Source organism: Lycorma delicatula, chromosome 11, assembly GCF_047948215.1.
Source record: "Lycorma delicatula isolate Av1 chromosome 11, ASM4794821v1, whole genome shotgun sequence".
Taxonomy (NCBI): domain Eukaryota; kingdom Metazoa; phylum Arthropoda; class Insecta; order Hemiptera; family Fulgoridae; genus Lycorma; species Lycorma delicatula.
This window is the reverse complement of record NC_134465.1, coordinates 59,181,064-59,286,079: the sequence shown is the minus strand read 5'-3', so window position 1 is coordinate 59,286,079 and position 105,016 is coordinate 59,181,064. Positions and strand designations below refer to the sequence as shown.

The 105,016-nt window shown below is 33.1% G+C and overlaps 2 protein-coding genes across 2 annotated transcripts; both read left to right on the top strand.

Moving 5' to 3' along the window:
- The first annotated feature begins 24,252 nt into the window (after positions 1–24,252).
- LOC142332337 (uncharacterized) lies at positions 24,253–36,647 on the top strand. Its single transcript, XM_075378721.1, has 2 exons — positions 24,253–24,466; positions 35,936–36,647. The coding sequence occupies exons 1-2, from the start codon at positions 24,410–24,412 to the stop codon at positions 36,578–36,580; spliced, it is 702 nt and encodes a 233-aa protein (XP_075234836.1). The 5' UTR covers positions 24,253–24,409; the 3' UTR covers positions 36,581–36,647.
- A 10,767-nt stretch (positions 36,648–47,414) lies between these two features.
- Positions 47,415–104,070, top strand: LOC142332344 (lipase 1-like). The gene is made up of 8 exons (XM_075378738.1): positions 47,415–47,593; positions 58,570–58,798; positions 78,296–78,410; positions 78,970–79,222; positions 87,061–87,189; positions 91,039–91,123; positions 95,617–95,762; positions 103,828–104,070. Exons 1-8 carry the CDS (start codon positions 47,483–47,485, stop codon positions 103,996–103,998), a joined length of 1,239 nt encoding a protein of 412 aa, XP_075234853.1. The 5' UTR covers positions 47,415–47,482; the 3' UTR covers positions 103,999–104,070.
- Positions 104,071–105,016: the final 946 nt, after the last annotated feature.

Sequence of the window (105,016 nt, the reverse complement as noted above, 5' to 3'; positions counted from 1 at the left end):
TCTATTAAATAAATATCCCAATAAATTATTATACTATAAAAACATTTTATTTTGAAAAAGACAAATATATCCTTTTCTAAAAGAAGGAAATATAATTCCATGTTAAATAATTTTTACACCATTACATCAATGTAATTGAAAATAAAAAAAAAAAAACTTTAATATTAGTCGGTTATAAAAATTTACGTAAAAAAAGATAATTGAAATAAGTAAACATTAACAATCAGGGGTGCTGGAAAATAATGGAGTGCTGTATTGATACTGCTTTTGGAAAAATAAAAAATTGTTCTTTTAATAAAATTTGTTTTTATTTAAAGTCTGGCGTATGTTTTATTTTAACATTAAGTATTCATTGTTATCATATTTTCTTAATGAAAAATATTATCACTTCCTTAAATGGTGTGTGACAAATTCGTGTAATGGATTTTTATGTATTAAATATTTTTGCGGATGTTAACAATTTTTGATTTGATTTCTAAACCTCATTTCACTTTTATTTTTATTGATAAGTTATTAATAAATTATGAACTGATAAAATATATAACATAAATTAAAAAAATCAGAATGCACAAAAATTATCCTTACTTTAGGTTATCTGTAGACAAATGGCAACAAAATAATTAGCTAAAAATCTAATTCACAAAAAAGTTAAACATTTGACATGATAAAAGGTAAAGTGTAAATATCAAAATGAATATTTATAACATTGTCATGTAGTCAGCCGTGAAGATAATAATCTTGTGGTATGTTATAATACAAAATCAAACATTCCAGTACTGGAAAATTTATGATTGCACCTCTGCTGACAATTTTCTGTGATTATATACAAGTCATAGTTCAGTGATACACATGAATATTATTACTATTATAGAGAAGTTATCTATAGATAACTTATTATCTATAATTCTTATCTATAGATAAGAATTTAGATTCGGAGTAACAGTACAAGGTGAAAAGATAAAGATGCTACGATTTGCTGATGATATAGTAATTCTAGCCGAGAGTAAAAAGGATTTAGAAGAAACAATGAACGGCATAGATGAAGTCCTATGCAAGAAATATCGCATGAAAATAAACAAGAACAAAACAAAAGTAATGAAATGTAGTGGAAATAACAAAGATGGACCACTGAATGTGAAAATAGGAGGAGAAAAGATTATGGAGGTAGAGGAATTTTGTTATTTGGGAAGTAGAATTACTAAAGATGGACGAAGCAGGAGCGATATAAAATGCCGAATAGCACAAGCGAAACCAGCCTTCAGTAAGAAATATAATTTGTTTACATAAAAAATTAATTTAAATGTCAGGAAAAGATTTTTGAAAGTGTATGTTTGGAGTGTCGCTTTATATGGAAGTGAAACTTGGACGATCGGAGTATCTGAGAAGAAAAGATTAGAAGCTTTTGAAATGTGGTGCTACAGGAGAATGTTAAAAATCAGATGGGTGGATAAAGTGACAAATGAAGAGGTATTGCGGCAAATAGATGAAGAAAGAAGCATTTGGAAAAATATAGTTAAAAGAAGAGACAGACTTATAGGCCACATACTAAGGCATCCTGGAATAGTCGCTTTAATATTGGAAGGACAGGTAGAAGGAAAAAATTGTGTAGGCAGGACACGTTTGGAATATGTAAAACAAATTGTTAGGGATGTAGGATGTAGAGGGTATAGTGAAATGAAACGACTAGCACTAGAAAGGGAATCTTGGAGAGCTGCATCAAACCAGTCAAATGACTGAAGACAAAAAAAAAAAAATCTATAGATACTGTAAAGAAATTTATCTACAGAAACCTAAATATATTTTTGGAAACATGCATTACATATTTTGGCCTTGAATAATACGATAACTGCAACTGATGTATCTGCAAACCTTGAAATATCTCGATGGGTAGCATCCTGAGAAAAGAAAGCTGTGGACTGAGGAAAACATCTTTTGCTAAAGCTATGTTCACCGCATGCTGGTGGAATTTTTTAATGGATTCTTACCATACCAGTCAATGTATATAAAAAAGAAGACAAATAGGAAAGTCAGATACACAAAGTTTACGTGTGGGTGTTATTCAAGAAAAAGTTAAAAAATTAAATGGATTGACAGAACACACAATGAATAAATGATATTTTTTTGCCTGATATCACCACATAAGCTTGAAGTTTGTATGTGGGATGTGGAAATGAAATTTTTTGTAGCATATAAAAAATGCCATGCCTGATCAGGGGATTTGAACCCGGGACCTCTGGATGAAAGGCTGACTACCACTCTGCGATGGAGATTGGTGAATTTGAAAATAAAATGGAGAAGAGAGATTAATTTGCAATGAAATCTCATAAAAAGTAGGATGGGGATAAAGACCGAGCGATCTGGCAATGCTGAGTCTACCGGTCTGTGCTAGACCGGTTTGTTCATCCCTTCCACATGCTCAGTACGAGTTTCAACTCCGTTCAGCCAACACATTCTTTTTGACAGCGCCATCAGTGAAGTTGTGTGTTACGAAAATGATGCATCGGAATTTAGAGCAACGTTGTGCAATCAAGTTTTATGTTAAACTTGGGGAATCCGCGAGTGTAACCTTTGAAAAACTGAAACAGGCCTATGAGGAACATTGCTTATCAAGAGCGCAAGTTTTCCGCCGGCACAATCATTTTTGGAAGGCCGAGAACACGTTGAAGATCAACCTCGCTCAGGGAGACCTTCAACTTCAAAATTTGACGAAAACGTTGAGCGTGTGAGGGTTCTTGTGAGATCAGATCGTCGTTTAACAATAAGGATGACGAGTGCACAGTTAAATTTAAACACTTTTACCGTACATCAAATTTTGACAGACGATTTGGAATGCGAAAGGTTTGTGCGAAATTGGTGCCGAGAAACCTCACAAAAGAACAGAAGGACAATCGAAGAAACGTGTGCGTTAATCTTCTTGAGAGGATTGACAATGACAAAGAATTCTTCAATCGTGTGATCACAGGTGATAAATTCTGGATATTTGAGTACGATCCTGAAACAAAGCGAAGAGTGGCACACTCCGTCATCTCCTCGACCGGTAAAATGTCGAATGAGCAAATCAAAGATCAAAACCAAACCGATTTGCTTTTTGACAGTAGGGGTATCGTGCTTAAAGAATTTGTTCCTCCTGGACAAAGTGTCAACCAAGTGTTTTACAAAGGTGTCCTTGAAAGGCTCAGGAAAAGAATGATTCGCGTGAGACCAGACATTGCAGACAAGAGGATGCTTCATCATCACAATGTCCCATGTCACACGGCCATTTCCATCAGGGAATTTTTGACCTCAAAATGCATTTCTACTGTTCCTCAACCCCCCTATTCACTAGATTTGAGGTCTTGTGACCTTTTTTTTCCCAAAATTGAAACATGTCTTAAAAGGACGTCATTTTGGAACTCTGGAGAACATTCAAAAGACTGTGACCTACGAGTTGAAGCCTTCCAGAGATGCTATCAGGAGTGGAGCTATAGGAGCTATACAACGACTCCGCAGGTGTATAGCTACCCAAGGGTACTACTTTGAAGGGGATAATATTGTTGTTTGAAAAAAAAAACTTTGGTAAGTAAAAAGTTAGTCTCATTACTTTTCTCTAACACCTCGTATATTTTTACGCCAGAAAAGTTCTGCTGAAATGAAGATCTTTATTCTTTACAAGGTTTTGTAATTTTTGTATTCCTTTGGTTATTTTGTTTTAAATAAGGAGATATTTATTTTTATTTTATAAAAAAATAGTTTTTTTTCGAATATAAGTGTTCATTTATTTTTAATTCGAATAATGAATTATTAATTTAATTTACGAATGTTCGGGTTGTAGTGACTCGACGCGACTAGTAATGTTATAAAAAGAGCGCGACCAGTTAAGGGTTTAAAAACTGAAATAAATGAAAAAATAAAATTTTATCATAACTCAACTTGAAATAAATTTATTTATGATAATAAATGACTTTAAAACTCGTATTTAAAAAAAAAATAAATAAATAAAGTTGCTGAGCTGGTATAAATCAAAATGTTTTTAGAGTAACCATATTTTACGCTAAATAAACTATTAATCATTTCTTATCAGCTAATAGAAGAAAAATGTCACTCTTCTAATGACTCCTGTATAAGTTATCTTATCTTAAATACAGTGTTTGTGTTAAGACACGTACTACATATTTCTTTTTCTTTTGGTACCGTTATTTTTTTAATACTTTATTAATACTATAAGTATTAGGATTATAAGTACATCACTCATATTTATTTAATAATTTATACAATAAGGAGATGATACACGATAAAAGTTACTGATGGATGACAATAAAATTTCTAGCGTGTGAAAAATACTATGCCCGATCGGGAATCAAACTTGCAGCTTCCGGATGAAAGGCAGAGATGTAACCACTTCGCCACAGGGAATAGTTGAATTACAACTAAATGTCTAAATTATAAAATTAAGAAATATAATTTGTTTACATCAAAAATTAATTTAAATGTCAGGAAAAGATTTTTGAAAGTGTATGTTTGGAGTGTCGTTTATATAGAAGTGAAACTTGGACGATCGGAGTATCTGAGAAGAAAAGATTAGAAGCTTTTGAAATGTGGTGCTATAGGAGAATGTTAAAAATCAGATGGGTGGATAAAGTGAGAAACGAAGAGGTATTGCGGCAAATAGATGAAGAAAGAAGCATTTGGAAAAATATAGTTAAAAGAAGAGACAGACTTATAGGCCACATACTAAGGCATCCTGGAATAGTCGTTTTAATATTGGAAGGACAGGTAGAAGGAAAAAATTGTGTAGGCAGGCCACGTTTGGAATATGTAAAACAAATTCTTAGGGGTGTAGGATGTAGTGGGTATACTGAAATGAAACGACTAGCACTAGATAGGGAATCTTGGAGAGCTGCATCAAACCAGTCAAATGACTGAAGACAAAAAAAAAGTTTAAATAATTATTATAAATTCAAATTTTGATATTTGGATTTGAATACTAGATCGTGGATACTGGTCCCTTTTTTGGTGGTTGGGTTTCAGTTAACCACACGTCTCAGGAGTAGTCGACCTGGGTTTATTCAAGATTACAAATTTACCGTACAGTTAGTTATACACTGGTAAGTTGTTAATGACTTTAATTGTTGATGCGACTGTAAATAAAAGTTAAAAAAAAAAGAAATATAAAAATTATAATGATCGCATTTTACTTACTCGGCGAATATAACTGGAAAAATTATATTAAAGGGGAAAGTATGGTGATCATATAAAAAAATGAGGTAAAAGGTATTTTTGTAAATCTTTTTGTGTTAAGGCCTAATCAGTTCATCTAAACAAAAAAAAAAAAAAAAATATGCATATCTATATATATAAAAATGAATGTATGTCTGTTTGTATGTCTCTTATGCCTTCCTAAACCGTTCATCCGATTGCGATGAAACTTTGGTGAGTTGTGCGCACGCCCGCGAAGGTTTCTGAATTAGTTTGGGCCCACTGGGTGGCGCTGGGGTTGAGATATTTCGAAAATTTTATTTATGGTCCGATTTGGCTTATATTCAAAATATGCGTTACTTACAGGAAAGAAATACCTCAACAAAAAAATGGACCCACTAGATGGCGCTGGGGCTGGACATGCTTGGAAAAATTGCATTTATGGTCCGATTTCGCTTGTATTTAGATTTAGAATATATATTAGTTACGTGAAAAGGAATATTTTTTACGAAAAATGGACCCGTTAGGTGGCGCCGGTGTTGAGATATTTACGAAATAAACAAATATATATACAAACTTTCTTTATATATATATATATATAAATGTTAAGTTCGTTTGTGTACGCTTCAAAAACTCAAAATGTTCTACACCGATTGAACTCAAATTTTAGCACGATATATAACCCGCATCAAAGATTGTTTTCATCTATTTTTAATAAATCTATCTATCTATTTTTAATTTGTACAATTTTTTAATAAATAAGAGGCTAATAAATCAGAGGGAAATGTAAACAAAGGAAAACCAATCAGATCAATGCAAGATGGCCGCTGTCAAACAACGACTAATCACAAAGAGCCCGTATGGCCGTTGCCAATGTAAACAAAATCACAACTGATTAAGTAACAAATCTCTTTGAATTATATTTAACAGCTAAAACATCTGTATTTTATTAAAAAAAAAAAAAAAAACACCAAAACAAAAAGAAAAGCCACCAAGAAGGATGACTTACAGTAAATAAATTAAAACACCCAACTTTCTTATAGCCCAGATAGACTTAAGACTATGCAAACAAAAAATGTCGAAATAACCAAATACACAGAAAATAATATCCCTACATAATGACCAAAAAATCCTTTGTTAGGTTAAATATTCACTTTTGTCTGAATTTACAGAAGGCATTTACAACGAAGCATTGATAAATATTGAAGACAAGCGCTTAGCTAATACAAATAAAGTTCTTAGTCAATTGGGAATGCCAGCACCCACCCGAGCTGCGATTGCTTCATTTGATGTGGATTTACGGTGTGAACAGAGTTACAACATTGGTGATCTTCAGTCATATGTCCAATCAAACATTCCCAAATTAACGCGTGAACAGAAAGGCATTTATGATCGCATAATGCAAATGATAAATGACGGAGTTGGGAGGGACCTTCTTCTTGGATGTGCCAGGAGGAACTGGGAAAACATTCCTCATTAGACTGATTCTAGCAACGGTTCGATCAAAAAATGACATAGCCTTAGCTCTTGCTTCGTCTGGAATAGCTGCGTCATTGATACCAGTTGGAAGGACTGCGCATTCAGTTCTGAAGTTGCCATTAAACATGTAAATCATCGAGACTCCCACGTGCAATATTTCCAAAGCATTCTGTATGGGAAAAGTATTACAAAAATGTAAACTCATTGTTTGGGATGAATGCACGATGGCACATAAAAAATCGCTTAAAGCGATTTTTTATTAAAAAAAAAAAAAATAAATAAAAAATCGCTTAAAGCGATTTTTTATGTGCCATGATCTTGATCGATCGTTACGAGATTTGCTGGAAACGTTCAACCATTCGGGAATGCTTTGATATTGCTCGCAGGAGATTTTAGGCAGACATTGCCAGTAATTTATCGATCGACACCAGCAGACGAAATAAATGCTTGTCTGAAATATTCAACACTGTGGCGACACGTACGTACATTGCAGTTGACTACGAATATGCGTGTCCAGTTGCAGATTGATCCATCAGCTGAGGTATTCTCACGGCAGTTACTGGACATTGGAAACGGACAGCTGCCAGTCGATGAGACGTCTAGACGAATATCATTTCCTGATAATTTTTGTAATTTAGTAACATCGAAAGAAGAACTGATGGAAAATGTATTTCCTGATATTCAAATTAATCATAGAAATCACGATCGGCTCAGTGAACGAGCTATCCTTGCCGCAAAGAATAAAGATGTCTATCAACTTAATAATGTTATTCAATCCAGCATTCAAAGTGAGGAAATTACATATAAGTCGATAGACATCGTTGTGGAAGCAGATGAAGTAGTTAATTATTCAACTGAATTTTTAAACTCACTTGATCTGTTAGGGATGCCACCACACATATTAAAATTGAAAATATCCTGTTGCGGAATATTAATCAGCCAAAACTCTGCAACAGCACGCGACTTGCAGTTAAGAAATTGAATAACGTAGTGGAAGCAACGATTTTAACGGGGCCTTTCAAAGGTGAAGATGTCCTCATTCCTCGAATACCCATGATCCCGACTGATACACCATTTCAATTTAAAAGATTGCAATTCCCAATTCGATTGGCATTTCTAGTCACAATCAATAAAGCTCAAGGTCAATCTTTAGAATTGTATGGTTTAGATTTAGATGCGGATTGCTTCTCACATGGACAACTGTATGTGCGTGTTCCCGAGTCGGCAAACCAGATAGCCTTTATATCTACGCAGACAGTGGAAAAACAAAAAAAAAAAAATTGTATATCCACAAGTATTGCAAAATTAAACTTCTATGAAACGTATGATTTGTTTTGTTTCTCATTTCTCATCCTTGGAACCACAATGTGCCACAGTGAAGCGTGGCGGGTACAGCTAGTATATATATATTTACATCAGGGGATTTTTGACCTCAAAACTCATTCCTACGGTTCCTGTGGTAAAACCCATTCCTCTATTCACCTGATTTGAGTTCTTATGACTTTTTCCTTTCCCCGAAATTTTTAAGACATGTCTTAAAAGGACATCATTTTGGAACTCTGGAGAAAATTCAAAAGACTGTGACCGACCAGTTAAAAGCCCTACCAGTTGAAGCCTTCCAGCGCTGCTACCAGGAGTGGGAACAACTACTCCGCCGGTGTATAGCTGCCCAAGGGTACTACTTTGAAGGGATAATATTTTTTTTTGAAATAAATAAAAACTTTGGTAAAAGTCAGTTTCATTACTTTTCTTACACATCTCGTATATATAACGGGGGAAGTTAGAAGCGTGATTAGTTATGATGCTGCAAACTGTATGGTGAAAACAGAATAAAATAATGAAAAGTCTCCCTTCTTACGCAGAACTGCGCTATATTATTTTTATTTTTTTAAATATTAAAAAAATCTAATTAATTAATACAGTAACAAAGAGGCTTACCGTTCATTTACAGTTAACGATGGATGATAATGAATTTTATAAAGCGTGAAAAATTCCACGCTTGACCGGGATTCAAACCCGGGACTTCCGGAAGAAAGGAGAGAGCTACCACTCCGCGATAGCGTCATAAAAATAATCAGTTTTTCTTTCTTAAGTTAACAAATAATATTAAATGAGTAAAATTTATTTATTTTTGTCTTTTTTTTTAGGTTAACCTTAATAATGCTTGTTGTGATAAACTTTCATTCTTTACTAATAATAGTTTTTTTTTTATATATTTGTAGGCTATTTCAGTGCTATTGTTTGTTCTGCGTTCTTTATTTGTACCGCAATATTGGTCACTAATCTTTCCCTCTTGTTCTTATATCTATCTCATGCTCAATAGAAACATAACAACAGGGAAAAAACTACCACTTACTGCTCCTTCAGCCCCAAATAGAGCGTTACTACCGTGCAATAATGCAGTAAAAGGCAGGTCAATTGGTCTTTACTATTGTTATTACGGTGGATAAACCATAAACCATGATTGGTTGTATCGTCCGAACATATTTAACATTTTCTTTTCTTTTTTTATTACTGTACTTTAACAATCGATTCAGTATTTATTTTTTAATAATGTTACAGTTATTATTTCTAACCACAACAATGTATTTTTGTTGATAAAATAATTATTAATAATTAAAATTTTTTAATGAATTTATTTAAATAAATATGAAATTGCATATAATTAAATTTCCTACTGAATAGCAGCAGAATACTTTGACTTCTCTGTTTTTTGTTATAATTCATGTAAATTTCTGTAGTACAAGAGAAATTGATTTAAAATTATTTTTTTAAACGTAATGATGTTCTTTATACATTCAATCCCTATGAAAATATAAATAAAGTATTACTTACTCTGCAACATGTTAAAGCACGTACTCAATTACGTTTACTTCATTCCTTTACAATATTTCTGATTAATTTGATTTTTGTAATGATATATTCACTCATTATTACGCCAAAGCTTTTTATGGAATTTTATAGCGTATCAAAAATGCCATGCCTGACCAAGATTCGAACCCAAGACCCCAGGATGAAAAACCGAGACGCTACCATTCCGCTACGTAGATCAACATTTTTATCCAGATGAAGATATCTCGTTTTTTCATTAGTAAATGAATTTTTTTTTATTCATGTAGGCATAAAAGTAAAATAAATTATACGAATATCCATATTTTAAATCAGAATAAAATTAGAAAATGTAATAAAAAATAAATATATTACTTTTGTCTGGTGTAAATGAGGATTTTTTTTTGTCTTCAGTCATTTGACTCGTTTGATGCAGCTCTTCAAGATTCCCTATCTAGTGCTAGTCGTTTCATTTCGGTATATATTGATTAGTATTTATATCTACTAGGTCAAAGTTATTACCGTTCTTAACAGTTTAACCGCCATGAAAAATTACTGTATTATCTCCCGCACTGAATTATCTTAACAAAATACTTATCTGTACATACTGCTTTCAACATTTTTTAATTACAGTATAAAACTTCATCAACATAAAAATGGTTTTTTGTCAATCTGAATACCCTTTTGAGTGGTGGGAATTTTTATAAAACGTAGTTTTCTGAATCTACTTTCACTTATACTAACATATGTTACTAAACTGTGATTTATGACACGGATTTTTCATCATATTTTGCCCAATTTTCAACCGGTTTGCTTGAAAGTATTATTTTTAAAATCAACAAACTATGTTTCATAAACACAAAGCAAAACAAAAATTTCGCTAATAAAAAACGCGATAGAAATGCGCAAAAAAAATTCTGCAATCAAATTATCGTAATTTTTGTACTGTTTCAATTTTTTTGTTGTTAAAGGCATAAAAAATATCCAATCGTAACGATTTTTTTGTCTGTTAAATCTCTTTAATATACTGTAATTTTTTGAAATTTTTTTCACAAGAGGGTAGCATAAGACTATGAAGGGAGGCAATCAGATTCGCGCTAATCAACCGTGGATCATTGTGATGAGAAAAGGTTTTAACTTTCCTTGTTTGTAACAATGTGCTTTTGATGTTACATTTATTTGTTACATTCTTTGTAATTTTAATACCTAAATAATAATAATTTTACAACTTCTGACATATTGCTTCACTATCTAAATACTTTTCATGACTTATCTTTCTTTCTATGGTATTTCATTAATTTTTTCTTTTACCTTTTTTATTTTCAAATTTATCTCTTTCTTGTATTAATAAATAGTTGTAATTATACATCTGAAAGTCTGAAATTATTATCTGTTAAAATCAAGCCTAAAGTACGAAATCTAAAAGAATATATTTTTATTATTATAATATGCAGAGATAAATTTTTTTTATGTAATATCTCTCTACCCCTTTCTCTATCACGTTTTTGCAATCTTCATCCTTTTACCAACCCCTTTAAAATATCTTTAACAAAAAAAAAAAAAAAAAATATTATAAAAAGTAATAAAGAATAGAGTAAAGTGGATGAGAAAATTAATGTTGAAAAACGAGTAAATTTCTCACCATTTCACTGTAGATTAGTGAAGACAAATGAATATACCCAGTGGCCCTTCCCAGCAGTTAAACCCCGCTGATGATGCCACAATCCTACAGTAAATACCTTCCTTCCTTTTGTAAATGACAAGACTTCAAATATATATTATATATATATATATATATCAGAAACTTTACACTCATGCTTATCCACAAGCACGCGCGCACGCGCGCGCACACACACACAATTAAATGAATAAAATTACTTCATTTAATAATAATATTAATAGTAAACATAATAATCATCTATGAGTATATACGTAATAGTTACATTCAGATCACAGATTTTACATTTTTATTTTTTATTTGCTAATGGATTTTTTATGTTTGAGTTAGTTATACTTTGCTATCTATTTTTCTTTTAATTCTTTCGTATCACTTTTGTGCTTCTGCAAAAACACACTTAAATTGTGACACAATATTGTAAGAATTCAAAGATAATATTTTGTAGCGTCGTACATTTATTTATTTTAATTGAAAATATTTTCTCTCTAATAAATTAAAAATTAAAGTAAAGATTTTAATTTTTATAAATTAATTAAATACAGATTCCAACAGAAATAAATGACTCAAATTACTGTGTTAAGCTATTTGTAACATTAAAAATAAATAAAAAACCTGCTGTAAATATACAGAATGATTCAAAGAAACGGGAAATTTAAAAAATTAAATAACGTTAATGAAAAATTTTTTTTAGAAAATGAATTTCATTTCATGTAATTGTACAAATGTTGCCATTTTAGGATACATACATTTTAGTTTATTTTTTACAGATGACATCTTGGAGGTTACCTCCTCTTCTACGTAAACACTCACGAAGTCTCTTCGTTAAATTTTTCATGGTTTGACGTAACATCTCGACTGGAATTTCCGCAATTGCTTCTCGGATCTTTGCCTTCAGTTCTTCCGTTGTAACAGGTCTACTGTGAAACACTTTGCTTTTAAGGTGACCCCACAAAAAGTAATCGCAAGCTGAGAGATCAGGCGATCTGGGAGACCATCTAATGTCACCGTTTCGTGAAATGACACATTGTCCAAACAATCGCTGTACAGCTGCCATCGATATTCGTTCAGTATGTGACGTTGCTCCGTCTTGTTGAAACCAGGCTGTGTTAAGAATCGGTGGAAATCTCTTTTGTTGTTCCACAAAAAGGTTTTCAAGCACGGCTACGTAACGAGCCGACGTCACTGTAATCGCAAGACCGTTGTCATCGTCAAAAAAATAAGGGCCTATAACACCGTAAGATGACATAGCACACCACACGGTCACTTTCTGGCTGTGCAACGGACGCTGGTGTAGCTGCGTAGGATTTTCTTGTGCCCAGTATCTGAAATTTTGCTTGTTAACAAATCCACTGAGGTGGAAATGCGCTTCGTCTGACATCCACAATTCGTGAACAAACTCTTCGTTATCGTTTATTTTCTGAAGCATTACATTACAGAATTGTGCTCGCACAACTGCATCGTTCGGTTTCAGTTCCTGGACGATCTGCAACTTGTACGGATGGAATTGCAAGTCCTTCACTAACATTCTTCGAACTCTTGAACTATGCAATCGTAAAGATGCTGAGAGACGACGGATTGACCGATGTGGACTTCGTGTGACAGCATCTTGGAAAGCTTGACCATTCTGTGGTGTACGCTCACGGCCTGGAGGTTTCTTTTTCATTCTTGGCCGAACTTCTCATTTTCTAGTTCAAGATATTAGATAATAGTGTGCAAAAAAATTCCATTGAATTCGGATAAGATCATTAGCAATCATGGTATAAATGATTGTGTGAACGATCAAAATATAGAAATTCTACTGTAAATTCAATTTCTTCATACATTAAAGAAAAATGAAAAATATTAATTGTAATCCATTTCATCAAACAATGTAACAAATAGCTGTGATTGGCTAACAAATGTTAATGTTTTAGCTCATCATAGTACTACGTAACAAACGGATTCATTGATAGATTATAAATCTTACATTAAACCTGTAAAAACTATCATATGTAATTTTTTTTGTTATAGTTGAGTTATAAAGAAAATAAAAGATCTTTTTTTCTTCAAAAGAAGAGAAAACAGATTAATCGTAAAGCTTTAAAAAATAACATAATAAAACTCTTAAAATTTATCAAAAAACATTACCTATTTCATTTTCCAATTAAACAGAAACCTGTTAAGTGTTTTTGGTTAAACGTATTTAACAATAAAATAAACTATCTGTAAATATTTCCTATTTAATTTAAGTTAATAAACAAATAAATAAGTACTTGAATAGAAAATTAACTTTGTTGAATAAACAAGATAAAAAAAAAGTATATTTTTCCTTTTATTTTGTTAAGGAAAAATTTTAAAATATAAAATTCAGAATGATTATTAAAAAAATCAAGAACCGCTAAGCGAATTCTGGTAATTCATGAATCTTTTTATTTAACTTTTAAGGAAGGTTGTAGGAATAAATTTAACCATTACTGGATGAAAAGTAAGGATTTAAATCGAGTACGTCGTTCACCATATTAACGAACACCCTGAACTAGTCTCGCGGGAGCTGCAAACGGCATTGGACCTTCTCTGCACACGGAAAAAAAAAATGGAGGATTAAAGGATAAGTAGATTAATGAAGGATAATCAGGATAAATCGAATCAGGTCATTTTCGCTATGAGAAAATGTGACTGTCCCGGTGAAAACATGGATGGTATCTTGTTTCCACGACCAGAATGTCTTAGGTACCTCCAGGTTTATGATACTACCAGGTCAAACGTCGATCTAGATCGGCGTTTGACCTGAAAGAAACAACTGAACGCGTTGTACAGGGAACTGCATCGGCTGTTGTAGAGAAACTCACGTCTGACGTTATCCAGTGCAGAGAAAATGGAGGATTAGTTAATCAGGATAAATCGAAGCAGGTCATTTTCGCCATGAGGAAAGGTGACTGTCCCGGTGTAAACACGGACGGTGTCTTGTTTCCACGACCAGAATGTGTGAGGTACCTAAGACTGCACCTAGATCGGCATTTGACCTGGAAGTATAACGAAAATAAAGCAACTGAACGCGTTGTACACGTAACAGCATCGGCTGCTGTAGAGTAACTCACGTCCAATAAAGTACTGATTTACAAAGCTATCCTACGACCAATCTGGGACTTATGGTGTGGAGTGGTGGGGACAAGTTATACAGAATGTCCATGAAGTCTTTAAATTATTACAAAAAAACTATTACAATTACAGCTGTCCAGTTTGTGGCAAAAGAAAGAAAAAATTATCAAGTTTTTTTCACCATATCAGTAAACTTCAACATGTGAGGCTTTTTTCGTTCGTAGAATGTCCAACCAATAATCAATTTCACGTCATGCTTTGGTCAACATTTCTTCGATAACACTAGCAACAGCATCAGTTATTCTTCGTCTCAATATGTCCAGGTCAGGTAAGTGTAGTGAATAGACTCTGTCTTTAACATAACTCCGGAGGAAAAAGTCCAACGGAGTTATGTCCCATAATCGTAGTAACTAGTAATCCCAATGTGGTGGTGTGTCATAATACCGGAAAACCACCCTAGGTTGCAAGTCATTTAATTGAGGTATAGCAAAGTGTTGCAGCATATCCACGTAATTGTTAGCTGTTATTGATTGCTCAATGAGAAACCAATGATTCTGCTAAACATCAAATCCGTACCATACATTCACTTTAGGGGAATTTGTCATTTTTCCCTGGTAAAGTACGGATTTCCTGAGCCTCATTTTCTCACCTTATGCCTGTTTACTTTCTCTGAGGTGTGGAAAGTAGCCTTGTCTGAAAAAAACACACGCTGCAGGTTTCATTGTCATTATAATCCGTTGCAAAATGTCGGTCGCAAAGGCAGCATGACGGGTATTTTTTTTTAATTTTGCTGTTTAGCTCAATTTGTTTAATTCAGTAGAATTTGAAACAAAGTTTATTTCTAAGAAAAATAAAAGTTCATTAATTTTATTTTTCAAGTTGTTTTTTAAAACTGTAAAATTTGTATAAATTATTTAATGACATTGACAATTTATAAATTTATCAAACAATAAAACATTTTCGGTCTTTTTATTTTTCTTTCTAAACAAACTTAAAATGTTTTTAATTTTTTTATATTACGTCATTAATTTTATTTAAATTAAAAAAAAAAAAAGGAAGAGAGAAAACATAAAAGCAAAGCGCCAGTCTGATGAATAAAGATTTAATGAAGTCAGGGATAAACTAACAATAAGCCATATTTATAGACCATCTCCTTGAATTTAAACTATTATGTTTCAATATGCGTTGTTCTACATTCATTAACACCATTTTATATTGTTTGTTCATAAAACAATTTTAATGTGTAATTTTACCAAAACATGAACTCAATTTTAAAATATAGTTTATTTAAAATAAATAATAATAATTAAAAAAAAAAAAAAAAAAAAAAAAAATGATTAATGGCATTTAAAGAAAAGTATATCCTATATGTAATCGTATATTTAACTACATGTTTAATTTGAAATCATAAAAATATAATTACATCGTAACAAATAATATGTATAAAATTTTGATTTGAATTTTAATAATAAATATTAAACTTATCATTAATTCAATTTGGAATATTTTTAGTTTTATTCGGACGGGACATAAAGAATCTTCAAATTATAAAAAAAAGCTGTCAACAAAAGTTGTTATACGAGTACTTTCTTGGCAATAGTTATTTATTCTTATATAGTAAAAAAATAATGATACATGAAAATTAAATCGATATTTTTATACTTTGGTCGTCTTCCCCACCCTAAATATTTCCTCAAAAGTATATATTTTTTTTAATCTCTTAGGAAGATATAAAATAAATCGGTTAAAAAATGTGAAGTACAAACGAGGTATGTTTTTAAAGTAAGTACCGTTTTGAAATTCCGCCGCTGCTACGCTGCGTTCGGCATTCCACACATTCGCACTGTGTTCCCGCATCTATTGGCAAGCCGCAGATGCCATTACGGAAATATTCGACTGTATTTACGTTTGTATGTGAGTATTTAAAATGTCTCCGCTGATGGAGAATCCTGCCGACTGTGAAATACGTGGTGTGATTCGTTTTATTAGTGGTAAAGGCGTGAAACCGTCTGAAATTCATCGTCAGATCAGTAAAGTGTATAGAGAAAACATTACAGTGATGGAATGGTACAAAAATGAATTAGAACTTTTAAAAATGGCCGCCAGAATGTTCATGATGGGGAACGGAATGGACGACGTTTTGTCGTTACTGAAGATTTGGTGGAGAAAGTTGACGAAAAAGTGAGAGAGAACAGACGCTTTATGATTTCTTCGATGTCTGAAGAATTTTCCTCAAGTTTCAAGAAGTGTTGTTAATGAAATTGTGACCGAACGCTTAAATAATCGACAATGATGTTGTCAAAGCGACTGTGTTCCAGTGGTTATTAAGTCAGACGGCAGATTTCTATGACGACGGTGTTTAAAAGTTGGTTGCACGATACGACAAGTACCTTAATATTGGTGGCAATTATGTAGAAAAGTACATTAAAATACAGGATTTTACGTAAAAATAAAAGGTACTTACGTATTAACGCCACCGCAGCTACAGCTTTATTTAAAAACAAAGTAGTCAATCGGATTTCGGTGGAAAATGGGCCGATATAGAGTTTAACATATATTCAAAACAGTCTCTTTATTAATTTTAGTAAATATTTATTTATTTTATAAATATAATTTAACCAAACTTAACCTACGCTCGCTTCGCTCGCTAACCTTGACTAATTAACACCGTAATTTTTTGAGTATTTATAAATACCCAAAAAATTCAAAAGTTAAGTTTGGTTAAATTATATTGACTACTTTGTTTTTAAATAAAGCTGTAGTTGCGTTGGCGTTAATACGTAAGTACCAAATAAAATTTTTATGAATAGTGTACGGTACTTCAAAAACATGCCTCGTAAATAAATAGAGGTTTTATGATTTTTGGGGGCAATTTTTTTTTTTTAAATGGTTAGATAAGCATATACATATACATATACATATACATATACATATACATATACATATATCAAGGTAGTTCATTTCAGACACGCTTGCTTCCGCGAAAAAGAACGGCCCGTAACTTGCCGTCGGAATACGGCACAAAAAGAATTTTAGGTAGTCTCATTCCACTGCAACATTTCGTAAGGATTTTCTGATTTCCAGATACGTACATTATGAGTGTTTTCTTTTTCATTAACATGGCATGTTAATTCGTAACTGAATACGCTACGATAAAGAAATTCTTCATCGTCACGGCGTATCATTTCATTTTTAAAGGTAACACGCAAATCATGATTTGTTTGCTTTAAAGCTTAATTGTATCTAAAACTGGTTAAATTGCTCTTTTATTTCACATATAATTAATAAATGTATATGGAACTTAAGTAATATTACATAGCTTTAAAACCCCTATATTCATTTTGAAACACACGGTTTAATGCAGATCTAGCTTGAAATCTGTAGAATTAATTTGTATCAATTCGGATGTAGTATATTTGTGCTAAGCACTGATACACTATAGAAAATTCCTATTAATTGAAAATATGACACCATAAAGCACAGGAATTTAAACAACCTTATTTTTTTAAATTTTTTAAAAAATCACAAAATTTCATGTAGGGGATTAAAAAAAGTGAATTTTGTATTAAATTAGAATTACAATTTTTAAAATTATAGATAGAATAACCTTAGTTTTTAATTTTAATCTTAATAAAAGAAGCGTTTATATTACCCGTTATGAACAGATTTTATTAACCCACCGGGTTGGTCTAGTGATGACGCGTCTTCCCAAATCCACCTGATTTGGAAGTCGAGAGTTGCAGAGTTCAAATCCTAGTAAAGGCAGTTACTTTTATAAGGATTTGATGAATACTTTTGTTTTTGTTTAACCTCTGGGTCCGCAGTTAAGCAGTTTTTTCCACAGAGGTGAGATGAATGCTTTGTAGCGTGTGTGAAAAATGCCATGCCTGACCGGGATTCGAACCCAGGACCTCCGAGTGAAATGCCGAGACGCTACCACTCGCGCCAAGGAGGCCAGCACGGATTTGAATACTAGATCGTGGATACCGGTGTTCTTTGGTGGTTGGGTTTCAATTAACAACACGTCTCAGGAATGGACGACCTGAGACTGTACAAGATTACACTTCATTTACGCTCATACATATCATCCTCAGGGTTTGATTGGATTTTTGAAGTGATTAGATTTTTTTTGAAAGGTGTACTTTAAATATTCTTAGGATATATTTATTATTTTTTTTGTTCGGGTAGCTTAATTAAAAGCTTAACATTGAAATTGTTACCTGAATGATTCCTGTAAATAATACCTCAACGGTAATTACCGGAGGCCAAACAAGAAAAAGAATGAAAGACAGATTTAATAAGTAAGTTTATAATAAAACTAAATCCTGATAAAATAAATTATGAATGACAAAATTCCCTTTTTTATAAAAAAAAATATATATATTAATAATACATTTTTATTTATTGGAAAATAAATAAATAACAGATGAGAATAAGATAATTTATAACGTATTTACAAATAATAAAATAAAAACAACAGGAATATACATCTTTAAATTAATATTTTTATTATTATTGTTGTAAAAATGAATATTCATATATTTATAAATCATCGCCTACGACGAGGTTATGATAAAACAGGTTAGATTAGATAAAAATAATATTTGAAAGCAAAACCGTGCGGGGAAGGTTGGACAAGTACATACTTAAAACCGTTACACATTTTAATTAATTCGACAAGGTTTTTTTGAAGCCACCTTTAACTACGAATATAACCTCAGTACATTATACAAAAAAAAATCAAAATAAATACACTCGCGCACGGACGGATGAACGCGCGCGCACACACTTACCGGAGTATAAAGTTTTAGAAATTATTAGTGTTGAATTTTTGCATAATTCATATATTTTTACTTTAATGGGTAGGAGCTAGAAATGGGCGGGGATCTACGTGTAAAGGTTGTGATATAATAATTGGGTAAATGAATATGTATAAATCTCGTTATTAAAAGAAATAATGCTAAGAGAGAGAGAGAGAGAATGAGAGGGAGAGAGAGAGAGAGAGAGAGAGAGAGAGAGAGAGAGAGAGAGAGAGAGTGAATGAGGAAGAGAGAAACTAAGAAAAAAACATTAGTCTGGGGTTACGTATTTCTATTTTTTTTTTAATGTTTTTGTCCATTTTTTTTTTGTGTTGCAGTAGATAAAATTTCTTTTGAATTTTATAAGCTTGTTACACTATATTTTTAACGAAAGGATTTATTAATTAAAGGAAACGTAAATTAAAAAAAAAATGTTTTTCTAAACCTATTCTTTTTATTTATCCCTTCCTTAGACCGGACATGCAACTAAGCATTTTTAAACCTATTCATAGTAGTAAAAATACAGATTTTTATTCCTGACTATAAAACAACAAAACAATCGAAATAAAAGTAAAAACTAAAAAAAAATGTAAAACAATAAAAAAAACAAAAAAAAACAACAAATTTGTAATACTTTTCTGGATTGGTTATTTATTGTTATTTAATGGAAAAATATTGTACACGAAAAAATTACCTAAATTTTTTTTTTTTGGTGTTGGTAATTTATGATGAAATTTTATTGTAAAATTACCGGAATACGTTTAAATAAATTTAAATCGATATTTTAAACTTTAATCGGCTCCCTCACAACCAATATTGACCCCAAAGTAATTTTTTAGAGTCGCTTTATTCTATTTGTATGCGTCACGTTAGATGATATATGGAGGTGTTTAGGGGGGGTTGCTGTATGCCTCATAGGCGAGGCTCGTGCTGGTCCTTTTTTTGTGATAAAATATATATATATATATAAAAAAAAAAATAATAACTGGGAGATGGCCAAAAAATAATGTAGCCAATGGGGTCAAAGCGCGCGGAACCGTGCAGGGCCACGAAGGTAGCCCCTTTGCTAAGGACGTCTTGGCTCGGTCACACGCAAGAGTGACTGGGTCAGGATGCTCTGATGAAGCTATAAGGACCCTCAAGGTTTGAGGGCGGGCGCGCGATGTCGGGGGGGGGGGGTATGCATGAGGGCATACTCGGACCTTGACTAAGTTGACCGTCGGGGGAGGGTAGCCCTCCTTGGGAGAGGCATCACGGCATTCAGAAGTGGAGGTCGTGTTGCTTCAATGAATCAGGAGGGACCCCCGTTGGGAAGGTCCAATGGGTGAACAATGCTGAAAGGTGGTGGATAAACATCGCCGCGTCACATAAGATCAACCGAGGCAACCTCTTCTAGGCGGTTATCGATTGGCCTTGTGTGGTAACATAAAAGTGAATTCATATTTTCAATATATGGTCTCCCGTTTATGAGTTTCTGCACAAGATATGTAGCACCGTTAATGAAATTATCAAAAATCGAGATATATCGTCTTAAACCTTTCAGACCAAATGTAAATTTTTTTTTATACTAAGATGAACCAAATATAAACGGTAATTTTTTAAAATAAATTTATTGTTAATAATATACACAAATCATACCTTCATCATTTCTCTATATAGTCTCCTGCACGTTCTACACACTTTTGCTAACGATTTGGAAACTTGAATATTCCTTGTTCATAAAAAGTTTGAGGACAGTCGTCAACAGATTGTACACGCGCTCTTCAGCATCTTCATTGTTTTCGAATCGTTCCCCTCCAATCGATTCTTTCAGGAGCGCAAACAAAAAATAGTCACAGGAAGACAAATCTGGACTGTAGGGAGGGTGGTCAAGGGTTTCCCAGTGCATTTATCCAATTTATATCTTATAAAAATCGCGGTTTGAGGCTTGGCGTGGAGATGGATGACATCTCTAATGAGCATACCCCGTCTTTTGTTTCGGTATGCGGCTTTTGTTGACTGTAACAGCTGGCAATAGCAAGTCACATTCACCGTTCGTTGATCGGGGAGAAAATCAATGAATGAACTCTGCTTCATTAAAAAAAATCGTTACAAGAACGTTTCCGGCTGACAGACGGGTTTTGGCCTTCACTGGGCATCCTGACCCGAGAGGGGAAGTCCATCTTCTATGTGATGGTTTTGGTCGCCACGCCACCCCCTCCGTACCTAACCCTTACGGGGTTTATTTGAGGTGATCTTTAGTACCACAGCAATTACATCTTTCAGTTTAGCCTCAGCCAGGATGCTACCGATTCAAATGCTACAAGCGACATTCCTATATGTGTACTACTAACATAAAATCCAAACAAAACACATCTAGCCAAGTCTCAAACAAGACTGATTGACTTTCGAAGGAACTGAACTCTACCTACTCGAAAGTTAAAAAGAGTTCGACACACAACGAATCATAAAACGCAACATAAAAACAATAACAAAACATAACACATAACTAACGAAAAACAAACAAATCTATAACCAAACAGAAACAAACCAAACAGCAACAGTTTAGCAAACCATAAAACAAAATAACAATAAAACCAAACATAAACTCAAACAGCGAAAATTCAAGCGGAACATCTACTCCTTCAACGATCAACCCTCATCATTCCTTCGCCACTCCTTTCTCGCCATTTTTGATTCCGGTGGGTAGTGATGGACCCATGTCTCAGATCACGATGCGCCTTAAAAAATCGACTCCTTCTTGCCGAAATCGATTCAGATATGTGAATTAAATTACTGGTTTTGATGTCGGTTCCATTTATTTATTATAATAACTATTTTGGATTGTTTTTACCTGTATGCATTGTAAGTAACAAATTCGCTTTAATATTTTCTCTTAAATACTTCTGAAGAAAATCAGATTTTTTTTTTGCGATAACCTCCCTGTTTACGCCATTCTAGCGTAAAGTTTCCGTTATTTTCTACGAATTCCAAGCTAGGGTGGGTCCCGTTGTCTTATTACAGGAATGTTAAATTTCACTTTGTTTCGAATTTTTGTGTTTGTCAAAACTACCTGTTTCTATTATTTGTCCTCGTGTTCGACCCTCCCTCCGTCATCCTTAGTGACCGCGTCCATTCTTCTATCGAATTATTTTTGACTACCCCTTTCATACACCCGTTATTCTTTCGTCCCCTTACTAATACATGCACACATCTCTTGTCTTTTACACACACTCTCTTCTGTCCACTACCTGGATCTGGTTTCCCCCTTTTTCTTTCGCCATCTTTTCGGCAGAGTAGATCCAACATCTCACCAGTGCAGTCGCCTATGGCCATACTCTCCTGCAAACTTTGTGGTAATTTTCTCATTCAAGCAGAATCTCAAAACTCGTCACTACACATCTGAGATTCTACGCGTCACCAAACCACATCACACCTCTGTATTCCTGATACACCAGTGCGGACTACGCCCAGGATTACATATGTATTCATCTGTACTTGCTTTTACGAGTTCATCTCTTGCTAATATTTGTGTGTGATACAGGCAAGTGCAAATTATTCATTATTATTTATATTAAACGTTTATGTTTTCCTCGTTCATGTGTAGCCCATTTTATGGGTTATTAAATGCAAACTATCGTTCTTATCAAATCTACTTTTAATTTAAACACTACTTCAGAATTATAAAACTTATGTGCGATATATTTCATATATTATTATAGATAACTATTATTATATTTCGTGTTGTTCATCAAAAGTTCGTGTTCAAACGTCAGTTACTCAGAGCAAATTACCTTTACTTGAAAGGTTTATTGCAATCAACTCTATCATTTAATCTAATTTAACTTGTTAATCGCCGAGATTAATTCTTATCTATTCATGCACTGAATTCATATTCTCTTAATTTAATCTAATCTCTGTTACACTGTGTATTTATAAAGGTTTATTCATGTATTTTTGAATTTAACAGCATTATTCATTTGTTAATCCAGCTGATATATTAAGTAGTATTAAGTCATGCTAATTTCATAATTTCCTGTTATGTTTTAAGATTATAATTATAACATAAATTCATTTGGTACACTTTCAATAAAGTCCAATTTCTTTTGGCAAATACTAGCTGTGTGTTTTTGTTAACTTTACCCAACACTCCCCTTAACGAATTTTGAAAGAAAGTTTAATATGATCAATGCCACATATATAGAAATATTTGAGCTAAATTTGAAGAATAAATATTGATTCGTTCAATTATAAGATATAAGGCCAAAAACAATGCGACGCCACATACATATATATATTTTTTTGGTCTAGATGAACGAGTCGGTCCCTAAAACGTAAAGATTTGTAAAAAAACAAACAAATACTGAATTTTTGACACGATCATTATACTTTTCCCTTTAATATAATTATTCTAACTATATTTGCCGGGAAAGTAAAATCAAGTTGATCAAACTGGTAATTATGCTCCAAAAAGCATTAATAATTTACACCCCCCGACCAAATTTTTTTCAGGTGAAATTTAGTTAAAAGATTTTCTATGATAATTTCTCATTTAAATAAAATTAAATAAACTTCTAAAACGGATTAAAGTATTAAAAAATACTACTTTTTACAATTTCCTTTTTAAATTTTAATTTTTTCCAATCTGTTAAAATTTGGTACCGATTTAAAAAAAAGACGTAGAATTTAAAAACTAATGAAGAGTGTCATTGCAGTGGTTTTTAAACGTTATTTTATTAATAATATTTTATTGAGGAATTGATGAATTCGTATGTTAAAATATTTTAGATAAGATATTTGTTCAAAATATTATTAATAGAGAGAAAGGTTGATAGAGAAGAGTGAGAAAGAAAGAGTCCTTATTCTTTCTTAAATCTACAAGTCTAAATGTAAGCCAAGATCAATAAATTATCAGTTATTTTCTTTAAAAACATACTAAGTTATTCAAAACTGATGCTGGAACAAATAAATACAGAGAATTATAAATGATGAAAAAGAAAAAAATAATTGTAACTCATAGATAAAAAATTTTACTAATAATATTAACAAACTTTTCTTACGCCGGTAAAGTAGCCTAAATTCTTTGTAAATAACTTAAGTACTTTATGTCTATCTATTTTTAAAGCGTTTTACTCATCATTCGTCATTGTTATCTTAACTAAATATCCTATAAATGATAAATTCATTTAATAACAAAACACTCATATTTATTTGTCATTGTGAATTACTGTAAAATACTTTAATATCATTCTACTAGTATTGTGCTTATTAGAAAGTACGGCTAAATATAAGGTTTTATACATTTTACACAGAAACTTAACATTTAAATTTCTTAATAAAGTGTTAGTGATATTTTATTTTTTTAAATTGACTTTAAGTTATTCAGAAAAAAATGTTACTTTTTATTAAATTTTATTTTTGTATTCTTGTTATTATTGCAACATTAAAGGTAAGATTTAATAATAATAATTAAAAAAAAAATTGTTTTGTTTTTTTTAATAAATTGTACAATTTTTGGGGCCTGCTAAAGACATAAATTTTTTAGCGGATTCCTGTATTAAAATAATTTGAATACAAGTACAACAAAAAAGTAAATAAAAGTTAATTCTTTCTCAAAATAATATTACAAAAGTTTTAAAAACTTCTTTGTACATTTTTTTTGTCTTCAGTCATTTGACTGGTTTGATGCAGCTCTCCAAGATTCCCGATCTTGGAAGGGAATTCCAGGATGCCTTAGTATGTGGCCTATAAGTCTGTCTCTTCTTTTAACTATTTCAAAAGATAACATCATATATTGAAATTTCTAATGTATTTATAAAATATCAAACACATTTTCATTCAAACATTTACTATACAAACATATTTATGAGTTTTTATAAAAGATTCCTCATTCGATCCACCTCTGATAATGCATCATTGATACATAATTAATTGCGTTATTAAATGCATTATTAATTTCCAACCTTAATTTACCCCCGTTCGGAGGGGTGTTTGCAAAAATAATGGTTGAATATTAAATTGCCACCCGACCTTAGTAACTGTGCAAATTTTATCAATAGACAATGTCAGGAAGTATGTTAAATTAAGGATTCAAGCTTTTAGGACAAACATGAAAAAAAAATTGTGAGTTAAAGAAAAGCGAGTAGAAAAAGGATGGTGCGTGGTTTTGTTTGTTTGTTTGATGTATGTGCGCACATTTCTATTTTAGCTGCTACTGGCGCAGAGCGGACAACGTGGTGCGCCGGGCAGCTGCGCGCAGCGCATGAACGATTCATTCGTTCGAACGGTTTATCTACAATTATAGTTTGGGGAATAAAAAAGAAAAAATGGGTTTAGAGGTGTGTTAAAAAATCAAAACTCAAGAAACTGCTAGCTAAAAATGTTCAGGATTTTGAAACTTTCATTGTTGTTAGTACGTTAAATTCATGGAACGTATTAAGTTACAATTGACAAAAACATTTAACAAAATCATATGTACTGAAACATAAACCGCGTAAAATTTTCGCGGCGGGCCGTAGGTCCGTTTCTATAACAGTTTAATTATAAAAAAATTAAATGAATTTTGGTAAAAAAACTACAATAACTGTAAATAAAGATAATTTTTAATAAATGTATTTGTCTAAACTAGATTGTATTTGCAAATAACAGATTACGTTTTATAATATACAAAATACAAATATACAATATACAAAATAGCTTCTGGGATCACTCCCTGGGGACGCCTTCCGGTCATACGGATTTGGATAGTAGAGTGCCTGGGTGATCATGCAGGGGCTGTACATACCATGTGGCTTAGATCCGACCCCTGCATGATTGGAGGGGAGGTTTTTTTAGCGGGTGAGAGCCCCGCACTGCCGTCAGTGCGGGCCTGATGGCGGCTGGCAGAGGTTTCTCCTCCCCCTACGGAAAGATAAAAAAAAAATATACAAAATACAAAAGTAATTAAAAAAACCCTTTCGGCACGCCGGAAGGCGGAGGTAGATTTCACCGGTGCTAAGTAGGGGATAAAAATGATTTCCACCTTAAAGTTAAGAAAAACTTCAAATTTACTCAATTCGACATTGGTTGCATGTGAAAAAAGTTTCACATTGCATACAAGCCCCATCTTCTTACAATTCCAGCAATATTTTGGTCATTCTTTGCCGTAAGGGTTAGTCATATCAAAAATTATTTCTGATAATATTTTTAGGTAATGTTTAGAGGACGAACGACCACTTCAAACCGATTCAATACTGTGCCTATTAAGAAGATATGATTTTTTTGTCTTCGAAATTCCATTTTTTCCACCCCCTGGGCCAATGGTTTGTGATATCCAAAAATTTTACTTATATAAGTTTTAGGCCCTTATCCAAAGACTAGTAGGAACATTAACGAAATCGATATTTTACTTAATAAGAACGTTATTGCGATATTTTGTTTTTTAGAAAAAGCCCCCCCCCCTATTTTCACTCTGATGGATCGATTTCTCCCATTAATGAACTCGACCGAGATTTTGGATCGATCGTTATATTTTATGTATCAATTTGAAAGTGATTGGCGCAAACTTACGGCAGTTATCGTGTCCACAATAAAGAGAAATATATACATAAATGTACATATAAACTTTTGAAGTGACAGTGGTTTTGGGGTCTGGGGGATGTGAAACGCGAAGATATGTCGAAATTTTCCGGAAGTCGAATCATGGTATTCATTATAATAGGTAGACTTTCTTATGAAATCTACCTACCTAATACATAGAACATAATACAAGGAAAAGCTGTTTATACCCGTACAAGGAAAATATATCGTTATTTTTCATTTTATAATTAAAGGAAAATAACGATTATGAAATTACAGCTAATGAATAATCAAAAACTTCTCCATCAAATGTTTTCTTTTTATCTATTTCTAAAATATTTGAAGACATTTTATTAAAAAAGCTTGAAATAAAAATAATTATTATTTAAAGAAATTAATAAATAAATTTATTGATAAATTTCATACCAGAAATAAATCGACTAATTTTTAATAATTTTATTTAAAAATAAAAAAAATTCGGTACTTTTTCGGAATCCGACAGCCAATAAATAAATACGAACACTGTGACCCATTCAAACATGGGTCTTCCAAACGTACCTGAGAGGTTCAATGTAAGCATTATTGCTTATAATTATAATCTAATAAAACTTAACGTACGCTCGCTGACCTCGACTAGCAAGCAAAGATTAGCGAACGAAGCGAGCATAGGTTAAGTTTGGTTTGATTTTATTTATAATTTCTCTGCTAATGGTAAAATTTTTAAAAATTCTAAAAAATAAAAAATTACGTAGCGTACTTTAAAAAAAAAACTGAAAATAGTGGGTGTCGGATTCCGAAAAAGAACCAACAATTCGTGTGTATGTGCGTACATACATTTTAATGTTTAATTAGAATTTAACTACCGCTGGGGTGACTTTAACATATATTTTACTATCGGATTCAGTAAATAATTTCAGGAGTAATTTTATATAGAAAAATCCACACATAGAAAATTAGTAAAGCGTAAATACCGGACCATGTTGTGTTTCACAGCATAATTTTAAGTCAATTTATCTTCCCATATGCTAAATATGTGAATCTTGTTTACATATGGAACCATTGTCATATTGAGTGATTTTAAACTGCCGTGACTTAGTACTACATATATTTTAATTTTTGCAAGTGACAATATTTTATTGCCAAGAAGTGTGATTTTTCTGTGTGTTATTCTTGCTTAATGTGAAAGTGTGTAAATATGTCTAGACTTAAGAAGAAAAGTTCGGTATATTCAACCAAAGTAGGGTACCTAACAAAAATTGTGATATTTAGTGTGAGTAATGTACGCCTAATGTACTTTCAAATCATCTTTTCAACATTATTGTTGTTACATTTAACATGTTTTGTGAAAGTGAAACTTTCTGAAAACATTCTCTCTTTTTTATCAATATAAAGAGACAAACCTTCTACTAATCCTCAAGGTGTGTTGCCAAGCAGTTCAGGAAAAATCATAAGGAAGTCTTGATAAATTTAGCAATAGCTTGTTATCTAATGAGAAAACGTAGTGTCCGTAAAACATGGAAAGTAATGTTTGATACGAGCTCGTACAATCCAAGTTCGCCTACACCTATTTTTCCCCGGTGAAATTTATCTCCGTCTTCCGGCGTGCCGAAAGGAATTTCTTAAAATTAGTTTTATTAATAGTTTTTTTTTTTTTGTTAATTTGTAATTTTAAATATATTATACGCGTATATAAGAAAAGTACGATATTACTTTCGGTCGCACGGTGGGATTGGGGGTGAAATTGAATCCTTTACATTTTGAGGTATGAGGTATTACGGAAATATTATTCACTTAAAATATAATTTCCTTATATTTATATAAGGAAATTATATTTTAAGAAGTGAATGATGTATATATATATATATATATATATATATATATATATATATATATATATATATATAAGCCTGTGTAAAAGGTTTGTGACTCGAGATCAATTTCATTGAAATTTAGATATGCTGTAGTAGTGTATCTCAAGTTGTGTATGTGAAAATTTGATGAGATTGGGTTGATCATTCTTCAGTTAAGCTCAATTTAAAGTCGAAAGAGTTTGAGCGGGGAAAGTTAGAAGCAGCGTGGTTTGTTATGATGCTGCAAGTTTGAATATTGACAATTCTTTTTATAAATGTTTTTTATTTACCAAGGTAGTAGTACAAGATTATTATATTACAAAAACAAACTTTTAAAAACATCATATCAGTTTTATTTAAGAAAATTATTATTATTTAAAAAAAATTAAATTACGGTTATAATAATTTTATTTTGTTGTTAACAAAAAATGTATTTTAATATTAAAAAAAATTACATCTCTTAGTTATATCATTTTTTGTAAAATTTTAGATTAGAATGACTTTGGTACCTTTTTAAACAAAATAAAATAACGAAAAGTTAGTCTTCTCTAAAATAATTTAAAAAAAAAATTTAGCACTATGAATTTATTTTTGTACTGTTTGAAACTGCATCGTTTTTGGCAACTTTTATTTATCACATTTTGAATTTAATCTCTAATTAAAAAAAACTTAGTTTGTAGTTATGTACATTATTTATCAATTTTATCAGAATTAAAGATTTTATAATTTTTGTTTAAAAAAATCTTAATCAGAATTCTGTACAGAAGAATTGAGGGGAGATTGGAAGAAGTGTTAGGAGAAGAACAATTTGGTGTCAGGAAAAGTATAGGGACAAGGGAAGCAATTTTAGCGCTCAGATTAATACTAGAAGGAAGATGAAAGAAAAAAACCGACATACTTGGCATTTATAGACTTAAAAAAAGCATGTAATAACGTAGACTTTTCTTCCATAGATATAGAAGAACAATTGCTAACATTTAGACGAACCAAACTGGAACAGTAATAATAATCGAAGAAAATAAGAAAGAAGCCGTAATAAAAAAGAGAGTCCGGTAAGGATGTTCCCTATCCCCGTTACTTTTTAATCTTAGAATTTTTTAATCTAAGAAAAATTTAGATACGGAGTAACAGAGCAAGATGAAACGAGAAAGATAATACGATTTTCTGATGATATAGTAATTCTTGCCGAGAGTAAAAAAGATTTAGAAGAAACAGTGAATGAAAAAGAACAGTAAAAGAAAGGATGAAGTCCTTTCTTTTTCCTGTTTAGCCTCCGGTAACTACCGTTTAGATAATACTTCAGAGGATGAATGAGGATGATATGTATGAGTGTGAATGAAGTGTAGTCTTGTACATTCTCAGTTCGACCATACCTGAGATGTGTGGTTAATTGAAACCCAACCACCAAAGAACAGTGGTATCCACGATCTAGTATTCAAGTCCGTGCAAAAATAGCTGGCTTTACTAGGACTTGAACGCTGGAACTCTCGACTTCCAAATCAGCTGATTTGGGAAGATGCGTTCAGCACTAGACCAACCCGGTGGGTATGGATGGATGAAGTCCTACACAAAAACTACCGCACGAAAATAAACAAGAACACAACGAAAGTAATGAAATGTAGTAGAAATAATGTAGATAGACCACTGAATATAAAAATAGGAAGAGAAAAGATTATGGAGGCAGAAGAATTTTGTTGTTTGGGAAGTAGAATTAATAAAGACGGACGAAGCAGGAGCTATATAAAATGCCGAATAGCAAAGGCGAAACAAGCCTTCAGTCAGAAATATAATTTGTTTACATCAAAAATTAATTTAAATGTCAGAAAAAGACTTTTGAAAGTATATGTTTGGAGCGTCGCTTTATATGAAAGTAAAACATGGACAATCGGAGTACCTGAGAGGAAAGGATTAGAAGCGTTTGAAATGCGGTGCTATAGGAAAATGTTAAGAATAAAGTGACAAATGAAGAGGTGTAAAATTGATAAACAGAGAAGCATTTGGAAAAATATAGCTAAAAGAAGAGACAGACTTATAGGCCATATACTAAGGCATCCTGGAATAGTCGCTTTAATGTTAGAAGGACATGTAGATGGGAAAAATTGTGCAGCCAGGCAACGTTTGGAACATGTAAAAAAAATTTTAAGGATGAATGATGTAGGGGGTATACCGAAATGAAACAACTGGCACTAGGTAGGGAATCTTGGAGAGCTACATCAAACCAGTCAAGTGACTGAAGACAAAAAAAAATTATTTAAAAATTAACTTTTATTTGTTTAATATTAGTTTAACAAAATTAATTAACGACAAACCTAAAAAAAAGTTATGTTCTTAACATTAATAACATTTTAGGCTTTGTAACAATTTTCTCGTATACTATTATAGACAAAAAATTGGGGGATTGTTTCATTCAATATTTTACATCAGTAATATACGTAAAAACTACCAAATTTTCTATTTAAGTCTTAAAAAACTTCATTTTATTTTTGGAGAAGAAATAAGGTGAAAGATTTCAGGGTGAAATTTGAAAATAAAACTTTTCCGGGTATATTAATACCCATTTTACTTATTAATGTCCCAAATCAGCTCCGGAAATATCTCCATATAACTTTGCATAACCTATGAATAACAAGTGTATTTTTTTAAATTACGTATTTTATAATTTACTTTTATAATTAAAATATGTCGTTTGCTTACCGCTATTAGATGTCATATTTATAAATATTTATTTTTAATACTTTTCCCCCTTTCGTATTTTTTTACTCTGTTTTAGTTTCGTTTAGTTTGTTAAATTTTTCTTTAAATATTCATAGAAATGCAAAGAAAAGTTGAGTTGAAAATAAATTTTAATATTATTATAAAAAAATAGTGAAAATTTATAGGGAAATTATTTAATGACATATAAAGAAATTTAAAAACACAATTAATTAAATTATACTAGCGAGAAATATAATATAAAAACAAATAATAAAATACAAATTTAAATGTAATTCAGTCTGCGAATCAAAAGCTTATTAAAGATTATACAGTTATGAAAATAAAATACTGAAAAATCTAGCCGAATGTTATGGAACATATTTTAAAATCAATTTACATATTTTGTTTAGTAATAAAGCTAGATATTATTCTAGATAGATATTATTAAGATTTTATTAGTAATAAAGCTAGATAGTATTCATTAAAAAAAATTGTATAATGATTTTTGTATTGTATCGTAAATTTACAGTATCATCTAATACAATGTGTCTTACGAAGAGGTATACGCTTTTGATTTAGTATCACTCGCCCATTCCACCACCGAATCTAGTGAAATTTTACAGACCTTTTAACGAAGGTTCTAAAAATGTTCTGTAAAAATTTCGACCTTCTAGAATTTATAGAAATAAAATGGGGGCTTTCAAATTAAAACATCAATTTCAAATAAACCACATTTTTTATTCATTTACAAAACAGCTGGTAAAAATCATTAAAAACAGATGATAATTAATTAGAGCCAGAATAATTAAACATAGATAATTATTCATAACTCACCACCGGTTTGGTTTAGTGGTGAACTCATCATCGCAAATCAGTTGATTTCGAAGACGAGAGTTATAAGGTTCAAATCCTAGTAAAGGCAGTTTACTTTTGTACGGATTTGAATACTAGATCGTGGATACCGGTGTTCTTTGGTAGTTGAGAATCAATTAACCACACATCTCAGGAATGGTCAAACTGAGACTGTGCAAGATTACACCTCTTTCATTCATTCATACCATCCTCATGAATGAGGATGAAAAAAAGAAAAGAGATAATTATTCATGATTATGTCTAATTATTTATTTATTTACATCTGTTTAACAATACATCATCTGTTTTCAATAATTTTTAGCAGATGTTTTATTTATTTTTTGTCTTCAGTCATTTGACTGGTTTGATGCAGCTCTCCAAGATTCCCTATCTAGTGCTAGTCGTTTCATTTCAGTATACCCTCTACATCCTACATCCCTAACAATTTGTTTTACATATTTCAAACGTGGCCTGCCTACACAATTTTTTCCTTCTACCTGTCCTTCCAATATTAAAGTGACTATTCCAGGATGCCTTAGTATGTGGCCTATAAGTCTGTCTCTTCTTTTAACTATATTTTTCCAAATGCTTCTTTCTTTATCTATTTGCCGCAATACCTCTTCATTTGTCACTTTATCCATCCATCTGATTTTTAACATTCTCCTATAGCACCGCATTTCAAAAGCTTCTAATCTTTTCTTCTCAGATACTCCGATTGTCCAAGTTTCACCTCCATATAAATCGACACTCCAAACATACACTTTCAACAATCTTTTCCTGACATTTAAATTAATTTTTGATGTAAACAAATTATATTTCTTACTGAAGGCTTGTTTAGCTTGTGCTATTCGGCAGATGTTTTGTAACGAATAAAAAAATTTGGATTAATTGAAATTGATGTTTATATTTGAAAGCTGCCAATTTGTTTCTATATATCCTAGAAGGTTTGAAATTTTCACAGAACATTTTTAGAACCTTCGTTAAAAGGGCTGTATATTTTCAATAGAATCGGTGGGGAAATGGGCGAGTGATACTAAATCAAAAGCGTATACCACTTCGTACGACATACTATGTATAAATGCGAAAGTTTATGGAGCTTTGAAACATCACGGGACAACCAACCGAACGATTTCTTTCAAATTTCCAGGATACTTTCATGTTCCCATGGAAGATTTTTTGTTATGGCCCTACTCTCCTTGAGGATGAAGTTTTAAATTTTTTCTCTTGAACGACAACTTTTTTGATTTCGTTTTTTGGTGTAAAAATAATAGACTATACGTTTTTTAACATATCTGATTTTTAAGTCTTTACCTTGACCTTTTCCCGAGATATACGATATTCTGTGGAAATGGAAAGGGGAACCAAAAAGGAATATGTTCGTCTACTGGAAGAGTGTATCGAGTTTTAAAGTCAATAACGAAGATGTTGGAGAAAAGAGAACTTTTCAGGCTTTAATTGTTATTTATCAGTATTATTAACACAACCATGAGGATAATGAATACAGCGGGTGTCTAGGAGACGGAGCCTTCACCGGTTAGTTCTTTATAAAAAAAAAAAAAAAATCTTGTTGCTTTTTATTTAAAAGATATCATTTTTTTATATATTTTTTTGCTGTACGTAATTATAAAACCAAAAGAGCTAAAATAAATAATGATACTCTTCACCAATTCGGAAAAATATTTTTAGAGAAACATGAATGGAGCCATTGGTTACATTAATTTTCGAAATTTCATAAACAATTTTAAATATAATTTAAGTGATTAAAATTCTGAAACTGACTTTTTTAAGTATTTTAATTTCTAGTTTTGATAAGACAAAATAATAGGTGGTAGTTAATATTTTTCAGTCTATTATTGTAAGTTGTAAGTTTTTGTTAATTTTTTTTAGTTTCATGACGTCTCACTGTGATGAAAAATCGTGTAATAGGACCTTTCTTCTTTGCTGAAAAAACAATTAATGGAGTTTTGTATCTTGACATGTTAACCGATTATTGCTTTCCTCAGCCGGATGAACTCGAAAACATTCATTGACTTCATTTCCAACAAGATGGTGCTCCCCCGCACTTCAATGCATTGGTCACGGACCCTTTCAACGAACACATTACACATTTTTTTCCTTCTACCTGTCCTTCCAATATTAAAGCGACTATTCCAGGATGCCTTAGTATGTGGCCTATAAGTCTGTCTCTTCTTTTAAGTATATTGTTCCAAATGCTTCTTTCTTCATCTATTTGCCGCAATACCTCTTCATTTGTCATTTTATCCAACCATCTGATTTTTAACATTCTCCTATAGCACCGCATTTCAAAAGCTTCTAATCTTTTCTTCTCAGATACTCCGATCGTCCAAGTTTCACTTCCATATAAAGCGACACTCCAAACATATACTCTCAAAAATCTTTTCCTGACATTTAAATTAATTTTTGATGTAAACAAATTATATTTCTTACTGAAGGCTCGTTTCGCTTGTGCTATTCGGCATTTTATATCGCTCCTGCTTCGTCCATCTTTAGTAATTCTACTTCCCAAATAACAAAATTCTTCTACCTCCATAATCTTTTCTCCTCCTATTTTCACATTCAGTGGTCCATCTTTGTTATTTCTACTACATTTCATTACTTTTGTTTTGTTCTTGTTTATTTTCATGCGATAGTTCTTGCGTAGGACTTCATCTATGCCGTTCATTGTTTCTTCTAAATCCTTTTTACTCTCGACTAGAATTACTATATCATCAGCAAATCGTAGCATCTTTATCTTTTCACCTTGTACTGTTACTCCGAATCTAAATTGTTCTTTATAATAAATTAATATATATAAATTAAAAAAAAGGAATGAAATCGAATTCGAACCGATGTGCCTTCCCCTTTTGAGATCAAAATATTTCATTAATTAAAATTTAATTTGGTTATAACTCTGGAGACAATGAAAATAAGTACCACTTATGATATATAGTTGAAAAGCTCTCAACGAGGGCTTATTACTGCGGTTAAAAAAAAGTAAAATATCCAAATGTTTTGGATTTTGGGCTTTTTTGGACATATTTGGTCAAGTCGATTGCAATCAAAATGAGAGGTGCACAACAAGATGTTACAACAGTCCTAAATCCAAAATTTCAACATCCTACTGCTATTTATTTTATTATTTTTTTTACTGTCCTTTATTAAAACCACACCAGGTCAACCGGTAACCGCCTACAAAAAACAATGACGCGGCGAAGATTAACCGCCACCTGACAGCACTGTCCGCTCATCGGACATACCTACCGGGGTCCCAAATGGTTCAATGGGGGAATACGACCTCCGGTTCTGATTGCCGTGATGCCCCTCCCCAAGGGCTACCCTCCCCTTCACCACCACTAGTCGGGGTCCGAGTATGCCCCATACATTCCTCCCCCGACCATCACGCGCTCGCCCCTCAAACCTCAAAGGTGCTTTCATGCGTCATTGTCGTTTTAGAGTTGTGGGAGGTACATACGTACGTACAGACGTCACGCCGAAACTAGTCAAAATGGAGTCAGGGATGGTCAAAATGGATATTTCCGTTGAAATTTGAAAAACCAAATTTTTCACGATACTTCCTTTAATTCGTACAAGGAGGTAAAAACAAATTTATGGTGGCAAGGGTCCAAAATTTTATGTAAAAATTCTAAATCTCATACATTTGTTATGTATTTTAGGAGGGAACTCTTCGGTCCGTTTTTTATGTAGTTTTATCATTCAAATTCGATTGGAAATAATGCTAATTCGTTGTTAAATTAAGATTTAGACCAATTTAAACAAAAATAGATCACTAAAACTTCAACTTTTTTAATTGTGATATGATTTTAACAAAAAATTCGTTTTTCATTTGAAAATTTATTTTAGGTTCAAATAAAAAATCCACGCGAACGAAGCAACTGACAACAGCTACTTTATAAATAAAATATTATTCAAAGTAATTTGTTATATTTTAATTTTTATTGTTACAGATTTTTGAATGCCGTTCGACAAATGAACAACGAATCAACGAAGAAAATGATATTGATCTACAAAAAACAAATGATAATAATATTAATAAAGAAGAAAATGAAATTTATTCATCATTTGGAATAGAAAAATTAATGAAAAATGCTGGATTATTTGAACAATTATTGGAACTAACGGATATAGATAAAGTAGAAAGTAAATTGTCAAACGATTGCAATGAAAATGGTTTTAATTTATTAGGAAATCATTTTGAAAATTGTATTAATTTAACATTAGATGCTGCTGTTATTGAAAAAATTACTTTAGAAATTATTAATTATAGACATGTACTTGCAAATCTCAGTTATAGTATATATTTTAATCTTACTGAATGTAAAATATCTTCAGCTATTGAGGAAGCCTTGTGTTTAGCTTATTCAATAAGAGATAACATCCCGTTATTAAAAGAATCTTTAGATATTGGAATCGACTTATTCGAAAATTTAGATTCTAATGTGAAACATGTTTTTAGTGATTTTAAAAAATGTATATTTGGAGGTAGTAAAATGGATATTATGGAAACTGCTAATAAAGAATGCTCAAATAATTTTAATTTAATTAATCTTTTATTAGATTACAATACTGGTAATGAATTGAATTCAAAATAATTAATTTAAACAACTATTGTCTTACTGAAAATAAAAAAAAATGTTATTATGGAAATATAATAATTTAGATGTGTGTGTTTTTCCTTTTTAAACTAGTCGGTCAGGACGAGCGAACCAAGCCCTTACCGTCTAGCCAAAGGCCTTTTCTTCCTGGAACCCTTTGTATCCATTTGATTCATTTTTTCAGATTAATACTGATAAAGTATGGGTAAAGATGTATTCTTCACAATTTTTAGCGTTACCCGACAAACACTAATAGGACTGTTCTTCATTTCTCATTTTAAAAAAAGAAACTTATTTTATACTTTTTACTCAAGTAACGAGACGAAGGTGCAGCCAGTCAATCCACCGGTTTGGTCTAGTAGTGAACATGTCTTTTCGAATCAGCTGATTTGGAAGTTGAGAGTTCCAGCGTTCAAGTCCTAGTAAAGGAACTTTTATACGGATTTGAATACTAGATCGTGGATACCTGTGTTCTTTGGTTGTTCGGTTGCAATTAACTACGCATTTCAGTAATGGCTGAACTGAGACTGTACATCCTCTGAAGTAATACCTAAACGGTAATTCCGTTTAGGTATTTCAGAATATAAAGTTGAAGAATGGACCGAAGATGAAAGTGGTGTTGGGGAGGCTAAACAGGAAAAAACAGCCAGTTGCATCGCACATACACAGACTGAGTTGGTTGAGTCGCCGCGCCGTGCACCGTGGCTGTCCTTAAAAAACGAAATTAAAAAAAAAAACTCGAACTTGATTTTTAGATATTTATCTGAAAAGTATTTCCCAGCCCAAATCGAGTGAATATCTCGTTTATTATACAGGGTTATCATAAAAGAATGGTGCGGTTTCAGTAATTCATAGGAAGATTGTAGGGAAATTTCTAGATGTTATATTGATATCCCTGAAAGCCTCCAACTCAAAAGTTTGTTTATCAGCAGTTGTAACCACAATGTCAGTTCTTGTATTGTTGTTACGGTGAGTTTAGCGAGTTACTATGTTCTCGGATAAAGACAAAGCAAAGTGTATTTTATTGATGGCCGAATTAAAATCCGTAATTTTAGTTCAACGTGCGTTTCGACGTAAATTTGGAAGAGATCCGCCACACAAAAATAACATAATACGTTGGTTCAAACAATTCAAAGAAACCGGATCGGTTAAGAAACAGAAATCAACCGGCAGTCTAAGTGTACCAGACGAAACGGTTGAACTAATTACACAATCGGCAATTAGAAGTCCATCCCCCGTCTAAGCGTCGAATTAGGTATTCCAAAATCAATTGTTCACAAAGTTTTACGTAAAAAACTGAAATTACACGCTTATAAAATCCAGATATTGCAGAAATTGAAACCGGATAATGGTGTAAAACGTTACAATTTCGCTGTTGAAATGTCGGACAAAATAAGTGAAAACGAATCATTTATAGACGATATAATTTTTACAGACGAAGCTACTTTCCATGTGAATGGATGTGTTAACAGACACAATTCATGAATATGGGGCTCTGAAAACCCAAACGCAATTATCGAAAAACAACGCGATTCGCCTAAAGTTAATGTTTGGTGTGGTGTGGTGTGATGAAAAATCTTGTAATAGGGCCTTTCTTCTTTGCTGAAAAAACAATTAATGGAGTTGTGTATCTGGACATGTTAACCGATTATTGCTTTCCTCAGCCGGATGAACTCGAAAACATTCATCGACTTCATTTCCAACAAGATGGTGCTCCCCGGCACTTCAATGCATTGGTCACGGACGCTTTGAACGAAAAATTTGGAGATCGATGGATAGGCCGGCAAGGACCCGTACTTTGGCCTCCAAGGAGTCCAGACCTGACACCTTGCGATTTTTTCTTGTGGGGGTACATCAAAAACGTTGTTTATACACAAAAAATTCGCGACCTAAACCGCTTGAAAAACAGGATTAATGAAGCAATGACAACTATTAACGAAGAAACGTTAACTAATGTTTGGAGAGAAGTTGAGTATCGTTTGGACATTTGTCGAGCGACTAAGGGCGCACATATTCAAATTTATTAATTATGTAAAAAAATGTTTGAGACAATAAAATTTGAAAAAAAAAACATAAACTGTAAGTAATTCTGTTTTAATTTAAACCATGTTCAAAACCGCACCATTCTTTTATGATAATCCTGTATTATGAAATAAGAAAAATTTTCAATATTGTTCAAAATGTTTTATTTCTCTTTACACCATTTAAGGACGAATTTTGAAAAATATAATCTAGAAATTGGTTTTAAAAGATATTCACATGAAGATTATACATACGCAAAACTCAAGTTGATATCTTCATTTATTACCGAGAAATTAAAAATCTGACGTGGACACCACATTACTTCCTTGTACGCCTATTAAATTACAAATACACATTTTTAAATATAAAAAGTACATAAAATTTTATTTCATTAATAGCTTCTGATTATATATATATATTTTTTTTTCAGCCAGAGGTTAATAATTATTAATAAATCAATATATATTTATTAAAAAAAAATTTAAAGAAAAAAAAGGAGATGAAGCCTGATTCGAACCGATGTGCCTTCCCCTTGCAAGATATAAATATTCCGTTAATTAAAATTTGATTTGGCTATAACTCTGAATCAATGAAAATAATTAACACTTATGCTATATCGTTGAAATGTTCTCAAAAAGGGCTTATTACTGATTTTTTTTTTGATTTTGGACTATTTTAGGACACTTTTGGTTCAGTCGATTGGAATCAAAAGAAGAGGTTCTTAACTAGATGTTACAACAGTTTTAAATTCAAAATTTCATCATCCTACGGTTAATCGGTTTTTGAGTTATACATTCGCACATATGTACGTGCAGACGTCACGACGAAACTAGTCGAAATGGATATTTACGTTGAAATCTGAAACCCGAAATTTTTCGTTATAGCAATACTTCCTTTACTTTGTACAAGGTAGTAAACAAATGTGATATATCTAGAACACTCCAAATTTTTAAAAACAAAAAAATATATGGAAAAAAGAAAAACAGTTTAAATATCTCAGAGAAGTATAAAATGGACCTGCTATGTAGTTTATTGGAATCACGTTTTTGAATTGTGCAACTACAAAATTTATCTTACAAAAACATTTGTAGGAAAATTTAGGGTAAACAATAAAAACCGAAAGAAAATAAAAATTTCAGTTGAGATTTCTAAGACAAATGATCGAAAAGCAAAATTGGAAGCATTTGAAGTGCTCCCAATAAATTTTTTACATAATTTATATTATTTTAATTAAACTACAATCATTTTAGATTCTATTCCATTTTATTTTTATTTATTAAAAAGTAAAAAGCGCTAATTTAAAAAAAAAAAACGTATAAACATATATATATAAAAATTAAACTTATACATTTCTAAAAATGTCCAGTTTTTAAATGAAATTCAATTTCTCATAAAAAGGTGTGTAATTTATTCATTAACTACTAACTTAAAATTAATGTTTAATTAAAAGAAAAAAAGCAGGGGTATAAAAAAATAATTATCCACAGATTGCTTGTGTGAAGGGTAGATCGTATAGAATAGAAATGAATCATGAAGATTAAGGATGTTGGCTGTAAAATGTGTATTAAAGTTAATAAATCTGCACGGAATTAAAAGAAATGAACTCATGAAGACAAAAAGAAAAAAAAAATTCAGTTTCAAGGTCATAAAAATTGAATTTTACGAGAAAAAAAGTAAAGATAGTGTATGTAATGCTGAAAAGTGAAAGTATATGATTAAAAAATATTGCCCACACGTTAGCACATTCAGTAGAACTGTGAAAAGAGGTTGTTATGTTTGTAGAGAACACCGTTAGTAGCTGTATCAAGTACAGTATAATTAATGTTAAGATTTGCCGCCTGAGTTACACATAGAGATGGAATGAGAGAATGAGAGAAAAGGTAGGAAATAGATGGGATACCTTGTCTACTTTGTACAAACACAATTTGGCACCAACTTTCTAAGTAACAGGGGATGAAGAGTACAGTTGTACGCAGGGGAGAAGAAATGTTAACGTGAGGTGAAACAGGTCGGAAGGAAGAGACGCTGACAGAATGAGCTTATAGAAACGACAGAATGCTCAAGCGCACGCCTACGAATACACACGTACGCACGCGCACACATACATACACACGTATATATATACGTATAAACACTTTACCCTTTATCGGATCACATTAAAATTCAAAGACGCAAACACACACACATACACACACACTTAAGAGCATCGCATTAACATTTCTACAACACGGCAACAGATACTAAAGTGAGTGGAAGTGAAACGGGGTAAGAAAAGGGAAGATGTTAGATCCTAGCATCCATTCTTAAGGATTCATGTTGAATCCTTAAAGATTCATCTTTCAATTATATTTAAGCTTACATAAATAAACGCCTTCATAAACACAGAAACGCTTAATAATATAATAGCGTTGATAAAATTATATCTCACCAATATACGTATTATAAACATTAACAATGAAGAAAGTAATTAACGAATTATTAATTTACAAGAATAATGATAATTTGTAGGTTAAATTAATTCCTGAGATTATTTCTGTTTTTAGATGTTATTTATCATTCTATTTCATCTCAGGTCATATATAATTATTATTATAATTTATCTCGCATGACTTATTAATATTACGTATATAGCAATTGCAGTTTTAATTTTAGAAACTTTTTCACCTAAAATGAGAGAAAATATAAACGTAAAACAAGGAGACTATTTATCGCCGTGTTTGAACAATGTAGTCTTGGAGGAAATATTTATAAAACTGAAATGGACAGAAAAAACTTTTGAATTAATATTAACGGTAAAATATTGACAAATGTAATGTTTGCAGATGATCAGAATTTATTATCTCTAAAAATGTTAGAAAAAATGTTAAATGAATTAGAAAAAAGGCCGAACCAGTTTAATAATAATTAATGAAAAAAAAAAAATCTTCGAAAAACAGAGTTAAGAAAGAATTAAAACCATTAAGAAAGAAATTACATCAGGTAAAAGAAACGATCTAGTTAAGGCAAATGATGAGTTCTGAGCCCTTAAAAGAAAGGAGACCCAAAGAAATATAGCAGCTAATTGAGAAAAATATTAGTCCTTAAATTCATTATGAAAAACAACCAGGTGAGAATTATACAGAAATGTAAATTATTAGACTGTTATATAACACGTTGTTTCACGTCCGGTTTACAAATTTGGATTTACCGAAGAAATCCATATAAATTATGAGGGTGACAACGATCAATAAAAAGAAGCATGCTTGGTATGAAAAGGACAGTTAAAATTAATTGTGCAGGCGTACTGGACTGGCAGATGTGATTAGAGTAAGTAAAAATAATTACACAAGCGATAAAATAAAAATTTAAAAAAACCCACGAAATCGTTTTGATTAACATATATACTGCAGCGTCCCCTGGCGGCTTATAACGGTAAAACTAATCTAAGAACCTGCTCTGAAGTGATATCTATGTAATGCAAAAAACCGCATCAAAATCGGTCCAACCGTTTTAGGAAACACATCAATTGCAGCGTCCCCTGGTTGCCAATAACCGTAAAAGATGTCTAATAATCTGCTCTGAAATGATACCTATGTTAGGTAATACAAAAAACCGCATCGAAATCGGTCCAGTAGGTTTTGCGGAAAATGGTAACAAACATACAAACAAACACACACACAACATCTTACTCCAAACGCATATACAGTCTCCATTCTGACGTGGGTAACAAACTACTCGATTAATCGTAACAAAATTTTTACCCATGTTTCTTGGCATAACTGAGAAGTTTTTATTAGATATATTTCATCTCGGAAAAAACCGAATCAAAATCAACCCAGACGTTTTAGAGAAACACTTCTACTGCTGCGCCCCGTGATGGCCTATAACCGTAAAACATTTCTAAGAAAATGTTCTGAAATGATACATATGTAATATAAAAAACCGCATAGAAATCGGTTCAGCAGTTTTTGAGGAAAATGGTAACACACACATACACACACAACACATCCTCTTACCCTAAATGCATATACCGTCTCCGTTCCATCTTGGGTAAAAATTAAAAAGGAAGAAATACTTGTAGGCCGACAACCTGGCAAAGTTGAGAGATAGCAGGTAGACAAAATAAAGTTACGTTTGGAAACTTTTCTATGATAAAAGGGAAAGGGGTAGACAGACGAATCAGTGGGTAAATGATTTGAAGGAGACTGTAGGAATATATTGGTATAGATTGGCTTTAAACAGAGAAAATTGGAGTATTGGAGGAGAGGCTTATGTTCACTAATGGGCCTGGTTTCAAATTTCAAAATTCAAATTATAATTTGTTAAATTAAGAAGTAATTTAACAGAAAGCTTAAGTGTTACTTGAACTTTAAAATACCTTGGGGTTAAATTACAGAGGCCGGGCCTTTATAGTGAACACATATCTAATGTTACAGACCGCAATGAATCACTTCAGCAAATTGTGTAACAGAAAGGGACTGGTGCAGGTAAAGGGGCTGATAATGTCGGTTGTCACCTTTATAATTCTCTATACCGTTTCGGCCTGGGGTGACACTCTTCACAGGAGGAGGAATGCCAGAAAGTCTTCCTCTCTTCAACTGCGGGCAGCACTGAATGTGTCGACCGCAGTGTCCTATGATGCAGTTGAAGTTATCACTAACTTCAACGATACGCCTCAGGGCGAAACAACTGTCAAGAGTTTATGATGGAATGCCAAAAAGATGGGGCCAACAAGCAGCTGTTCCAAGAATGTCAGATGGCATCTAATGACTCGACATAGGGGCATGGACAAGGAGGCTGATCCCTAATTTAGATCCATGGATTCGAGGGGGCATGGTGAGGTGAATTTCTATCTCACCCAGCTCCTATCCAGTCATGGGAAATTCTCGCCGTACTTATACCGAGCAAATAAAGAGAATCACCGGTGAGCAGGTTCTGTGGGTCGGTTGATAGGCCTCAACATACGTTTTATGTCTGCCACAGATGGGATGTAACAAGAAGATGTCGGGGCCTAGATTGGCTCACTCCCGAGAACACAGTGGATTATATGCTTAGGAGCCTGGTAGAATGGGAGGCAGTATCCAAATTAATATCGGACATTCTGAAGGTTAAGGAGGAGAAATACAGGGAATGACAGGCTGATAAGAAAGACTCATATAAAGTTAGACTGAAAGAGAAGACCTCTACTGTCTGAAGTGAAGTAAACGGAAGGAAAGGTGACAGGGTGATGGGCAGCCTCCTGCGGAGCTGTCGTTCGTTCGCATTGCGCGTATTGGCGACGGTGATGAAGCACGGGAACCTCCTTGGATCCCCCTGCACTCGAAGGCACCTCTCGGGGCTGCGTAATGTTTAACTACGGGTCCGGTCTCGAGAGGTGAGTTGGTGAGGTAGAGATTAGTCGGTATGGCGGAGGTATACATACGCAGTTTCACTACATCTAGTGGAACCTGTTAGCGAGTCCGACACTGCGTAAATGGCGTTCCTCTCCTCATCAGGAAGAAAAAAAAATGTTACTTTACTTTTATGTATATATAAAGTAAAAATTTTAAGCTGTAACTAAATAAATTGCTAATTTATTTATTTATAAATATTCGATAAAATTAGAAAAGAAGCACTCATTTTATTCAAAATAATTTTAGATTAAAATGTTTAAAAATATCTTTTTACTACGCAAGGTTTAATTTAAACATTGGAAAGATAACTGGAAAAAATGAAATACTTTATAAAAACTTTAACTAATAAATAATAATAAAAATAATAATAATGATGATAATAAAAACAGATTAAAGAATAGGGTGTTTCAGATTATACTCCTCATTCCAGTCCAAGCTATTGTTTAAGGTCTAATGTATTTACAACATGTTGGTTAAATTACCTACACTAAATCTATTATAATTTTCTATATATTCTGTTATTATAGCCTATACGACTATCATTAATTTTAATTTTCATTGTATTTTAATTATATTAACATGTATATACTTTTCTTAATTAATCAAACAATTGATTAATTAAAACTGCTACTGCGTACGTAAATAAATATTATAAATGTACCATACTGTAATTATAAGTTATAAGAATTTCTTCCTATTTAAATCTATTTATAAAATAATAAGAATATAATTTTATTTTACTATGATTAGGATATTTAAAGAATGTACAATAATTCACCCCTACTCCGTCGAATTAATTTTTGCAAATACATCTACTCTTATAGAAATAAATAAGAAAACCTATTTTATAAATCTACTGTTACTGAGTTTTATTTAATACGTTTATTCGTAATTTTTAAATACAAAACAAAGAATGAGGGAAATGGTATGTATGATGTCATGAAAACAGTTTTACTCCACTCCCGCAATCAATTATTATACATTCATTATTTGTCCCTAGTGTAGAATGATTATTCCTTTAAATATACAATAAGTTTTAATAAAAAATAAAGTGTAGAAATATAAATATGTTTGCTTTTGAGTGTTTTTGTTAGTTTGAAGAAGGAAAAGCTAATATTATGAAAGGAAAAAGAGTGGAAAAACCAGGTTACTGTTGTATATAAAGAGGGATAAATTTGCTTAAAGTTGAACGTAGGATTCTTAGAACCTGCATAAACAAAAAATATAAACATGAAAATCAGTACAGATTTTTTTTTTTGTCTTCAGTCATTTGACTGGTTTGATGCAGCTCTCCAAAATTCCCTATCTAGTGCTAGTCGTTTCATTTCAGTATACCCTCTACATCCTACATCCCTAACAATTTGTTTTACATATTCCAAACGTGGCCTGCCTACACAATTTTTTCCTTCTACCTGTCCTTCCAATATTAAAGCGACTATTCCAGGATGCCTTAGTATGTGGCCTATAAGTCTGTCTCTTTTTTTAATTATATTTTTCCAAATGCTTCTTTCTTCATCTATTTGCCGCAATACCTCTTCATTTGTCACTTTATCCACCCATCTGATTATTGCCTAATAAATTTCTGTACGAAAACTTGGAATCCTTAATTGATGATACTATGAAAAAGAAGCGAATTTCTTTCTGTACACACTTGTTAACATTACCGCAGGATAGGATTACTAAGAGAATTATCGATCGATTTTGGTCTTTAAAAAATCCGCCATTATGGATCAAAGAAATTAAAGAAGACATACAAGAATTAAATTTGACTTACGAAGATTTACTTAATAAATCCGAAAAATAAAAATTTGTTATTAAAGATCCGAATACCAACTTTAAAGTAAGAAGTTTTAATTATACAGAAAGGGTTTATTCAGAAGAGGATCGTAAAGCAAGATCATTAAGAATAACTAAATATTGGGAGAAAGTAAAAGCTAAGAACTTAAAGGCCAAAAGATCGGCAAAAAAGTCTTGAGTTATTCTGACTAAAGTGGTCCTTTGCGGCCTAAAAGTAAAAAAAAAGAAAAAAAAGAGGGATAAAAAATTTCTATATTAGTGGTTCAAAAAATAGTTCAGGCAGATTGTAAGTATTTAATTTTAAATATGGATAAAATTGTATGCATGAACGTATGTAATGCGTTGTAATCTGTGTGTTTCAGATTGTGAAATAGTGAGGACCTGGGAAATATTAACTTATTACTGATTTTCTTGTTACAGTATATTAAAATTATTTTTTTATTTCTCGATAGTTTAATTTTATCTTATTTTAATTTACTTCTTGGTTGTTTACTTATTTAGAATAATATGAGACTTTTTCAAAAGGAAACAAAATAAAATGAAAAAATAGTCGATCTTCTTGCGCAGTTTAGCGCAAGAGTTTTTCTATTTCACGAAATAGATGAAATGACTTCTAGTATTTTATGACACAGACAGACACACACACACACACACACACCCACAGAGAGAGAGAGAGTGAGAGAGAAAATTAAAAAAAATATTTTCCAAAGATTTTAATTTTTTTATGATAACGACACAGCAACTATACAATCTGTTCAGCAAGATAATTGAACAATACGTAAATAAGATGTATTTGAACTAATATAAATTTGCCACAGACCTTGCGGCTTGTGACTTAATAATGAAATAGAAGAGCACTCCATACGGCCAGACCATAAAATCACCTAATTGAAACGATAAGGCAAACCGAGAATATTGTTCCTCAGCAATCTTTTAAGATTTCCGAAATTTTTATTACCAAAGCATATAAGAAGCAATCCTTAATTACTAATAAAAATGAGTTAATTTAATTAAAAATTATGCTGATTAGGTCTTTAAAATAAGTTGATATTTTTTAATGCAAAATATATCCAAAAATTAAATAATAAATATTAATTTATGTATATATATTTTATTTAAATTGTAAATACGATTAGAAAAATTAAATTATTAGCTTTAAAAACAAATCACGTAAAGTTTAATTTTACAGATAATATCGATGAAAGCGGAAGCGAAATATAATATAAATATTGTAAGTAAAATGAATGTATGCCGGAAACAAGCGTGCGCACGAGAGCGCACACAAACTAAAACACAGAATATTATTATTCTAAATATGTTCTGTATGATTTATAAAAAAAAGTATGCATTTTGATTTAATGACTTTTTTTATAATAACGATAAAATATCTAATTTTTATTTTTAAAAAAAAAGTATGAATGCAATAAATATTTTCAATGGTGAGATTAAAATCACTAGCGTATTTAATAACATAATTATATATATACAATTAAATATAAAATATATATTTTACACGGTTAATGTAGAATTCATTTCACACAAATTCTCTGTCATTTTAAAAAGTAATTTTTGACAGAAGAATACAGTGCTACACTATTAGATAAAATAACGCATTAATTAGATCGTAATTTTAATTAATTGATTGGTGTAATTATTATAATATATAAATATAAAAAATTTTATATGTGTTTTTAAAAGAATATTAAAAATGTGTCGTGTTTTATCATTAATAATATTAATTTTTGTATTAATATTAATAAATAATCATCAAGCAATATGTTTGAATTTAAATCCTTTTCAAAAAACTGTACCAGATACGGTAAGTTATCTTTAATTAATTAAAATATATATATATATATATATATATATTTATATATTTTTAAAATATTTAAAAATATATATTTTTTAAAATATATACATACGACTTCCCCGGCAATGTAACTAGAATATCTGTATTAAAAAGGAAAGCATGATGATCATGTCAAAAATGGGGTATCCGGGTTTTTTGTAAATCTTTATGTTTTAAAATCTAACTATTTCATCTAGATCTAAAAACTCAATGATACGTTTAGTTGAGATTACAGAACTCGCCGGGTTGGTCTAGTAGTGAACACGTCTTCCCAAATCAGCTGTTTTGGAAGTCAACAGTTCCAGCGATCAAGTCCTATTAAAGACAGTTACTTTTATACAGATTTGAGTACTAGATCGTGGATACCGGTGTTCTTTGGTGATTGGGCTTCAATTAACCACACATCTCAGGAATGGTCGAACTGAGACTGTACGAGATTAAACTTCATTTCCTCTCATACATATTATCCTCCGAAGTAATACCTGAACGGTAATTCCCGGAGACTAAACAGGAAAAAAGTTGAGATTACGGAATAAGAAATATCGTGACTTTTTTACGGGAGTATATAAGTACTATTCAAAATAAAAACATTGTATTAAGTAATAGGTTAGTACATCACAAAACCGCTTAAGTTATCGATATAATTACAACAACATGTTTTTTTATAACACATAATAAACCGGAAATTATGATAAACAAATTTCAGATATGTGATAAAATACCTGAAATTCAGGGTGTCCCATATAAAACGCAACCCAACCTTATATTGGTAGATATTGAAATAATAAAAAGGCATGTGTAAATGTAAATGTAATTTTTATTATTACCATCCATTACCTTACATTTAGAGTAAATATTGGAGGTGGCCGCCATCTTCTTGAATACAAGCTTCAATTCTTTTTACAGCGTTTCTTGCAACTTTTTTCAAAGTTTGTGGCTGGATATTTAATACAGCTTGTTCAATATTGACTTTCAATTGTTCAAGTGTTAGTGGATTGTTGCTGTAGGCTTTTTATTTGAGGTAACCCCGTAGAAAAAAAATCCGCCGCAGTCAAATCTGGAGATCTTGGTGGCCACAAGCCTCGACCGATAACACGATTACCAAAGAATTCTTCGACGAAATCAGAAGTTGAACCTGCGTATGTCGCACCGTCTTGTTGTATCCAGCAGTGTCTGTCTTCCTCTTCCAAGAGTGCGATAAACTGAAATAAAATATCCTGATATCGTTCTGCAGTAATGGTGTACTCGAAAAAATAGGACCGATTATTTTCTTCCGCGATATCGCGCACCACACGCCCAACTTCTGCGGGTGTAATTGTTTTTCGTGATAAACGTGGGGATTTTCAGCACTCCAAATTCTACATTTTTGGCTGTTTACGTAGCCATCCGAATGAAACCGTGCTTCATCTGTAAAAAATAACGAAACCATAATTTTAATTCCCTCACGCAGAAATCGACGGAACCGTTGACAATATTGTAGCCGTTTTTCTTTGTCGGGCTCAAGAATTGATGAGCCGTTTGAATGGGATAAGGTTGTAATTGTAATCGTTTGGTCGCCCGATGAACAGTTGATTTAAACAAATTAATTTCAGCAGACAAACGTCTGATCGATTTATTTGGCGAGGCGAGTAATCGGTCTTTGATTTCAGCAACTGTATCTGTATTTAACACTGACGCAGATCTTTTGTGTTCCTCGTTATTAACAGAACCGGTCTCTCTAATTTTTTCAACTAACCTTAATACTGATGTTTTGTTAGGAGCTGGTTTATCTGGGTACTTATAGCGAAACAAATTTTGCTCTGCAACCACTGATTTCGTACTGAAGTACGACTCAACAATGAAAACACGTTCGTCTAGCGAAAACACCATCTTGTCTCCAGCAATACACTGAACGTTATGATTGCATTGTTGTTACTATCGGTAGTGTTCTACTGCGTCGCCGCGATGTTCAGATGTTGGATGAGTCCATTTGAGTAACGAGTAGGGGAGTGACTTTTGAAATTTCATCGATGAGTGATTGATGGGTTCGTTTTATACAGGACATCCTATTACCAAATAATTTGTACAAACATAGACTAATAACGACATCAGGTTTCACTAAGTGCTAATTTACCTGGTTCTTTTTTCTATTACATTTAATTGATTAATTTTTCAAAAACAAAAAAAAATTCCGAGTGGCTGTATTAATATAAGAATTTTTTTTTTTTCAATTTTCGTCTACTTATATTCCATTAGCACAAAAATATTATACGAACTTTTATACATTTAGGGAATAAACTTACGTAAAAATAATATTACACTAATTATCCTAAATATTTAATGTCCACTAAATTTTTATTGTAATGGAGTGTCGGCTTGTAGCTAAAATTATTGGGGGTGGCTGATCCTGAAAACTTTTTTCTGGGCGTTTTCAAGGCCATGGTTAAAGTTTTCTGTACAATAAAAAAACCGAAAGCAAATAAAATAGCTAGAAGAAGGATAATAATTTAATTCTACACTCTATCACATTCAAGAATATGGTATACGGTTTTTAAGCCCATTGTGCTTTATTATTTATTCGGTTCAACCGAATAAATAATAAAATGTCAATAAGATAATATATTTTAATATTATTAGATAATAAGTTAATAAAATATCTGCTTTAAAAACACTATAAACCAGTGGTGCTCAATTTAAATTTGTATGTATACAGAAACAAACACATTAACAGTTTTTACCTTCTCTTTCGTCCTTCCAACGTGTTTTTTGAAAGATTTGGCAATCAAAGAGTCCTTGGTTTCTGCCATAATCTGATCACTACTGAAAAAACAATTAAACCGCTTTCATATTCCTTCCACCGACTAAACTAGAAAAGGGAACGAACAAGGAACGTTCCATACACACGCGGGGTAATAAAAAAACTACCTTCCACCAGCACGCCAGGATGGGCACTGTGGATGCGACAGTGCTCTCTCTATCTCGCAGCCTCGCGTGCAGTTTCCTATGTGTGCATGAACACAGCAGCCAAACACCACACTGCTGGAATTGAGAAGCGTACAGTTCCACACAAAGATAATTGTATAATTTTCCTTAACTGGGGGATGGATACTGACATTAAGCTTAAGGATGTTATATTGCATAAATATACAGAAAGAATTAAAGAAAAAAGGGATCATTATATTAAATATACATAATTAAATATATATAAATACATTTATATATATATTTTACTTTCTTGTGGACACGATAACTGCCGTAATTTTGTGCCAATCACTTACAAATTGTTCTTTAAAAATAACTCGTCCCAAAATCTCGGTCCAGTTTTTTAACAGCGAAAATTGAATTATAAGGGAGTAAATGGGGGGAGGGGATTTTTCGAAAAAAAGTTAATATCGCTATAATTCTCTTATTAAGTAAAATATCGAATTCGTTTAAAGTACCTTCTATTGTTTGAATAAGGGCCTAAAACTTATTTAAGTAAAGTTTTTTGATATCATCAACCATTGACCCAGGGAGTGGAAAAAATTGGGTTTTGAAAATAAAATCATATCTCCCTTAATATGCAGAGTATCGAATCGGTTTCAAAAGGTCCTTAGTCCTCTAAACATTACTAAAATTTTTATCTGAAACAACTTTTAATATGAACAACCTTTACGGCAAGGGATGACCAAAATATTACTGGAATTCTAAGGTTGCTGGCTTGTCGTATTCTAAACATGTGAAACTTTTTTTACATGCAACCGTATACTCGTATTGAGTAAATTTGAAGTTTTTCTTAACTTTAAGGTGGAAATGTTTTTTATTCCCTACTTAGCACCGATGAAATCTACCTGGCATGCCGAAAGGGATTTTTTATTATTATTATACTGACTTTGATTATATGAAACCGAAATGCTCAGTTATCTTGTTTTATTTCGCAAATAATTTTTTGAAATTTTTTATTTTACAATCTTTTGTACAGAAAAATTAAATTTATCTTTTTTTTTAAATACGTAGATTTACTCGTAACAATTTCCAATATTTTTAGCAACATTACACAAAAAACATTTTAAAAGATGCATTACTTAAATTATAAATACATTTTATCCTTATGATTTCAAATGTTAAAATAAAAGAAACTACAATTTTCATTATTCCACCAGATGGTGGAATAATGGAATGGTTTTGGGCCCGTTAGGGGACGAAAGCAAGATTGCATACGTAATTCAATGGAATAAATAATCACTCATCTCTTATCGTAAACCACGCCTTCGTAATCATTATTTCTTAATAATTTGGCTTTACAGAAATTTCACTTTAATAAAATTAGTGTATTGTAATTTAAATAATACGAGGGTTATTTTTTTCAAGGTCCGATCGGTCGCGAAATAAAAACCCGCACAAAAATCGGATGAACCTTTGCGCATATGTGTTGCGCAGCGTCTCTAGTATGTCCTTCAATCACGCCGCGTCACTTCGTTTAGTTCTGAACACGCAGCTAACACGTAAATATGTCTACAACAATAGCATCTCCCACCAACTGTGGCGGTAATTCGATTTCTTTAGGCTGAGGAGTGTTAATTAATTTTGGTAAAAAAAAAACCCCCGTATGTCTATATATTTATGAACCGTAACAATTTTCGCTCAATATGAGAGTTTATGTGCACATCTCTTTTTTAATGACCTCGCAATCATTTTTGGGAGTTTCTTGTTGGCTCACCCGATGTAGAGGCTCCTCTCTCTTTTTCCTGTTTAGCGTCCGGTAACTACCGTTAAGATAATTCTTCAGAGGATGAATGAGGATGATATGTATGAGTGTAAATGAAGTGTAGTCTTGTACATTCTCAGTTCGACCATTCCTGAGATGTGTGGTTAATTGAAACCCAACCACCAAAGAACACCGGTATCCACGATCTAGTATTCAAATCCGTGTAAAAATATCTGGCTTTACTAGGACTTGAACGCTGGAACTCTCGACTTCCAAATCAGCTGATTTGGGAAGACGCGTTTACCACTAGACCAACCCGGTGCGTTGATGTAGAGGCTCCTGGACCTGGTTTATCTTACATAAACCCTCGTCCCGCCTTTTCCTCACACCTTGCGGTGTAGGGTCCTCTCGGCAGATGTCCCTGAGATGGCTGTGTTCGGATACGGCCCCTCTCCCGAACAGCCCGCCCGCCTGTTACGCCCACTTCCGATACGGTTTTTATGTCCGCGTCATAGCGAACTGTGGCGTTTCTGACAAACCACGGCGCTCGGAAAATCGTCCGCAGCACCACGTTTTGGACGGCCTCTAGCCTTTTCTGGAACGTAGAGCACAACAGAGCCCCCCATGCCGGATAGGCGTACGTCAGAATTGGCAAGACGTAGAATCTGTATATGAATATCTTAGTCGCCAGCGAAATGGGACTGGCTCGATTAAGCACTGGGTATAGTGAGGCCCTGACGGCCTTTGCCCTCTGGGTAACATATTTTACATGTTCCCCTAAGGTAAGCCGATTATCCAGGACTACTCCCAGATATTTAACTTTTGTCTCAAAGGGTATTTTTTCTCCCTGAGATTTCCAGCTCTCTGGCCGGAGCGCGTCGCTTGAATGTGAATAGCACGGCCACGGACTTTTCCCCGTTAACCCTGATTCTCCACTTATTAAGTCACGGCTCCACTAAATCCAGTTGACGTTGGAGTCTCTCAACCGCATAATCCATAATTGGGGATGTGTAGTAATATGCTATATCATCGGCTTATAAAGCGATGTTGACGCCTTCCGACAACGGCATATCGTTTGTATATGCAGTGTACAGAATCGGCGAAAGGATTGCCCTCTGGGAAACCCTGGTAGTCGATAAGGTTCCCCCAACGCGTACTGCGAACTGTCTTCCTAGTAGGTAAGACCAGACCTTATTAGCTTGACATGGCGGCCAGGGACCGTCGTGTGAGCGGGTTTATATAGTGGGCCGTCATGTCAAACTTTATCGAAGGCTTTAGTCACGTACAAGAAAACGGCCGCGGTCACAGCTTTCCTATTCAAGCCTCCGACAAGGCTATCCACCAGTCGAACTAATTAGAGGGTCGAAGAGTGGCCTCTGAACTCGAACTGCACTGTTCAGACCGAACCTCCGGCCCCAGACATCACCGAAGTCGCTTCAGAAAAATTCTTTCGAACAACTTTGACAGTGTCGGTAGTAAGGAGATCGGCCTGTAATTCCGGGAAGAATATAGACGTTTTCCCAGTTTGGAAGGCATACCTCCTTCGCTGTTTTCCAGCATTCTGAAAAATACCCTGCGTACAAAATGGACATAAAAAGAGTGACCGTAGTCGCTATGAGAGCGAGGTGAACGTTCCGGTATGCTCGGGCCTTGATACCGTCCACCCCTGGGGACTTAACGGGGTTTGTGGCTTTGATAGCCGCGGTCTATTTCGCGGGGGGCATCCTCTACCCTGAGCAAAGTAGTCCGCGAGAAAAGAGTCCACTTCGGTTGCATGTCGTTGTTCGGGCCGGCGGGGTTTGGAGTGAACCGCCCCTCCAGTGTAGCCACGAAGACCTCCGCCCGGTCCTACTCGGAATAAGCCAAGAAACCTCGTCGTCCCAGCATCCGGTGGCGAGGCTTCTTTCCTTCGCGCAGCCGTTTATTTAACTTGATCACCTAAGAGATGTCGTCCGACATCGAGATGAATAATCTGTCCAAGGTTTTTCGTGATGTTTTGTCAGCGACACTTTCACCTTGTTCGTTTGTCTGTAAAATGCCCGCTTGTCGTGCGGGGATAGGGTGAGGCGATATCCACTCCTCGGCCAGCGCTTTTCCAAGATTGCCTTGGAGATGTGATGTGGAAGATCGTTACGGAGGGACCGTGCTTAGCCACCACGTTAATTTTTTTGAATTATATACCCGTTTCTATTTTTTTTTTAATAAATATACTCACTTTTACTGTTTTTTTTTAATGTATAAGGCATTATTTTTCAAAAATTTGTTTCTGAGGTATGGTTGTTTTCAATTTTTGTCATTTTTATTCCCTTTAAATTTTTCAAGATTTGTAAGAACACAGTAAGATCAGTAGTCTTAACAATGTTTAAATATAGGATGATACTTTTTTTATTCAATTCTTCAAACTGATGTTACCAAAAACAGCTTGCGTTTCAGATCAAATGTAAATTTGCGTTTTATTACTATTTAGCATATAAATTTAATTTTTATTTAATTACTGGTCAAAGAATAAAGTTCACAGAGTACATCAAACCTTATGAGCATTGAATTGAAATCTGTCAATGCTATTCTCCACATCAGTTGAAGGTTGCAGGTGGTAGTGAAAATATTAATAAAAACGTAAAGTAATATTTTCGTATACTTAAACAAAATTGTTCACAAAGCATTAGTTCAGTATTAAGGACAATACAGTGTCCCGTCTATTACAAAATACCTTATATAAATTAATTAGGTTTAAAAATAGTTATTATTTGAAAATGAACATGCCGCCAAATCGTTCAGCTTATGTCAGATAAAGATTTTAAGTTACACAGCATTATGATTTATCATATTACATGTGATGATATTTTTTTATGTTCATTGAATATTTTATATTGATTGCATATTGAAATATTGCACTTATAACTCGTTGCCTGTATGCAAGGTAATTTTTTTATGATAATCCTGAAACATCATTCTATTAATTAATTGCAGTCTGTATCACAGTCACTTAAAATACTCTTTAGTTATCTATAACATTTAGTACTTAATATTAAGATAATAGTAAAACAGAAAAATATTAAAATATAACGCAAACTAATTGAACGGAAAAACGCCTAGATTACATTATTGCAATACTTAAAACACTGTTGCATAATTGTATTATATCGTACTAGGAAGAATTAGGTCCTAAACTTTACCAAATAAGCATCTCAGCTCCAGGATTGGCTGAAAGATTGGAAACATTGCCCCCCCCCCCCACATAGGTCTTTAGACAGAGCTGTCTTCCATCCGGTCACCAAGGGCAAAATAATAAAAGAGATCTTGCTTTTCTAACATACATGCAAAGGAGACATAGCAAATTTTGTTTTAAATGTAATAAGTAGAGAAGGATGAAGGATAATATGGAAATGAATAATGCTGAATGGATGATCAATTCTCACCTAAAAAAGTACAAAGATATCCTCCAGACCATAGGTATCTGTTCTTACAATAGCCCAGTCAGTTTGGTATCTACCGCTGATGAGAGCAGCAAATTAATGCAACGATTTTGCATAAGCGAGTTTAAATATATATTTTGCAGTAGATCGGTTATCCTTTATATACTAAAAAAGAACAATCTTTGACTTAAATTGGGCTTCCTTTTGGTAAACCCTCCTTACCTATCCCCAAAATTGTGATGTATGGAAAAATACAAATGAGCTGTCTAACTCATTATCTATCTACAAATTCTTACATGACATCTATACCCTGTCTGGTTAAACAGTACATTTAAATTTTCATTTGACAGATTTGTAAAAAAAAACTTAAAGTATAATAGAGAAAGTACATTAATCTGCAATCATCGTCATAAAATTATCTTTTTATAATCTACGGTTTTTATTTACCATTAAAAAGCTCCATTGCACCATAACTGCGTTAATCTTATATTAATCAAACTCCATTAATCTTCTATTTACAGTTAAAAACTCTGACTTGAAGATTGCCTACACAGAATATTTTTAACCTTTTCCAGCCTACCTTCTATTGATCTGTCAATATTGTTTTAATACACCCTTCTCGTCTCATACGTTCCAGCCAGTTAACTTTCCTATTCTAAATCATTATGATTAAAGTTCTAGCAAAACCGATTCAGAGGTAATGTTAGATGACACAGTTGCCATTGATTGATTGGATAATTCACCAAAGTGATTTTGCTAAAGAACATATTTAATGTTTGTTTTATTGTGATCAGTTTGAGTGGTAGGACAAGAGAACTGATATTCAGTTTTTCTAAATGTGAAGTCATTTTGTTCTATTAGCATCAAGAAATGGGTATACCCATGTTGATGCCCATGGGTTCATACCCATCTATGAACTTAATACAGTTTCGTTTGAAGAATAAACCTTAAGTCGCTTTAGGCAGCTCGTGCCCATCTGCTTAATAACCAAATGGGATATAAGGAAATTTTTTTTAATAGTTTAAATTTTGTATTATTAAAAAGTGCTTTTTCTCCAAAACTTAAAGTGCTATCTGAGAATAGGTTTAGGTTTCTTAAAGGAACACATTATATCCATCCCCAAAATTTTAGAAAAACCCTTTTTTATTTGAAATATTATAATTTTCTAGATAAGCACATCTCGGAAGTTATTATTATTTTTTTTTAACTTTTTTCAACAAATTATTAGTTTTAACGGTATTGGTATTAAAATATACTTTGATTTGTTAACTGGAGACAAATATTTTTTTTTTAACAAGTTCACTATTAATGAGATAATAACCAGAATGCTCTAAGATTTGATAAGTTGTAAATATAAAATTCCATATATTTAAGTGCATATTTCACAGACTTGTCTTTCATAAACCTCAAAAATATTAATTGGAAAAAGGCTAACAACTTTGTATTTCCACATTTTTCTTTAAATGTTAAGTAAAACATTTGTTGTTTAAATTAGTAAGATAGAGCAAAAGCTTTTTAAAGTTATACATAAATATTTTATTTTGGTGTCAAAGTATGAATGTAATATTTTATCTTTAGTATCATATTTTTTGGTGAAAGTAATGCATTCTCACTTATAACTCAAAGAGAAATATTCTTATTAAACAAATATTAAACGGGGGTCCCTTAAGAGCAAGCCTCTTAAGGGACCCCCGTTTAATTTTGGAAAGAAATGAAAATCACGTACATATTCCAGTGAATGTGGAGGTATGGAATGGGTTCAGATTTTTTCTCAAGAGCCTCTGCCATAGTGTACAATGCGTTTGGCCGAGTATTACGAGGGTTATTTTTTTCAAGGTCCGATCGGTCGCGAAATAAAAACCCGCGCAAGAATTGGATGAACCTTTGCGCATATGTGTTGCGCAGCGTCTCTACTATGGCCTTCAATCACGCCGCGTCACTTCATTTAGTTCTGAACACGTAAACATGTCTACAACAATAGCATCTCCCGCCAAGTATGAAGTGCGTGCGGTAATTCGATTTCTTCAGGCTGAGGGGTGTAATGCAGCTGAAATTCATCGACGAATAAGTAATGTGTACGATGAAACTTCAATGAGTGACAGCAAAGTACGACAATGATGCAGGAACTTTAAAGCAGGACGTGCAGATGTTCATGATGCAGGCGGTCAGGGAAGGAAGGGGGTTCTGGGACTAGAATGGAGTTCTCTTGGTGGAATTCATGGAACGTGGCACGACCATCACTGCAGCCTCATACTGCGTGACTCTTCAACATCTAGGGCAATTCAGAATAAGCGGAGAGGAATGTCATCATCAGGCATTGTCTATCTTCATGACAATGCTTGGCCGCACACTGCAGCTGTAACAAAGAAGCTCCTGCAGCGTTTTCGTTGGGAAGTGTTTGATCACCCACCATACAGCCCGGACTTGGCACCATCCGATTTTCACCTCTTTGCTCACATGAAACGCTGGCTAGGAGGACAACATTTTGGCACAGACATCGAGCTGCAGACCAGCGTAGAAACACGGCTGAAAACACAGGCGGCTCCGTTCCATGGCGAGGGTATTGGAAAGTTGGTACCACGCTACGACAATGTCTAAATCGGAGTGGCGACTATGTAGAGAAATAGCGTAACTATGTAAGTACTTGTTACAAATAAAATTTTTTTTTATTTTCACTGTGGTTTTAATTTCGTGACCGATCGGACCTTGAAACAAAATAACCCTCGTAATAAATTAGAATATTTTTCAACATTAATATTTAAATGATATTTAAGAAAATTATCAGATACTTTTAAATATTAAAACAAAATTATGCATAATTTTATTTAAACGATACACACAATTTTTTTAAATTTTTGTTACAGTTGCAGGGAATAAAAGACCAAGGTTTTCCAGGTGAAAAACATCGTGTTAAGACTGATGATGGTTATTTATTAACAATATTTAGAATACCGTCACTTATTAATAAAAATAAACTTGTAGAGAGACTAGTTTCTAATTTTTCCAATAATAAAAAACAATTATTACCTGTGATACTGCAACACGGTTTACATGGTTCTTCTGATAATTTTATTGTAGATATAACCGGACTTGGTAAGTAAAATAAATTTACCTTTTTATAACCGACTTAAAACAAAGCAAAGAATTCTTCAGGTTTTATTTATATACGTTCGAGTAACTTATCTTTAAATTTTTATTTTAGTGCCAATACTGCTCTTTTAAGTTGATTCTTTTTTCGAAACCCGTTTGCGTTTCCTGCCTATACCAAATGAGGATGCACCACATATTTGTGGACTTTGTTAAGCGGAATTTCGTCGGAAATTTAAATTTGGGTGTAACATCAGAAATATCTTAGGAAATAATGAGACGATGTTATCGAATGTTTTACGTTTTCTATGGGCCATCCGTTTATATTCCAATATTTGAATTTTTTATAGTATATTTCAGCTATTTGTACCATTTGGTGCATGGAAAATGGTAAATTTATTATTTTTAATTTAGATTATTAATGTAATATCTCGTTATAGTTTTATTTCGCTCTTAGCACACGTTACGGCGTTTTTAATTTATGTGGTGATTTTATGTTACTGAGTTTTAGTTTTAAATTTTTATTATTTAGTATATAAATAATCGTGTCCGGGTGCTGATAACGACACTACGTATGTCCAGTAAAAAAACCACGTTTCCTCAGCTGGTAAAAGCAAATTATATAGTTTTTTCCAAAGGAAAACGTGAATCCATTCATTTTACACACTACTCTAAACCTGATCAGTTTCTCGTCAGTAGCTAAAGTCGTGCAGGAAGTGTAAGTTGAAAAATCGTCTACAAATAAAGAACATATAACGGATTTTCGCACGTAGTATAATATTTATTGCTACGGCAAAGAAGGTAGACTCAGAACACTTCTGTATGGTATTCCGTTTTCTATTTTTCGGATAGTATAGTTCCAACTCGAACTCGAAAGAAACCGACTACTGAGGAAATCCGAATAAATAGAAGGAAATTTCGTTGTGTACCCCATTCTTGCAGTTTATTTAGGATTCCTCTCCGGCACGCTCTGTCATACGACTTTTGCAAATCGAAATATACTGCAACGATGCGTTGGTGAAGTAGGAAGGCGTTTTTATCTACCTTGGCGGAAAGCGCATTTTTCGGGGGCAATTAGAGCGTTTCTCTCAAAGTACCACACTAGACGACGATTTATTATTTGTTCTATCAACTTCCACAGGGTACTGGTCAAGTAGATAGGACGATTGTGAGGCATGATTTATCTTTACCCGTTTTCATTACGGGAATCATCTGTGCTTCTGACCAAGAATCTGGAAACACCGGTTAAAGAATATTTTATTACAGATACACAGAAGACATCGTTATGGAATATCTGAGAGATGTGATAACATGCTGAGCCTGATATTATCATTTTCGGGAGACATTAATCGATAATAAAATGAAATCTCTCTCTCAAAAGGATGCCACGAGATCTTCCAGAATACAGCCATCTGGTATTGCGTGTAGTAAGAATAAAAGCGAATCTAAGCGAAGGAGAAGGAAAATAAACTTGAGTTTCTGTTCGCCTACAAAACTTCTCAAATTTCTTCACAGAACGTAGTACTCTGTACACATTGATATTTCTTCCGCCTTGGTCATTTGTCATGGAAAGATATTTGTGCTGATTAAAAGAGTGTCACTTACTAAATGATTTACTACAGAAAATCGAGATTATTGCTTAAAAACAAATAGTTTACACAGAATTTAAACGTAAAATAATTAACTTGAAGAAATAAAGGAAAAGAGGTTAAAAACACAATACCATAATATAAATAATTTTTTCTAATTCCGAAATTAGTTTAAAATTGAATTCTCAATTTTATACCAAACTGTTCTGCGTGTGTGTGTGTGTGTAAAAACGTTTGCTTGCTTACAATTAGCCATTAATGAAATATTCGATAAATTCATTATTTTTTAGTTATACTAAAACAATGATTTACTTCAGAAGAACTCAAAAAAGCAAGATCTGACAGAATGAAGAAGTATTGGGAAGCAATCAAGAAAATAAATAAAAAGAAAAGACAATCCAGAGTTGACTAAAGTGGTCTACTGTGACCTCAAAATCCTAAAAAAAAAACATGATTTTATATTAAGTTATATTTACTGAATTTTAATAAATTATAACTTACAAGAGCTTTTTCACTAATTTAAAATTGGAAACAATGAATGTTAGTTCGAGTAAACATCAATAATTTAAAAACCACAGATTTGTAAGGTTTTGGTAAAATATTGATCGAAAAAAATTAGGAGTAGAGTGATTAGTTGGAATTTATTATATAGTAATCAGTCAGAGCCATTCGGTGTTGTGATTGGTGTGAATACAGAGTTTTTCGAATGGTCAATATATCTAATGCTGTGATTCGTTAAGTAATAGTAGTAGTTTTTTTTCGGTTAGAAGTCGCTTATTATGAATCTGAACAATTCGATATTGGATTCTAAGGAAGAGTTGCATGTTGGAGTTTGTAAAATTTAGTGGAAACTAGAAAAAACACACGATGAATGGTGTTTTAATTGATTAATATTTATAGTTTTCGATTTGCCATATTTCATTTTGTTTACGAAAAAAAAATGAAGAAATATTTTTATAAATTAAAAAAAAAAATAAAACTCATAAATAAATTAACTGAACATGACATAAAAAAGTAACTGTTGATATCACAATTTTTTATTATTTTTATTTGAAGATAAATACAGAAGAATAGAAGAATAAACAACTGATATTAATTTCGGTCACATACACACACACACACACACACACACACACACACACACACACACACACACACACACACACACACACACGCACACACACGCACACACACACACACACACAGAGAGAGAGAGAGAGAGAGAGAGAGAGAGAGAGAGAGAGAGAGAGAGAGAGAGAGAGAGAGAGAGAGAGAGAGAGAGAGAGAGAGTGTTGTGATTTCATGTTTGTGTAATTAACGTTTTCAAGCATAAATACATCAGTTTTACGTTAAATTGTTACTGACGATTTATTTAACAAGCGAAATGACTTACTAATTTCTGATTTTAATTAAAATTTGTTATTATTACTTCTCTAATATAAATCCTACCCAACTAAAGCGCATTTGTATGTGGATCTGTGTGTGTGTCCGTCCCACTTAGCTTATCACCGGAATGTACCGATCACTAGTGGAAAATCACAATTCACAGGAAATGTTCTCGTGATGGTCAAGTATATATTTTTTATATTATTATATATCGATATATCGCATACATATGTGAAATATATATTATTAATAATATATTTTTTTATTTATGTGATTGTTTTTCTTCGTAAAATAATGAACTATAATAAAAATTACGCACCGGAATGTACCGATCATCAGCGGAAAATCCCGATTCGTTAGTATCAATTTCTAGAGTTAAATTTCTAATTTAACTTACGTTATTGCTTTACATGGCATTTCTCTCGCCCCACCCCTTCGGTCACCTTAATACATAAGACCAAATTTCTGTGCCACAAACGGCTACTGAGCCTCGAATCAGTTAAGCGACCAGCCTTAACTAGCTCCTAGAGCTAATTGCGTGAGCGATCTAAGCGTGGTGCCACACACTACTCGCTTTGTGTCCCACCGCTCACTAGTCATATATTACTTTTTCTTTTTTTTTTCTTCCCCTACTCTCCCCGACCGGATATCCATTTAAGTATACTCAGTCGGGGAGAGTGTTCTTTTACTCTAAGGGAGTGACCCCGCCCACCGGTTGTACACCCGGCACGGCAGGTTAGCTCCCCCGGTCTCGGCTCTTTAATTTTATTTTATTCGCCTGCCTCTAATCCCCCGCCTCGGAGACGGGGTATGGCTACGCCACCTCCCATCCCCTCAGCAGGGAACCGGGTCTCGGTCATTATGTTTTTGCCTCTAATCAACGGTATCGCCCCCACTAAGCACCGAGGCACCCGCAGGAGCGGCACCGCCAACCGGGACTCGATCTTTTATTTGTCCCACACTCCCCAGGAGTTCCCCCCTTCTCAGGAACCCGCACACCACGGCGTACGGGCCCTCCACGGAGGGACTGTCCTCCCTACCCTAATTTCACAAACCCCTTCTTCTGTCCTCTTCTTCCTTGGTGCGTAAGATTTCCCTGGCAAACCTACGGAACCAATCCCAGTTATCGTCACTATAGACCATCCAATTTAAGAGGTTTTCAGGTGTAAGTCCGTTGTCCGAAATTTCTCTTCTATTTAGAGCCCATCTTGGGCATACAAACACAGTGTGTTCCGCATCATCAGTCTCTGGGCAGTACACACATTGTGGGGTAGGTCTTTTTCCAATTCTAAACAGATAATGGCCGAACGAGTCATGCCCCGTCAACAGTTGTGTCGTATAAAAATCTGCATTACCTATTCTATTACTAGTCCACATATTTATGTTGGGGATTAGTCGCCTGGTCCAATCCCCAACTCTAGAGTGTGTCCATGTATCCTGCCACTCTTGATCAATTAGCCGTTCAATCTCATCTTTGGACATACCCCTATATCTAAATGTTCTTTGTTTAATTTGTAAATCAATGGGTAGAACCTTTGTTAGTATACACAACGCGTCGTATGACACTGTTCTGTATCCCGCGGCTACACGCAGTAAAGCAAGCCTGTGTACTCTTTTTAATTTTGTTTTGTTTCTCTGAATATTCATTGTATCTCCCCATATCGGGGCCGCATATAAAATTGCTGACGTGGTAGCCGCAGTTATCAGTCTCCTTATTACCATTTTCGGTGTACCATGGTTCTGGAAAAGAGTCCTCAATGCCTTAATCAAAGGGGTGACCTTGTTACAAATCATCTCTACGTGTTTGCTAAATCTTAGGCTTCTATCCAAAAGAACCCCTAAATACTTTGCTTCTTTGACCTCCTTAATTCTCTCTCCTCTAATGTTTATATTGAGGTTTCTAATAGGTCTTCTACCTGAAAACACCAAACAACAGGATTTGTTAGGGTATATCTGTAGCATGCTTCCTACCAGCCATTCATCAATTATTCGTAACGCCTGATTTGCTTTATCCTCTAGGTTATTAACTTCTCTGTCTTCTACTAGGATAGCAATGTCATCAGCATATCCAACAACAACAACCCCCTCGGGATAATCTAATCTAAAAATTTTGTCATAAAAAATATTCCACAGTATAGGCCCAAGTTCCTTGTGGAACTCCTCCAAATATCTCAAATGTGGATTTTCCTTCTAACGTTTTAACCTCAATGAATCTATGGTAAAGGTATTGATTAATCTGGTTGACTAGATAATCACTTATATTCCTGGCTTGTAATGCTGCGATAATGGCTCTCCAAGAAACAGATCCAAAGGCATTTTTTATATCCAACATTATAATAAGTGGGATTTTCCTAGTTATTAGTCATATATTACTAGTTATAGTCATATATTACTAAAAATGGGTAGGCGCACCCCGTCAACTAATAAAAATATATATGACACTCAATGAATTAAATTTACTTCGTCAAGATAACAATTCGCTGCCACGTCTAGTTCGCTGAATGCCAGCAAGTACCTGTCCACCAATATTAAAGCGCTTGGAGCTTTAATTGGCTGGTGGCTAGCCATCACTCTCGGGTAGCTTCCCACAGTAACATGGTAGGAGTCATTTCCTGAATAACTTTCGTTATATCAATTTTCATCGTCTAAAAAAGAATATTTAATTCGTCAAGATAACAATTCGCTGCCACGTCTAGGTCGCTGAATGCCAGCAAGTACCTGTCCACCAATATTAAAGCGCTTGGAGCGCTTTAACATAATAAAAATAATTTAAATAGCCAATTTAAATAAATTTGCTTGTGGCTAGCCATAACTCTTGGGTAGCTTCCCACAGCAACGCGGTAGGAGTCTTTTCCCTGAATAACTTTCGTTATTTCAATTTTCATCGTTTAAAAACGAATATTTTTACACAAGAGATAATCAATTTTGAACACTTAATCATTCCATTCCGAGACGCCACCCGCCAGGGCAACCTGCTTGCAGGGCCTAGCTGCAAAGGACGTGCCTACCGCACGCTTCTGCAGCTAGTATATTTAAATAAAGCCGAAAGTTTGACCGTGGATTTGTTTGTAACAACATCACGCGAGAACCGGCCGTCTGATTGCTTTCAAATTTGCAGGGTACATTTGTATTATCTCAGGGAAGATTTTAAACCATAGCCTAAGGCCTTAGCCCCCATAGAGATGAAGTTGTGAATTAAAGATATTCATTAAAGAAAAAAAAAATTAATCGTTTTACTTTATTATTTCTCTCCATCATGGCTACAAAAATAAGTTATGAATTTTTTGTCGTCTAAAGTGTGTTCATTAATTACAACTATTCTGTTTATGCAATTTATATCTTTTTTAGGGCTCTATAAAATCTCAATAATTTAATTGTTAGTTTTAGGTATTATTCTTACAATCATGAGGGTAACAAACATTACATGGGTCTAGCAGGCGAAGTTAACCCACCGGGTTGGTCAAGTGGTGAACGCGTCTTCGCAGATCAGCAGATTTGGAAGTCGAGAGTTCCAGTGTTCAAGTCCTAGTAAACGCAATTGATTTTTATACGGATTTGAATACTAGATCGTGGATACCGGTGTTGTTTGGTGGTTGGGTTTTTAAATAATCACACATCTCAGAAATGGTCGACCTGAGACTGTACGAAATTTTTTTTTTTTTAAAGAGGAGGAGGAACCCCATTTACGGGCGCCTAAGCAGTGTCGGGCCTGCTAACAGGTTCCGCCAGTTATAATCAAGGGCGTATGTATACCTGAGCACTACCGACTAAATTACTACCCTTGGCTTCCTCCCTCCGGGGACTGCTTATAAAAACATTTCATCAGAAGAAGGGGGACCACCCACACACAGTCATAACCATCCAACAATGTCACACACCACACAAACAACACTACTGGAAGCAACACATACAGCACGTCAAATACGTACACCGACAGCAACACACAAGAACCTACAAAAACAGGACACGCTACTAACAACCACAACAACCACGCGTTACACACTGTACAAGACTACATTTCACTTACACTCATACATATCATCCTTATTCATTCTCTGAAGTAATATCTGATGGTAATTCCGGAAACAGGAAAAGGGAAGGAAGGGGGTGAAGTTATCTGGCAAGATGGTAATGGCGTACGAAGCGAGCTCTGCGGGGTCCAGGAGGCGGAACCCCTGGACAGACGGGAATGGCGAGCGAAGCAAGGTATGTGGCCTTGTAGTCTCGATAGGCCCGGGTCGGCTTCGGAGTTCACTTGGACGACCGAAGAGAGCCCGGACCGGCTAGTTTATATATATATAAACTTTCTTACCTTATATTGAGTAGGTTTTATATATATATAAATGTATAGTGTATAAATAAAACTTGCATGCGAAGTACAGAAAATCGTATTCGAATAATGAATAATGCTATTCGCATGTGCTATTCCATTAGTTCGTAGAGAAATTAACGAACGCATCCCACTTTCCATTATGTTTCAATTTGGTATTCTAATTGCGAAACTTCAGTGGTTCAATAACAACTCACATTAGTGTACTTGCATTAGTAATAGTAGAAGTAGTATAATCAGACAGGAAAAGAGATAAGAGAGAGAGACCAGAGGAGAGCGCGAAGCGTTTAGAGAAATGAGTGTTGTGGTGTATACTGCAGAGTACATTAAAATATATATAAGTTTTATATATATATATATATATATATATATATATATATATATATATATATAACTTGTATATGTACACATACATACAGAGAGTATTAATAACTCTACCCTACCAATTTTCCTACTCTACCGTCAATTCCCTTAGAAATCCTTAATCCGTTCAGTTTTAGCTAATGTTCACTCATTCGTACTGGTGAGATACCTACATTCGTTATCTAACTTTAATAGTTAGTTAAATTATTTACTGATATAATTATCAACATTTAATATAAAATGAGTATTATCCATGAAACATTTTGTACATTACGTAAATATAAAATACAGATAAATTTTACAAAATGTAAATTAACAACGTAGTTAAATGAAATACTAGAATAAAGTGAGCTAAAAAAAAATTGTTAAAGTACAAAATAAATACGTTAAAGTAATTCATTTAAATTTTACAGTCGATACTTTATAAAATGTACATTACTTGTAGAACGTTTATTTTAAAATAAAATAATTTAATTCGGCATCCAATTAAACACGGTCACTTGTTTTAGTAAATTTATACATATAAAAAACAACTAAAACGACATTTAATGTAATTTTATATATATATATATTTGTGTGTGTGTGTGTATATTTGTATATACACAAATCTAGTGATGTCTGTAAGACTGTAACTCTCACAAAAAATTACTCTACCCATTGAGCTGAAATTTTGTATGAACATAATTTTTATACTTGGATATTACATAGGAATATTGCGATACGAAATGTTTCACAGTTTCAATCGTTATAGAGACTTACGCAAATAGCCGGATTATATTCATTTTTGCTATTAACATTACTGTTGACAAAACGTTGGTTAAATCTAATTCAATAAGAAAGATCGACTTAGATTATTTAAAATTAAGTTTTCTATAATAAAAAAGGTCTCATTGTCTTTTTTATAATTATTTGGGTTATCGAGAAAATTAACTTTAAAGGTGGGACGATATATGGCGCGGCGAATCGACCAATACTCTCTCTTTTTCCTGTTTAGCCTCCAGGAATTACCATTCAGTTATTACTTCGGAGAATGAATGAGGATGATATGTGTGAGTGTAAATGAATTGGTATTTTAATCAAAATAAATAATAAATAAATAAAATTAATAAATTACCTCTTGTGTAAAAATTTGGTTATAGTTCATTATTTTACGAAGAAAAACAATCACATAAATAAAAAATATATTAATAATAATACATATTTCGCATGTATATTCGATATATCGATATATAATAATATAACAAGTACGCAACTGACCATCACGAGACCCCGAAGGTGGCGTCTCGGAATGGAATTTTTAAGTGTTCAAAATTGATTATTTCTTGTGTACAAATATTCGTTTTTAAACGATGAAAATTGAAATAATGAAAGTTATTCAGGGAAAAGACTCCTACCGTGTTGCTGTGGGAAGCTACCCGAGAGTTATGGCTAGCCACAAGCAAATTTATTTAAATTGGCTATTTAAATTATTTTTATTATGTTAAAGCGCTCCAAGCGCTTTAATATTGGTGGACAGGTACTTGCTGGCATTCAGCGACCTAGACGTGGCAGCGAATTGTTATCTTGACGAAGTAAATTTAATTCATTGAGTGTCATATATATTTTTATTAGTTGACGGGGTGCGCCTACCCATTTTTAGTAATATATGACTAATGAGCGGTGGGACACAAAGCGAGTGGTGTGTGTAGTTTGCTCACGCAATTAGGTTAGCTCTAGGAGCTACTTAGGACTGATCGCTTAACTGATTTGAGGTTCAGTAGCCGTTTGTGGCACAGACATTCGGTCTTATGCGGTGGTGACGGGAGGAATGCCATGTAAACTAATAACGGAAGTTAAATTAGAAATTTAACTCTATAAATTGATACTAACGAATCGGGATTTTCCGCTGGTGATCGTACATTCCAGTGCGTACTTTTTGATTATAGTTCATTATTTTATGAAGAAAAAAAATCATATAAATAAAAAATATATTAATAATAATACATATTTCGCATATATATTCGATATATCGGTATATAATCGATATATATCGGTATTTTTTATAATAATATAACAAGTACGCAACTGACCATCACGAGACCCCGAAGGTGGCGTCTCGGAATGGAATTATTAAGTGTTCAAAATTGAATATCTCTTGTGTTAAAATATTCGTTTTTAAACGATGAAAATTGAAATAACGAAAGTTATTCAGGGAAAAGACTCCTACCGTGTTGCTGTGGGAAGCTACCCGAGAGTTATGGCTAGCCACAAGCAAATTTATTTAAATTGGCTATTTAAATTATTTTTATTATGTTAAAGCGCTCCAAGCGCTTTAATATTGGTGGACAGGTACTTGCTGGCATTCAGCGACCTAGACGTGGCAGCGAATTGTTATCTTGACGAAGTAAATTTAATTCATTGAGTGTCATATATATTTTTATTAGTTGACGGGGTGCGCCTACCCATTTTTAGTAATATATGACTAATGAGCGGTGGGACACAAAGCGAGTGGTGTGTGTAGTTTGCTCACGCAATTAGATTAGCTCTAGGAGCTAGTTAGGACTGATCGCTTAACTGATTTGAGGTTCAGTAGCCGTTTGTGGCACAGACATTCGGTCTTATGCGGTGGTGACGGGAGGAATGCCATGTAAACTAATAACGGAAGTTAAATTAGAAATTTAACTCTATAAATTGATACTAACGAATCGGGATTTTCCGCTGGTGATCGTACATTCCAGTGCGTACTTTTTGATTATAGTTCATTATTTTATGAAGAAAAACAATCACATAAATAAAAAAATAAATTATTAGTGTATATTTCGCATATATATCGATATATAATAATATAACAAGTATACAACGTTTTTTTCTTTTTCTGTTTAGCCTCCGGAACCGCCGTAAGGTATTACTTCAGAGGATGATATAATGAATGTAAATGAATTGTAGTCTTGTACAGTCTCAGTTCGACCATTCCTGTAAACAGACTCACCGTTTGTGCCCGCCGCGACTGCCAACTAACAGTGCACCAAATCCTTGTGAACTGTATCTGTTATGCGGCATTGCATAGCAAGTTTAAACTAGGGGCTAACATACGAACTATTCTAGGGAATAATGAAATGTTGTTATCTTATGTTTTACGATTCCTCAGGGCCGTCCGTTTATGTTAAAATATTTGAATTTTCTGTAATATGTTTCAGCTATTTATAAAAACGTTAATTTTTAATATTTATTTATTTAAAACATAAATATCGTTTAGACCTCAAAGGTATTAATTAGCATCTGAAGACCTTTGGAGGGCAGATTGAAAGGGAATTGCCCTGGGAGAAACGAAACTCTCCCAACGACAAACGTTATTAAATTTACAGACAATATACAAATGTCTAGACACTGCGATACAAAAGGGAATAATTGTTTTGACATACTTATGTTCCGTTCCGCTCCGTTACAACCGTCTTCAGGTGAAGAAGGTAATGTTCGGTATCCATGGAAACACTGATAACGATATTTTAGAAACTTTATTTTTATTTTTACCATTGATTAAATTTTTACGATCAATTACGATTAAAATTACACTTTCAATTTGTAATTTTTTGAAAATTTAAATTAAATTCAATTAAAAAAAAAAATCTGTTATGGATACCACATGCTTCCTTATGCTTATTAAATTACATATACACATTTTTAAAAGTACATAAAATTTTATTTCATTAATAACTTCTGATATTTTTTTTTATTGTTATTATTGAATTATTTATCGTAATTTTTTTTTTACTATCAGTCGTTAATAATTATTAATAAATCAATATATTTAAATAAAAAAAAAGTTAAAAAAGGAGTGAAGTCGGATTCGAACCGATATGCCTTCCTCTTGTAAGATACAAATATTTCATTAATTAATATTTTATTTAGATATAACTGTGGAACCAATGAAAATAAGTACCACTTATGATATATCATTGAAAAGCTCTCAATGAGGGCTTATTACTGCAGTTAAGAAAAAGTCCATAATCCAGATTGTTTTTGATTTTGGGTTATTTTGAGCACTTTTGGTTTAGGCGATTGCAATTCAAAGGGAAGGTGCACAACTAGATGTTAACAACAGTTCTAAATCCAAAATTTCAATATATTACGATTAATCGTTTTTGAGTTATGCGAGATATATACCTACGTACAGACGTCATGCCGAAACTAGTCAAAATGGATTTAGGGATGGTCAAAATGGATATTTCCATTGAAACCTGGAAACTGAAATCTTTTGCGATCAAAATACTTCCTTTACTTCTTACAAAGAAGTAAAAATAAAATAAAATGAAAGAATATGTAAGTATTTATAAAATTTTTATACACTTATGTACATCATTTACCTTTTAGTTGCTTTGCTTAAAAGGTGCTAAAACACGAGAAAAATAAAGAATATTATAAACATCAGATTATTTGTTAAGAAAAGCTCTGGTGTAATTTCATCATAGATAAATAGAAGAAATGTTATTACGGTTTAAAAGCATTCATCATTTAATCTTGAATTTATTTTTCTTTATAATTTTTTTATTATAAAATTTATTAATAAGAAATTATAAAAATAATAAAATTTATTAATAAGAAAAAATCCAAATTTTTTGGCTTTTGGGCTTTTTTGGACACTTTTGGTCCAGTCGATTGCAATCAAAAGGGGAGATGCACAACTAGATGTTACAACAGTTCTAAATTCAAAATTGTAACATCCTACGGCTAATAATTTTTGAGTTATGCGAGATACATTATTGATGTCACGCCGAAACTAGTCAAAATGAATTCAGGGATGGTCAAAATGGATATTTCCGTTGAAATCTGAAAACCGAAATTTTTCGCTATTACAATAATACTAGATGTTAGTGCTAGCTTCTTGCGTATTCACTTCACTCGGTACGGGTGAAATGAAAATTTCCCCTAAAAGGATGATGGAGACTTCTTTAGGTGACTGGAGTCTCTAAGAGCATCTCAGTGACGCGATGGACAAGCGCTGCCGCGCAAAACCACTGCCTTCACGAGTCCAACACCAATGGTGGGGCAAGCCTGTCGGCGTGGGGCCCCCCCCCCGACCTCGTGGTACCCATTTCAATCGGCTGGGTCCACCATACGAAGCGACCCCATCAAGGACCAAAAAACGGGTGAGCAGGGCATTCCAGGTGCGTCATCCGCAGTCGAGATGCGTTCTTGCTATTGATATCGAGGTCCGCACAACACCCGTCAATACGGGATTGCTCGGAGATCCCGAGGAGGGCCAAGATTCCGTAGAGTGGTCTTCGGCAGTCCCCCACGTGCACCGATGACGACAGGAAGAACCTGCGCGCTAACAACGCCCATGTACTTCGTACAAGGAAATAAAAATGAGCGAAGTTTATTTATGGAAATGGTAATCTAGTACGCATAAAATAGTAAGAAAATGTATTTTACATAACGTTTAACAAATTTTAATTTGACTTTTAAAAGTTTTAAAAATTTACTAAATGGAAAGAATTTTATTGTTTAGATATTAAATAAAACGATCATAAATATTTTTTGTAAAAAAAATCTAGTAAAAATGTTTAAAATAAAAAAATTAATTTTTTAATAAGGAAAACAATATTATATAGATTAAAATTATCATTAATAATACAATAATTAAATTTAGGTTAGTTTAGGTTTTCTAAAAGTAACCAAACGTAGGTTTAAGATTAGAAATTTGGTTAACAGCTTGGTAAGGAAAGGCGTCACCTTGGCTGTAGTGCTAATTAGGGTTGTTCTGTTTGCCAACCTGACTGTTAATTTAATAGTTACTGAGGTAACAGCTTCACATGTCGCTAGGAACTGGAATGGTATTTACTGGCGGTGTGGTTTGGGTTATATTAGAAAATCTATTTTACGATACGTAGTACGTATCACTGTACAAGACAATCTCCTTACTAACATTCCTGAATACATACGCACATGGAGCATCAGAAAAATCTTAGGATATCATTTAATTAACAATTGCACTAATATTTTTAACACTTTAATTTTTTTAATGAAGAGTATCATGATTAATTTCGATATCAAAGCCCTTTCTAAGTAACCGAAAGTAATTATATAATTATGTAAATATAAATAATTCCATTTATAAATAATTACCCACTTTTAAAGTTATAGAGCGTTTCATTTTAATCTCTGAGGCGATTTTCTCGTAAACTATGCACAATACAAAAAAAGTGACCTAAACAAAAGTTACTCACATTGGAGAGTTACAATTTAATGGTGACCTTGTATTTGATCCTGAACTTGACCTTGACCGTTATTTAAAGGTTAACACGATTTTTTTCAAATGCAATGACCTATTTTTGATCCACACCAATAAAAATAGCAAAAAAGGTCAAAGGTGATATGTGTGACTACGTGTTCCAATGTAACATTTTCTGCACTTTTCATTCGAGGGGGGGGGGGGGTTAAAACTAGTTCATTCCATTTGAAAAAAATAATGTTAACCATATAATAAGGTCAAGTTCAAGGTGAAATACAAGGTTACTATGAGGTGTCCCTTTTCAATCTGAGTACTTTTGTTTAGGTAATTTTTTTTATTGTGCGTAGTTTACGAGAAAATCGTCTGAGGTGATTAAAATGAAACATTCTACTGTGTATATTCGAATATATAATTAAGTTTATAATTGACTAAGTACTATTTAATAAGCAATAATATTTTTACAACTTTTTCAGAAATATTTACTTTTAAATTTAGTTTTTTTTTTTAACGTTTCAAGTTAATTTGAAAAGTATACAGGCCATCTTATTGCAAAGAGGAATAGTAGATAAAAAGTTTTTTTTTATTTTAGTAAAAATGGAAAAAAGTACCGGTTTGATTTCTTTGAATTTCTTCTTTGAATCTTTAGGCGATATAACAATTGACCGAAATAGAACTTCGGGTGTTTCGACGGAAATAATATTTAAAATATTTTTGGTATTTCTACTTCCTTGTACGAAGTAAAGGAAGTATTGTGATCGCGAAAAATGTCAGATTTTAGATTTCAACGGAAATATCCATTTTGACCAACCCTGAATCCATTTTAACTAATTTTGGCGTGACGTCTGTACGTACGTATATATGTAAATCCAAAATTTCAAATTTCAATATAAAATTTTGGATTTAGGACTGTTGTAACTATTTGGTCCAGTAACATCTAGTTGTACACCTCCCCTTTTGATTGCAATCAAAAGAACCAAAAGTATCCAATAAAGCTCAAAATCCCAAAAAAAAATTGAATTTTAACTGCAGTAATAAGTCCTCATTGAAAGCTTTTCAACTATATATCATAAGTGGTACTTATGTTCAATGGTTCCAGAATTATAGCCAAATAAACGTTTAATTAATGAAATATTTGATTTTACAAAGGGAAGGTACATCGGTTCGAATCAGACTTCATCTTTTTTTTGTTTTAATTTTTTTTTAAATTTAAATTTATTGATTTATTAATAATTTATTCACCTCTGATTATAAAAAAAAATTACGATAATAATTCAATAACAAATATATATATATATATATATATATATATATATATATATATATATTAGAAATAATAATGAAATAGAATTTTATATACTTTCATTTAAAAACAAAATATGTATGTGTAATTTAATAGGAATACAAGGAAGTTATGTGGTGTCCACATAAGATTTTCTTTTTAACTAATAATAATGCAATAAGGAATAATTAAATACACATGTATTTGGATTTCATTACAGAAATGGAGTACTATGTAAAGGAATACGTATTTCAAAATTGAAATCTTATTAAATTTTCTACAATTTCGAAATTTTTTTTATAATGAAGATTGATGAAGATATATAAATTGTTTTTCAAGATTAGTTTGATTTTTCGCTCTTTTAGGGCAGATTTCATAAAAAAGCTACCTATTGTAATGGGTACCATGATTCTACTTTCGGAAAATTTCGACATATCTTCACGTTTTACATCTCCCAGACCCCAAAACCATCGTCAGTTAAAAATTTATTTGTACATTTATATATGTATTTCACTTTCTTGTGGACACGATAACTGCCGTAATTTTGCGCCAATCGCTTTCAAATTGATACATAGAATATAACGACCCAAAATCTCTGTCGAGTTCGTTAATGGGCAAAATCGGACCATGGGGGACTTTTTCGAAAAAAAAACAAAATATCTTTATAACTTTCTTATTAAGTAAAATATTGAATTCGTTTAAAGTTCCTACTATTATTTGGATAAGGCGTTAAAACTTATTTAAATAAATTTTTTTGATATTACTGACCATTGGCCCAAGGGGTGGAAAAAATCCATCTATACTGTGTTCATATATTATTTTTCTGGAATTTAAAATTTTTAAATTTAATCTTTTAGTATGTAAATATCGTGTTCTGACGTTAATGACGGTGCTTCGTATTGCGCCCAGAAAAAAAGGGGAAAAAGTTAATAATAAAAATAAAAAGTATTAGAGTCAAAAAACAGAATTTATATTTTTTAGAGGTGGGAAATCAATTTTAAGAAACATTTTTTAAAAAAATATTCATCTGTAGGTTAAGTTTAACAAATTTATTTAAATAAAGTTTCCTCTAAATCTAACACGTCCTTCAAGAGAGGCTAAAATAAGAAAAAGAACATTTTACAAATTTTTCTGCAGTTTAGATCCGGAATTTATAATTTAAAAGAATTGTAGACGTTCTATATATGTTCTATATATGAAGCGTAAACATTAAAACATTAATGAAAAGTATTTAAACCGAAGGGAGATAGAACAAAAGAATAAAATACATATATTTTAATTTTAAGATGTCGGGTAGATGTTTCGAAAAAAATATTTTTTGGATAATTTGTATGTGCATTGTAGGTAAGAAATCTTCTTTAATAAAATTTTCTCAAATTTGGTTTTTTCGTGATATCCTTCACCTGCTTAACAAATTTTGAAAAAAAAAATGATTAATGTCCCATATATATAAAATATTTCAGCCTAATTTCAAGAAGATTGGTTTGGTCGATCTTGAGATATAAGACCAATCAGTAGTACTACGACATACTTACATACATATATACATATGTTTCTTGGTCTCGATGAACTAGTTGAACCCTAAATCGTAAAGATTTGCAAAGAATTCGATCTCCTATTTTTGACACGATTACCATCAGAAGGTTTGAAATAAAATGTTATTATATCCAGAAAAAACTAAATAAATGTTCTATTTTTCTCTCAAGAAAAATTTAAAATAATTTTCTCTCAAGAAAAGTTTTACATTTTTTCATGATTGAAAAATGGAGACCGTTTGATTGAAATTTATTTAAACTAAATACTTAAAAAACGAAGGTAAAGAAAAAAAATATTATAAAAGAAAAAATAAATATATTAAAAAACGAGGAGGTATTTCAACAAATTACTAAAAAATACGTCTTTTTCATGTCTTGCTTTCTTATTAAACGTACAGAAAATGTTTAATGTTTGGCCTTAGTTTTCAATAATAATCATCAATACGTAGATGGCAGCACTCACCGGCTATAGAACAACAATAAACAAAATGAATTTTTGCCGCCAATTTTAAAAAGATTGTTAGTTACTTTTTTCCACAAAAATTAATATGAAACTACTAAAGACAATTTGGTGTCTATTTAAAAAAGTTGAAATTTAGGAACTGCATTTTTTTTACTTCTTTGGTGTTTTTTACCGGCTTTTTTTTATATACAAAAATTAATTTTAGAGTTTTTAGCTTTAATTTTTATTTAAAAATATGGATAAACCTACATAAAACTCTCACAATATGAAAAAAAAGTTGTTTTTAAAAAAAATAAAAAGCTTAAAAAATATTAACAGATCCAGCGGCGTGGTGTTTGGCTGTTGTGTGCAATCGTACAAAGGAAGCTGCACACGAGGCTGCTAGAGAGAGAGTGCACTGTCACTCCAGTAGTGCCGACCCTGAAGTGCTGGTGGAAGGTAATTTTTTTTAATTCCGCGTGTGTACGGAAGGTTCCTTGTTCGTTCCTTTTTCTAGTCTAATCGGTGGAAGGAATATGAAAGCGGTTTAATTGTCTTTTTAGTAGTGACCAGAAGATGGCGGAAAGCAACGTCTATTTGATTACCAAATCTTTCCAAAAACAAGCTTGAAGGGCGAAAGAGAAGATAATTATTAAAAACTAATTGTGTATTTGTTTCTGTGAACATAGATATTAAATTAAACAGCATTGGACTATGGTGTTTTTAAGCCGACATTTTATAAGTTATTATCTAATAATACTTCTTTCTTTCCTGTTTAGCCTCCGGTAACTACCGTTTAGATAATTCTTCAGAGGATGAATGAGGATGATATGTATGAGTGTAAATGAAGTGTAGTCTTGTACATTCTCAGTTCGACCGTTCCTGAGATGTGTGGTTAATTGAAACCCAACCACCAAAGAACACCGGTAACCACGATCTAGTATTCAAATCCATGTAAAAATAACTATATATATATTAATAGATTCAATCATTTTGTATATTCTTACTTGAATAATGTTGGATTAAACGGGGAACATCCACTTTACTTCTAATATTTAGGCGTAAACGCTGTTATTATAATTACTTGAATCAATTTGATTACATAGATTTTTTAGCTTATCTATTGAAACTTAATTAAACTCTTTTGATTAACAAAAATTAAACTTAAAAAAAATATTAGTATAATTTATAAGAGACTACTTTCATACACTCTTAGGAAAATTTAATATATAAATCCATTAGTTTCGTAAGGCATTTTTACATGATTTTCATAATAAAGCTGTTTGTAAAATAATTTTTATAATAAAAAAATGAAATTATTTAAACTATGAAGTTTCTTTAATTAATATTTTTTACTTCCTTTTACGAAGTAAAGGAAGTAATGTGATCGTGAAAAATTTAGGTTTTCAGATTTTACCGGAAATATCCATTTTGACCATCCCTGAATCCATTTTGACTAGTTTCGGCGTGACGTCTCTACGTACGTATGTACGTATCTCGCATAACTCAAAAACGATTAGCCGTAGGATGTTGAAAATTTGGATTTAGGACTGTTGTAACATCTAGTTGTGCATCTCCCCTTTTGATTGCAATCGACTGGACTAAAAGTATTCAAAAAAGCCCAAAATCCAAATAATTTGGATTTTGATCTTTTTATTAACTGCAGTAATAAGCTCTCATTGAGAGCTTTTCAACGATATATCATACATGGTACTTATTTTCATTGGTTCCAGAATTATAGCAAAATAAAATTAAAATTAATGAAATATTTGGATCTTACAAGGGCAAGGGATATCGGTTCGAATCAGTCTTCATCTACTTTTTTTTTTTTTTTATTATTTTTTTATTAATTTAAATGTACTGATTTATTAACAATTATTAACTTCTGATTGTAAAAAAAGTTTTACGATAAATAATAATTCAATAATAAACAAAAAAATATCAGAAGTTATTAATGAAATAAACTTTTGTGTACTTTTCATTTAAAAAAAAAAATGTGTATATGTAATTTAATAGGCGTGAAAGGAAGTCATGTGGTGTCCACATCACATTTTTTAAATGTAATCAACATTTTGAAGTTTAAATTACAAGATAAAAATATTGAGTGTTTTCAGTAATTAAAAAAAAAATGCAGTACAAAAAAAAGGGTGCAAAATTACTTGGATTCTACTTATAAATAAATGCATAATTGTAATATCAATTGGGCAACCTTTTTTGGGAATTCTTATTTGAAATTTTTGAAAAAATATTTTACCTATAACCAAAACTTAATGAAGCATTAAATTTAATTTAGATTCATTAATTTTTTACTTTAAGAATTGTCTTTGTTATTTTAATGATATTAAAACATTTTTTCTATATTTAACAGCATTTCAGTTATCTAAAGAAGGATATGATGTATGGCTCGGTAACATTAGAGGAAATGCGTACAGCAGAGATCACGAAACGCTTTCACCAAACGAAGAAGATTTCTGGAATTATAGGTATCTTCTTAATCTCTTTGTAACATAAGCGATTTGCCCCTTTGGCTATCTACTACACCTTTATGTAAAGTATTTCAGTTTAGTCCAAAATAGAATGGAAAAAAATCATGTTATAAAAGTAAAAAGCTAAATGATGTCGTTTTTTTTTTTATTATAAAAATTTCAAGGAAGTATTAGAATAAGAAAAAAAAATAGTATAGCTAAAATAGATTATATTTTTCTTGATGTTAATCGAAAAAAATTGAATATATTAACGTATTTTCTGTATATATGTGGGTGTGTGCGCGCGCTTGCGCGTGTGTGTATATATATATATATATATATATATATATATATATATCCAATAAAATTACAATGAAATTGTAAACCGTACGGTAAGTCTCGCAGATATCATTTCAATGTTTTTTGAAAATTGTTATTATTGTATTTTTCATTGTATTGTCTGGATGGATCAAGATCAATATTAATAATTAATTTTCTTACGGTAGAAATTTAATAAAGAATAAAGAAACTGGCAAATAGATTATGATTTTTGTTTGTTTTTATTTTTTTTTTTAAGTTGGCATGAAATGGGGATGCATGATATGCCGGCAATTATTGATTATATATTAAAAAAAACCGGACAAAAGCAACTTCATTATATTGGTCATTCCATGGGAACAACAATGTTTTATGTGATGACATCAGAAATACCTAGATATAATAATAAAATAAGAACAATGATAAGCCTGTCACCAGTTGCACGAATGACAAAATGGTTACCAGCTGCGCCCAATGCATCAATGATATATAACATTTTAAATGAAGAATTGGTAAGTGGTATAAACTCAATTAAATATAGAAATACTTCAAAATACAGAAATTTAATTTAAAGATTGTATAATCACATGATATTTTTTAAATCTGATTTCAATTAATAATGTTTAAACACATATGTATATGCTTATTTGTTTAATGAAATGATACTTGTATTACAAAGGATATTGGTTTGCTTGGCATTTCTCCCACCACCACCCCATTCGGTTGCCCTAAAGCATATGACCGAATGTTTCTGCCACAAACGGCTACTGAGCCTCGAAACAGTTTAGCGACCAGTGTCCTAAATAGGATCTAGAGCATACCTAACAGCGTGAGCGGACTAAGCGCGGTGCCACATACCACCGGCTTATGTGTCCCAACCGCTCACTTGTCATATATTTATTAAAATGGGTAGGCGTACCCCGTCAATTACTAACAATATATATGACATCCATAAAAAAAAATTTACTTTGTCAAGACAGCAATTCGCTGCCACGTCTAGGACGCTGAATGCCAGCTAGCACCTGTCCACCATATTAAATCGCTTGGAGCCCTAATTGGCTGGTGGTCAGCCATATATCTCAAAGTTAGCTTCCCATAGCAGAGCGTTAGGAGTCTTTCCCTTAAGTAAACTATTGATTTCGGTTGAACAAAGCAACCGTATCAAGGAATTCCCACACGGTCCGACAGTGCAGCTCTCGCCACATTGACTCGTCGCTTGTGAGTGGCCAATTTTCCTCTTGATCTCTAAATTCCAGGGTGGCCCGGTCTCTGCCCCCCCCCCCCCAAGAGCAGGGTATTGCTCATTTGACTGGACTTCCCCGCAGACTTACAGCTGTCAGCGGGAACCGAAACAGATTTTGGTTTAAATTAACATGGTTGGTGAGCACCCGAGCACCCGTTGCCCTTAAAAACGAGCTCGAGGCATACTAGACCCTCAGATTCTGTATAAACTTATACAAGGATCTTCCCTTAGTCGTGATGTCCCATTTCAGCTCACCCTCTTCTGCAGGCGGGAGATGGGCAACTGAACGAAATTTAGATCCGGTGCACTGTGATCACCGTTCCGCTTCGGAACTGGTCCGGCTCGAAACCGCATCTCAAATACCTCGGTGTACCGACCTCTTCCCAATCTCCACATGGCTACTCGAACTTTCACCACTAAATTAATCGGGAGAGCCTTTCCTAATACGCTGGTAGCCTCGTAGGAGGTTGTTATAGAAACACCAGTACATACAATTAAGGTTCTGCGCTGTGCACTCCTTAAATTTTGAACAAGTGCTATCCAACCTATGCGCCCGTTTGGGCGCATAGATTGGATATGAATAGAGCACTTGTTCAAAATAAGAGATCATATGATACTTGTATTAGTAATTAATAATATTTACCTTTTAAGGTTACACGCAAGAATTTCAACGATCTTTACAGTGACACAACTAACAATATCCAATCGCAGAAGATTCTTGCATGAAACAAAGAGTTTGAAAAGAGGGTTTAAGCAAAGAGTTTGCGTATCAATCCTTACAGCACTCTTAATACCTCAAAGAGTGTTGTGGTTTGTTGAGATGTACTAAATTGTTCTGAGAAGGAAATGGTGAAGGAATTATTCTCGCAGAACAGGGAGTAATAAGATTGCTGAAGACCGAACATAAGAAGGAACGGCGAAGTACTTCCTTCTGCTTCTTTAATAGAAGTACAGGAGAAAGTTCGTGGTGTTATACACAGTCTCGAAGTGTGAGTTTCGTATCGCAACCCATGTGATGTTTCAAATGCCAGCGAATTGACCACATCGCGGATCGATAAGAGACCTCAGATATGTGTGTGTGTGGTGAAGAAACACATGAAGGGGAACCATTCGCTTATATAGATGAAGTCACTGTTCAGGAATCAGCTATTTTGAAACTAAAAAAGTTAACAGCTGTAATCCTAGAGCAACAATTACATATGCTCAGCTGGTACTGTTTCTACAGAATTCAGATCAACTTTCCAGTAACTTTAGTCCAACGTTAGTTACAATGGTAGAATAATAGATAATAAAATGAAATATTTATCTTAAAAAAAAAAGCTGTAAGTCCGCCTAAGTTACAGCCACTGGGGAATATATTGAGTAAAAATAAAAGCGAACAGAAAGGAAAACCAGATTTGAGGTTGGCAGACAAACGTAGTACAAACTACTTAAGAAGGCTTCGGAATCCCCTACGGAAGCTTTGAAGCCATTCTCTACTCAGATGTTCTTACAACCTAAATCACAAAGACAACCTAAACTGTATAAGAGGTGACTGTTTCACTCCTTTCCGAGGTGGCGGCTGGTGCGTTTCCCTTCGTGGGTGTCTCCCTATTCCCACTACTTAATCGGCGCCTACACAGAGTGCCGAATCACGCTCGTCTTCGAGCGTCACTTCCTTGGTCTCCGACTTTGGGGCTAGAAGCTACACGAGCAATTACATAATTTTAGAGCATGAAACAGTTCGAAGAATGGAAAAGAAGAGAAAAAAGGGTTGACAAAACGGCAAATCCCAAAATTAAATGCCTAATATAAACGAGTTGATTCTTCAATGGATGTCAAACATAATTGAGCTGTAAGACTTGGTGGATGATATGGATCCAACTTGTATATATCTGCAAGAAAGACATTTCATCTGAGATGTAAATTTCAATTTAAGAAGATATAATATTTATTGACGAGATCAATCACCAAATATAACTGTTAGAGTAGCCATATTAGTGTCGTGAAGAGCTACCAGCGAATCGACTAAAATAAACAAAAATCTGTAAGCGATCGCAATCAGAATAAGCGACCGCTGCAGATCACTTTCTGCACCATATACGTCATATAACCAACCACACATCTAAGGAATGGTCGACCTGACACAAAACTACATTTACATTCACATATATCATCCTCTGAAGTAATACCTTACGTTGATTCCGGAGGCTAAACAGAAAAAAAGACATTAATAATCGTCTAAGTAATACTATCAGAAATACTTGGAGTAATGAATGGAGAAGACGAAATACGAAATTAAATGGAATTAATATTATTCTATATAAATAGAAGAACTGACTCGCCGGGAACAAGTGACGCTGGCCAGTCTCAGAATCGTTACACACGAATAAAAAATTCATTTGTGTAAATGTACAGAGTGATAATAAAAAAATAAACGGTAACCTTTGAACTCCCTCTAATCACCTTGCAAACTATCTTTGATTTTTTAAAACATTTTACGACAAAAGCGCTATGTTCACCGTTACGCTGCTCCATGATGACTGAGTGGAAAGTTGTCTTTGCATAAAGCAGTGCTGCCAACAGTACACGGTTGCTACTACGCATTTCAAAACTTCCAGTTTTTTATGTCACTTTATATTATGTTTGACTGGAATTCCCTGTGTGAAAACATTTACACCTCAACTTAGGTCTCAAAGGTATTGTCAAGTTTTTTTTGGATATTTTTTTGAATGTGTTTTTTTATGTTTATGTTTTTATTTATTTTTTTGTAAATTTCAGGGCTCTTTTGATATATGGGTGTGTTTTTTGTTTAATATTTCATGTTTGCGTTTATTTTTATGTTATATAAAAATGTTAGGCCTATGCATCCTTACATCTGATATTTTTATTTAACAATGTTCCGTGGGATAATGACAGAAGTCAATGTCCACATAACTGAATAAAGAAAAAAAGGAAGATAATAATAATCCAGTAATTAAATTAATAAATAACAAGTTTAATTTAAAATTTTAATAAGTTAAAACCATCATTTTTAATAATTAAAAAAAGGTAACATTTTTAACGCAGTAATTAAGAATTAAAATTATGTAAAACAGACTGTTAAAAAGACACAAGAAATATTAAGGATAAAAATAGACGAGAAACACAACACACTGTTATCATCAGAAGTGCAGGTCTTGATAACAACTCGACTAAATATAAGAGAGAGAGTAATTTGTTTAAGCATTATATGTTAACAATATGAACTGAAAAAAAAAAACTCTTTTCCTGCACCGTAACTTAGCATTATAATTTGTTGAGTCCTTTAGCTATACCATTTCTTTATTTTTTCCCCTCACTTTACTTATCGTTTTTAATTATTTCTATTCCTGGAATGAAAAATTATTACTCGTTATAAAAAATACTTTTTTTATCTTTTATTTTTATAAAAAGTAAAAAAAAAACGGAAGCTAGGCATTTTTTTAATGTAAGTAATAATGAAGAACATTTTTTGTTTTATAGGGACATTAACCTCACCCAAAAACACTAATATGATTATAAAAAGAACGAATAAAAAAATTCCAATTATTTTCCTTCTTATAAAAAAAATTACATGGGTAAATTGATATAAAATTGCACGGTAAATTGCGTGAAAAAAAATATTAATGTTTTGAATTCATGAAGAATTAGCATGGATATTTTTTATTTTCCCGTCTAGCGCTATAGATTTACAAGGGAAAGTATCGTTATCGGTCCAATTTGGGAATATGCGGTTTTCACCGGATTTTGACGTTTTGACACCTAAGGAACCCAAAGACCGGATAAAAATTTCCCGGATTTTGGTATCAACGTGTGTATATTTAGTGTTGCCCTCTAAATCACCTTGTACGAGGTGCGACAATAAAGTAATGAGAATGATGTGAAAAAAAATGTTGCTTACCGTTTTAGTCATGTTTAGTGTTGTCTCCTTCAAAGTAGTTCTCCTCTGATTGCACACACTTATTCCAGCTCTTCTGCCATTGATGGTTACATTTCTGGAACTCATCTTCTGTAATATCCTCCAAGACGCTCGTCACAGCTTTTTGGACATCTTGTGTTGTTTCAAAATGGTGTCCCTTGACCGCAATTTTGACTCTTCGAAATAGAAAAAAGTCGCACGGAGCGATATCTGGTGAATAAGGTGGCTGTGGTAGTACTGAAATTTGTTTTGAGGTTAAAAATTGCTGTACTGACAGAGCAGTATGGGATGGCGCATTATCGTGATGCAGAATCCAATTATCAGCGATGTTGGCACGGACGCGAAGAACTCGTTTACGAAGTCTTTCTAAAATTTCTTTGTAGAAATATTGGTTAACTGTCTGTCCAGGAGGCATCCACTCTTTATGAACAATTCCCTTGGAATCGAAGAATTACACAAGCGTGCATTTCACTTTTGACTTTGATATGCGAGCTTTTTTTGGTCTGGGTGATCCCTTTGAGCACCATTGCGAACTTTGGCGTTTTGTCTCTGGATCGTATTGAATAAACCAACCTTCATCAACAGTAATAACACGGCTCAACAAATCTGGATTGATTTCCGTTTGCTCTAACAGATCGGCTGCCAAATTTTTCCGTGTTTTTCGCTGTTGTGTGAGATTTTTGGGGACCATTTTTGCACAAATCTTTCTCGTACCAAGATCTTCAGTTAATATTAAACGAACCGTTTCTCGATTGATGTTGAGTTCTTCTGCGATCATTTTCACGGATAATCTTCGATCAGATCGTACGATTTCACGCACCCTGGTCAAGTTGACATCTGTCCGTGAGGTTGATGGTCGTCCACTGCGGTCTTCATCTTAACATTCGTTCTGCCTTCACTAAAAATTTTATGCCACCGAAAAACTTGAGCTCTTGACATAACCTCCTCTCCAAAAGCCTTCTGAAGCTTACTGTAAGTTGTCGTCGCGTTTTCACCCGATTTAACGCAAAAAGAAATGGCATACCGTTGCGCAATATTTTGCGGTTTCATTTCTGTGACGAGAGACACAAACAGTGTTCACTTATTACAGCACAACTCACGACTGAGCAGTTGCATCAATGTGCCGCTTGGACTAGAAGTAGCTTATAGACCAAGGTCAAAGATGGTGTGCCTACGCAAGCTGCAGGGTTGCCACATCTTGCAAAGAAAAATTAGTCTCATTACTTTATTGTCGCACCTCGCATTTCCAGAACTACTACACCAATTTTGATCAAAATTGGTCAGATTACTTCTGTATATGGGGCATTGATGCCGTTAAATTTTAAACTTAAAAGGTCAAGGGGGTGAGGCTGTAGTGCAAGGTCATCCTCAATATCTCGAGATTTCACCTAATTAACCCTTAACCCTTACTTTTGTTAGGTACATTTGTTAACAATTATGAGTAAAAAAATGATTGTTCAATATCGCACCCCACCCCAAAATTATTTTCTAAATAAACTAGTGGCTAAGTGGGCATATCGTGTCAAAAGTATCCTCTCTCACCATTAGGTGCGCTAGTGTAGCACTGATGTACAGTTGTTGTAATCGTCTGCTATATCGTGACGGCAGAAACGAGCGATAGAATTAAATAAATGAATAATATTTAAAGTGGCAACTAGTACCGCCACACCCATGCGAATGAAATACGGTATGCGCGCGGGTTTAGTCAGAATCATTGAATGAAATAAACAAAACAGTATTATATTTAAATAAATTGATAAATACTGTTAATTAAGTTGTGTATGTAAGAGTGTGCAAGCCGTGCATAAAATAGAGAGAGATAAAATACGCCCGTCTGTAATAGTAGATTACTCCATCGTCCATCTAATTTCCCTTTTAACACATTATTTCATAAAAATCTAGAATTCTGATTGATGGGTTTTAAAAAAACTAATTTAAATTCTAAACAAATAGATAAATTTTGCAAGAAAATAGCAAGATGTAAAATTTACGTATTGGAAACGATTAGATAAATTTTTATCCATTTTTTCGTACGATCTTTATAAGATTTTTCATCTTTTCTATCACCGGTCGGCGATCATAATTTTATTTACCGTTGTCCTGAAAAGAAATATACTTGACATTCTAAATCACCGTTCAAATTTTTTTAGTTATGATATCCTCCACATGCCTACGATGTCCTGGTACCTTTCCCTCGTAAACTAGGTGTAACAGAGTGTATTTATTTGGATGTCTTATGATGTAGCTAAAGTAGAATAATATCTGGATTTTGGGCGTTCATTCAGTTTTTGGTTCTTTTTGCATACGGCTTAAAATAGTTTCATTTTTTTTCAATTAACTTTCTTACTCGAACGAAGGCTAACAAAATTATAATTTATTTTAATTATAATTTACCATGATTCACCTTTCTTCGATGGGGTTGAAAGTAAGGTCAAAGCTGGAATTAAGACAACCAAAAATTTGACTCAAATTTCAGATTTTTTCAATAAAAAAAAAAAAAGGCGGAAAAAAAATATATACACTAGCAGACCGGGCAATACTTCGCTATTGTTAGATTTGAGTTTATATATATTGATTAAATGAACATAATTGAAAGTTTGATAAAACATTAACAAAATGAACATTACGGAATTTCACCAAATTTAACCTTTCCCTTTTACCCTTTCTCCTTTTCCCAATTTCGTTTTTACTTTTTTTTACAACATTCCCTTTCCATACCCCATTTCCCCCTTTTCCTGTTATCTTTCCATTATTTCCCTTTCCCCTTCATCTTTCCCCTTTTCATTTCCTTTTCTCTCGTTTTCCCGTTTATTTCTTTTTCCATTTTCCCTTCTTTTCTTTTACCTTTTTCGATTTTACCTTTTTACGATTTTCCCTTTCTCCCTTTTTCCTCACGCGTAAACCGGTCCAGTAGTTTTTTATTTTATAGCGTACACACATATCAGAAACATCAAAATGGAATCGTAAAATATTTAGTATAGTGTCGTTGCTTTTAAGTCAAACAAATGAAATTTGGCTAAAATATACCAGGTAATAACTGATATACTTAAGAAATAAACAGTTACGCATGCGCAGTAATCGTTATTTCGTTATCCCACTCGTAACGTGTTTAATGAACAACTATAATGACTGTTTAGTAATATATAAATAAAATAATAATAATAAATTATTATTTTGTTACATTACAGAATAGAAATGAAAATCAAGGAAATCTGGAAATGTTACCTAGACCCGACGTTGAAGGCGAATCTTCTCATCAGGCTACGTGCACGAAATTTTCTGCAAACTTCATACCATTCTGTTTTTCTTTACTTGGGGTAAGTAAGTAAATTTATATAGCTATTTACATAATAACAACAAAGAGAACAACAACAACAACAATAATAATAATAATAATAATAATAATAATAATAATTTTCAAGTAGTACTTTAACCACTACACCACCATCGCCGCTTAGAAGTGCACTACCTCAATAAACAAACGTATGATGTATTACTCAGAACTCTTCATATTAGTTAATTTTGTTTATTTATATGTACAAGGCAATATATTTATATTGGTTAATAGAAATTACTTCTTCAAAGACAACCTTATTAAAAAATTACTAATACAAACGCACTTAATCATTACAATAATTACAATTCTTCAACTTCTCCGATGTTGAGATCGGCCTGTATTTTTAAGTACAATAATAATAATTAATGATGAGTAACTTTGATTAATCATTTATTACATATTTTTAATAATTGTTAATTCGTTTTTTTAGACGTTCTTGATTTGCTTGGTATTTCTCCCGCTACCACCCCATTCGGTCGCCCTAAATCATAAGACCGAATGTCTGTTCCACAACCGGCTATTGAGCCTCGAAACAGTTTAGCGACCGGTGTCCTAAATAGCTCCTAGAGGTTACCAAACAGCGTGAACGGACTGAGCGGGGTGCCATACACTACCGGCTTACGTGTTCCAACCGCTCACTTGCCATATATTTATTAAAATGAGTAGGCGCACCCGTCAATTACTAAAACTATATATCACAACCATAAATTAAAATTTACTTCATCTAGACAGCAATTCGCTGCCACGCCTAGGTCGCTGAATGCCAGCTAGTACCTGTCCACCAATATTAAAGCGCTTGGAGTCTTAATTAGCTGGTGGTCAGCCATATATCTCTAGGTTAGCTTCTGACAACAATGCGGTAGGAGTCTTTCCCTTAAGTAAATTACTGATGTCGATTGAACGTAGCAACGTCGCCACATTGACTCCCCGCTTATGAGTGGCCAATTTTCCTCTTGATCTTTAAGTTCCAGGGTGGCCCGGTGTTTAGCTCCCCCAAGAGCAGGGAAGTCAAATATCAGGTGTTAATTTGATTGGACCTCCCCGCAGACGCACAGCTCATCAGCTGCCAGGCGGAACCGAAACAGATATTGGTTCAAATAAACATGGTTGGTGAGCACCTGGGCACCCGTTGCCCTTAAAAATGAACTCGAGGTCCCCCAAATCCTGTATAAAGTTATACAAGGATGTTCCCTTAGTTGTGATGTCTCATTTCAGCTGCCATGCTTCCATCGCGAAGCTCTGCAGCCTCCTCTGCAGGCGGGAGATGGGCAACTGAACGAAATTTAGATCCGGTGCATTGTGAGCACCGTTCCGTTTCGGTACTGACCCGGCCTGACACCGCATCTCAAATACCTCAAGTCTCCCGGCCTCTTCGCAATCTCCAGATAGCTACCCGAACTTTCACCACTAAATCGATTGGGAGAGCCTTTCCCACTACGGTGGTAGCCTCATAGGAGGTTGTTTTAAACACACTATTGCAAACAATTAGGGCTCTGCGCTGGGCACTCCTTAAACTTTGACGAAGTACTCTATTCATACCAAACCTATGCGCCCAAACGGGCGCCACGTAAGAGGTCATGCTTTTGAAGACTGTTATTATTAATTGCAATTAGTTTATCAGTTATCATAGAATTTCATCATTTGAGCATAAAAAATATACTTTAATTTTTTTAATTAAAAATTACGCATTATTTTGATACTCAATTTTTGTTAGGTTTAAAAAAATGCAGTATATAAGTTCAGTAATCCGCAGGCTCCGTGATGGAGTGATTCTCTACTTTTCTCTCCAGAAAGATGTGGATCTCAGTAAAGCTTCGAATTTTTCATACGTTAAAAAAAATTGATTCTTATCATTATAAAAAAATAAAAATAAAATAAATTGGAAACTGAAGTTACTAGAAAAATAAGTAAATAAAATTTAACGTCATACGTCATGATTTTTGTGCAAAGATGAATAACATGTAATTATAATAAAAATTTGATAAGAAAGAATCTATTATATTGTGTTTCATAATTTTCTTTGTCTAGATGCAATAGATACTTTTATTTAATATTCAACTGCTTTACAAGAGAAAAACGCTGAACATAAAATATCATAGTTAAAATCTTTTCATTATTTCTTGTATATATTTATACAAAATTTTCCATGGCATTTGTTAATTATAACGACTACATTCCCGTAACAATTTTATTTTATATTTTTTACCTTTAAAGAGAAAAACTTAAGGGGATAAAACGTGTGAAAAAATAATATGAAACAATAATCGTACATTTGAAATCAAATTAACAACGTATGAAATAAGAGAATGAAATGCCGTAAACAGAAGTCCTTTTGTTGGGGAGGTATTTCCTTGAGTAAAACGAGAACTCTGGTACTGTATTGTTTTCCTTTTGTGAATTTATAAACAAAACCAGACCGTAGGGACAATTAAACTGTCTCTTCTACAATACTAGTATTTTTGTAGATTTGATAATGTATGTATACATGTGGTTCGGGCGGGCGTTTGTGTATTTTAATATTAAAATGACATTAAAAATATAACTATTGTACAGGAATAATTAATTATATTTTTTATAAATATCATCTGTAACTACACAAAGAATGAACTACGATAAGCAGTAAATTAAATAAATTTACAATGCGAAAAAAAGATCACACAATGTAAAAAAAATCTAAAACCAGATGGTAATTTTAATCGTTAAATAATTATAATCTCAATTCTGTATAAAGAAAAAACGTTTGTTCCGTTTGCTTCCTAAGCATCTTATAGTAGTTTATATATTATTCTTGTTTCACGTCGCTTAGTAGGTATGAGGTGTAAGTGATGGATCTGTAACCATTCATAAATAGGTTCGAATCCGACTTCGTAGACATATATATATTTTTTTAACTTTTTATTTTGATTTATTAAATAATTATTTTATTAATTATTAATTTCTGTCAAAATTTTTGTATTAAATTGAAAAGTACATAAAATGTTATTTCACTAATTCTGATTTATTTTTCATTTTATTTGTTATTACTGAATTATTGCTTATTAGTGTAAAACTTGTTTTACAAAGAGAGATTAATAATTATTAATAAATCAGTATATTTAAATTTAAAAAAAAGTTAAAAAAAGGAGATGAAGTCATTTGAACCGATATTCCTTCCCCCTGTTAGATCCAAATATTTCTTTAATTAAAATTTTATTTGGCTATAACCCTGGAACCAATGAAAATAAGTACACTTATGATATATCGTTGAAAAGCTCTCAATGAGGGCTTATTAATGCAGTTAAGGAAAAGTTAAAAATCCAAATGTTTTGGATTCTGGGCGTTTTTGGATAATTTTAGTCCAGTCGATTGCAATCAAAAAGGTAGGTGCTAGATTTTACAACAGTCCTAAATAAAAAATTTCAACATCTTACGGCTTTTTGAGTTATGCGAGATACATAAATACATTATACGTACGCCGAAACTAGTCAAAATGATTCAGGGATCAGGGATATTTCCGTTGAAATTTTTCGCGATTACAATACTTTCGTATAAGAAAGTAAACAGCCGATAAAAAATCCAGTAAAATAAAGATAGGTCAAAATCCTGTTGAAGCAAAGCTTTATTTGAATAAAATATCGATAATAAAAAAAAATCAAAAATAAATATTATCAAATTTTTTTAAATTATGAATTAATTTTTTTTAAATTGCATAGTGCGGATCAAAGCAGTCCGGATAGTTAGAAATCTGGAAAATCGGCGCCGCATTTGTTTGCTTCTATATAAATTAATAATATTTTATTATTAATAAAGTTGAATTTTATTAATTGTGTCTAAAAAATAAATAAAACAGTTTCTACAGCATGCGGCTGGTCCAACAGTTCCTGGTGGATCTTCTGTGAAGACTTCTAAACATTATTTGCAGCTTGTTGGTACAGGTAAATAATAATAGAAACAATAGTGAAAATAACTTTATTTTTAAAGAATTAATTAAAAGTCAATCAATTTTTTTACTTATTATTGAATTATTATTTATCGTAAAACTTTTTTACAATCAGAGGTTAACAATAATTAATAAACACATTTAAATTTAAAAAAAAGGAGATGAAGTCTGATTCGAACCGATGTGCCTTCCTCTTGTAAGACCAGATAATTCATTATTTTTTTTTTGCCTTCAGTCATTTGACTGGTTTGATGCAGCTCTCCAAGATTCCCTATCTAGTGCTAGTCGTTTCATTTCAGTATACTCGCTACATCCTACATCCCTAATTATTTGTTTAACATATTCTAAACGTTGCCTGCCTACACAATTTTTTCCTTCTACCTGTCCCTCCAATATTAAAGCGACTATTATAGGATGCCTTAATATTAGGCCTCTAAGTCTGTCCCTTCTTTTAGCTATATTTTTCCAAATGCTTCTTTCTTCATTTATTTGCTGCAATATCTCTTCATTTTTCACTTTATCCACCCGTCTGATTTTTAACAAAAAAAGGAACAAGAAAAGTGGAAAACTGTACAATTGAAACCTGTTGCAAGACAAATCCGCCAAGAAGAAGAAATCTTAAATGATGAAAGAGATATTTTTTATAAACTGTCTTGTTAATTGTTGCAAAAATGTCTGAGATTTGAGAATTTTATGATTGGCAAGGTTTTTTTTTGTTAATTTTAGACCTATATGATTGACATCATGTTTTTAAACATTCTCTTATGGCCGTGCATCTCTCAGCCAACCTTGGAGCAAATGTTGATATTGATTTTGACAGAGGGTTGGCTACTGGTCTCGCCACAACATTTTACTTAGTCATTTTGCAACACAACAGGGATAATGTGTTTATGTTGTTTTCGTGTGTGAAGTAACTCGCGTACACGTGGTTTTTAATAATTTTATCTCTATTTTTTGTCTCATAGTTTAGCAATGGGCAAAAGAAAATGTGTGTTTAATGTTAACCTGCAACAGGAATACAAATTTTTGAAATTGTGTAATGACAGTAACAATAAACGTGTTTATTGCACACTATGTACTGGAGAATTTTCTGTTGCACATAAAGGAAAGGGTGATATTGAAGACCATGTGAAAACAGCTAACCATAGGAATGCTATTAATGGTACTGCTTCAGAAAACATAAGAGATTTAATTAAAGCCAAATATGGGAATAACAATAACAGTGAACTGAGTGTGCAGCTAAAGAAGCCACATTTTCATACCACACTGCTAGATGCGAACTAGTTTCAAAACATCAGACTGGACATCTAAACTGAACAAAAAAAATATGAAAAACATTAAAAGAAGTGTAGGTTTTCCAATAGAAAAGTTAGTATAAATTTTTACTTAAATTTAATTTGAAATCTTACTTACAAATACGGCCTACGTCAACGATATGCCGCTGTCGGAAGGAGTGAAAACAGTTCTATACGCAGATGACACGGCATATTATTATGAATCCAGAAGTGTAGATTACGCGATCGACAGACTCCAACGGCAATTGGATCTAGTAGAGCCGTGGCTCGATATGTGAAGAATCAAGGTCAACGGTGAAAAATCGGTGGCAGTGATGTTCAAATACAAGACACGTGCTCCAGCCAGGCAGCTGGAAATCTCAGGAGAAAATCCCCTTTGGGAAAACAGTCAAGTACCTGGGAGTAGTCCCGGATAAACGGCTTACCTTAGGAGAAAACGTTAAATATGTGACCCAAAGGGCAAAGGCCGTCAGGGTCTCACTATACCCAGTACTGAAGAATGCCAGCCCATATCCACTGGCGATGAAATTGCTCATTTTTCGGCTATACGTCCTGCCGATTCTAACATACGCTTACCTGGCACGGGGAGCTTCGTTGAACTCCACGCTTCAAAAGAAATTAGAATCCGTCCAAAACATAGCGTTGCGGACGATATTTGGAGCACCATGGTTCGTCAGAAACGTCACTCTTCGCTACGATGCGGGACTACACACCGTATCCGAGGTGGGGGTGGTGCAGGCAGGTAGATTGTTCGGGACATCGGCCTTGTCCGAACACGGCCATCTCCAGGACATCTGCCGAGAGGACTGTACTCCACAGGGTATAAGAAAACGGCCTCATGCCGTATTAAACGAACCACCGTGAAGAGGCGGTACGAGAGTCAAAAAAATGACAAACCAGGCTTAGGAGCCTCTATATCGTGTAACCTATAAATGGAAACCGCGCGAAAAATTCCGGCCGCGAAAGTGACCGTTTTCACAATTAAATTTTGTTAAAACTATAAAAATCTAGACAACACCCCACACCGTCCCACGAAGAGACCACAATTTCATTTAGCCAGCATATGCAACTCCCTCCGGATAACGGGCGCATTTCTCCCTCCAAATAACTAGGGCTTCGGTAGGCGTATTCCTGCTAGCCCATAGGGGCTGGTACCGAAAGGACTTCAGCGGATGGACTGTAGGGGAATCACGCCGGGATTACTAGGCTCAAAAGCTTAGTCTCTCACGGTCAGAACCAGTAAATAAATTTTACGATGATCCATACGGATAGGAACGCAAATCACCAAATCCGTCCATAAATAAAACTTAAAATTTATAACCGCCACTAAACAACCGATGAAACCAGCCCGATAATAGAAAGATATAGCAGCCATTCTTGTGTTCTGTTCCGTTCTCTATAAAACCCAATTTTTGTAAATTTACAGATCACACCAAACTTAAAAATATAAAAATATTTTACGTACAACTAAAATTATAGAAATTAACTTGATATCGAGGTTGTTGTGGAAATATCACATAATTCAGCATAACAACATGGTGATATGTGGACTACAGGTATCTTCGATGCTTACTATTCGTATATAATTATACACACAACACATTATTTTTCTTGAAAAGCTTCAAAACTACTAACTTTTACCCTAAAATAACTATAAAACTTAATAATTCCTTTTGAAAGGATGTACAATCATAATACTAATTCTACGTTGAGTATGATATTTTTTTCCTGTTTAGCCTCCGAGAATCACCGCCAGGCATTACTTCAGAGGATGTTATGTATGAGTGTAAGTGAATTATAGCCTTGTACAGTATGAAATCGACCATTTCTGAGATGTATGGTTAATTGAAGTCCAACCACGAAAGAACACCCGTATCCACGATCTAGTATTAAAATCTGTATAAAAGTAACTGTCTTTACTAGAATTTGAACTCTCGACTTTGAAATCATGATTTGCGAAGACGCGTTTACCACTAGACCAACCCGGTTGAAGATGTGTTGTCATTGGTTTATTCTACTGTACTGATTAGATAGTTATCGAAGTAATCTGCGAGGGCGGTGAATTTTATGAGTAATGTGCGGTATTGAAAAGTGAAAGGTTTTGCCATTAGTTTATTTTCCTATTCTGATGAGATAGTTACGGAAGTAATGTGTGAGATCGTTAAATGTTAAGTGTAATCTTCGGTACTGAAGAATGAATGTGTATTGTTATTGGTTTATTTTCTTATTCTGGTTAGATATTTACGGAAGTAATTTTTTTACGGGAATGATGAGCACAGCCGTATGATACCAGGCAAGACGGATTGTGTCTCTGTAAGACAGGCTGACGAGAAGAAATGTAATATTCAAAAAAAGGTTATCTTATGTAAGTTAAAAAAATTGTACACAGCCTTCAAAGAAAAACATAATTTAAAAATTGGTTTTTCAAAATTTCCTGATTTTAGACCTACATTTTGGGTTCTGGCTGGTGAGTCAGGTACTCACTCTATTGTGTGTGTGTATGTCCCACCAAAATGCAAAACTCATGTTATATGCTCTAAAAAATAAAATTTGATTATACAATTCTCCTTCCAACCATGATATGTGATATAGAAAATGAAACGTACATGCTATCACAGTGTGAAAAATGTCCAGACACTAATGAAGTGCTTACTGCAAGAGAGCTGGGATGATCTTTATTCTAAAATTATCTTCAAAAAATGGGTTACTGTTTACCGTTGTGAACTAACTACTCAAATTCTTCCATTTCAAGAGTACTTAGTAGATAAACTTATTGAAAATTTAAGTAATCTAAAAAGGCATCATTTTGTTTCAAAGAAACAAGCTAATTTCCTCAACATTAAAAAGGAAAACTTTTGGAGGATGAATTTATTGTAATGGGAGACTTCTCTCTAATTTTTTTTTGTGATACAGGATGATGTCCAGTCACATCACTGGTCAAAAACTTATGCCACAGCACATTCATTTCTCATATATTTTAAAAAAGAAGGAAAATTACGAAGCCAAAACTACTGGGTGATTAGTGATTACTTGAAGCACAATTCTATACCGTTCTTCTGCTCCCAAAATCATTACAATTATCCTTCCAATATCAGAATTAGGTTAATGTAAAATTATTTAATAATATTATTAATGTTATTGTTATTATTACTGATAAAAAAAATGAGTAATCCACTTTTCTTTTCTTTATAAGGTACATTTAAACATTTTGATTTTGAAGATGATGTAAAAAACATAAAAATGTGGGGTAGTCCAGAACCTCCAAAGTACGATTTGGAAAAAGTTACAGCACCAGTTGCTATCTTCTATACACCTTCAGATGAATTAATATCGGCTGAGGTAAAATATGTTTTCTTCTTTTTTTCTAATTTATAAATAAAATGTAGTGGACATAGAAAGTAAATACATAAATTTCTCCAACCAGTTTTACAGCTACTACCGTGTCTTGGTGTGTGTGTGTGTGTGCGCGCGCGTATGTGTGTGTATAAGCTAATCCAATTTCTGCTATCGACTTGCAAGGCCAAAGTAGTTACAGACGTAGTAAAATGTTTGTCTAAATGTACCGGTAAACATGTAGTTTGGAAAAAACTCAGATCGACCACTCCAGAGTTGTGTGGTTAATTGAAATCTAATCACCAAAGAACACTGGTATTCACAGTCTAGAATTTAAACCTACATAAAAGTAACTGTCAAGGACTTGAACCTTAGAACTCTCGACATTGAAAATCACCTGATTTTGCAACGACGAGTTTAACCACTACATTAACCCGAGTGATTAGAAAGTGCATCTATACTAATATATATAGAGGAAGAGGGTTTTTGTTTGTTTAGGATAAACAAAAAACTACTCGATTAATGGCAATAAAATTTTTAATCGTGTTACTTGGCATAACTGAAAAGGTTTTTAAATATATTTCATCTCGAAAAATCTTTAAAATATAGAGATTGCCTCTAATAGAGGAGATTACCGGTTGAAGCACAAACTTTAATGAATTGAATTAATTGTCAACTGTGAGTCTTATCACTATGTTAGCTCTTTTTCTGTTTAGCTTCCGGAACCAACGTAAGGTATCACTTCATAGGATGAATGAGGATGATATGTATGAATGTACATATCAGGTTGATTGTACAGTCTCAGGTCGACCGCTTCTGAGAAGTGTGATTGATTGAAACCCAACACCAAAGAATCGTGGCAAAGCAGAAGGCATGGTGGGGAGCTGAATTACTACCTTACACAGCTTCTCACTGGCCACGGCGATTTTGAAGCTTATCTGCACAGTTTCCGCCTATTTGTAGACCCTGGGTGTGTCTATTGCGGGAGAGTAGATACCCCAGAGCACACCTTCTTCGACTGTGGAAAGTGGGTGCCACTGCGGAGAGACTTCGGGGTCCTCCAACTGACATTGAACAATATGCTGGTGTATGCTCAGGGAAGATAGAGAGTGGCTTGCAGTAGCAGAACTATCCACAAAGATTCTGCGAGAGAAAAGGAGCAGATTGGACAACTGAACAGATAGTGAGAAGAAACGGGATGCAACCATGTCTAGGGTGCATTGGCTGATTCAACTGAAATGAGGAGGTGCGATGCTTCCCGATAATAACATAGAGACCGTCCAGCAGAACACAGAAGACCAGCAAAAACCTCAAGAAATGAAGTGAATGATACCGGACTGGAGAGCGAAGGGAGGACAGACAGCCCTCTGCAGAGCTTCGTTCGTGCTTGCATGGATGGGCGACAGTGATGATGCACGGGGACTTTGAACATACTGAGCTCGAAGGCACCTCCTGGGGCTGATTAATGCTTACATTCAGTTTCCAACCTCGATAGGGGAGGCTGGTGAGGTGGTGGTTTAGTCGGTAGGGCGCAGGCTATATACACCGTAACATCTGCGGAACGTGCTAGCGAGCCCGACATTTTGTCCGTAAATGGGATTACTCCCCTATCCAGAGGGAAAAAACCACCAAAGAACAACGGTATTCATGATCTCGTATTCAAATCCTATAAAAGTAACTGTCTTTACTAGGATTTGATCTTTAGAACTCTCGACTTTGAAATCAGTTGATTTGCAATGACGAGTTAACCACTAGACCAGTTCGGTGAGCTATCATTGTGTGAGCTGGGTTTGAATTGATTGATTCGAATCAATCGAACGAATAATACTACAAAAATAATTGAATAAAATTTACGTTAAATAAAATATTATAAAATAAATTTAAAAAAACTTCCTGTATAACAATAATGGGCTTCCCGAGGAGACTGCGTTTGAGGTAAGATTGATGAGGTATGCGAGCACCTCGTTGGAAACTAGACCGATCATCACCATCAACCGGTAACAAACAGGGTACCCCCTGGGATGCTGTTTTAGGAGGTATAATCGGGTACTCTTATAATATCTCTGCAAACAATCGTCCAATTTTCAAATTCAAACGGAGTATTTGTTAGTAGGTTGTAGGCTAACTTTTTAACGCATCAGGTACACTTTCGATCTAATGGATCAAGGTTATTCGGAAAGAATATATATATATATATGTATAAAGTTTCTTTTTTATTACGCATCACGCGAGAACCAACTGACGGATTACTTTCAAACTTGCAGGATACATTCGTGTTACCCCAGGGTAGGTTTTAAACCATCGATCGAGGCCCTAACTCCTTTGAAGGTTAAGATATTAAGAATATTCACTATTTCTTCGCCCCCCCCATCGTCAGGGAGGATGAAGTTGTGAATTAAAGATATTTATTAAAGAAAAATTGATTTATCGTTTTACTTCATTATTATATTTCTGCCTCTATGGTAAAGAAATAAGTTATGAATCTTTCGTCTTCAAAGGTGAATGTACCTTAGTTAAATTCTATTTTTTGTAATTTAGTTTCTTTTTCAGGTATCGATAAAGCCTGAATACTTTAACTATTATTTATCAGTATTATTTTTAAAACCATGAGGATAACGTACAGTGCGGGAGTCCAGGGGATGGAGACCTTTGGGTAGATGGAAATAGCGAGCGAAGCGGACTCTGCGGCCATAGGGTAGATCCCTTGGTCCCGAGAGGCCTCGAAAAGCCAATGAATTGGGTCCAGGATTGGCTTGGGCTGACCTGAGCCTCCAAGGGTCCAGGTTCTTGCTAGATGGACCGGCTAGTTATATACAATTAAGTTTACTATACGTTTTTCAGATAAAAAAATAAACTTTAAATAACATTTAATAAATTGTCTTGATATTGTTGCGAGGGGGGGGGGGCAAAAAGAAGAATACTTCTTTTTGTGAACAAAAAACTTGTGATGTAAATGTGAATTCTAAAATCGATGTAAATATCATATTCAACCGTATGAGAGAGTTAATAAAAATAATCTTTTATTCTTAAAAAAAAATTCAAACAATTCTGTATTTTTGTATAAAATTGGATTTTTTCCTTTTAACAGGCAGTATAAAAAGTGTAAACATATCTGTTAATCAAAACAAAAAGCCGATATGATACCCACACTTCAAATCCCCTTTTTTTTATAAATCTACTTTTACTTCCACTTTCATTCAAAATTTATTTACAATCGTATAAAGTGTAGTACAACGGATCATTCTGATAAGTGATTAGTTTTTACTTGTTTGAATATATGTGGCGAAAACAATATAACAATTTTCATCCTATTATAGAATTTATCTCTTTTCAGTGGATTTTTAAAATTAAAAAAATTATAAGATGGTTAAAACAAATATAAAATGGTAATATTAAATATACATATAAATTAAATTTAAGTAAAAGATATGTGCTATTTAATGTTAAGAGTAATTTCAAGACATAATTGAAATTAATACAGTCGAACCCGTGAATAATCAACTGGCTTGTAACGAGCAAAATTCCAGAATTTGTTTGGTTTTCTATCTCATTAATGATAAATTAACTTGCTTTTAGCGATGTATCTACTAGCATTATCATTTTTTTAAATACTGTAATTCAGTAAAAACCAAATAATCTTAACGCAAAGGAAATTCCAATTCTTCATTTACGAAATACAGGGTTATCTTAAAAGAATGGTGCGGTTTCAGTAATTCATAGGAAGATTGTAGGGAAATTTCTAGATGTTATATTGGTATCCCTGAAAGCCAACAACCTAAAGGTTTGTTTATAAGCAGTTGTAACCACAACGTCGGTTCTTGTATTGTTGTTCCGGTGAGTTTAGCGAGTTAGTATGTTCTCGGATAAAGACAAAGCAAAGTGTGTTTTATTGATGGCTGAATTAAAATCCGTAATTTTAGTTCAACGTGCGTTTCGACGTGAATTCGGAAGAGATCCACCGCACAAAAATAACGTAACACGTTGGTTCAAACAATTCGAAGAAACCGGATCGGTTAAGAAACAGAAATCCACCGGCAGACCAAGTGTACCAGACGAAACGGTTGAACTAATTAGACAATCGGCACTTAGAAGCCATCCCCCGTCGAAGCGTCGAATTAGGTATTCCAAAATCAACAGTTCACAAAGTTTTACGTAAAAAACTGAAATTACATGCTTATAAAATCCAGATACTGCAGAAATTGAGACCCGATGATGGTGTAAAACGTTACAATTTCGCTGTTGAAATGTTGGACAGAATAAGTGAAAACGAATCATTTTTTAGACGATATAATTTTTACAGACGAAGCTACATTCCATGTGAATGGATGTGTTAACAGACACAATTCACGAATATGGGGCTCTGAAAACCCACACGCAATTATTGAGAAACAACGGGATTCGCCTAATGTCAATGTTTGGTGTGGTGTGGTGTGATGAAAAATCTTGTAATAGGGCCTTTCTTCTTTGCTGAAAAAACAATTAATGGAGTTGTGTATCTGGACATGTTAACCGATTATTGCTTTCCTCAGCCGGATGAACTCGAAAACATTCATCGACTTCATTTCCAACAAGATGGTGCTCCCCGGCACTTCAATGCATTGGTCACGGACGCTTTGAACGAAAAATTTGGAGATCGATGGATAGGCCGGCAAGGATCCGTACTTTGGCCTCCAAGGAGTCCAGACCTGACACCTTGCGATTTTTTCTTGTGGGGGTACATCAAAAGCGTTGTTTATACACAAAAAATTCGCGACCTAAACCGCTTAAAAACAGGATTAATGAAGCAATGACAACCATTAACGAAAAAATGTTAACTAATGTTAGGAGAGAAGATGAGTATCGTTTGGACATTTGTCGAGCGACTAAGGGCGCACATATTGAAATTATGTAAAAAAATGTTTGAGACGACAAATTTGAAAAATAAAAAACATAGACTGTAAGTAATTCTGTTTTAATTTAAACCATGTTCAAAACAGCACCATTCTTTTATGATAACTCTGTATATATTTACGATTTATACGTAAAGATTGTGACATTCTATCTTAGGAATGTTCAGGTCAAGTCTGAAGGGTGAACAAAAGATTTTTAACACGATCTTGTACAGTACAAGTTCCATTGCAATATTACAACAGCGGGTAGTTATTTTAATTACTTGGATTTTTCTGTTTGAAAAATTCCATGAAAAACTGAGACCAAACAATGATCCGTCAAAACGCCCAAACGGGTTCATCGAACTCTATAGCCCATTTTAAACGATTTTAATGATAGTCTGATGAAGAGCGTGGTTAAAGATAAATTTTACCTGTCCTATCCCCACTGATAAAATTCAGTAGTCATAATTTTCAGTACTGTACCACAGAATCCGTTAAACAAATAGTATTGCGTTAAAGTGATCGATCGACACACAATAGCAAATACCGTACAATAATACTACAGTCATGTCAGTACATGCCTTTTTCATTTTAGTGTTTCTTAACAAAAAAACATTTACAGTGTACTTTTAAAAAGTGTACTTAGGTTCATTTGTAATGAACGATCTCAGGCGACAAAAGGAAACAATTGTCCGTGAGTGATAAAATCCAAATTATCCAAATAACTGGAACGAGACCTATCATACTCAGATGTTTGCAAAAAAAAACACTTGGACTTTCTTCATCCACAGTTTCAACAGTATGGAAGAGACGCGAGAAACTTACGAGTGCTGTTGAAAAAAAACACATGCAAGCCAAAAAAACAGAGGTTATGTGACAAATACGACTTAGATAGCGCCTTTATATCATAATTTAGAGTGAAAAGAAGTGCCTATCAGTGGTCCAGTTTTAAAAATGCAGGCTAAAAATTCGCTATAAATCTCGGCTACGAAGAATTCGTTTGTAATAACTGATGGTTAGACGGTTTTAAAAAACAGACATCAGATTGTTTTTTCAGATTTCAACGGGAATATCCATTTTGACCATCCCTGAATCTATTTTAACTAGATTCGGCAGACGTCTATACGTACGTATGTATCTCGCATTACTCAAAACCGTTTAGCCGTAGGATGTTGAAATTTTGGATTTAGAACTGTTGTAATATCTACTTGTGCACCTTTACTTTTGATTGCAATCACTGAACCAAAAGTGTCTAAAAAAAACCAAAATCGAAACATATTTCGATTTTGGGCTTTTTCTTAATTGCAGTAATAAGCCTCATTGAGAGCCTTTCAACGATATATCATAAGTGGTAATTATTTTCATTGGTTCCAGAGTTAAAGCCAAATAAAATTTTTATTAATGAAATATTTGGATCTTACAAAGGATGGGATCTTACAGGGAATTTTTTATAATTTAAATATATTGATTTATTAATAATTATTAACTTCTTATTGTAAAAAAGTTACAATTAATATTAGTTCAGTATAACAATAAAAAAAGGAAAAACTCAGAAGTTATCAGTGAAATACACTTTTATGTACTTTTCATTTTAATACAAAAGTTTTTTAAATTTTAATTCAAATATGTTTATCAAGAATTTTTATTAATAAATCAATATATTTAAATAAAAAAAAATAAATATACGTATATGAAGTCGGATTCGAACCGCTGTCTCAACGATTACGGATCCGACACGTTCTTACTTACATCACATAACTACTTGAGCAATATAAAGAAAAAATATATATATATATATATTTTTTTTTTACTTTTAAGGCCGCAAAGGACCACTTTAGTCAGAATAATTCAAGTCTTTTTCGCCGATCTTTTGGCCCTTAAGTTCTTAGCTTTTACTTTCTCCCAATATTTAGTCATTTTTAATGATCTTGCTTTACGATTCTCTTCTGAATAAACCCTTTTTGTATAATTAAAAATTCTTACTTTAAAGTAGGTATTCGGATCTTTACTAACAAATTTTAATTTTTCAGATTTATTAAGTAAATCTTCGTAAGTCAAATTTAATTCTTGCATGTCTTCTTTAATTTCTTTGATCCATAATGGCGGATTTTTTAAAGACCAAAATCGATCGATAATTCTCTTAGTAATCCTATCATGCGGTAATCTTAACAAGTGTGCGCAGAAAGAAATTCGCTTCTTTTTCATAGTATCAATTAAGGATTCCAAGGTTTCGTACAGAAATTTATTAGGCAATAATCTGTACTGATTTTCATGTTTATATTTTTTGTTTATGCAGGTTCTAAGAACCTGCATAAACAAAGCAAACGATTGCTTTTGTAAGTAATTATCGGTTTAACCACAGTTTTGTAACGTCTAATTTTAGTGTTAATCGAGAGCGATTTTTTGTTGTAAGTATTTTTGGTTACTTGTAGCACTTTAAATAACTTATTAAGTATTTCAGTCCAATTTTGTTTTTCGTTACAATTACAAGTAATGATCTCTCCAAGATATTTAAATTTTTCTACAAGTTCTACTTTGTTTCCATTAATATTCACAGAATTAATAACTAAAGGATCTATAGCCATCATTTTAGTCTTTTCGTAAGAAATTTTAAGTCCAATTTTATTCGCAAGTTCTTCTATACTTGTTATTTGTATTCTGGCTTCTGCGATACTATTTATATATATATATATATATATTTACTAATATAAAATGCTGATACGAACACCACAAACAAATGTGATGCAATGTGGTGTCCACCAGAACGCAATTGTTTAACTAACCACGATATTATAGAATAGGAGGGTCGCATGTCACTTTCAAATCAAATAAATTTAAATGAAATGCAACAAAAAATGTGTGTATGTAATTTAATAGGCATACAAGGAAATCATGTGGTGTCAACATCAGATTTTTTTCACCAACTTTATGGTAAATTGGATGAAATTTAAGTAATATATTTTATTAGATTTATTTACTTACATCCACAAATATTACATCCACATTTTTTTTTTTTTTTTTAATTTAAGGAATAAAATGATTTTATGTTTTAATTTTTAATAAAAAATAAAAATAACAACTTCTTTTTTAACCCGAGAACGTACATTTTTTTTTTCAAGTTAATTAAAAAGTTTTATCAACATTTTCTATTTTTCTGTGTGATGTTTTACTAAAAAAATTTTTTTCTTTTCTTTTATTAGGATGCAGAATATATGATTGAAACACTGCCAAACGTTATAAAAACATGGAGAGCGCCAGAGATTGGATTTTCACATTTCGATTTTGTATTTTCAACAACTATGTTGGGTGGTAAGGGTAGAGAAGAAATGAAAGATGAAATAATTAATCTGTTAAAAAATCGTAATAATTAAAAGAAAAAAAAAATTATTTATTGAATTTGAGAAAAATAAATACTAATGTCTAAATGTTACTCATTGAATAAATTATAAAATTATTACTATTCAAATTTTATTGTAAAAATTATTATTTTTTTTTTAAAGTCTTGCCAACAGGAAAAACCCGTAATATTTAACATATACAAATATTTTTTCTTCTACGTTCTCAATGTTTGTCATAAATAATAATAAATAGTTTATCCGACCTAAAAAATTAAAAAGTACAGTAAATTGACGTACGATATTAACTGATAAACCAGTGGAACATAATACATCGGACATCATCTTTGTGGAAAAAATATAAAACCAACTACTACGGTCATCGATGAGATGATTTCACTGGTATCAAACACGAATAATCAATAATAGCGAAAAATTTCGAAATAAAGAGCCCTAGTGGTGCAGATTAAGGAGAACGGTTAGAATAGGATGAATACCCATTTCGGCAATGGGTTAAAGTCCATGTTCTATGCAAGGAAAATTAGATTTTCTAGCAATACCAAACACAGTTTACTTGAAAATGCATTGATTATAGAGTAGATTGATTGCTCAAACGTTGTTAGGAATGACATCAGGTACTGCGTAAATTTAACCGCGATCTTATTTTTTTTTTAACCTCCACGACCACCGTTAGGTATTGCTTTAGAGGATGAGATGAATGACAATTTTTTTAGCGAGTGAAAATGCCATGTCTGACCGGTATTCGAACTCAGGACCTCCGGATGAAAGGCCTATACACTACCATTCGCGCAGAACTACCACAGACAACCGCAGACCTACAAATGAACATCTAAATTTGCATCATAAGGCTATATCGGTATCTCATCGGGTATTCACAGGAGAAAGTCATGGAGGAATTACGAAGACACAATCTTAGCTACTTCCAAGTCTACTGTGTGGAAAAAGCTTAGTGGAATTTGGGGATCACAGAAAAAAGAAATTCAGCTAGAAATTCCGGGAATTGATCGAGAAAAAAGTTAAAAGAAATCTCAGA

Coding starts and splice junctions, on each gene's coding strand:
- LOC142332337 (XM_075378721.1), top strand. CDS start 24,410: ATGTTACTTTTTATTAAATTTTATTTTTGTATTCTTGTTATTATTGCA. Junction 24,467..35,935: donor TTATTATTGCAACATTAAAG/GTAAGATTTAAT, acceptor TTATTGTTACAG/ATTTTTGAATGCCGTTCGAC.
- LOC142332344 (XM_075378738.1), top strand. CDS start 47,483: ATGTGTCGTGTTTTATCATTAATAATATTAATTTTTGTATTAATATTA. Junction 91,124..95,616: donor TTTGCAGCTTGTTGGTACAG/GTAAATAATAAT, acceptor TTTCTTTATAAG/GTACATTTAAACATTTTGAT. Junction 95,763..103,827: donor ATGAATTAATATCGGCTGAG/GTAAAATATGTT, acceptor TTCTTTTATTAG/GATGCAGAATATATGATTGA.